The sequence below is a fragment of the Arachis hypogaea genome, chromosome 18 (assembly GCF_003086295.3).
Source record: "Arachis hypogaea cultivar Tifrunner chromosome 18, arahy.Tifrunner.gnm2.J5K5, whole genome shotgun sequence".
Taxonomy (NCBI): Eukaryota; Viridiplantae; Streptophyta; class Magnoliopsida; order Fabales; family Fabaceae; genus Arachis; species Arachis hypogaea.
Window position 1 is genome coordinate 3113940 of NC_092053.1, and position 139398 is coordinate 3253337.

The following is a 139398-nucleotide window of genomic DNA, read 5'->3' on the forward strand; positions in this document are numbered from 1 at the left end:
TACTTAGGAAAGTTTAGTCATACATAAGTAGTTAAAGTATACTTGACGAAAGATAACAGATACATAGAGAAAACTAACTACACCACAACTACTTCCTCGCTGTCCACTTTCCAAAGTTCACAAGGTTCTTGCATTTCTTCGCGGCCTTTTTGAACACAGACGGTGTGTATCGACTCGCGCTACGACGCGGTGGATCAATCCTGAGATTGTAGCCTTTGCCTGTCTCAACTGGAGTATTTTTGTCACCTGTATATAATGCAATCAGACCAAGCAAGTATATAGTATGATCAACATTAACCAACATACCATACATGAATATAATATCATCAATTGACCAAACAAGCGTATAATTTAATCATTCCTACCCAACAAACCATACAATACTATGATAACATCAATTGACTGAAGAAGTAAAACAATATTGAACCTGCGTCATTACGGAATTCTTCATCTTGGTCCATGTCCTCATCTTCTTCCTCCTCCATGTCCTCGTTCTCATCCCCCTCGTCTTCCTTGTCATCTGGCTCATCCACTAAGTACTCATCAGTCTCATGCTCAAATGTCTTAACATTTTCTTCAATCAAAATCATCGAAACACGGTTTGGGTTTTGACTATTCAGAACTCCTCGACTACCGTCACTCCTACTAGAATCACCAGATACAAACCCTCCAGAAGCACCTGAGTAGGTGAGAAATGGATACCTCGCGTCAAACAAATGCCTACCCACCATGAAGTCGGCCTAATGGCCATGTTGAGGCCATGAACCCAAGCAACTGGCTAAAAGAACCTTCGTCCCTTGAGTCAAACTGTGGCATAACCCAATTCTACTTATGTATCGGGAACGACGTAGTAAACTGTGTCTGAGGTACATATTGGCTTGTGGAATGACGTTGTTCTTCTGGCGGTGGAGGTGGAGGTGGAGGTGGAGATGGCGGTGGAGGCAGCGGTGACTGTGGCTCCTGCTCTTCATTTACATCATCCATAATCTGGTCACCCTCAACATCCTCTTGGACCACAAGATCTGACAAGTTCAAGTGATCGCCATACTTTGAACGGTACCAGTACATATAAGTATCTAATGGATGCTGCGGAGCTATGGGTTCCTCAGTAAGAACGTGATTATACCTGTTTGTCCACTGCATCACCCAAAATGAATGACTCGTGGCTGTGGCCCAGTTCAGATTCTTAAGACCAATTAAGACTTCTCCGTGTGCCCGGTCTAGATTCCGTTCCTGATGAGGAACTCCCTGAACGAAACCGAACTGTCGTCTAAACCTGTCGGTAGCATGCCATTCAATACACTCAAAAGATACCAACGGAACCGTTGCACTCCAGATCACCGAGTGCATGTAGATGTCTGTAGGAATTATGACAGAATATGCAACCCACAAAAACTGGTAACAATAAAGCAAACAAATAATTAAAATCCAAATAACTAAATCACTAGATTTGACCCAAATAGAACGTTAATGCAAACACACCTGGCCTTCCTGAAGATCATCCAAGACTTTCCTAAAATGAGCAAGCTTGAGATATCTATAGACTCGGTCTCCACGCTCCCAGTTACGCCACCTAATATAACGCATCTCATTAACACAATTGGATTCTAAACATGAAGATACCAGGTAAATGTAAGATAATGTAACCTGTTTGCAAACGGAAAACTATGAGGTTCCCTAGGAACCGGCGCTAGATATGGTAGGCGCATTCATGCCCAACACAGTAGAAGTTTTAGCGGGCCATCGATTTCCTTACAGTCAAAACGTGATGCCCTGCATAAACTCCTGTACAGGTGTGCTAGGCATGCTGATCCCCAACTATATTGTCCAATACTAGCAAAATCACTCAGCAGAGGCAGAAACTTCCAGTGGACAGATGCCCCAGATTTGTCTCCAAACAAGATCGTACCGATCAACAACATGATGTGGCAGTTAACGTACACCTGTATACTGTTCTCATCAGTCAAATGTAACCGTTCTTTTAAATTCTGTAGCCACGTCAGTTTTATGCCGCTTCCTCGACAATCCGACTTTCTCGGTGCGACCCCAAATTGGTGCAGACACTTCGCCTCTAAGGCTTCAAAACTACTCAAAGTCATCCCTGTCACTGGAAGGCAGTCGGTCGGAAGACCAAAGATCATAGCCACGTCTTCCAGTGTCACGGCACATTCACCAACCGAAAGGTGAAAGGTATGTGTGTCCGGGTACCACCTTTCCACTAAAGCATTTACCAGTACTTTCTGACATTGAACTACTCCAATCTGGGTGACATGGTAAAACCCAGTTGATCGTAAATGCTCCTTCACTCTCTCATTGTACCGATCCGGAGGGACAGGGTGATCACATGTCAACATCCGTAAACCCTACAAAAACATAGCACAAGCACGATTCAAATTACACAACTATCATACATAATTTTAAAAAATCTAATTAAAATATATAATTATATTGAATCCAATTTACTAAGTAATAACATTTTCATCTCTAATTTTAATTAATGTGCATAGAGCCTATGTCTAACTTACTGCAGATAATAATCACTAATACATACTTTCACTTTCTATCTAACTAATAATGTTCCAATGTAATAATAATAAAACCTCAACTAAAATAACATACTTTTGTCCATTAAAAGGCTAATAAGAAACAAGTAATTACTACAAAAAATACAAATACATTATACTACACAGATCCTAATTTACTATTTAAAATTATCAACATTGTTCCAAAAAAATATACACCGAAAGTATCCTAAAATTATAATTTTTTTAATTAATTATAATAGTTAACTAATTAATTATTATTTCTAAAATTATTATAAAAAATTATAAACAAGTCATTTTTAATACTAATCTATTATATTGGAAAAAAGTCTAAACACAAGAATTACTTATTTTTAAACACACATGTTTTTAACTATTACTTAAACATATAACCATAAATTCTTAGAATTAAACATAACAGTTAACTACTTAACTCTAATTTCAAATATTATTACAAAAATTTATAAACAACTCGTTTTTAATACTGAACTATTCATATTCGAAAAAAAAAATTCTAAACAAGAATTAATTACATTTAAACTCCCTTATCTAACTATTATTTAAATACATATTTCTAAATTTTTAAATTTAATTAGAACAATTAACCACTTAACTATAATTTTTAATATTATTACAAAAAATTCTAAACAACAATTTTTTTACTTCTAATATGTTATATTAAAAAAGAATCTAAACAACAATTAACTACATTTAAACATATATATTTCTAACTATTATTTAAACATATATTCCTAAACTTCTACAATTAACCATAACTTCTAATATTATTCCAAAAAATTCTTAAAACTAATTTTTTTTAATAATTTATTATATTACAAACAACTTTAAACAAGAACCAACTACATTTACACCTTATTTAAACATTTATTTTTAAATTTCTATCAATAAAATTATACACTAACTCATATATATGTTATTCAGTTCAACTCCTAACAACCATAAATATAATTAAATTTCTAAAAATAAAAAATATAATTCTAAAAATATAAAAGGGATTTAACAAAAAAACTTACATAATCAGAATAGTTGAAATATTTTACAATGTGAAGTTCCGAACGATCAACATTTCTAGATTTCGATTTCTTTGACATTTTAGCTTTTTTTCCCCTCAAACAGATGAAGCTGAAAACGTTGAGGGAGGAAGAAGATGGAATTCTGTATGCTGGGTGGGGAAGAAAGGGAAAGTGAATTCCCTGGGTACGCATGCAATGACTCTTAAAGGGGCACCGTTTGTGGGAAGCACCACGCCAACGACACGTGGCCTGGAAAAGAGCAAATCGGATGGTCCGCTTTTGGAAGAGAAAATCGGAGGGTCTGAGTTCTCTTAAGCAAGTCGCACGGTCTGATTAGTGTCTTCCTGACACCACAGCCCGGTAAAGCTCCCCTGCTCTCCATATCCGCGTTCTACATTAATGTAGCCTCCATAAAAAAATTAATTTGTGTTATAATTATGCATAGTTAATTCAAGAAAATAATTCAAGATAATTCTGTGTATCAACTATAAAAAAGTGTGTATCTAGTTATATAAGGCCGGTAGCATTGCCTAAGTTTTTTTTTTTTTTACTATTATTATTGAAAAGAAAAGAAAGCAATATATTTGCAAATAAACAGCACCAGAATCATAAATAACCAAAAAGAACGATTGAATGTAATTAAATTTGGCTAATGCAGATGTACAACCATTTCTTTTTCTAAACACATGATTAAATGACACGTTTCAATTTTTCTCAAGTAACGACTAAATGATTGCAACAAGAAGGGAAGCTGTATGAGAGTTGTTCAAATCGCTTTAACAGAAGTCCAAAACAATTTCAACCTATATATTGTCATGTCTTCTTTGGGGTGTAGTTATAAACTCAAAGAAGATATCCCAAAATTCAGTTTCCAAATTTGCACTAAAAATTTCAATAAAATTTTATGGTGATCTCAAATTACTAATCGAGTCAGTTGTGTTGATCTTGAACCAAAATTCTGGTGAGGACGCCAAGCTACGTGGATAATAGAGAATTCGGCCAGTTGACATTGTCCAAGATTAAGCTAAAAATATGTGCAAATTTTAGTTGTATGATAAGAATTTAATTTTAATATATTGTTAGTATAAAATAATTTTATATGTATATTAAATAATATAATATTACATTAATAGAAAAATTTATTTTTATATTAATGATGTAAATAATTATTTTAAAAAATTAAATATAATTAAATAATTATATAAAATATTTTATATTATTAGAATATTAAAATTAATTTTTTTTAATAAATATAATAAATTTAATTCATAAGCGTCAATATATTTATAATACATTCTCTTATATCCAAAAGTATGTTCGAAGGTCTATTATTATAGTATTATTATATGATTAAAATACACATTTTACCGAAATAATTTGCAAAGGAAAAAAATGGTAAAATATTAAATTAGTCCTTTATGTTTGGTTTAGAATTTGTACTTATTCTTGTATTACTATTAATTTAATGTTTTTTTTTTTTTTACCAAATATAAAGAAATTTGAACCCGCAACCTCTTAAATAAGTATGGAGAAACTATGTCATTTGAGTTATTACTCATTAGTAACAAATTTAATAACAGGTCAAGAACTAATCCGTCGCGGATCTGAGCTCCATTTAAAGGTCTGCTGCTGGCCAATGGGTTGCTGCATGCACAAGGCGGGATTCGAACCCCCGACACTTGCTTAAGCGGACGAGTGAGCTGACCACTCGACCAACCCAAGTTGGTTAGGTCATGCATTCTATTAGGACACTTTAACAAAATAAAATATTTGGGCTTCAAATTTATCAAAATACAACTTTTGTAAATTGCATACGAAAATGCAATTTTTCATTAAACTATGTAAATCGCCAAAGGGGTCCCACGGATTTCAAATATACATAAACCGCGGTAGGAGTCTCGCGGTTTACGTTGAGGAAGAAAATGACCGAAAACCGCGGTAGGGGTCTCGCGATTTCTGTGTAAAGTGGAAATGTGCATAAACTACGAAGGGGGGTCAACGGTTTATGCTCTAGTATAAATACGTGAAAGGGGAGTCACGGATTATTCTGTTTGAGCCACTTTGAAATTGTTAGAGAGAGAAATGGACATTTTTTAGAGAGAGGGGAAGAGGAAAGGTTGGTGAGGAAGACTGACTTTTCTGGGGCAGGGACCATGGCGGATGAACGCAGTCTTTATCGGTTCAACGGCGTTGCGCACATAGCTGGCAGCATCAATGAAGAGGTAAGTTTGTTTTCTTTTATTTGTTTTCTCTTGTCACCGAATAACTGAGTGGATAGCAGCATCATAATGTAAGTTGAAGGTTGTAGAAGGCTTAGAGAAAAGGGGGTTGAATCTATAACCTTCTTTTAAGTTACTGAAATAACCCTTTTAAAACAAACTTGCAATCTGAATCTGTTTGAACTCAGCAGCGAAAAATTTATGAGACAATTTTATTTTGTCTCATGAATATCAGAAAATAGAACAGAGTAGGGAAGTGAAAACCTGACACCATCATGTATCATGGTTCGGTTGCCTTGTGCAATGCAACATACGTCCAGTCTCCACCACAACAGTGGTGGAATTTCCACTATAGTTAAAGTATTACATATACCAATTCCACAGGATTGACACAATTCTTTCACACTCAAGTTCTAACCTAACTTGACTTGATTATGCTAATACATAACTCTTCACTCTTAGTGCTAACCCAACTAAGAAAGGGGTACCTCACAGGTACAAGATACAAGACACAGACTTAACCTAAAGAAATCTGAAATAACTCTAGGATTTTCACTCATGTGTATCTCTCTGCCTTTTTCCACTCTTAGACTCTTTCAATGACTCTCTCATTCAACCTTTTACCTCAAGAAATTACAGAAAGATAAACATTAAAAAGAAAATTACAATCTGTAAAATATGAAGGAGATTGATGTTTCAACAGCCTCTTTGTTATATGATAAACCAGATTTGCAAGCCTCTGATTCAGTTCTTCATTATGCCAAAATACTCCTTTGACTAGGAAGCTCTGTCCAAGTAGATAAACTTCTTTAGAGAGCTCTTCTTAGAACATAAACTTCAAGAACACTGGTTATCTCTCCTTGGCTTCTGAATAGTGAACCAACTTCTTTTGTATCTCCTTGCATGTTGTCGAGTTGCTCTCTCCTAGGTCAACTCTCGAGCTGTGTGCTTCACCAACTCATCATCTCACTTTTTTCCGTTAATCCTCAAAATAGGAACTTTGGTTCTGACCTTCTTTCTTGACCGAAAGCCTCATGACAGCCAGAAAGAAATATTTTCAATGGTAAACCCAGATCTTGGCCATTGATACACTACTTGGTCCCCAAGACACACTTATGACCGTAGATGCACAGCAGTGTAGAACCGAGATTATCTTTTCCATGTATCCCATTTCGGACTGGCAGAGAGTTGGAAAGAGGAGAATAAAGCAATATGCATGCAATAAGAAATGTGTTACCTTTGACCTTTGCCTTAGCTTGATTTGGTTTGATATGGTTGATTAGACCTCAACCTTTCTTGCTTAACCTTATCTTTCTTTCTTCTTCTATGAATAGCTTAGAAACTAAGCTCTCTCTCACTTCTCTGATTTCTGACCAAGAGGGAAAAAGTGAACGTTGCTTTTGGTGAAAACAAATGGGAGGGAATTGCTTGTCGTCGGGCTTGGATCGAATCTATTCATTCAGCCCGTTGATTTCTTTGCTTTGTTTCCTTTGGGCTTCCTTTGGATTATCAGCCCACCAGCCTTGTTTTTGTTTTCTATCCAATTTGGGCTGCTGTTGTGTATTGAATTTTTGGCCTGCATCACTAAATCAAAATAATAAAAAACTAATTGGGTAATTAGCCCAATAATCTAATGTTTGTCATCATCATTTATGTTATTTAATTTCTTAACTCAACATAAGCCCGTGCATATATCAGTACAGGATCCTCAGTAGCATCCTGTGGCAGTACCCTAAATCTCTCATGGAACCAGGTGAATTGGACCGTAAACTACTTCACCTTATTTGGCGGGGGAAGCTCGCCAAATAGTTCCTCAAACCACTCCCAAGTGGGTCTGCCATCATCCACTAACTTCTCGAAATCTGTAAGGCACTCGGATACAGGTAAACCATCCACGGGCAACTCGAGCTGGCATGCAACATCTTGCAGCGTGATGGTGCACTCCCTGAATAGCATGTGAAAGGTATGCGTCTCAGAATGCCACCGCTCAATGAATGCGCTGATGAAGGACTCATCCAACCAGAATCACCTCGTGTTGAGCCTCGCCAGGTGGTACAAACCGGCCCTCTTCAAATAGGGTATGATCCTGTCATGCAGAGGCATGTTCTGCTGCCTCCGGACACTATAAATATACCTACTTGGCTGTAGCATGTGAGAGACATGAACAAAACCAGTTTAAATTCCATTACTAACAACTTTAACCTATAGATACTAAACAAGTTTCACCCGAAACAAATACTAAACTTATCATTTTAAATTCAAATTATTAAAGATTAAATATAATACTCAAATCTTTAGATTAAAATAAACAAATACTAAATTTATAATTTCACAATTTAAATCTTAAATTTAGAAAGCTAAACTACAAAACTTATAATCTTAAAATTTAAGAATGCAAAATACAACCATTAGGTTCAGTGTACAAAATTTAATCCTTAAGTCTTAAAACCCTAACAACTAAAACTATAATACTTGAATTTAAACTTACACATTTAAAAGTTAGAATTTTAAAACTTACATTTGGTCCTATTTCTAAATTTGACATGGTAATTTTAAAATTCTAGACCGACCAATTTTAAATTATGTGTTCTAACTACCAAACCCAAACATTACATTTAATGTTATATGAACAACAAATAAAAGAAAACAAACTTACCTCTTCGTTGATGCTGGCGGCTATGTGCGCAACGCCGTTGAGCCGGTAAAGACTGCGTTCGTCCGCCATGGTCCCGGCCCCAGAAAAGTCGGTCTTCCTCACCAACCTTTCCTCTTCCTCTCTCTCTAAAAATCATCCCTTTCTCTCTCTAACAATTTCAAAGTGGCTCAAACTGTTCCCTTTCGCGTATTTACATTAGAGCATAAATCGCTGGACCCCTTCACGGTTTATGTACGTTTCCACTTTATATAGAAACTGAGAGATCTCTACCGCAATTTTTGACTATTTTTCTCCTCAACTTAAACTGCGAGACCCCTGCCGCAGTTTATGTATATTTAAAATCCGTGAGATCCCTCTCGCAGTTTACATAATTTAATAAAAAGTTATATTTTCGTATACAATTTACAAAAATTATATTTTAATAAATATAAATTCTAAATATTTTATTTTAGTAAATTGACCAATATTACTTAGGTATACATATAATTGAAATTGTGATTAATTGCCAATAAATTAAAAGAACGCTATACGTAAGCTGAAAATGGGCTATTAAATTAATTATTATATATTTATATATATTATTTAATTATTTTACTATATAATTTATATTTTAATATATATTTAAATAAATAATTAATTTTAACATATATATATATATAATATAATTAATTTTTAATTCGATAATAACAAATTATATATTTAGTCATAAGATACTGATATCTTTCTTTTTATTAAATGATATTTTTATAATAAAATAATATATATATTCTAAAAATTAATTATTATATATTTATATTATTTACTTTATTTTATTTTAATATATATTTTATAATTTAATATATATTTTATATTAATGATTAATTTTTTATCTATACATAGTATAATTTTTTCGTTATTTATGATTGATTGGTGGTAAAAGTAGAAATACACAAAAAAATGAGGGTGAAAAACTAATTTCTAGATAAAGCAGGAGCAAGTTGGTGCATATATGTGACGCGTGGATTGATGTTTGAAAAATCAGATGCAAACCTATTTATATTCTTCTCTTTCATTCTCTCTTTCTCTCTCCATTTTCTTCTGTCTCATACCATCGACATTGTTCTGCTCCTTCTTCTGTTTCTCCCTTTCCCTCTTCTCCGTTCCACTCAGCTCCAACTCCAAAAACTCTATCCCAAACCCTACAACACCCTTCCATTTTTCAATTTTCCATTTCTCCTCTCGATTTCTTCCGCTCAGCTCCCAATTCCTTCGAATCGGTGGCCAAGAGGACCAAATTTGAGAGGAGACGCGATCGATAACACGCACACCCCGACCTTCCAGAATTTTCCCTCATGGCGGCCTCCGCAACCACCAGCCAGGTCTATGTCGACGTCATCGAGGACGTCATCGTCAAGGTTCGCGACGAGTTCGTCAACAATGGCGGCCCCGGCGACGAAGTTCTCAAGGAGCTCCAAGCTGTAATCTCATCTTCTCTGCATCTATTTTTTTTCTCTCCGTTCCTTATTCTGAAATCTTGATATCTGCTTTGATTTGAATTTTTTCCTGTAATTGCATGACTGGGATCCGTACTTTCTTGAAATATGATTTTATGTAGTATGCAAGAGGTTTTGTTGCTCAGCTGGTTGATTTCGGGCTTGGATCCGATCATTTATTCGAGTTTCAGTTTTATTTATGGATTTCGTATTATTTCTTGTTATTGAGTTATGTTGATGATGTATTTAGATGTGGGAATCAAAGATGATGCAAGCTGGTGTTATTGTTGGTCCCATTGAGAGGTCCAATGGAGCTAAGCCAACCCCTGGTGGTCCAATTACTCCGGTTCATGATCTTAATGTGCCTTATGAGGGGAATGAAGAGTATGAAACTCCTACTGCTGAAATGCTTTTCCCACCTGTGAGTTTTAACCAATACCATAATCATAAGTTTTTACTTCTAGGGTATCCCTTTAATGTGATTTCATGAGTTAACAACTTCGGGTTTTTAATATGGGCTTCTCTTTGAATGTGTAGACACCCCTGCAAACTCCTATGCAAACCCCTTTGCCAGGAACTGCGGATAATTCTATGTATAACATACCTACTGGACCTAGCGACTACTCTTCTTCTGGAAATGATACAGGAGGAAACACTGATTTAAAAGGAGGACTACCAAGTCCATACATGGTAACGGATATTTTGTCTTATCAACTCCATATTTAATTATGTAAAAAATTTCCAAAAAATTTCCCCATGTGTGTTTTCAACTTTCCATTGTTTTAGTTTCTCCATCACTATTCTCTGTTTATGCAGTTGATCCAGTGGATTGCCATTGGCCAAGACCTTGTTATTAGATGCACATGAATATTTTGTTGTTAGTAGTATTATTGGTACATTGATATTGTCCTTAAATCTTGCAGCAGCAGCAGCCTCCTTCTCCTTGGATGAACCAGAGGTCTTCACTTGATGTTAATGTTGGTTAGTCCCATTTAAATTTAGGACAGTGTTTAATTGGATTCCTTTGCAAAATAATGATCATGTGTATTATTGTAGCTTATGTGGAAGGGCGGGAGGATGCAAATAGAAGAACTTCTAATAAACCCTCGACGCAGGTACGCATTATAGTGAAGTATTACAGAAGAATGCTTGTGCCTTTTTGTTAAAATTTGGTGAGCCCTAATGGTAGAGTTCTTTTGATGAAGCCATCATATATGTTGTGTGTGATTTTGTCTAGAATGCTAATTCTGATCTTTAAGATTAAAATATGATAATCTCATTTAGATATTGTTAATGCTTGGAAAAAACCATGCAGGACTTCTTCAGGGCACCCACAGGAAAGCGAAAACGTGATGATTTGCCTTCACAATATAATGCTGGTGGATATTTACCTCAGCAGGATGGAGCTGGAGATTCTGCATCTGTACTTGAAATTGAGGCATGTTTTTCTTCTTATTGGCCAGCATGATTTGATTATTTATTTATGTATGCTGTCATTTGCAATTAGTTTTGTTGTGACTTGACTAATGGTGTAAGTAGGCTAGTTGTCAGCTCTTTTTTCATTTTTAAATAAAAGATAAATAATCTTTCCATTGTTATTTTCTTGATTTGTGATTTGACTTAAACTGAACGGATCAAGGTTACATGTTGGTAGACATTAAACAGCGGTTAATTTGTTGATTGCCTGTCTGTCACTCTATTACCACCAAAACTTGTGTTGTTTTCATCTTTAAAGCTTGCCTTATCTAAGGTTGGGATTTTACATCAAGGCCTTCAATTAAAATAGAAAAATTGTTGCAGACTATATTAGTTCACCAGAAACCAAAATGGTCTATGTTTTATTGTGGATGAAATCATGTATGCAATAAACATAATACCATGAGAAGAGATATCAGGTTAGTGCTTGGGTTCCTGGCTCTGTCCAAATCCCTTTCTTAGCTAAGATACAAAATTTTCCTTCTCAAAATGACCAGCAGTATGAATATTTACTCAAAGCCTCATATGGATTTATCATAATGTTTCAATTGTCAGCTTCCTACTCTACTCCTGTGTATTGTTCTTTTGGTTTTATGTAGTACATGTACACAACATATCTATTTCTATCTATTTATTATTCATGGAGTTGCATCTGAACGGTCAATTTTTCAGGTATGTGGAAGGGGAATCCCCATTAATGCACATCATACTACTACTAAAGAAAACATGCTTGCCGATGGAGAGTGGCCAGCTTGTAGGATTCCTCAACTTGATGGACCAATTCCTTTTGATGATGATGTGGTTTCTACTCCAAACGTGAGTAGACACACTTTTCCCCTTCTCTTCTGTCATGATTTGAGTTATGTATTTAGATGTTTACTTATTCTAGTTTTCTGTTCTCTTTCTTTTGTGTCAAAAATGGATATGACCCCTTGAAATTTTGGTCTTTGGTAAAGAGAGGCATCTTGCAATTTAACCAATAATATATGTTGAAAGGAGGTTTTAATAGCCACTTTTAATTATTTTTTTTTTACGGAATCTCATTTATAATCTCCTCAGCAGCAGATTGGTTTGGTGCTAGGTAGCAAGGATAATTATACATTCAAGTACTCACATTTTACATGGCTGCCTGTGTTCACTTTTTTTAGTGTGAAAAATATTAGCTCCCTTTTCCCTGGTTCTTAGCTGTTAAAAAGAGTAGTTTGATTGCAATTCTGAGGAAATATGTAGACATGTCAATTTATTAGAGGCATGAAATAAGATAAGGTCCTGGTTGAATGGGCAATTATCTGAAAACTCCATATGCTTCATTGGACATTTTTATCACCATGTCTCGTTATTCAACCGGTTTTACTGGATTTGTTTGATCCTGTGGCAGATATATAATTATGGAGGAGTGTTCAATGAAGACTACAACGTTGCAAATACGCCTGCTCCTCCTGGTATACCTAGACCACGGAAATATTAATTATATTTCTTAGATTTCTTTTGTGGTAATGACAATCACAAATATTGATGATGATGATCTACCTTTTTATTAGAGGTACCGGCAAGCACTCCTGCACTTGTAGCTGAAAATGAGGCAGGAAATGATGATGACAACAACGACGATGATGATGAACCGTTAAATGAGAATGATGATGATGACGATGATGATGATTTGGATGATCTGGACCAAGGAGAGGATCAAAATACACATCATCTTGTTTTGGCCCAGTTTGACAAGGTGACAACTGACAACCTTCCTCCACTTTGTGTTCTTTATATATGCAGTGCTAGAGTTGCATAATCAATGGTTTGGGGCTGCAGAATCCTTTTGTGACTAATAGTCTTACTAAAATATAGGTGACACGTACCAAGAGCAGGTGGAAATGTACATTAAAGGATGGCATCATGCACATAAATGATAAGGACATTCTCTTCAATAAGGTGTGTAATATTATATAAGGGGAAGAAACGATATTATATTCATCCTACCTTTCGAGTTTTTCAAATTGTCATGATGAATTACTTTATTTATTGTGCAGGCGACAGGGGAATTTGATTTCTGATTTTGTTGGAGTGCTTTAGGTTATAATAGGTGTCAGTTAGTGTTTCGTAATCTTCCTTTGATTATTAATTGCAAGCTTGAGGAGGAGAATGGAGACAATTGTTTTTTATGTTGGCCTCTTGTACATAATGGATGAGCAATTTTTTTCCCCCTTTAAAGATGATTAGGTACTCAGCATTTCCTGAAGTGCAAATCTGGTTATGTATGTAGTTCCTTCTTCGGCTTTTGTATAAATAGACATTTTGGTTAATTTCAGAATTGCTTTGTATGATAATAATGGAATTTATGTAGGCCTGGTTCAAAGTTCAAACCATGGTGTGTCTGGATTCTAAACTTGCACAAGGCATTGCTTGATTGAACAACACATGAACAAGAGCATGTGATGACTGTGTTCGGAAACTATGATTTTGGTCTATTATTATTAAAGAACAATATGTAATAAAATTTATTATTTTTTGTCAATATTTGCTCAATATTAAGTTTTAAATATTAAATTTTAAATTTTAAATTTTAATATTATAAAAATAAGATATTGGTCTAAAATATTGGTAAAAAATATTTGTCTCCTAACATTTTGTTAAAAGAATAACTATCATTTGGTTGAATTTTAACCCTTTCTATATTTAATAGGAAACAAATATTTTTCAGAAAAATAAGAAACAAATATATTTAACATCTTGAATAAATTGTAGACCTATACTTTTGCTCTGTTTAGACTATCATCGATATTAGTTTCTCATATTAAAGATTAACAAAGAAGTGATGTGATTTGAAGAACATAATTTGTAATTGTGTTATTAATAAGACTTTTAAGGATAAATCACTTTTTTTCGATTTTAATTCAGATAAAATAGTTTTTTTTCTTTAAAAAAAAATGCAATTGTGGCCCTCTCAAAATTGTAAAAATTCTACTGTTTTTACTTTTTACTAACCATGATCTTTTTTAGGTGATAACGTTAACGAACATGAGCATTGAGGCACGTTATATTTTACAAGACACTTTGCATGTTATCCATAATGAACTTTAAATCAATTATAGTTGGTGAAATTTGTTGAACTTTTGTTTTATTTGGAGTTATGAGGTGCAATTTTCCAGATAATTATTTTGTAGACCTAAATCTTTTAGGTGACAAAATGATAGTTTACCAATTTTCAAAAAAAAAAAAATGAAAAAAATCACTTTTTTTTTTCTAAAAAATAACCACAAAAGGGATAATAAAAGTACACAAAAGGAGGTAATAAAAGTAAGATTTAGGATTTAGACAAAGATAACAATGCAAATTTTTTTTAAAAAAAATTATATTCAATATATTAAAATGTTTTGAAGGATACATAGTTTTTCATCACTTCTCCCTCACTAGTCACTACCAAGTATGTGTTTGGATTATCGTTTGTAAACGGAAGTTTATATAAAATTAATTTTGCAAAATTGATTTTAATTAAGAGTGAGTTGGTAGTATCGTAGTTTATGTTTGGTAATTTTTATTTAAAATGGATTATAGTAAATTAAATACTATTTGTATTACATTATTTAAAATCACTATTAGATGAAAAATTACAGAAAAATACATAAATTTAAATAATTATTTTATGTTATTTTATAATTTTATTTTAGATATTTAAATAAATTTTAATATTTTTTTAATATTCTCATTACTCTTTAGTACTTTAATAGAATTAATAGAATCATAATTTAAAACAAAAAAATATTCCGTACAAAAAAATAAAAATAACAGCAAAAAAATTTATATAAATAAAAATTAATAAGAATTTTATAAAAAGTTAAAAATATACATGAAAGAGTATTAGAGAAATAATGTTATAAAAAAAATTTATCATATAAATAACAAAAGACACAATTAATATATTAGAAATAAATTTCAGTATAACATGAAAAGTTAGAAATTATGATTTTTGGTAAATCGTGGGTTGATAGGTAAAATCAAGTTTACGTTCAGACAAAGAAAAAACAGTCAAACAAAAAAAATGAAACTTGCAATAAAATTAAACAAACTTTTAATGCTCCAGATGCTAATCCAAACACACCCAAATTATCATGAGAGCATAGAGAGAGCGAGGAAAAGATGAGAAAAGAAGGAAGCATATATTGACGCGTGGATTTATCTTTAAAAATCGGATGCAAACCTATTTATATTCCTCTTTCTCTTTATTCTCTCTCTCACTCTCTTTCTCCGTTTCTTCTCACCATCGACATTCTTCTCTCTCTTCGCCGTTTCAGTCAGTTCCCACTCCACACTCTCCAAACCCTATAACACCATTCCAATTTTTCATGACTCCTCTCCGTTTCTTCCACTGAGCTCCCAATTCCTTCGAATCGGTGAGCAAGAAGACCCAATCGGAGAGGACACTCTACAATACGCGCGCACTCGCGCACCCTTAGAGCTTCTAGAAAATTTCCGTGATGGCGGCCACCGCAACCACCAGCCAGGTCTACGTCGACGTTATCGACGATGTTGTCACCAAGGTTCGCGACGAGTTCATCAACAACGGTGGCCCCGGCGAGGAAGTTCTCAAGGAGCTCCAAGCTGTAATCTCATATTTTCTCTCACTCCGTATTTTCTCTCCATTTCTTATCTTGCTTCCTCCATATCTTTTCTCTTCTATCACATGAATGATATTCGTACTTCAATTGAAGTATCTTCGATTTAGTTTGCAAGATATTTTGTTTCTGAGCTGGAGCTGGTTGATTTAGGGTTAGATCCGATCAATTATCATTTTCCTGTTTAGTTTATTTATTGTTATTAAGATGTTTACTTTTTGTTTTATGATTTATTTAGTTGTGGGAATCAAAGATGATACAAGCTGGTGTTGTTGTTGCTCCCATAGAAAGGTCCAATGGAGCTAAGCCAACGCCAGGTGGTCCAATTACTCCGGTTCATGATCTTAATGTGCCTTATGAGGGGAATGAAGAGTACGAAACTCCTACTGCTGAAATGCTTTTTCCCCCTGTGAGTTTTGACCAATACCATAATTATAATTTTATTATACTACGGTTTAAGTTGCCTTTAATGTGATTTTTGAGTCAGGAATTGTGGGTATTTTATGTGATTCTATTTTTCTGAACTTGCAGACGCCTCTACAAACTCCAATGCTAACCCCTTTGCCAGGAACCGTGGATAACTCTATGTATAACATCCCTACTGGACCGAGCGACTACACTTCTGGAAATGATACAGGAGGAAGTGCTGATATAAAAGGAGGACAATCTAGTCCATACGTGGTAAAGCGTATTTTTTCAGATTGATTCATTCATTGTATAAAAATTTCAGAAAAAATTCCCCATTGTTTCAGTTTCTCAATTACTGTTTTCCATTTATTCAGTTGCGTCAATTGATGGCCACTGGCTATTCCCTTGTTATTAAACCATGTAAGTGCATCTTTAAATTTCGGTGCATTCATATTGTCCTTAAATCTTGCAGCAACAGCAGTCTCCCTCACCCTGGATGAACCAGAGGCCTTCACTTGACGTTAATGTTGGTGAGTCCCCTTTAAATTTGGGACAAAATTTTAACAAAACGGCTTTGTGTAATGACGACGTGTATTACTGTAGCTTACGACGAAGGACGGGAAGAGGCACAAAGAGGAACTTCTAATCAACCTCTGACACAGGTAAGCAGGGCCAGTGAGGTTTATAGAAGAATTGTTGTACCTTGGTAAAAATTGAAGGGATCTTATGCTAGTGTTCTTGTATGAAGCAGCAAATATTCCTGTCGTGTTATATATACTGATTTTAATGCTAAATATGAACTTAAAGAGTTAAAATATGATCATCTCATTTGGATATTTCTTATGCTTGAAAAACACCTAGGAATTCTTCACAGCCTCCATGGGAAAGCGAAAACGCGACGATTTGTCTTCACATTATAACAATGCTGATGGATATATACCCCAGCAGGATGGGGCTGGAGATTCTGCGTCTGGAGTTTTCGAAATTGAGGTACATGTTGTTCTCTTTGGCCAGTATAATTTTATTTATTTATGGTGGGTATTGCATCTTGTTTGTAAGTGTCAACCTTCTGGTTTGGAATATTTAATATTTCTGCTTTTATTGTAATGAGTTTGTAATTTATGACTTATACTGAATGAGTAAAAGTTATAAGATAGACAATTCACAATTTAACTAGAGCTACAGTAATGTGTTAGGCATTTAACCGAAATTAGTCTGTTGGTTATCACAATAATCTATTCTTTTCAAAAGAGCCTGTGTCGTTTTCAGTTTTAAATCTTTCCCTACTTAAGGTTGAAATTCAAAAAGCTTTCAAGAAGAGAAAAAATGGTTGAACACTATCTAGCAGATACTTCTATTTCTGTCAGTTTATTAAATCTAGGATTTGCATTGAACATCAATTTTTCAGGTATGTGGAGGGAGAATCTCCATTAATGCACATCAAACTACTTCTAGAGAGAAAATGTCAGCTAACTTGGAGAGGCCAACTTCTAGGATTCCACAACTTGATGGACCAATTCCTTTTGATGATGATATGCTTTCTACTCCTAATGTGAGTAGAGATACTTTCTCCTTTTTATTATATTATATTTTATTATTATTATGGGGTCTCCTTTCTGCTATGATCTGAGCTTGTAATGGGATGCTGTCGGATCAATTATTTTTTCTTCTTTGCCTTTACATCAGCATATGCATTAATTATGTTGTTTACTTATTCTAGTTTTCTGTTGCACTCTAACTGTTGGGGGAAAAAGGATGCATAGGTCTTGTACTTTTGGACTTTGTTAATATGTACCCCAGATTTGCATTTAATAACTCTCTACAATGTTAAAGTAAGGTTTCAATAGTAACTTCTTGTCTAATTTAATTTGATCGGATTGGGGACTCATTTGCAATCTCTTGAGAAGCTGATCTTTGGTAAGTTATTATAAGTAGCAATGGAAGTTGTAAATTTGCATGCACAGTTCTCTTTGATTTATTGAAAATATGAGTTCATTTTCCCTGTTTCTGTGCCAAATACAGGACTTCAGTTGTAGTCTTGAGGAAATATTTAAGCAGATCAAATTCTTAGTGGTTAAATTTTTAATTGATGGTGGATGTCGTAATATAATTCGGAACCTGAATTAATTGTATACTTGACAATGATACATATCACACTTGTTTGCTACTTTTTGGTGGCTGATAATAGTTAGCCAAATAAGCGGAAATAAGTAATATTGGATTCTGAAATTCCATTTCTTTGGTAATTCATTCCGTGCTTCATTTGGCACTTTCCTCACCATGTTCTATTTAATCATCTGTGATGATTCTTTTGATCATGTGGCAGATATACAATTATGAAGGAGTGTTGAGTGAAGACTACAACATTGCAAATACACCAGCTCCTCCTGGTATGTTGAGAACATGGCTATATTAGTGTTTTATCTTGAAGATATATTGCTGATGATGTTTTACCTTTTTATTAGAGGTACCAGTAAGCACCCCTGCTCTCATAGCTCAAAATGAGGTGGCAAATGATAATGAAGAAGAAGACGATGATGATGATGAGCCATTAAATGAGAATGATGATGATGATGATTTTGATGATCTGGACCAAGGAGAGGATCAACATACACATCATCTTGTTTTGGCCCAGTTTGACAAGGTAACCCAATCTTCATCCACGACGAGTGCTTATTTGATAGAGTGCTGTTGAAATACGATATAAATGGTTTGGGTTTGTAGAATCCTTGTGAATAAAAATCTTACACACACTACAAATATAGGTGACACGTACAAAGAGCCGGTGGAAATGCACACTAAAGGATGGCATCATGCACATAAATAATAAGGACATTCTCTTCAATAAGGTACCTTTGTCTTTAAGGAGAATAACGGCATTTTTTCATCCTTTCCTTTCAATTTTTTTTTCAGAATGTTACTATGAATTCTACTTTACACTTGTGCAGGCTACAGGGGAATTTGATTTCTGATAGTGTTGGGGGGTGTGCTTTGGTGCTAAGCGTAAGCCATCAGTGTCGCTGATGAGTGTTCTGTAATCTTTCTTTTATTATAATTAGTCGAAAGCTTGAGGAGGAGAGGAATCCTTTATTTTATATATGCCTTGGAGACCATTCTTTGATGTTGGCCTGTTAACTAGTGTACATAAAGGATGAGCAATTTTCGGCCTTTAGGTACTGAGGCATCACCGTTTGTCAACTACGTAGATCTTTAGCACTGTATAATTGTTTAATTTAAGAATTGATTTGTATGATAATCATGGGATTTGGCTTAATCACAATACGCTAGACAAGAAGCTTGTTAGTGTTCAGAGGAGAAATTAATGATGATTAATGACTGTAGTAGTGTAGTATGTTTTCAATGTCTGCATCGTTGATGTATTTACCTTGTATGTATTCGTCTTCGCTATCCAAATTCTCACAAATATATAAATCTTATATTATTTGTAAGTTTGCAACAGTTGTGGCGTTTTATAAAAGACTTGTTACGTTCTCTTATGACAATTGCTTTCAATAAAAAGAAAAAGAGAAATTACCATCTGCGAGTAGTAATACTCACATATGATGTGGGTGCCTTGCAATACGTATCTTTTCAGAAGCACACAACAACGACAATAGTATAACCATCTTAAACCAACCTTAAATACTATATGCATTCATAAGAAATTCATTGAAATTGCAGAAAGGTCCTCTCCTCCCTCCTTAGGAAACACCCTACAAACTAGAGACAAAGACTAATGCTCTAAATAGTACAATACTATCATATTCATTGGCCGTGGTTCACAAAGACGCATTGCTTTTGGAAGACATTGCACAAATTTGGCTCAGGAAATAAAGCGAAAGCTGGATGTTCCCACCCGGCGTTCGACGTTGAGGATGAGCTGTTTCTCTTACCTTCATCATTGCTGCTGCCATTATTATTCTGTGATGATTCAATCGATTGTTTAGCTGTAGTTTCCGGCGATAGGATGAGTGGCGATAACAAAGGAATCGCCTTGGAAGCCTCGCCAAACGGGTTAGCAGGGCGGCTGCCGATCACCTTTTCAATCTCAAGTGAAGCTGGCGCATGCATCTGTAGCCTTGTTGGGCACCCTCCTCCTGCTCTGCCTCTCTTTATCATCATCGTGTTATTCTTCCCTCTGTCCTCCATCACAAACGTTTGTGATGATGATTCTTCTTCCATGAAATCTTCTTTATCGAGCTGCATGTTAATGATCCTCTTCTATCTTTCTCCTTGTTATTCTATTTGTTATGCAAAAGCTTATAACACTTCAGACACATACAATGATTCCAATGATAATCACTTTTAGCTTCACACTACAAAATGCAGTTTCAAGTGTTACATAAAAGAAAGGATGATAACAAGAGAAAAGAATAATATGCAAAGGTGGTATACCTGATTTTCCTTCCTTCAGTAACGTAACAACTGTTTTTCAAACATGTGAATTCAAACCAAAACGGCTTGTCCTATTTTTGGATGGTTCTTAGTTTTTTTAGGACGATGTGTCCCTTATAGCCTTTGTTCTCTCAGTCAAAGTTTTACGGTTTCATCCTTTTCTTCTTCTTCTTCTTCTTTTTTTTCCACCTGAAAATATGGAGGAGAAATGGGAAACAAGCATTTCCTGTTTTTGGATTGGGATTTTGGAGTGTGTTTGCTTCTTTATTAGCTGTCTAATACATAATTTTAGTTTCCTTCTTTTTCTAGTTTTAGTTATATATCATCATTACTTTCATTGTTAAGAGTAAAAGAGATTAATTAAAATCAGATTTTTAAGGTATTACATATTTTATTTATTTATTGTTTTCAATCGTGCCTTTAACTTTGTACAAAGTTTTATAAGAAATCTCATCTTCACTTATCATAAAGAAAAAAAATGAGAAGAAAAGGAAGATTTGAAGTTTATTGATAACAGAAAATCCATAAAGTGAGATGGATAGCTTCTGTTTTTATTTTTTTTCCTAACTCCTTTTTTTCCTTTGGCTCCTACCATTTCCATTTTTTTAAATAATAATGTTTGAGAGATAATAAAAAATCAGTTTAAATAGTACAAATTTACTTTATTTAATATTTATTAATTATCACTAGAATTAATAAATGCTAAAAAGACAAGTTTAAGTTGTTTAGGCTAATTTTTTATTATCTTCCCTATCATTACTATTTTCTAAAAGTGCTCTAAATTTGTCATTGCAATATCCGAATTATAAATGGAAAAAGTGAAAAACTAATATATATATATATATACCATTCCTTCATATTTTTTTCGGATACAAGGGATTTTTTTATTTTAAATTTAAACCGTCTTATAATATTTGTTTAACAATAACTTGGCTATATATTTCTTGTAAGTTCAACGCCAGTAATTAAATTCTTGTTGACTAACTCATATCTTAAACTTTATTAATTAAGAATTCGATCTATTTAATACATTTACTTTGTTTCATTTTTATTTTAATTATAATATCTCAACCCACAAATATTGATTATTTTTAGACTATAACATAAAACATAAATTAAAAAAAAAATGTAGGCTAATAGGCAATAAAATGCCTGTTAATGCACTAGTGATAATAATAGATATAACTCATTCAGATATAATCGAAGGTAAAAGCTAATTAAATTTAACTTAACTTCTAGAAGCTAATTAAACAAAAATATTGAATTTGAAGAATTCCTTTGAATAAGCATGATGTACATAGCCACATACTAAATTCTACACTACATTGGAAAAAAAATCTTTGCCATCTAATCATTTTTAGACCCTTAAAAAATACCAACAAAAAACATTGTATACATTCTTACATAAAGCCATATTGGCATATACACAAATGTTGAAACTACATCTTCTTCTGAGGACTTCTAATTTGTTTGCACAATCTTTCCATGGTTTCCTTCCTGGCCAACTGCAAAATTATGGAACAATCAAATTAAATTTGTCTACTCTTGTATCAGCAAAATAGTTTGCATGAAACTTTGAGGAATAGTAAAGATATATAAATGATGGTGCTATTCACTTGTTCTACTTCACAATACCTGTCACTTAAAAAATTTGATACATTAGTCACTTAATATAGTTGAATATAATTGGTATTTAGATACATTGAGGTGTCAAATTTTCACAAATCATAGAGAGGATTCTGGATGAGATTATTATAGATGTAATTGTTTATGTGCCTCTTTTTATCAATCTATATAAAATTTACGCAACTCTAGAAGAGACTTTTGTATGAAAAGACGTATCAAAGATATAGATTAAAGAGAAAAGGACATATGGATGCCTGAATTTAATTTCTTCAATTTTAAAAACTCTCTCACATGTGCATCCGTATCAATCAAGTTAATATAATGGGAGTCATGTTTGATTTTTCCGTTGAGTCTGACAGACCTAAGTGAACATAAGGGATCAATATATCTAGGTTTTGAAAAATTCTGGAACTTAAATGTATTTTCAAATTCTCGAAGACTTAAATGTCTGCAGATCAAAAGGTTCAATGACCTATTTGTCCTTTTCTCTAGATTAAATTTGTGGGAGAATTGAGAAAGATAAAGAAGTGGTGCTATATATACCTTCACGTGTGGGAGTAGTTTTGATTGTGGCACATTGTTGTGACGGTTCCTCATTCCCAAGCAAAGAGTTCACAGCTCCTATCACCTTCTCCATCATACCTGCATTATTAGAAGGAGCTTTCCTAGGACTTGTTGATTCATATATCACTGAAGCATCACTTTTGGTGGTGGAAATATTCACTGGAGGAGGAGACGACGACGACGATGTGAATGAAGCCGACGAAGGAGACCCCATGTTGAAATAAGCTGGTATAACTTTCTCTGCTATTTTTTCATTCCTTATTGTGCTGAAGGAAGCAGTGTTATGCAAAACATGTTTCTCAGATATTACTGGATCTGCTCTTGGATGCTGCCTTGCATTCTCTTTGTATATCTCAGGTGCCACCTCTGATTCATACACTGAAATGTAAAGTAATTGACACAAATCATTATAGTCAAAATCTTTGAACAATTGTTGATGAATTCAATGATGTTTATTATTACATACTAGGTGCTCCAAGGTATTCAGCATCAGCATATTCTTCCACATCATCTAAGCTGACACCCCATGAAGGAGTGACATTGTTAATGTTATTATTATTATTATCCTCTATTCTTCTCTTGCTGAGGCTATATCTAAGCTTCCTTGCCTTCTCCTTCACTTTGGTGAGAACTGATTTCTTTTGATAGAGGCCATGGTCTTCTTCCAGGTCTTGGTGCTTCAAGAAATAAGGAGACGACGGCGACAGCGACGTTGGCGAGTAGTTTGGTGACTTCTTGGATAATTCTCCTCCTGTATGTATGTGAAAGTTTAACAGCAACCAACAATATCATTATTCTCTTAATCAAACAAACATAGATTATTGTTGTGACTAGAATAACATGATCATTGATTTGTTTAATGTTGTGAAAGTATTGACTGGTTACCTCTGAAGAATTCCTTGGTGGAGACGCTATGATTTCTTGAAGTATCAACATCTCTGGGTGAGATCAAAGGCATTTCTCTGATTAGCTTAAAAAATTCCCCTGGAACACAATAATTTGGCGTTGGTAAAATAACTCTGTTTAATTATACTTATTTTGTTTCTATTGATAATAATAATAATAATAGGAAGGAATTTGACACAAAATGAAGCGTGGCCATGCAATTGGTGTCCGGGGTTCTAGGAGTGCGCAGTGATATAGAGGCTAAAAATCTTATCTATTATCTCAAATAGTAATTTTCTAATTTTTAACAGGCACGTTCAACTCATAAGCAATATTGATAAAATTAACAATGGTAACAGTAATTGATTTAATGAAAATTTACGGCTAAGTAAGGTGGAATGTACAGCTTTTCATTTGATGAAATCACACTGCATTAACTTAATTATGATGATAATGAAAAATACTATGTACAATTGCAAAGGATAGACAAATGACATATCCCTAGAGGCTAACTCAAGAGTTCCAAATAAAATGGTGACTTGTATCAATGAATTGGCCACTCCAGAGATATTGCTCCCTCCATGGAGACCAATGCAAATCCATATAAAAACCTTCAGTAATTCTTCATGAGTTATAACTTCTGATTCTTTTACAAATTAGTTAGGTTAATCTTCTTTGACGAGTGAATTCAAATCCAACTGTAACCAGGGTTTTTTGCAAGTCCTCTTACATACATAAGCTTCCGTACACCTGCTCCATCAGCCCAATTACCCCTGTCATGCAATATATTTGATAGAAGTATGTAAGTTGCAGGATCATCAGGGTACAGCTTCAGAAGTTTTTCAGCAGAGCGTAGAGCAATTTCTTTATTTCCATGAATTTGACAAGCATTTAGCAAACTTTTGTAGGTAGATGGCCCTGCTTCTATTGGCATTTTGTTAATAATCGACTCTGCTTCGGGAAGATATCCATACCGGCCAAGAAGATCAACAATTATAGCATAATGTTCCATTCTCGGAGGGGCAAGTGTCTTATCATTCATCATCAACTCAAAATATTGCAGTCCTTTATCCAGCATGCCAACATGGCTACAGGCTGTGAGAACAGCCAAGAAGGTGGTGTCATTGGGTTTGATTTCACTACTTTTCATTTTCTCAAACAGTTCAACAGCCTCCTTGCCGTGACCATGATGGGCATATCCTGACAAAAGTGAATTCCAGGAAATAACATCATGGCTATCCATGGACGAAAACACTTTCTTTGAATCACTGATATTGCCACATCTAGCATACATTGAAACAAGCCCATTTTGCACATTCAAATTTGAAGCATACCCATATTTGAGAATTAGAGCATGGATCTTTTTCCCATCATTCAGGGCCGAAGTAATCCCTGCAGAGTTGAGAATGCTTGAAAATACAAAATGGTCTGTTTCAATGCCTGCTTCCCGCATTAATGAATAACGGATCAATGCTTCTTCTCCATTTCCTAAATTCGAGAGACCAGCAATGAGTGCGTTCAAAGAAACCTTGTCCCATTTCCTAATACCAGAGCAAGCTTTCCAAAAGTCATCCAAGCTGCCATTACATTCTGAGTAAACAGTCATGAGAGTGACCACAACATATTCATTAGCTTCAAAACCTTCTCTGATTACACAACAATGAATTTGCCTGCAGTTATCCAAATGGTCATGCGTGGAAAATGAACTCAGCAAACTATTGTAAGTGACATGATTAGGATCAAAACCTAAACGCAGCATTTCTCTAATCAAAACCATTGCCTTTTCTGGTTGATTGTTTTGGGCATATCCAGAAACCATGGAAGTCCAAGTTATAACATTTCTCTCCACCATATGATCGAAAACTCTCCTCGACGCTTCCAGGTCCCGGCACTTTGAATACACATCAATGAAATTCGTACCAAGGACAACATTATGGTCAAACTCTAGTTTCAAACACAAACTATGCAGCTGAGTTCCCAGCTCATAAGCTTCCATTTGGGAGCAAGCTACCAGAACAGCTGACATGGTCAATGGCGCAGGATCGATCCCCAACTTAAGCATATCCATAAACAAATTTACAGATATCATAGGGCACTTAACTTGCAAATAACCACAAATCAAGGAATTCCAAACAACCACATTCTTCTCAGTCATTTCATCGAACAGTTTCTGAGCCTCAGATACAACACCACATTTGCAGTACATACTAATGAGAGCACTGCCTATATGAACGTTAGAAGAAAATCCCAACTTGACAATGGATGCATGCAGCTGAATACCCACATCAAGAAGAACCGACTTTGCGCAAACGGATATAAACTTGTTAAGAAGAAGAGGAGAGGATAATGGGTCACTTCGCAAATGGGGCAAGAGTTCCAAACGAGTGGGGTCTAATGGGTTTCGTTTGTAACCAAAGATTTGGCAGTAAATGGACAAAAAGGCATGGTCTTGATCGGTGTCGCGGTGATGTGAAACGTGGGTGGTTGATGGTCGCGAGAGCACCAAAATTGGTGGTTTTGGGTGGAGGAAGCGGCAGAGGGTAGAGACCCTGCAACTCATGTTGCATTGGGTCACATTGTACATCAACCATTCAAGTTTTTATTTTTCTCTCCCGTAAAGTAATATAAATTTTTACCTACATTATGTTTCTTTTTAGAATTGTCTTAAAGGTTAAAGGAAAATGCTGTTTGTACAACAAAATTTCGTCTTTATTCGGCCTTTAAATTTAATATTTTATTATTTTAATTTTTAATTAATTATATTTTTTATTTTTAAAGAAGTACTTTTATTTTAAATACTTAATTTTTTGTAAATCAAAATTAAAATTTGTAACAATTTTTTCTGTACTAATTTTAAAAAAATCAGTGAAATTTTTAAAATTAATTAAACTCACTTCAATTATTTTTTTTATTCAAAACATTCAAAACACATATAAAATTAAATAAACAACATAAACACATTTAAAATTATGTATTAACACATTTAAATTATTGTCATTATAATTCTAAATTATATATTAAACACAGAAAAAATTAAACTCAAATACACATCCAAAACTTATGTAAAAAACCTTAGATATGTACATAAGAACATAATGAACAACATAAACACATACAAAATTAAGTATTGACACATCTAAATTAGATTAACATTACAATTCCGAAATCAAACATATGAGTACAAAAAAAAAATTATAATCACAAATACATTTAAAAAAAAAGGAAAAAAAACACAAACAATTCCAATATTATACATAAATTTAAAAAAAATAGAACTTTTTATTAAGCGAAAAAAAAGGGATAACATATCTTCATGAATTAACTCAACCAAATTTTTTTAGAATTTTGCAAGCAGAACTACCAGAGACAGAAAGAGTGCGACGTGGGGAAAGAGACAGGGGGAGGCGTGGAAAAAGGGGGCAGTTGTGCGTGGCGCGAGGGAGGAGACCAAGGACGGGGAGGGGCCCATCGATGGAGGAGGCGTGGGGTGTGCGCAGGGGAAGTGCGCGTCGCGGGGAAGAGCGCATCGCCGAAGGAGGAGATTGTCGTAGAGGAGTGCGCACCGCAGGAGAAGACGAAAGCGGCCACAGATGAGAAGAGGGAGCCGTTGCAGCTCTGAATCTTTACGGAACAAAGATTTTACTAGTGATTTAAGATGGTTTAAGATTTATTTTAGAATTTTAAATTCGAAATTTTGAATTCTAACTAATTTGATTTTTGGACGTATATTTAAATTGTAATATATTAACAATTAAATATATTAAATCTAAAACAGAAATTTAAAATTAAAATTAAAATTTTAAATTTCAAATTTTAAATTTTAGTTTTATTTAGTTTGTATTTTAAATGTATATTTAATTTTAAAAAGATACTAAATCTATTTATAATTTTTAAATGTGTTTGTTTTAATTTTTTAAAATTATTATAATAAAAGACTAAATATTGTACAACTTTTAAAAGATACCTAATTAAATGAAAGGTTAAAATGATATTTAAGGTTCTTATCATCATTTTATCGTCTAAATGTTGTTGTGTAATTCAAAGAAGCATGATAATAATTATAGAATTATTGGATTTTTTATTAAAAAAAGCAAACTATTTTGATGATAGGATTTGTATGATGCATGAGTGAGTTATAAATGAGCTAAATCCTTAAGATAGTTGTTTTTATAGATTTTCAAAAATAGCAGTATTAAATTAAATTTATATTTGAAGATGTCAACATAGATTCATAAATTTTGTCCTTAATTTCAACATTTTTTGGGTGCAATAGAAAATGATTATAAAAAGATTACATTATTTCAAGATTGGGGAAACAGGGAAAGAAAAAGAAAACCCAACAAAAACCCTGTTTCTTATCTGCGACTCCCACAATGTCTTCCTTCACTCCTCCCAATAGCCTCAGTGGCGGCCCTCTTTCTACTCCCGTCGCCACCCGCCGCCGTCTCAACAACCTTCCGCCTCCCTCCACCGTCAATTGCACCCTACCTTCCTCCCATGACCCGAACGCAAACGCAAAACCCTCTCGCCGCAACAACAACCTCATCAAAACCCTATCCAAAACCATTGCCATCTCCTCTGCCGCATCCCTTCTCCTCCACCCCTTCCTTCCTGCCGATTCGGGCATAGGTGGAGGCATTAACGGCGGAGCTAATGGCGGTAACGGCGGTGGTGGAGGTGGATGGTTCGGCGGCAATGGAGGAGCGGGAGGAGGAGACGGAAATGGAGGCTTCTGGTCCCGAATCTTTGCTCCCTCGAACGCCATTGCCGATGAATCTCCGTCGCAGGATTGGGACAAACACGGCCTTCCGGCAAACATCGTGGTTCAGCTGAACAAGCTCAGTGGCTTCAAGAGATACAAGGTTTCGGATATTCAGTTCTTCGATCGGAACCGAAGAACAAGGGTCGGAACTGAAGATTCATTCTTCGAAATGGTTTCTCTTCGCCCCGGTGGCACATACACAAAATCGCAGCTTCAGAAGGAGCTTGAAACCCTTGCAACCTGTGGCATGTTCGAGAAGGTTGATCTCGAAGGGAAGACAAACCCTGATGGAACAATTGGGGTCACTGTTTCTTTCACAGAGAGCACTTGGCAGCAAGCAGAGAAGTTCAGGTGCATCAATGTTGGGTTAATGCCTCAAACTAAGCCTATTGAGATGGATCCTGATATGACTGATAAGGAGAGGTTGGAGTACTATAGGAGCCAAGAGAGGGACTACAAGGAGAGGATCAAAGGGGCAAGGCCATGTCTTTTGCCAATCTCGGTTCATAGGGAGATTCAGGATATGCTGAGGGACCAAGGGACTGTGAGTGCTAGGTTGCTGCAGAGGATAAGGGACAGGGTCCAGAAGTGGTACCATGATGAAGGATATGCTTGTGCCCAAGTGGTTAATTTCGGGAACCTTAACACCCAAGAAGTTGTTTGTGAAGTTGTGGAAGGCGATATCACGCAGTTGGATATACAGTTCCAGGACAAGCTTGGCAATGTTGTTGAAGGTAACACTCAGGTGCCAGTGGTACAAAGAGAGCTCCCTAGACAGGTATTTATGAAATAAGATTTTTATAATGTTGGAGCCTGCTTAATTGATTTGTTTGTTTCGATTAGTAGCTAGTTTATGTTTTTTTTTTTTTTTTTTTGGCTGTCTAGGTGTTCTTGGTTTTAAACTTATTCGATGCTATAAGTTACTTGTGTTATGGTCTGATGGACATTATTTCTGTTGGATTAACAGCTACGCCCAGGTCACACCTTTAACATTGAAGCAGGGAAGCAGGCTTTAAGAAACATAAATTCCCTTGCATTGTTTTCAAATATTGAGGTGAATCCACGGCCCGATGAGAAGAATGATGGAGGCATAATTGTTGAAATTAAGCTAAAAGAGTTAGAGCAGAAGACAGCTGAAGTCAGTACCGAGTGGGGTATTGTCCCAGGAAGAGGAGGGCGCCCTACCTTGGTATTCCTGCATAACTAGAAACCAATTTTGTCCATCAACCAGAGGAATTTTTCATGTTCAATCTGATTGCTTTTGATCAATTTTTGTGCAGGCCTCACTTCAGCCGGGTGGAACTGTTACCTTTGAACATCGGAATTTGCAAGGATTGAATAGATCATTAACTGGTTCTATAACAACCAGCAACTTCTTCAATCCTCAGGTACTCAAGAAGTCAAGCTAGTCCATCCAGTTTACCTCATTTTTTTTAAGCATTTGAGCATTTGTGTCATAAATGTACATTTGTTGCCCTAGGATGATCTTGCATTCAAGCTAGAGTATGCGCATCCATATCTGGATGGTGTATATTATGCACGCAACAGGACTCTCCGTGTAAGCTGTTTCAATAGTCGAAAGCTGAGTCCAGTATTCACTGGGGGACCAGGGGTGGATGAAGTGCCCCCAATATGGGTTGATCGAGCTGGTGTTAAAGCTAATATTACAGAGGTAATTTCACTGGTTCTTTCCATAAAATCTTAATCCTTGATTTGGTTATTTGGATTAGTGGTACTTTGTTCATTCATAATTTTTATTTCTTGTGTGGCAAGCAGAATTTCACACGGCAGAGTAAATTCACTTATGGGCTTGTAATGGAAGAGATAACAACACGTGATGAAAGTAGTCATATATGTTCAAATGGTCAAAGAATATTACCTAGTGGAGGAATTAGTGCAGATGGACCTCCAACCACTCTCAGTGGGACTGGCATTGATCGCATGGCATTTTTACAGGCAAATATCACGCGCGACAACACACGTTTTGTGAATGGTGCTGTTGTTGGAGAAAGAAATGTGTTCCAGGTAACTGTCTCATCTTACAGTCATTGCTTTAGAAGTTATTCCTTATTTGTTTATGGGTAAGAAAACCAACAAGTGCAACAAGCATCAAATGGGGGCAGAGCCTATTGTTTCTGTGCCCATTCTGCCTAATTGTTTGAAACCTTTAAGGTTACATGTTCTTTGTTGTACATATAAGTAGACCTCATTTTTTCACTCATTCCTTTGAAACATCTTGACTGACAGTCTTTAATTATTTACTAAGTTAAATATTATGGTCTTTTGTAGTCTTCACATTCTTGGTTCTTTCAAGAAAATGTCTAGTTTCTCCTCTGGCATTAATATAGGAGCAGGATAAATAGGAGAGAAGTTATTAGTGGTGAGGACACAAACAAAATTTCACGAGTTGAATATGGTAGTCCACATAGTGTGGCTAACCTATTGACGTTAGTTAGAGACAATCCTTGGTGCACTATATGGTTAGATACTGACTGGATTTAGCAGCATGCTAGATTTTTCTGGACATAGATTCATTCCCTTTAACCAACAACTAAGTCTCATCTTAGTATATGTTATTGAGTGCATGGTTAAATTGATGCCATCAGGTTCTATTTAAAACCAGTTTTCAGCAAAATATTTTATAGTAAGGTTCAATGTGCATAAACTTTGAGGACTAGATATTGTCTTCCGCAAATTTCTTGTCCAGAAGTTATAAAATTTTTTTAGCTGACTGTTTTTACATATGCAAATTGCAGGTGGATCAAGGTCTTGGCATCGGTAGCCAGTTCCCCTTTTTTAATCGTCACCAGCTTACTCTAACACGATTCCTCCCGTTGATGTCTGTGGAGGAAGGTGCTGGCAAGCCACCGCCACCAGTGCTTGTCCTCCACAGCCACTACGGTGGGTGTGTAGGTGACCTTCCAAGTTACGATGCTTTCACTCTTGGTGGTCCCTATTCTGTGAGGGGTTACAACATGGGTGAGATTGGAGCAGCCAGAAATATCCTTGAGGTGGGAATTATAGGATGCATTCTGTAATTTTATATGTTTTCGGTTTATTCTGATAATATATATATATACCTCGTAAATACTTATCCAAACAACTATATGGTTTCTATTACTTTCCACAGCTTGCAGCTGAGCTAAGGATACCCATTAAAGGTACACATGTGTATGCTTTTGCTGAACATGGCAATGATCTTGGTAGTTCAAAGAATGTCAAAGGGAATCCTACAGAAGTATACAGGCGAATGGGTCATGGGTCGTCTTATGGTGTTGGTCTCAAGCTTGGTTTGGTCAGAGCAGAATATGCCATTGATCATAACTCAGGAACTGGTGCTTTATTTTTCCGTTTTGGAGAGAGGTTTTGAGGTTCAAATAAGTCACAAACATTGGTGATGCTGCTGAGTAGGTTTTGTTCTCTTGGTTTGCAGAAGAATTCTTTGCAACCAACGGTTTATGATAAACAACAATGCGGATTTTATAGAGTTTGATGCTAAATGTAGAATTTGGTTTAAGTGGACAGTGGACACATTGCTCATGGTAATTATGAAGATGTCTTTTTATAATTTTAAGAATATTCATTAATTAAATATTTTGAAGATAATTAGTAAACCTTTTAAAAGAATTATCTACATTTGTTTTAACGAAGTTAATGAGTAATTCCTAAGAGAAGGTATATATGTGCTTTTCTTTTTTGGAAAATTAAAAAAAATTATGCCTTTCAATATTGATCTTTCTTTTTGAGAAAATATATTTTAGATGCCGTGAAATGCATATTGTATTGTAAATTTGTGTTTTCTTTATTTTATTTGTTGTCTTTATATTAACTTATAAGTTAGAGAAAATATTCAGTTTGGTTTTTGAAGTTACAGTTGAACTTTAATTTAGTCATTGAAGTTTTAATTGTTTTAATTTAGTTCTTAAATTTTTCAAATTTTAATCACGATAGTTCCTAAATGAGACACACACACACATATATATATATATATATAAAGCCTTACCTTAAAAAATATATAAATTTTTATATTTTTCTATGCTGGCCAAAAACCAAGAGAGAACAAATATAGAAAAACTTCACTCTAACGGGGAAATGAGTAACCCAACAGAATATATTCATTTTGTGGTATTTTGAGACCCTACTAATATAAAATTATTCAGGGTCTCAAATCTGGAATCCGTGTAAATTGAGGATTTAAAACACTATTAAAAGAGTATGCTCATGAATTTGACAACTTGAGCTCCCAACACAAAGCACATGAACTTTACACGCCCACTTGGGCAATCTTTAATGAAAAACATTGGCTTTTGGTCCCGGCCTACTTGGAACCTAATCCATCTGTTCTATAAGCCTAGTTCCTTCTTTAACTTGGCCAGAGTGGCTTCTACATCATCAAGGTTATCCTCAATGCTTGTTTTTCCTTTGCCAGCTTCATTATCCGGTGTGCCTGTCCCAGACATGTTAGATTTATTTCCACCCTGAGTTGTTTCATTGTTATTTTGATCAGCTTCTGTATCAACAATACTGAGTTCTTTCTCAAGAAACTCCACAAATTCTTCTCCTATTTCCTGAAATGAAAAGTTTTGAGCTGAGTCCCCATGTATGTCATTTTTTCCAACCTTTTTGAGATATATATGACATCTAGGAAATAAATAAATATGCTAAGAGGGAAGTCTCACCGCTATTTCCTCCCATAGGCTCTTTGGCTGTCCCTCTGAAGCAGCATTAGCTTCCCAGTTCTTGAATTCTTCTTGAAGATCTTTAAAAAAGTCCTCTGTAATAACAAAATAATAAGATTCGAAACACTGCTTCATTATGAAAGATAGTTGCTATATACTAGGAGACGTCCCTTTTCCCCAACAAAATTAGTAAGGAATGTAGATTAACTTATGGCTGACATGATCACATATTCACATGATGTCTACCAGAGAGTATATATCTACCTATTGTTATTTGAACATCCCTGACAAAATTACCTGCAGAATTGAGATGTTGTTCATAAGAGGATTTGAAGGGGAAAATGCAGCAGCAGCTAACAAATGAAATGATAGGACAGAAGGATACGAAGCATCTCAAAGGTTTAAAAAAATTTTAAATAACTGAAAGGCACTGATATACAACAAAAATAAGTGTCTTGGATTCTTACCAAATCCATAAAATTCTTCTTCTTGTGTGCTCCTACTTTGGCTTCTTTGAGAAGAGGAATATGAATAATCAGAACCACGATTTCCAAAATCATATTTTCTGCGGGAATTAGAATTTATCAGGGTATTGTATGCATGCTTTATCCTCATAAACTTCTCCTGCGCCTTATCCTATGAAAAGAATATATTAATTATTAATACAATAACTGTAAATATAGCCAAAGTCTAAAATCAATGTGAATACTAAGAGAGGCAGACAAATTTAAATAGAACAATTACACCTCGAGGCATAAAATTTGAGCACACCTCATACAATGTGCTAGTACTATTTCCTCTGTTCATAATTGTCTAAAGTTCACTATTCATTAAACCTAGCTATTCACTCAGGTGATCGTTCAAGTTTACATTTCAGTTTCTGTTTACATTGTGGGAACAACGGAGGAGAAACAGCACTCAAGGAAAATCACCATTGTCTATGTTGTGTGCTATCCTTTATCAGTCTTACTATTTGTTCCCACAATGAAAGCTGCAACATTTGTAGTCATTGCAGCTTCGGCCATTTTCTCTTTATGGAAAACACGCCGCCACTTATAAAGAAAGTCCAGAAATGCCGAACAAACCTAAGGTTCTTTTCACAAACATTTTCACAAACACCTTGCGGGCACAAAAAACACCTGAGAGAGAGAATAACAATTAAGCCCTTAAGACATAGGAACTTACCTCTTTGTTAACATCAGGGTGATACTTGAGGGCAAGTTTCCTATAGGCCCTTTTGATTTCGTCGGAAGTTGCGGATGGGGACACTCCCAGAATCTCGTACGGAGATTCTCCGCGGCTTGCTCTCATAGCCACTGGTCTGTTGCCACGATTGTTCCGAATCCCATGATTCCCGTATCTGAAAGCACTTGTATATCTATATTTGCAAGTGGGTATGAAAGAAAGTGACGGGTTTTGGGTCTGGATGGAAAGAAGGGATCTCAAGCATAGTTGTGTGCTAATTTGAGAAAGGAAGTTGTTGGGTGCAGTCAAAGGAGGAGGAAGAGGAAGAGAAGTAGTCAATCCACATCCATGCATGTTAATCAGCTTATCCAAAAAATCTATCATGTTAATCGGGTTTTGTTCTTGCGTTTCTTTCGGGGTCAATACATCATGTGTTTTGTTAAATCGTGATAAATTTTCTTTTTATCTCTTCCTTTGGTAGAAGGTGATATATATTCTCTTTGTCTGTAAGGAGTTACTTTTTTGTATGGGGACTTCAAGTTATTGGGTTTATGCCTTGCTATTTTAATTGATTGGATAACATTGTTTATTTCTGACAAAAAAAAACGAGAGAATATTGGTGTGATTCCGTTGGAATTTAGTAATGGAAACTGGACAAAATAGCCAAATTTAAGTGGTTAACTATCGACAACCACTTGGATGATTTGGAAATAGCGAAACAGGGAAATTTTCTCCCCACCATTCACAAGAACCTGAGAATGCTTCCAATAGTATCATGAGATAACAATAGCTTTCAACAAAGTTAAGTTGATGATAGGTAGCACCGTAGCATAGAAAGGAGAATAGAAGCTCACATAGCTTGGGCAACCCCTCCCAATGAATGGATTAAACTTAATACAGATGGAGCCTCATCTGGAAATCCGAAGCCTGCTGGTTGTGGAGGTTTGTTTAGAGGGAAGATAGAAGATGGATCGCAAGATACATGGTTAATCTCGGGACTTGCTCGGCTTTTCAAGCCGAGCTCTGGGCTGTTGTACATGGCCTAAAGGTAGGCTGGCAGTTGGGATTGAAGAAGACTCTGGTTGAGCTAGATTCTGTTAAGTAGCAAGGATGAGAAGTGTAATAAACGAATTCTATATTAAAAAAACCACCAAAAAGAAGTAAGGAATTTATAAGATAAAAGACTCATTAACTTGACACTTTAAGGTTTTGAGTTAGATGTACTACCCAAAAAAATATTGCAAATGGCTTGATTGTAAATGAGTTTTAAGTTATTTTTTATTGTTTACAATTGTCTTTAATGTTTTCAAATTAGTTTCTAAATTTTTTATTTTCAATAATATTCTCATTCTCCTTGTCTTCACCATTTTGTATTTGTCCCTCCTCCAACTTGAGCTTGAATCAAACCTTTGATTCCTCTCTCCAAAGCCTTCATCACCTTACTCCAGAGCCAATCTGATTTCCTTCACCCACTGAGCTCCTCATTGATGGATATTGTATCATGATGCTAAGTTGTTTCCAATTACTCAATGTTAGGTCATTAAGTTTTACGGTTTATTGATTTGCAAATTTTTTTATTGTTTGTAAAGTTCATCAACGTTGTGATTTATATACTGTAGAACTTAAATGCCTAGTGTAGTTCGATTTACTATATCTATTTCAACTGTTTCGGCTCTCTGTCCATTTTCGATTCAGGATTTTCTCCTTACTCCAATGTATAGTATATAATGGTGTACGTGGCATCGTCTTCCTTTTCGTTGTTGTTGTTGTTGTTGGGATGGAGAATTCTTCTTCTGTCCTTAAAAAAATAATGTTGGAAGGAATCGAAAATGTTAAGAACAATTTTAAAAAAAATTAAGACCATCTAATTTTTCAACTCAATCGTTAGGAAACATTTGAAACTTCGTAACATGTTCCTCATAAGTAACAACTCTCACTTGATAATTTGATATTAGAGAACCGTTCATCTAAGCAACCTTCAGCTTCCTAGTGGTTCTAGCGCAACCGTGATAATTTTTTCCTTTCTATCTATCTTTAGAGACTCCTTTGGTTTGACATCAATCATCGTCATCTCAATCATTTCTGGCTTAACAAGCACATGTTATTAACGTTCAAAAAAGAGGGAAAAATAATTATGAGCAACTCTTTAAATTACACTTACTGTGACGTCTGAATAGATCCCAACTAAATACATGTAGATGCATACATATTTTTCCACAAATCCTCTTTAGCATGCATATCGCTTTTGCACTTTTGTAATTGACAAAGCATGAAAAGGAAAATTGTCCCGCAAAACCACAATGAAAAGTGTTATTCTAAAGGGGAATCTATGGTGCTATCTCTTTAGGAAGGGAATGGGTAGCGTGCTAAGTTGGAGTCAAAGTTTTGTCCTTATGATGCTAAGGTATAAATTGTTGTTGTGCTAAAAAGAATTCTTTAATTGATTCATAATATTTATCCCAAACAGAATTAAATTCTCCAACACCGTGCATCTTGCTTCCTGTTCCAAACATTTTCAGATATGCATCTTACCCTACCTCTAGTCCTCACTCTACACTAACATGTGGGGAACCATCCTGTATTCCCAGTCTATACTCTACCCAATGCTGGCAAACTTCAACAGCTTTATCCACAATATTAAGTGAACTAAAATGAGAAACAAACAAAATATAAAATGCGTGGCTTAAATATTTTCCTTATGAATCAAACGTATTCAGGAGTACAAAACGTAATAGATAGATAGTAGTTATGAATCAAAGTAAAAATTAGGGATTTACTTTAGAATCAGCTGTCACTTGGGCAGACCACATGATAGATTGCTGCTACAATATGATGCAAATGAATAGGTATGTACTATTTAAACTGTAGTTTTGGCTCCATGATGTCTGCATGTGAATTATGAAGTTGCTCATCCGTGGAGCTACCTCCGAAACTGACTTGAAGGAATGACCATTAATTTAACATTTGAATCTACAAAAGGAACATCACATATACACAAGATCATTTTCCCACAGCCGCACACGGTTGAAAATACAATTAAATAATCAATTAGCAACAAGTCACAGGAAAGTCCATTAAAACAAATTAACAAGACAGCAAAGAATGATATAACACCTATTCAATGGGATTCAGTATTCACCTTCACAATCATAGACGACAACATCACAGAACTGCATCATTTCACCTCACCCTCGGCATAATCACATTGGAAAACACCGAAAATATAAACAAAGATGCATACATATTACTCATTCTATTTCTGAAATAATTAGCGCGCCATCAGAAATTGACAAAAACAAAAACAGAGTACTCAAATTTAATTAACAAAACAGATAAAGTGTAACTGAATAATGATTGCTAAATGCTAATTCTTATTTATTATTATTACTGGAAGTGAATAATGAAACAATAAGAGGGGGAGAGGGAGAAGAAAAAGAATAAAAATAATTGTGTGATGAGTGCTCAGTGCTCACCTTTAATAGTGAGATGAGAAATTCAAAAGTTGGAATTCATTTATCACTAGGAGTGACGCCCTGACTGTGACTCTGAGGGTACGAAACAACGGAACCAAATTTATTCGCACCGGACCAATCCCGTTGCTGCGCCAACGGGTTGAATCCGTGGTGGTTCCCTACGGCCATACTCATCGGAGGCATCCCGAGCATCGGCATTGGCATCATCGCCGGAGGAGCTGGATACGGCAACGGAATTGGAACCGGAAGGTGTCCGTTTCCATGGGAATGCCCCGCGCTTCCGCCAGCACCGCCGGACTCGTGCAAGCTCTGCGGCACAGGAGTCGACGCGAACAACTGATCAGAAGAAGAAGGACCTTCGTTGGACAACCCTTGCATTCGCTTCAAGTAAAGGCGATATTTCTGAAGGTGGCTCGCAACGTTCTCGCGAGTCAATCCTTCTACGTTCATTAGCTGCATAATCGTCTTCGGAACCGCGTTCTTGATTCCGAGGTGCGCTACCACGTCTACGAAGCGCTTGTGAAGCTGAGGCGTCCACACGAGGCGCGGCCGCTTCATTGACCGGGCGGAAGGATCGTCGTTGGCCGGTGGCGCTGCCGAATCGGCCTCCTCGGCGGCGCTGTCGATCTTCCGGAGCTTCCTGGAATCAGAGCCGGAGCCATCTCGATCGGGCTCTAATTCCTCATCGGCAAACGCCGTGGCGTCGGGCTCAAACACGGTGGCGCGGTCGTCGAGTTGGAAATTGCTGGAGGAGAAGGCCTGGGAGGCGCCGCCGCGAATTGCGGAGATGGTGTCCTGCGAGGCGCGGTTGACGTCGAGAAGAGTCCGGTAGGGCTCCGGGGAGATGCTGAAGGCGGAGGCAAGCTCCGGCGGGATCAGGGCCTGAGAGAGAGGCGGAAGGTCGGCGGGAGAGGGGAGGCCAAGCTCCCACTCGGAAACGCGCTCGTCGTCGGCGCCGCCGCCTGGGTAGTCGGCGATCTTAACCTCTTCTCCCATGTTTTTTTTTTGTTACGGTTGCTGTAACCGTTTCTGTTAAGTGTTGGTGTGTGTGTGCAGCGCACTACTGATAAAACAGAAAACAGAGTCTGTTGAGCAAAACGGTTTCGATATCTGCGTTTTTGGATCCAAAGTCAAGGCTGAAGGGAAAGGAAAGGAAAAAAAGGGGTGGATTGATGGAATTTGAAGATTGATGTTCAATTAAAAAGAGCAAACAATTGCCAAGACTACTTCACCATTTAGGTGTAGATATTTGGCCCCCAACAATATATTAATATATTATTGCGCTTTTTTTTTATTTTAAGAATTTAGGAGGGGCAGTTTGGGAAAATTGAATTATAGAGAGGAAAAAGTGCAATACTGGGTGCCAACGTGGACGACTTAGCCAGATATTTTTGATCTTCTAAATATCTAACGATTCTTACTCGCCGTCTAATCCCTTCCCGTTTACTCGCTCCGTTAGCGCCACACGTGTCACCCCCTGCAGTTTACGCGCTCTACCTTAGTGTAGCTAACTTTACTCCATGTTTGTACTGTGGCAAGTGCAATAACATCATACTTATGAACAATTTATCACATGTCCAATTATAGGATATACTATTTCAGTTTAAAGAATTGTCTATATTTAAAGTTAGAAGAATTCAAAGTTCAAACAAGCTTAGCTTATATAAACTTATGTATGAGATTATATCAAAAAATAAACTAACAAGTGTTACCAACTTAAGTTTTTTAAAGAATAAAAATAATAATAAGTGATAATTTAACGGAAACAAAATATAAGAAGCCCAGAGAATTAGACCATCCTGTGGGATAGTAATACTTGAATATTGATGGTGGAATCCAAATCTTTGCCAAAAAGAAAAGGGCAATAATGGAAGAATACAGAGACAGGTGTGAAATGTTTGCTAGTGTGAAAGTGCGTGGGGGTGATGGCCACGGGCCCAAAGTGAAAGCACTTTTACACTTTAAAAAATGGTTAATTTAATGGCAGTTCTAAGTTGGTAAATATAGACGTCATATAAGGTGCCAATAAGTATTGGGTTTCTTTTGTTGGAAGGAAGGAGATTTCGTTCGATGGGGTAGTTGAAGGACAGGTGTTCAAATTCAAATCGATCCAAATTAAACTGTTTATTTAATTTAATTTAAACTAAAAATCGATTAAAACCGCACTAATTTGAATTTGATTGGATTATATTTTTTGTAAACTACTAGATCGGATCAGATTTTTGAATTTAATTTTCATAACTGATCCAATCCAATTCAAATCGCACAATGTATTATAATATTATTATTTTATTATTATACTTACAATTATATTTATAATATATTTAATTTTTATATATTTTTATATTATTCATATATGATTATTATTTAATAAATATTTTATATTTAAAATGTTATTTATTTATTTATTTTAACTAATTTATAATTTTATTTCTATTGTTATGTTATTGTTGGTTTTTTAAAATATTGTTAAGACTTGTTATGTCATTGTTGATTATTTAAAATTTTATGTTGAGACTTGTTATATGTATTTAATTTTTTAATTTATAAAACCGCAATTCCAATCTAATCGAAACTGCTAGTAGTCACCAAAAAAAATTCAAACTGCTAGAAATTGGATCGGATCGGATCGAATTTTTTTTTTTAAAAACATCCCATTCAAACCGTATCACAAGTAAAATTAGTATTCGAATCCGATAGATTTTTGACTCAAAACGAATCTAAATCGCACCGCGAACACCCGAATTGATGGATGTGAATTGAAAGGGACAAAAGGAGAAATTGATTTATTAAAAAATATATATATGTTGGGATTTGTTATACAGCTGGAAGGGATGAACCAATTGACGTGGACGATTTGGGACGCTATCCTTTGCAATATTCTTATTGGCTAACTCACAAACCTCCGTCTTCTCCCATCAACCCATCAAATCCTGCGGCGGAGAATCCTAGCACCGCCTTCACTACCACCAACTATACTATTTGTATTACCTTTTATAATGTTTAAATAAGGAGTAATTTTCATAGAAAAATCTAGAAAATAAATACAATTGGTTTTCCTTAGGTTCTAGTCTCTTCTTCTTAGTCACGTGATTGTGAAGCAACAATATAAAATCAAAGTAATGACACGATTCCAAGGAAGGAAAGACTCGAGATACATCAAGTTGTATTGTGTGAAAAACGTTATAAGATACTGGTTTTGAGATCTTTTTTCTGGATAAGAATAGGGTGAAAGTTGCAAGTGCAAAATCGTAAATTGATGCGTGTCCGAGATGCTGTAGTATGACTAATTGACTATGATGGGATTGGAATCCATTATCCAATATTCAATAATCGATATTCATCTCATTAAAGTCTTTTACGTTTTTGACCCTGAAGTGCGAAGCCTTCTGAGTCTGACAGGCCTTATAGTTTGGGCAAAACGAAGCCCAAGACCCAAATTTCAGACAGCAACTTCCGTTATTCCTGTGTAGTCCCCAAGTTGTTGGAGAGAGAAACTTTGGGAAGTGATTGGAGTTGGAAGTAGATGAACCATGGCTACCTCATCATCACAGATTGCATGCTTACTCTCTTCTAGTTTTCACTCCAACTCCTACTTGTTTCTTCCAACTAGAACTAGGTCCCTTCCATTGTCTCTAACACCTGTCTCACACAACCTTATCCAAACAAAAAGATTCATCATTTTTCACGACCCACCAATTCTAATCTCTCACAGAAGTAGTAGAGTTAGGCCAACTACTCTTTCTGCTGGTGCTGAAGATATTGTACCTTCGGATTCAACTGCGGTTGATGCTGCCAAGGAATTGGTCTCCAGCAATGATGATGGGGTGTCCACAGTTATTTCAGCACTTCTCTTCATTGCTTTCATTGGGCTATCAATACTTACTATTGGGGTATTAGAACCGTACGCAAAGTTTCTAGCTTTAGTGTTGTGATGTTCTTTCTTGTCTTGGGTTTCTCAGATTATGAGAGGTCTCTCTGTATATATGGCAGGTTATCTATTTGGCAGTGACGGATTTCTTGCAGAAAAGAGAGAAGGACAAGTTTGAGAAGGAAGAAGCGGCTAACAAAAGTGGGAAGAAGAAGAAGAAGAAGGTGGTGAGATCCAGAGCCGGGCCTAGAGGATTTGGACAGAAGATTGATGAAGATGAAGATGATGATTAGGGTCCAATCATGAACCTTTTTTTGTACTTTTTATGAATTACCAAATTACTTAGCCTTTCACACTGAAAAATGAAAATGTTGATATATCAAGTTTCAAATGCAGAGAGAACTAGCTTTGCTTGGATAAGAGTCCTTATAAATGCCTTTCCAACATCCGGTTTTATTTTCAACTCGGGTGTATCATGTCATGGATGAGTTGTTTTCATATAACAAAATGAATGTTTCAAGTTTCACTTTCATTTTAGAAACGGGAAGAGTTTTCTTTTATCTTGTCCTGGGTCAACCATCAAAGCATAAGAAGTTGGTATTGTTGCTCATTTAGACATGAAGTTTATTAATCTGTTCAAGAGGTATTGCTAGGCATATTTATTTATTTATTTTAAAGCAAAATTAGGATTGATTTACACTTCTAATGGTAAAAATATCATTATTATAGGTCTATAAATTTGTAAACTGGATTTGAGCAAAAATTAATTACAGTTGAATCTGGTGATTTAGAGAAAAAGAAAAAGAACAAAGATGGTGTTTTCATTTTCCTATTAAGGAAATTAGTTGCTACTTAAAGGAAGTCTAAATCTTTGAAAGGTGACTAGAACTCTATTCCAAACCTGATCAAATTAAAACCCTACATATTTCACTTGAGCCGGTTTGCATAATCCATCCATATATAGATTCAAACTCAAGGATGACAAGAATCTCAGCATCATAAAGGCAGTATCACAACACAGAACATATGATGATAGAAATAAACTTGAAAATTGGGGAATAAACAGTCAGTGAATAACCATACATGAAGGGGAATAAAAAAATCCTGCCCTCAACCTAAAACATTTAACAGCTCTTCACATGGCAACATATTTGTACAGTCGCATCGCGCCAACTTGTAAAAACTACCCTCACCATTTTATAGAATTTACATCATCCTTAACTTGCTGGCTGGCTTGTATTGTCATTTTATCTCCTCTGCATGAGCATCAGGTGTGTGCGCGCACCAAGCCTTGCACATACCTGATACTCCAACGCACTTAAATTCTACGTATAAACTTAGAACTACAAAATGTACAGTTCATTACAACCGAGAATTTTATTTTTTAATAGGCTACTACCCATCTCAGATAGACAGAGGCAACCATACCCTCTGGATGCAGGTAGAAAATGTGAGAGAAAATAGAAGCAGCTCACACTAGTCTCAGTTAGCTGTACAAACAACATACTTGTTCTACGCCCAACTAAGCAGCAGGATGAGGAGACTGTGCAGCAATTCTCCTTTCTGCAAGAAACCAAAAGACCCCATTTGGCATGCTTACATGCATATGAAAACTCAACATGGAAAGTTCAAGGATTACGTACCTCCGGCAGCAACAAGTTTCTCTACACGGGCAACAATATGCTTTCCATAGGTGTACTTCTTCAGTGCATTTAAATGGACTTTAATTCGTGAAAGGATTAGCTCACGCTGTTGGTCATCACAAGTCTCGAGCACCTTTTGCACGACATAATTTGCAAATTGATCTTTCATCATTGCCTGTATTATACAAAAAGAAATAAGATTATATCCGCATCAAGAACGGCAACATAGAATAACACTTTTTGTGATCAAAGTTCCAATACCAAAAATGTGAAGGCTCGTTATTCTGTTCAAACAACGTAACATTCAATCCATTGTGAAAATTTATTTTTAAAAGAAATTCCCATGCCAAAACATTTAAATTAGACTCAGATCAACGATACTGAAAGGCAAAAGCGGATACTACAACAACAACAACAACAACAACAACAACAACAAAAAGCTTGTCCTACTAGGTCGGACCCAATTGGATGGATAAATAATCAAAGATATTCGACAGACCAGCCTCCCTCACGATCTTAACAGAACATAATTTGAACTTTCCTCAACACGACTAACATCACATTTAAGCAAACTCGATTAAGCGAGCAACACATCTCCATCCCTCAGTAATGAAGTTACCAACAAAACACGCATCTCATCATATGCAACTTGCTTCAAACAAAGGGAACTCTAGAATCAGAATCGGAACTAAAATTTAAAACAAACCTGAAGAGGCTCATTTTCATCCGTGGTTCCAAGCATCTCATTCACAAGTAATTGGCGCTCAGAAGGACCTCCAAAGGTCAAACATTTTTCGACAACGTTAGAGGCAAACTTCTGTTGACTCATTTGAACTATTTTGCCTGCTAATTCCTTTATAATGGCTGAACGCTCATCAGGCTTCCCATGTTCCAGTACATGCTGTTTTAAGAGAAGATGAAACAAAAAAGAGATTAACTGACAGGTATGGATGACATGATACGTGAATATAATTTCAAGTATTAAAACAGTTGAACACAGAATAATGGTGGAGTAGGGACTAGAAGGCAACATGCCAAAGATCCATCAATGACTGTAGCAAAAGGAGGCCCAAATTCTAAGTAATTAGAATAAATAATAAACCTGGACGACGTAGTTTCCATACTGATCTTGCGCTAACATGCTAACAGCACCTAAAATCTCATCCATAACTTTCTGTTGTGTATTAGGGTCATTGCAGTGCTCCAGTACTCTCTGCCACGTGAAAGATATAATTCACCGTTCAATGATCTTAAGGGCTTAAAGAAAGGAGTAACACTAGCGGCCAAGAAATCCTACCTGTATCACCCGGCAACCATATGGGTGGGTTGATAACGTCACAACTTGGCCAAAAAAAGTTGAGACAATAAAGTTGATTGCATCCTCAGGGACACATTCTATACACTTCTGAATGACATGGTTACCATTTTGATCTCGAACACAGCGCATAACATTACCATCAAGCTCTTGAACCATCTTTATCTTTTGGTCTAAATCAACAACCTCGATAGCCTAAGGCAGGATACATAAAGCACAAAAGCCAAACGGGAAAAAGATTAACATACATAATACCAAGAAAACAGAGCCACAAATAGAAATATCAGCTAATGGCACTAAATTTGCTAATACCTTTTGGATGACACGACAACCATACATTTGAAGGCTGAGATTCAGAACATTACCAAAAAGCTTGTTGGCCAATTCCCTTCTCTGGGATGCAAGTCCATGCTCAAAAAACTGCAACATATCAATGGTCACTCACAAGATCAGAAAAAGAATCAATCCGAGTGTCCAGAGAAAATATAGAGGGTAATAGTTACCTTTTGAACAACATAGTTACCAAAGACATCAGTCATCAAAGTAACAGCTTGTGGCATGATTTCCTGATAAACCATGTTTTTTTCTTCCGCAGTAGCTGTTTCAAGCTTTTGTTGAATAAATCGGCTCCCATATTGATCAGCACTGTCCATTAGAGCAAATTCATTAAATGAAATTCTTCAGAAGGTCAAAACAAAATCACAAACGATAAAAATTAACATAAAAAGAACATACCTGAAGTCAACGACATGACCAGCAATTTCAGCAAGCTCAAAACACTTGGTTTTATTGCTTTTAAACTCTTCCAACAGAGAAGAAGCAATGCCTTCATCCACGTTTCCAGCATCCAGATGCCAACCTCCCATGACCCCTGTTAAATTCCTTATTCCAGATGCAAAACGCATATTCAGGTCATTGTGTCTAATAGGACTGCCAGATCCGGCAGGAGAATTGGATAAAGAATTTGCCAGTGGACTTCCAGGGTAAGACAAGCCGACACCATATGGAGAATTTCCATAGTAACCATGATGATTGGAACCACCAGACTTGCCACCTAGTGGAACATTATATTGCGACTTCTGAGGAGAAAGCACCGTCCCAAGATAAGCTTTCTGAAGCTCCAGCATATTCACGTAAGAGTTACCTAAGTAGTTCCTGTCCATAGATGGGTCATTAAGAGCAGCAAGTTGTGCTGCCGCATAATCAGAGGTCCTCATGTACTGAAGATACCCGGGATCAATGAAAGGAGACTGAAGAGCACCACCAGCAATTTGATTTGCAAGCCGACCATGACTATGCATATCAGCTGGGGAGGCAACTCCAGAAGGCAAACCACCTCCAAGAACTCTCGAGTCCAATCCAGGGGATCCCATTGCTGAAGCTGCAGCAACGTTTTCAAGAAGGGGTGGCAGATTAGCAGTTCCAAGTTGATTAGCCATCAAGGAAGCTAGTGCAGGATTTCCAGCATACCCACTCATGCCGTAGTTGGTAAATGATGGATTTGTACCATCCAAGGGCTGGTATTGAACTGGCATACCACCACCAGAACTAAAAGGAGAAGTAGGTGATCCCTTGAAATAAGACTTATTGGAAGGAACACCAGATTTCTGTTGATCAATATGTCTATCGAAGGCCAGATTGTTGATGTCTGATCCAGTCACACTGCTCTTAACTGACTCAGGGTAGGATGATTTCTGCAAGTGCCCAGATTCAGACTTTTTTAAATATGCATGCTGCTTGCCATGATCCTGGCCACCTTGCATACCGAAAAGATATCTACGATGATTATCAACCTCTGACTCAACTTGTGATTGGAAATGGTTATCACCATCTAGCACATCATCTGCCGACAAGTTCATGCCAGATAGTGCTGCCACAATATCAGCAGACTCACTCCCAGTGGTAACACCATTATATGCATCAGGACTTGTAATGCCTCTCTTCTCAGCGGCAGCAACTCTCCCACCACCGATAGGCGTGGGGCATGGACTGGGAGCCCTAGCTAGATGCTGCGGATCAGGAGTAGTGCTTCGTGACATGGAAGAACCTAGTGCAGCAGCATAAGTATACGAAGATTGAGAGCCAATATTTTGGACTGAAGATGACCCCTGAAGATTTGATCCAGATCTTAAAGCATCAGCGGCAGAAGAATCACGCCGTAAATGAGCAAGTTCTGCTTCAGCAGCACTTATGGTATCAGCATTCTCATCATATGCATTACGGCTGGCTGGACGAGAAGGAAAGCCACTAACGGGTGTGCTGCGCCCCATATCATCCTGGAGAATTACAAACCATAAATGACCAAGTAGAAGAAATAAGTGTGCTGGAACAAAATAGAACATATCAAATCATACACACACATTACACATATGTCAAAAAGATAATTTCTTTGTGACGGTTGAGTGTGAATGATTACCGACAAAATGGCATTAACTCATTTTATTCAACCTGTATGAGGTCTAACAAATTTAATGTGCCCAAAATATTTTGACCTAAACGTAGCCAATAAACTATATAAAGCAAGGGAAAGAACTATCAGTACCAATGTGAATTTAGTGCATGCCCACAACTTGTGCACAAACAAAGGGGAACAGAACATCAGTAGAACTGGAACAAAAACAAAATGTTTTTTTTTTTGAAGTTCAGACAGTATGTCATGCTGCCATCTTGGACACCACAAACACTATAAATAACATTGCAGAAGCGCACCGAGAACTTTTGCGTTTAAATGAATCAGACTTAAATTCTTAACCAAATACATAGTATAACTGATATCAGAGTTTTTACAAAATCTATCAAGGAAAAACTTGATTGTCCAAGTTGAGTCTTGCAGCTAGAATGAAACCAAATATTTACACTTTATTAATGAATCAAAATCAAGGGCCCTCATATAGAAGGTCAGTCTGATCAGAAACAGAAATAACAGAAAAATAACAGCTTGCTAATGGGGGAAACTAATACACAAACTGATTTAACATCATGACAAAATGAAGGTTCTATGAGATGTGTAGACGATCATAAGTGTAAAAACAAAATGACACATGACCGGAATATATAAAACAATAAACAAATATGAGTCAAGGAGTTGAGAAGATAGAGCAAGATGAATGGAAGCTACCTGAAAAATTTCTGCAAGGCTCTTTTGTTTGGTCCCAAGTCCCAGGCCAGGCAAACCAATGAGTCCATCACCACCCCACTCAGAAGAGCCTCTCATTTTTTCGTTATCCACCTCATTTTCTTGTTTCCTTAAGTTAAAACCCGGTGGTGTTGCAAGCAAAGATCTACCACCATTATCATCAGTCCTGCTCACTTTCCTCCTATCTCCAATTCCTCCCAGAGCCGAAGCTCCACTTTTTAGCCTCTGTGTGAACCTCCAATCCTCCTTGGACATCAAAGGAGGCGGAAGTCGAGGATTCAAATTAACATTCGAGTAATAGTACGATAGATAAGCAGGATCAGACCTCATCTCTTCCTCAGAAGCAAAACCATTGCCATTCTTAGTCCTGGAAAACTCCGAAAAGGCAGCAGCAGAAGCTTCACCCGCTCCTGCACCTGCGCCATTACCACCAAATAACCCTCCAACTGCACTCAAAGAACCCTCAACAGTTGGAGGCGCTGATCCACTTCTATATATATTGAGTTCCCTTTCAAGATCATCAGCCTCTTGCCTTCGTTGCTCACGAAGGCACATCCCAATCTCCTTTTCCAATTCATCTCCAAAGGAACCCTCGTTACCACCAAGCATCTGCCTCCTTCCGAATTCGGATAACATTTTCTTCAACAACCAAAACTGATCATGGAAATCCCTCAACCAACCAACCCCAACAAAGCTAGAAACCTGATAAAAAATCTAACTTTCCTCATCAAAACGATAATCCCCCATATTTACAACTCGAGGAGTGAGCTTGTAACTGCTGCTAACTCGAAAAGCAAATATGCAAATAAAATAAAATAAAATAAAAGATAAAATCTAACAAACTAAACGAAAATTGCAACAGAGTCATTCATGGAGCTGAAGCTCTCAATCAATCAGAAAACGATGTTGCGGAATTAAATTGAAGCTGGTTGCCATGATCACTGACAAGGAAATTCATCCCTAATATACGAAGGAAGAGAAAATAAACGTGGGGGAAATGGGGAAAGGAGAAAGCAGAGTTAGAAATGAAAGAGAAAGAGAGGTGAATCCGGCGGCGATTGGCTCTTACAAGAACCCTTAGGGTTTTGTTTTGGAGGAAGTGATTAAATAGAATTTGGTGGTAAAGCGGGGTATTAATGCAGAGAGCAGAGAGAGCAGAAAAGCAGAATCTGTTTGGGGGTGACACGTAGTGTAAATAGATTCGCTGGTTGAGTAAAATAAGGGAAAGTACAGTAAAATTCGCACCAGTTAAATTTCTTCAACTTCCCACACTTTCGGTTTCAGAAAACTAACTTCACTCTCTTTTTTGGGGATTCTACTTCTTCTACTTCCTTCTACCTTTAAACTGCTCCCCAAACTTTCTGCTGTTACCGTTATCTACTCACTTAGTAAACTATACAACTATATATACACTATCACTACTCATTTCCTTTACTATATTAACCATTTTATTTCATTTATGTAATGTATAATGATAGTGGAACATTTAATAATTTGTATTTAAATAACATATGATGAAGAAGAAAATTATTATCTTACTTGAGAAGGAATGAGAATGACGTTCCTTGAGCTTATTTTTATACGCAGGTTTTATGATGCATGACCTTTATATGTCTAAGGACTAAAGTTTTTAAGTGATTTTTGAGATTGATTTTGTGTATTAATATTTTTTTTTTATGGACAATCTTGATGTATGAAGTCAATTTCAAAAGCCAAGAGGACTTTATCACTTTAGTCGATGTCTAAGTTATCTATGACATTATTAGTCCTATCATTAATACAATATTAATAATACATTGTACTATATTCGCTATAAAATATATTAATTATATCTCAATATCGTATTTAGTTTAAGATAAATATGATAACAAGGAGTAGATTTAGAATTTAAAAAATTAAATGAGAGTATTTTTTAAAAGAAGTATTATTAAAATTTTAGTCTATATTTTTTAAAATTTCTTAATATTAATATAATAATATTTCGTGTATTTTCACTATCTAAAAGTATTGAAGAGACTAAAATTTTATTTTTTGGTATTAAAATTTTAATTCTAGTCTCTAGTCATCAAATATAATACTCATTCTTAGTTTCAATCTCAACTTCAAAAAATAAACACAACCTAAATTACTACAACGGTTAAGTAAATAAAAATCTTTATTTCCTCATTGATCTATAGTATATAGATTATATAGAAAAGTTTAGGGCCAGTAACTTTTTCAAATTCTGGCCAGCATGTAATCAGTAAGGAAAAGTGAGTCATTGGATGAAATCTCATACCAATCTCACACCATTAAAATCATCATTGATGGTTATTTAATGGCTACAAATACCAAAAATTGCTGACCCCTTAATACTCCTCTAGATTATATATTAAAGAAAAATGATTGAGTCTTAGTGCATGTTTGGGCGCCATTATTTTGTTAAAAAAAGATCTTTTTTCAATGAAAAAAGATCTTTTTTTATTTTTTAACGTGTTTGGCAAATTTCTAGTAGTAAAAGTAAAAGCACTAGTAAAATCAAAAAAAGATCTTTTTTGAGAAGCTGTAATTTACATCTTTTTTTAAAAGATCTTTTTTCCTTAAAAAAAAGATGTTTTTCATATAATAAATAAACAAAAAAGTACTTTTATATTGTTATACCCAAACATAATTGATTGATAAAAAGACCTTTTTACATGAGATATCCAAACATAAAATTACTTTTACTTCTCTATAAGATCTTTTAAAAAAAGATAACTCGAAAAAAGATCTTTTTTAAAAAGCTCACCCAAACAAGCCCTTAATTTATTTTAAATTATTTTTTTAATTTTTAAATAATTTTTTTTTAATTTGTTGTTTTGTATGTTTTAAAAGTATAACATATATATATTCAAGTTATTATTTATTTAGGTATAAAAATATTTAATAAAAAAAAATTAAAATTTATTTTATTTTTTTTTTAGTGACTGAAATAAATTAAACAAAGAATAACTTATTTTATTTAATATTTATTAATTATTACTAAAATTAATGAATACTAAATAAATTAATTATAACGATGAACTAACACACGGAACTATTCCTTTATTTTAAAACTACTACTAACTAAGTAAATATCAGAGGCAAAATTGTTCTCGAATTTAATTCTAGGTAGGCAAATTTATTGACCTTGAAGTTACAAAGATCTAACTCCAGTCGTCATCATATGAACTGCAATCTGGTTAACTTTACTCACCTAGTTAAATGATCATAAATTGTGTGCCACCCATCAAGAAGAGAAGTCATCAATTCTTGGCACGATATATACTTTTTTTTGCTCCCCTTTTGTTTTGTACAATCATGATGATAGCTTCTGTCAAAAAAAAATGATGAGGATAGCAAGTTAAAAGATTTATCCCGGTAAAGTTTTTCCTAAATAAAACAAATAGCCCAAAGGGGTGATGCCAAATGGACCATTTTAGGGTTATGGGTTTTTCTGCAAGAAAATGGAGATTACCATTGTTTCTGTTGACAAAAAGTCTTGAATTTGTCCAAATTCATCCTTTTGTCGACCAAAAATAAAGAGAAACCAAATTGGTCCTTTTTGTTTTGCAAGTTAGTAGAGTGGATCGGTGTCACTTCTTATGATAATTGAACTTTTGATAGCAATAATTTTAATACATTTTAGAATAATATACTACATCTTTCTCAAAGGACTGAGAAAACTAAAAAAGGAAAAAAAACGGGATTTAGTGGGCAATTTTATTAATTTATTATGAGTTAATACTCAATATCTTATTGGACTCAATCTTCAATGAAATGACGTCGTTTCACTCAAATTAATCTTAGAACGAATTTTATTTTATGATCATTTTTTTTTTTACCAAAGATAGGAGATTCGAACTCGCAACTTCTTAATTGAGTATAGAAAGACTATACCATTTGAACTATTACTCATTGACTAAAAATTTGAAAAGATAGGAGACTCAAACCCATAACATCTTAATTGAGTATGAGAGTATATATCATTTGAGCCTGGGAATATGTACCTTCTGATGGTGCCTCTGGTGGATTGCTGCTAATTTGGAATAATTTGGTGTTCAGAATGAATAACTGCTATAAGGGGGAGAGGTGGTTATGTGTTGAAGGAGTAATAGTACAGAGTCTATTCAATTGTTCTTTTATGCTGGTCTATGGTGCACATACTAGAAATGAAAAGAATCAGGTCTGGGAGGAGCTGAGTTATATAGCTGGATTATGTCAAGTTCCTTGCTGCTTTATTGGAGACTTTAATGAAATTGTCCATGAAGAGGAAAGAAAAGGTGCTACTGGTTTAACTCGATCTACGGAAGACTTCAAGAATTGGATATAAGATATGAACTTAGTGGATATGCCGCTTACTGATCGGAAGTTTACATGGTTCCGGGGACGTTCTTGCAGTCGTATAGATAGAGCTCTGCTTAGCTTGGAGTGGTTAGAAGAGTTCCCTGGGACTAGGCTTCGAGGTGGGCCAAGGGGTTTGTCAGACCACTGCCCTATAATAGTTGAGGACAGGAAGTTGTCGATTGGACCAAGACCGTTCAGGAGCCTTGACTCGTGGTTCACACATGAGGGTTTTCTCAGAATGGTAAAGGAGGAATGGCGAGGCCTGGGGGACAAACAGTTCACTGACAAATTGAGGGATTTGCAAGTTCCGTTGGGGAGATGGCATAAGGAGAACTTTGGAGAGATGGATAAGAAGATTGCAAAGTTTGAGGAAGAAATCAAGCGAATTGATGATAAGGTAAGTAATGGGGAGTACGATGGAACAATGGAGGCTAGAAGAAAGGCGTTGGTGACTTGTTGTGAGAAATGGTATGTGCGAAAAGAAGTACATTGGAAACAAATGTCTCGGTCTAGGCATGCAAAGGAAATGGACAAAAATACGAGGTATTTCCATAATATAGCATCAGCAAGAAGGCGGAATAATAGGATTGACGCATTGGTGATTAATGGCAGACGAGTCCGGAATCAAGCTAGAATTAAGATTACTATTAGGGAGTTCTACAAAGATTTATATCATCAAGAACGTTCTCCTATGGTGGGGTTCAGAGATGGTCTGGTGGAGAAGATAGCTGAGCAAGATACTGTGACTTTAGAAGAATTACCTTCAGCTGAGGAGATCAGACAGGCTGTGTGGGACTGTGAATCATCTAAGGCACCAGGATGTGACGGGTACAACATGAATTTTATCAAGAGATGCTGGAGTGAGATTGGGGCAGAATTCACAGCAGCAGTATTGGGTTTCTTTCAGTCATCCAAGCTACCGGCGGACTCCAATATCACGTGGGTAGCGCTGGCACCTAAGTTCATTGGAGCGGAGGAAATCAAAGACTTGAGACCTATCAGTATGGTGGGGTGCGTCTACAAGGTTATCTCAAAGGTCCTAGTTAGAAGGATGCGATCAGTGATGCCAGCATTAGTAGGGGAAACTCAGAGTGCCTTCGTAAAGGGAAGGAAAATCCATGACGGAGCTCTTATTGCATGTGAAACGGTAAACTGGCTCAAACTTAGGAAAAAGGAGGCAGCAATAATCAAGCTAGATTTCCAAAAAGCCTATGATAGGGTCAAGTGGAGCTTTGTGGACTTTGTGCTACAACAGATGGGGTTCGGACAGATTTGGAGAGCATGGGTAATGGAGTGCGTGACCACTGCTTCTATGTCGGTGCTGATAAATGGATCACCATCTAAGCCTTTTAAAATGGAAAGAGGCTTGAGACAAGGGGACCCCCTGTCTCCATTCTTGTTCGTTCTAGTAGTGGATGTACTACATCGAATGATTGGGGAGGCAGTAAGGAATGGACGCATATCACCTTTGTTGGTTGGTAGAGATAGCATAGAATTGTCACACCTTCAGTTTGCTGATGATACTATCCTATTCTGCCCACCAGAAGAGGAGACTATTAAGAATTATAGACGGTTGCTGAGGTGTTTTGAGCTGATGTCAGGGCTTAGCATCAATTTTGAAAAGTCCAGCTTGATTCCAATCAATTGCGACAAGCAGTGGACCCAGCGTATGTGCAACGTGTTGGGTTGTAAGGAGGCCATTCTTCCAGTTAAATACCTCGGAATCTCCCTAGGTGCAAATCCGAGGTTGGTGAAGACTTGGAAGCCTATCATAGACAGAGCGGAGGAGAAGCTCAGTATGTGGAAAGCTAAGGCGTTGAATAAAGCTGGAAAATTAGTACTTATAAAATCAGTTTTAAATAGCTTGCCTGTGTATTATCTGAGTCTGTTCAAAATGCCGAAAGCTGTAGCTGAGAAGTTGATATCTATACAGAGAAGATTCCTATGGTGTAAGGATGATGGTCGAAATGGTATGGCTCTGGTAAGATGGGAAGTGGTGCAAGCTCCTAAAAAGTTAGGCGGATTGGGAGTTGGGGATGCTGTGCTTCGAAACACTGCCCTGTTGTTTAAATGGTGGTGGAGGTTTGCGAAAGAAGAGTGCCCGTTGTGGAAGAAGGTAGTGTGTTCCTGCCATAATCTGAACCCAAATGAGTTACTCTCAACTCAACTACTACCTACTAGAGGAGGCCCTTGGAAGGATATCTGCCAAGTACATGAAACAAATCAACAGATTAGGGAGAAGATGATCACAGGCTTGTCAATGGAGGTGGGCGATGGGCAACGGACTCGATTTTGGGAGGATTTTTGGCTTATTGGTGGGCCTCTAAGGGATCGGTTTCCGAGGCTTTTCTCTGTTTCAAACCAAGGAGGATCTGTTATAGGGGACTGTGGGTTTTGGGATGGGTTAGAGTGGATTTGGAATTTCCAATGGAGGCGTGAGCTCTTTCAATGGGAATTAGAACTTCTGAGCCAATTGCATGAGGCATTGAGACCTGTGAAACTAGCACATAATAGAGAGGATAGAGTGGTGTGGAAATATGATAGGCAAGGTGTTTATTCAACTAACTCATTTGTGCAGGCAATGCAGGAAGACCTGATCCCGGAGGAGATAACCAGCTTCAGCTTTACCAGGACTATTTGGAAAGGATTGGTCCCACCAAGAGTAGAGCTTTTTACTTGGTTTGTGCTAGTCGGCCGAGTGAACACAAAGGAAAGGCTAAGTCGGCTTGGTGTTATTACTCAGGAAGATAATATTTGTGTGTTTTGCAATAATGAGGTGGAACATATACATCACTTGTTTCTAGGCTGTACTTTTGCATGGCAGGTGTGGAGTGCTTGGATTTCAGCTTTTGACCGACAATGGTGTTATCCAGGCTCGATGAAAGAGCATTTTTTAAGCTGGACAGAGGAACCGAGGAGTAAGGAGAACCAAAAACAGCGTTTGAGGTGCTTCTGTACGATTCTGTGGAACATTTGGCTAGAAAGGAATAGGAGGCTATTCCAGAATATAAGCAAAGGCGTTGAAGAAATTATCAGCATGACCTTTATTAGTGCTAACGAGTGGAGGGGTGTGGATCCTTTTAGTTGTTGATGGCTATGCCGGAGATAACTTCGAGTTCGAATTGTGTCTTTATTTTTATCTCTTTTGGATTTTTGTCTGGACCTTTGTGCTCCACCTTGTTGTGTTGAGCTTTTATTTTCAAAAAAAAAGTATATATCATTTGAACTATTACTCATTGGCTTTCATGATCATTATTAGTGAACAAAAATGTGTTTTAATTCCATTAATGAGGTTATTTCATTAAAAATTGGATGTGAACGTTGTTTTATTTTACCCAACGTGATACATTAACGTCTCAAATTAGCATGTCGTTAATACGAATCACTATTGTAAATTTGGAGTCCAATTTGAATTAATTAAAATTTTAAAAGTTAATTTAATTCTAATTTCAAATTTCAAAAATCAAATTGACTATTAACTCATTTATTCTCTTAAAATTGGTTGGAGTGACCTGTGTTGTTAAGAAACAAAAATGAATGGAGAAAACCATCAACACAAAATCCAAAAGTCTATATTACTGATAAAACTAATCATAAAAGATGTTAACGACAAATAAGTTTTTGAAAAATTTAAAGATATGATAAACAAATTAGATATTAAATATATATTAAAAAATTTTAGAGACCATATTTTGGTGCCATTTTTTGTAAGTATTATTAGAAAAATAAGACTTTTTTATCCTTAAAATTTGATAATTTTATATCAAGTGATTTTTTTATTTTTATTGTGAATGACGAAATTTTTTTAAAAAATAAAAAATTAGATATCAAATTTTGCTTCTAATATTTTTGTGAAATATTTATTAAAATATTATCATAAAAATTTAGATCAAATAAATAAGTTAATTGTTAACTATAAAAATTTTTTATTATTTATAAAAAATATAATATTTATTAATTATTTTTGTTATATTTTTAAATTGTTTAAAAATTATTTTATTAATAACATCTTTTAAAAAAAATGGTCAGCGTTTAAATTATTTGAGGATGAATTAGTAGTTAATAAAATAAGAATGATTTGAGAGTGGAATATAAGTTATGGGAAAAAAGAGAGGGGAAAAAAAAAAGAAAAAAGGAATGGAAATTGATGTACTTATCCGTTTCATTATCCAAAGATCAAGTGAAATTTGTGTAATTTAAATCGTTCAATACAAAGGCAATTTCTCCATCATAAAAAAATCTTCCCTTAGTATAAGACAAAGCACTATAATCATTTTGGGTTTGAAGTTTGAACAAGTCAGCCTTGCTCTATTTCATGTTGAATTATTTAATACAACTAGTAAACAAAGTCAGGAAAAAAGAAAGAATCGCATTATATTATAAAAATACTTTGCAAATTTCATTGACTTTTCACTAAGGTGGTATATATACACATCTTATGCTTCAAGCTTGAGTCAAATTGATAGCCTTTATTCTATTGATGAGGGGGGGGGGGGGGGGGGGAAGAAGAAAATGTCTACACATTTTTAGTACTAAACATTTGTATTTGGCTGTTTGCTATGGCTCCCATGAATATTGATATGATTAATGCCTTGCATCGGCAGCATGAAGAGGCTTCATTTTGCTTTATCCAATGTATTATGATTTATGAGTTAAAAATGTTAGCCATTTATATATAGACCCGGTAAATGTACGATGATAATACAATAACAAATATTACTAAATGCTAGTACAATAATTATTAACTAACTATAACTCAAATGACATAATTTTTCTATGAGTTTCGTTAGAGAGTTAATGAGGTATCTATACAATAGCTACAATGGACTGTTTGTTAGACCCAATATGAATAAAAAATGAGGATTAACTCCTTTTTACCCTAATTAACCTAAAGGCCTGTTCAGTTTTATTTTAATCCCTATTTTCAAATTTTTTTCAATTTCTCTATTCTGAATGGAAGGTCACGCTACCATCCAAAACCCCCATTGTCGAAGCTGAACATCCCGTCCCCAACAACCGTCGCGTGACCTTCGAACTGCGTCCCTGCCGCACAGGACTTCAGAGGCCAAACTCTCTCGCACACGTCCTCCGTTGCTAGCAGCAATTGGTGTGCACTGTGACTGTTGAGCATCCCCGTCCAAGGTGCCGCCCAACACGAAGCCTCCGCCGCACGCCACCGTCCTCGCTTGAAGCAACCCATGAGCCACGTCGCGGCTGAACAATCGGCGCTCCGTCCCCGCGCGATTTGGAGCCCTAATTTCCGCCGATGCGACCTGCATCACCCAACATCGTTCGCGCTCGGCGTTTTGCGTCAGCCGGCGGCCTAGGACCTCCTCCTACGTGACCATTGGATGGTTCAAACCTACCATCATCAACGTTTACCGGTTAGTAGCTTGATGTCTTTTTCTCATGATTCCTATTTCTGTTGTTTCTAGTGCTAGAAACTGTTTATATTGCTGAGTTGTTAACTTCCTGACAGTGAAAACCCCACTTTGCTACATGATTATTGTGTCGAATCTTGTTGATTAAAAATGTGATGCGAATGGTTGCTTTTGATTTAATTTTTTCGCGGGAAGAATTGCAAAATCTTGGTTCAAATATGCCCTTTTTATTTTCCCTCGCTGTGTGGACCGTTGTTGATATCTAGTTGACACTATGTAGATGGTTACTTTAGCAGGTTATTAGATGGTTGTTTTCTATAGACAAGCACCTATTTGCTTAACGGGTTTTTTTTTTTTGCAGAATTTTTTTTTATTTTCTTTTTCTATTTACCAATTAATCTTTAGTATTTGAGAACTATTGTATATTCCCTGAGGAAGTGTAATTGTATATTTGCCTATCAAGTCGAGCTTCGTATTGCATAAGACAATAAGTTGGAGAACATGTCTTAATTTACTATTTGATCGTTGTTCAATATAACCTTGTTTCCGTGATTTATGAAGTGTGATTTGTTTTTACTTTGCGGATATCTTGATGTGCACATGATAAATTAAAGTGTGAATTTGTTGGTTAGTTTACCAAACCTTTGGATGGTTGATTTTGATGATGGTGAATGCTATTTTGATCCTAGTACACTATCATCTTGTTTGAAGGAGTGGCTGTTTGATCAGTCTCTTGTTTTTGTAAGTAAGACAATGCATACATGATTCTAATTATATTAACCGTGTATTTAGTTTGGAAAAGTTCAAGTTAGATGTTTATTTTCACACATACGACTGACTTTACTTTTATTGTGACCATATCAATAAGATCAGTTGCAGACATATGAATCTACAAAAGTCATCGGTTCCTTATTGCCTTTTTGTTGTTTTTTTCTTCAAGTGGCTATGTTCTGTTTCAATAGGTCATGGAAGTGTTGATCAAATCCTTTCAATTCTCTAATCACTAATCTTCCAATAAAAGTTGCTTTTTGCATTAAAAATTACCATTCTTGCCAAAAAACTGCTGATCTATTTCCTCGAATTTTAATGATGTATATATCTTGTTAGTTTGATGTATGATGTATTAAATACTTGAAAGAACAATGTTATATGAGTAGTAATTATGATTAGTTTTTGCCCATATTTGGATGGTTGATTTTCATAAAGGAGAAGTTTACTGTGTCGGTATTTTGTGTGACTATTGTGATGTTTGAGGGTTGTCTTGTATTTTAGTGAGAAACTGTGTACATGGTCCGTAGACTGTAATCCGAACTCGGATATGCATACCTAGATCGACGTGGAACATATGGTTAATCCAATAAATAACTGGATGGCTGAATTACATTGATTACTTTGCTGTTTAGGTGTGCCATATTTTTGCTTTGTGTGAATCTGATTTACCTGCTGAATTGTTATGTTTATAAGTGGCCGAGTCAGACTCTCAGACCACCTAAATTATTGCTGTGTACATCATTTCTCTTTCTCGGACTTATAATTTTTTAGTTTTATCAGCTGGAATGATTACAAGGTTTTTTGCTCATGTTATTATAATTTTCGTTGGTTAATTATAAACTCAATAGAATCTTGCATTAAAATTCAGGGGACCTACTGTGTGAGTAAATTTTCATGGTACTCCAACAACCCATTTTCATACCGTCCGAATGTAAAATCACATGGGTAAAAAGGTATCACATTGTTTACATGATTGAAAAAAATCTTTGGTTATATGTTGTGACGTCATTCTTTTGCTTAATTTTTGCTCAACAGAAATTAGTCGAGGCGCGATGCTCACCTTGCTACATCAACAACCTGTTTTCCCACTTGGAACTACATAATGAGGACGCTAAGTTGGCTGAGGTTGAGGCTATTGGATTTGATTTCCTGCGGTGGGTACCGCTATAGCATGTGAAGCAGAGCATCATGCTCCAACTTGCGAGGGCCTATGACGTGGAATCAAACACTCTCAGGGTCGACGCAAGGGACATCCGCGTTACCACCGAACTGATCGGCAGTGTATTCAGCATGCCTTTTAGAGGTTAGTAGAAGTTATGTAAGATGTAATAATTACTGTGCATGTTTTTTGGTTTGCTTTTGTTGACAGTGATTGATTGTTGTACAATGTTTCGTTAATGTTAGGGGTGGCAAAACGGGCTGGCCCGCCCCGCCAAACTGATATGGGGTCAACCTGCTACCCCGCCCCGCCAAAGGGCGGACTGGCGGGTTGGCGGGCCGGCCCGCCTCTTTTTTTTTTTTTACCAAATTTTTTCTTTTTATGATAAAATTCAATTTAACGCACTAAGTACTAACAATTATTTTATTTTATAATAAAATTATTTCATCGAATTAGTTTTTTAATATATAGAGTATTATTCTAAATTAATTATTAATCCATAAAAAAATTATAATTAACCATAATAACTTTTTTGATTGAAATTAACAATAATAAAAATAACATAACAAATAATAAGTCTCAAAGTCTCAAACATAAGTGCATAATAATAACAAAACAAACATATAATCCACACATAAATCCTACTATAATTAAAACAAAACACAACATAATTCATAAATCAACAAGATACCCAAAAAAACCTTAAATCAACATACATAAATCAATTATCAACGTCTAAATCAACAAAATTTGAATCTGATCCAGAAGTTGAAACACCGCCTCGCCTAGCACCTTGAGGATTCACATCTTCACCTTCGCCTTCACCTACAATCAGGATTTTATGTTGCATTCCCACCATCAACTTCCATAGAGACATAATTATCCATTGCAGAATCAACAGCTCAATCTAAATAATCTCAATACATAAAAATATTTAAATCAGTCAAAAATATTCAAACAATAATCAAACATAATCAATAAGTAATTTAGTACTAACTAAATAATACCCAGTTGCAGAAACATAATCAAATCAGGCTGAAAAACAATATTCAAACATAATCAAACAATAATACCCAGTTGCAGAAAACTCAAATCAGGCAGAAAAACAATATTCAAACATAATCAAACAATAATACCCAGTTGCAGAAAACTCAAATCAGGCTGAACAAAAAATGACATGGAAAAAATAATAACAATAATAAGTAATAACAGTAACTGAGCTTGAGAATGACAATGTGAGGAATAAGAAAATCATTTTTGCTAAGATAATCAGATAATCGATTCGAAGAGCTCATTTTTGCTAAAATAATTATGAGAAAAACAAACAACAACATTACAGTAACTCAGTAAGTAAACATCATCATCAGATTTGTCACTTACATATTCACTTATTCAGCAAATGTAAATCACTTACTAATAGTAATGGCGGAGCCGTCGAGCAGGAAGAGGAGGAGAGAGGAGCGATTCCAGGAGTCCGCCAGTCACAGAACTGCCGAGCAGAGGCGCCGACGAGACAAAGCTGCCAACGACGATAGGAGGAGAGAAAGGAAGGCGAAAGGCAGAAGCGCCAGAGAGGAGCAAGTGAGGAAAGGCCGCCGCAGGGAGGAGCGAGTGAGGAGGGAGCCGAGCTGCTGAGGAGTGAGGAGGAGCGAATGAGGAGGGAGTGGGTCAGCGAACGCCGAAAGGGATGAAGGTCAAAGGTCTGGCCGTCTGGGGTGTGGGTGTGGCTGAGCTGAGTGACCGGCGTTAGGGATTGGATTAGGCAGGAGGAACCGTAGCAGTAGCTGTGTGTCTGCGTGTGATGTGTGTGTTGAGACTTGAGTAACCCTAATTTTCAATTTATACCCCCATGTAAATTTACTAAATTACCCCTTTAAAAAAAGGATGCCAGCCAGCCCTGCCCCGCCTTGGCCCGCGGTTTTGGCGGGTTTTTAAAATTTGGCGGGTTCAAAATCTGATCTCGACCCACCTTTTTTGGCGGTTCGACCCGGCGGGTTCGACCCGTTTTGCCATCCCTAGTTAATGTAGGGGACCCAATCCCGAAACTACAGAAGAAAAATGCTTCCCATTTGGCACTTAAGAGACAGTTCCAGAAGAAAACAACAACACAACTGCAGGACTTTGTCTTTGCCTGTCCAATGAAGACTGAGCAACAAAGGATGGCTTTTAGACGATACTTTATCCTTGTGGTTTTGAAGATGTTTCTTTGCCCCACAAGCCAGTAGACTATTTCCCCATGGCACCTCCCTCCAATTTTGGATGTCTCAAACCCAAGAAGATTTCACTGGCCGTATCAGATATTAAAGTGGTTGCAAGATGCAATAAGAAAATTCCAAAACGAGAACCGAAAAACATGCAGCGGGTGCATGTTCGTGTTGTTGGTATCGCAAATAATTTACCTAAATTTATACTACATGTACGTCTTAAGTTGTAAATCCTATCATTTGAATTACTTGTGTCCAGGTTCTGTACTTTCAGTGCTTAAAGCATGGTCCGTTACATGCATGTCAAGCACCCGAGCTTTGAATTGATGAATGGACCACTAATGAACTTGATAAGAAGGCCGACCATGTTATTTCACAGGTACAATCCCTAATAATTTCATTTTTATAGTCAAATTGAATACAAATTCCATCGGAGATTCAATTTGATTTTTTGTTAACTTTGTTGTCCCACATTGAACACATAGGGATGCATCGTGGACAAGGCAAGGAAGGGAAAAAAAGAAGAAAGCCGCTAGTAGTAAAGTAGAAAACGAAAAAGCAAGGTGTAAAAGGCCCCACAATGACTCCGACCAAGCGCCATCTACCCGGTGCAGGACTACACTTCAGCAAAGATATATGGATGCACATGAGGTGATCTACTTTCATTAAATTAATTGTGTTACTATCATGGATGTTTATTTTAGTATGTATGCGACTAGTTCTTATTATGTTGGTACATTCCACCTTGTCTGGTGTGCAATGTGTTGTGATGTGCATGTAATTGTAAACTCTTGGGTAATGCCAGCAGTGTGACAAGATCAATGTTGGAAGAAAATGGTCGCGCAAGGACTCCGAACAAGCGCCATCTACCCGGAGTAAAAGCGAACATCCGATCACGTACAGAAATGAACATTCCAAGTATGTGAAAAAAAAATAACCATGTAGTCACTATCTAAAATGAACAGCTACGTACCGAATGACTATATAGTATAGCATGAAGCAATTTAGTACAAATTTAATAACCTAACTCTTAAGTTAAAGAATAACCATCATCTATAATCATTATGCATTCAGTACATTGAAATTAATAAAGTAAAGTGGTTCATTCTGGCCAAAGAAAAATGGTTCATGAAAATTAATCAAGTATAGGCTCTTGCAACAACTGCCTACAAACCTTAAAACTATTTATTTATAACATAAGACCACCCTCTTCATCTAATCTTGATAATAAATGGATACCAATCTGAACCCTATAAACCTAGAGATTAAAAATAAACACAAGCACACCCATGTCCAATTTATTCTAACTTTAGTTGAAAGAGCTTAACAAAGACATGAAACCACTAACTTGTTGGGGATCATTCTGGCCGACAACAGCACCGGAGTTTACATCTTGAGATGCCTTCGGACAAACCACCTGCTAAACACAACCAAAAATGACAACAATTAACTTCTTGCATAGTACTATACCAAATAAACATGCAAGGTCGAGATTGATACAAACATGTACTGGGGAGGCATTCTTGTTTTTCCTCCGAGTAGATTTCCTAAAGGACTTCTCCAGGGCAGCGCCGAGCCTCTTACTTTTTGGCCGGCCTTTTGTCGTGACCTTCATGACGCTTGGATGTCAACTACACTGACAACGTTCGAACTCTGTGAGCCAATGCTGGTGTGGATCTCCACCACGCTTTTGGACCTCTTCTTGGCATGGTGCGCAGCCAGCTTGGGCATTGTTTCTTCCAGAGTAGCATGCAGCAATGCTGTTTTGTCGTCGTCACCGACAAACTCTTGAGCAACATTGTAGAAGTGTGCTCATAATCCCCTAAATGCAACATGACTTTCATCCGACCGACTGACGTCGTGACTACTCTTGACATACGTATGCTTGCACTTTATGTTCTTGCTCCATCAAGGAAGAACATAACAGGTAGGTACTTTATACACTTTATACGAATAGAAAACTACAAGACAGTGACAGCACAATACACCTGAACTCTAAAAAAGATTGCACTCACAACGAACCTCCTGTGTGGAACGGTCAAAGTGGATCGTATGGAACACAGAGAATAGTATCGTTGACTAATTTCTCCTCTTCCACCTTCATGCATACCGATGGCCCCTCTTCAGCAACTATAAAGACTTTTCAATCAGTCTTCTTCACGAACTCAGTTTGAGCATCCCTAAACATGCTGGTAGTGTACTTCTGCTGAAATTGTCTCTCCATAGGCGAGCTCGTTGCACAAGGGATAACCCCCTTCGAGTCTGCTACATCATCCTCCAATTTCCTCTGCTCCTTAATTCCAAGCACATTGTCATATTCGTGAACAAATTGGACCAAACTAGTCCTACTGTATAAGAATCCACCGTAGAATGCGTGCATGCTCTCACTCCTTTGCGTACTTCTCATAGCAACCCAAAATTCACCATTAAAGTATATGGGAACCCACATGCGTCGATCATCATAGAGGTCTACAAAAAAAATCCAATGTTAGCAAAGAAACCTTACACTGAACTTATTACTACAACTCAGAAAAAGCCAGATTCCAAATAATTGTCAATTAAAGCACGTAAAGTAATTGTACACTAACAGACCTGACAGTCATGTGTTGTTATATAAGTTGTACTCATCTATAAATTTAGACCAATTATCCTCAAATGACTCCTTAGTTCGAGAGTTCCACACAATGTCATTGAGGTTATCATACAACTCTCTGTACCGGCGGTAACCTCCAAGCTTGTGCGGTAACTTCTTCGTAATGTGCTAGATGCACCATCGGTGGCATGTATCGAGTAACGCATTTCTGATCGCACAGAAAATGGATCTGCATTGATCGGTGATGATCCGCTGTGGAGCAGTTCCCATGCACTTCACCCATTGGCTGAAAATCCACTCATAACTTGGAATTTCCTCATTCCCCAGCAAAGCACAACCGAGGAGGGTCGACTTACCATGGTGGTTGACACCGACGAACGACACAAACGGTAATCCATGCCTACGAGAAAAACCAACCAGAAATAAGAAATCCCAATCACGACCGAAGAAACTAAAAAAAAATAAAGAAAAAAACACCAACTTAACTACTTCATACCTGTTTATACTGTAGGTGCTATCAACTGACATGACGTTTCCGTAGTATTCATACGACGCCCTACACATTGCATCCACCCATACTGCACTCCTAAATTGACACTCCACGTCCAACTTCACCGCTTAGAAGAAGTTCGGATTGATGTCCGTCATTCTCATGAAGTAGTTCATCATCTCCCTGACATCCGCATTCACATTGTTGGTTCGGAGCCTTGCTGTAATATAGTTTCTTAAATCCTTTTCTGAGAATCCCAGGTTAGACGGGCCCCCAGCCTCATTTGTCAAAGCTAGGAATGTCTTGTTTGGTCGAATCACAGCCTCATCATTATCCTCGATCACGCACTTCGCGTGCATGGTCAGCTCTCTATACTCATGGTAGTGCACCGCCTTTCTCGCTGAATATGGGTGCGAATGCCTCAACTCAACCTTGAACAAAATCCACTCTTGAATGTCCTTCTCAAACTTCACATATATTCTTGCCTTGCACCTAGCAGCTGAAATCGTGCTCTTCTGCGTTGGTGCTTTGACACGAGACCCGCAGAACCCGTCGCGATTATAGTGGATAGCTTGGTTAACGTGTTTCTTTGTGATCTTGTCACATGTTGTTGTCCTTATCTTAGTTGCAAATCCTACTTTCTTTGCGTAAATAACATAGAATTCATGAGCCATCTGCAACTGCGCAAACCGTATTTCAACTCTTGGTATTTCGTCTTCTTGAAGGCAATCATGATCCGGTAACTACATTTCAGATTAATTACAAAAAAATTATTACCATTAATGATCAAATCAAACATGCGGATCATGACTACACAAAATTAAACTAGAGTCCAAAACCTCGTAACCAAGATCCATCTCTTCACTTCCAACCTCAGTAACATCCGACAGTTGCATGGCCTACAATTTCAAAATAAATACAGAAACCCAAAGAAAATAAATCCTTATTAAATATCATGTAAATAAAACCTCAATAACCAACACAAAAAATGTAACAAAAATTAGAAATCAAGTTAATCATCCTAACAATTCTAGGTTAAAAACAAATGTATGAAAATGACAATGATAGGTAATTGAATTAATTATTTCATTTTATCTATTATATAAGGATTGTAACTACTATGAATTCTCTTTCACAATGTCACTGTACCTCACATAACTGAACATGCATTAGATACAATTACCATACACATAATTCAGTCCTCGATTTCAATGCCTGCATCACTCTAGAGTTACTTTTTTTATTCATTTAATGACCATCATGTATAATTATGTACATAAATTCTTATCTACACATGCAGGAAGCATATAAGCATACCATTCATTATAAAACAATCATATAAGCATACCATTAATTAATTTATGCAAATTCTCCATACATATAAGCATATAAGCATGAAAAATAAGCATATAATATGCAGAAAGCATATAAGCATACCAAATTATCTGCAGGAAGCATATAAGCATACCATACCATTATAAAACAATCATATAAGCATGCTATGATTAATTAATGTATGCAAATTCTCCATAAATATAAGCATACTATTCAATATAAAACAATCACAGATTTGGTAGAATCACAAATTCTCCATCACATCTGGGTAAGCATTAAACATAAACAAAAATATGCCATTTGCATTGAGATTTAAAATCTAAATTAGTTGAAAAATAACCATCAATTATCAATGTTTTAAACGTAAGTTGCTCACCTTATTCGATTGTTCACCGTCGACGACGAAATGGTCGGCTACGTTTTCATGTAGATTTGATGAATTCTCATTACCGGCGGTAGATAGAACACAACCCAGCGGATCAATCATATCGCACTCCATTAAGGGGCTTCGGCTGGGTGATGTGCGTAAAGGAAGAAGCACACTTGAAACACCTTCATCTTGTGACGTTGACATTGGGAAGAAGGCACACATCGGCTGCGCACTGCCCTCGCTGGACATCCGAGTTGCTGCGTTGCTGCGAAGATCGACCAAACGAGAGGAACATTGTGTTGGGCGGTGGACTGTGCGAATGACGAGGCCGGTCGGAACATAATCGGACAGCAGGCGGTGATCGTGGCAGCGCTGCACCGGCAAGATTCTCAGAGAAATGGAGAGAATGGAGGTCACACCGTATTGAAAGAGGGAGGTCGTTGTTTTGATTCTATAACTGACGATAATCCTAATTTGTTTCAAATTTCAAATTAGAAACAATTCAAAATTAATTAATTATCCATAATATATTTTTAATTTCAATTTAATCTCATTGTATGCATTGTACAATATATCTATTGGCTCCTCATACTTTTCTTTTTTCTATTTTCACCTAAAAATTTCTAGTTCAAATTTCAATCTTAACCTTTAAAAAAATTATAGTACAATAATTTATCAGAAATAACAAAATAATTGAAATTTAAATATCTAATCTTCCGAAACCAAACTCGTAATCACACTCTATGCTTTTGAAAATGATCGTTTACATGTTGTTGGTCCCTATATATAAGCTTGTAAAGGAAGTACGAAATGTAGGTAAATTAATTAATTTTAATACGAGAGATACATTATTAGTATAATATGTTAATATTGGGTTAAAATGGTGTAATATACTGATACGAGATGGATATTAGTAATCGTGAGTAATATTAATTTTTTCTCATTTTACAAAAAGAAAATAAAAAAATTGCCGTTAACAATTTTTGAAGGATGAAGTTAGAATTAAAATCATTATTTACGACTATTTTTTTTAAAAAACTTTACATTTCAATCAATTGAAATCGTTATTGATAATTTTTTTTAATTATTAAATTTTAGTTCGTTAATTGAAATTGTTACTAATAATTTTTCTTGTACAAACTATCTCATATTAATAAAATTCATCAACAAATCTCAATGTTTTGATAAATCTTGAGTTAAGCCTCAATGTAGTCCATAAAGTTGCACTCGAGCCCCATAATAGTCTCTGAACTTAAAAGTTACCCATATTCATTTCTGAAGTTGCACTTCGGGACTCAAATTTGTCCTTCCAACAATTTCTGCCCACCTAGCGCTACCAAAAAGCTGAGTTGGCAGGCTTCGTGACACGTGAGCATTACAACGGCTAGTTGATGTGGCAGAGTAAACTGTTCGGAATCAATTTGGTCCTTCAAATCAAGTTAAAACTCTAATCCCCAATTTTGAAGCCCACAGCGCTCTGTCTTCTCTTCTCTCTGGTTCTCTGTTCTTGTCTTTCCTATCTTTAAAACCCGACTGTTATGGCAAGCGCAAGCAATGCAGCTGGGAGCTCGAATAACCCACGATCTTTTGGAAGCATCATGAGGAGAATGAATAGAAACAGAGAATCGCGTTTGCTAGAATGGTGTGGCTGCGGGTCGAGACCAGTGCTGCGGTGGTCAGAGACGGATTCTAATCCAGGGAGACCGTTCTTGGGTTGCCCAAACTACAATGGAAGTATTATTGTTGTTGATTTCTGTATTTATGGATATAAAAGGATGGATATTTGGTTAGAACTTAGAAACCCAATTGCATATTTGAATGTAGTTGCTTTATTCTGTTGGAATTTCAGTTCCTTTTAATTGGTAATTTAGCTTTTTAGTACTATTTTTGTGCTTGAATAAGGAGTTATGGTGCATATTTTTAAAGAGAGTTTGTAGTATGTTGTGTGCAACTGCAACTCTTCATTTTGGGCCTGTCCAGGGTGAAGATTTTATTCTGTAAAAATTAGGCTCACTAGTGCACTTGCTGATGAAGTTTTGCTGTTGCTATTTTATGAAGTTGTAGGTGAGCATGTGCCTTGTTTATTTGTTGTGTTTATTTTTCAATGATACTTTGTAGGATAGAATTTTGAACATGTTGATGCAGGGACTATTTAAGAGAGTAGTGCAATGGGTTTTTGCAATTTGGATAGACAGTCTTAATTTTAAGGACACAGTTATCTTAACTTTAAGGCATCTTTTGTAGTTGTACAACTTGCCTTTTTTTTGTTAAACTTTGACCTTGCACGATCACATTAGAACTAAAGATATTTTGAGATTTGAAATTTCTTGTAGCTCACCAATTTTTTGTACCTCATTTGGGATATCCATATTAATCTTCTTAAACAAACTTAATGTGTCATGATAATGGATTCTGAATTTGACTGATTTACCTAACTCATTTTCTTTATATTGAGTTGGTTTAATTAAACTGAATGTAATATGTCATTGATGTATTGCATACATATGGTACAATAAAATTACATTCAGATATTTTTGTGTTAACTTTAATTATAAAGTAAGTTGTGCAATTGTCAATCAAGTTAACTTGGCTATTAGAATAGTCAAGTTGTTTGATGAATTTCGTTTGGACTAGTAGATTAGTTGTTGGAAAAGGAATGTAAATTTTAATGGTTTGATCCATCAAGATTCAAGTGAGTGTCTAGAGAACTGCTATCCTTAATTACATCAAAATAATGTTCTTGGTGTAACACTTTCTCAGCACAGGTGGATTTGATTTCTTGATGTGACATCAATAATGTTTATTCCTTTCTTATTAGTGAACAATAATTGATTATTCTATCATTTCACATTTTCAATCTATTACTAGCAGTGATGTCTAATTTCAATTCTAAATTTGCATAGGTAATCTGAGCGAGATTTGACAAGTTGGAGAGCAAGGGTGGAATCTTGCAGCAGGTACTTCTTTTAGGCTATCGTTGGAGACCAAATGAGTGGCAACTATCTGCCAACCACTATTCAGTTTTATTCTATAAAATCCCATGCTTATGTCTATGTACTGAAATTTAGATCAGTTGTCTATTCCGTGAGGTGTAGTTCTCGAGTAATTGCTGTAGCTCAATCCACTCAAGTATACTTTCTCTTTTATTTTTGTTTATCAATCGCCTTCAATACCTGCTTTCTTGAAATAACTAATAGAGTCATTGTTTCACAGATACACTGTTTTTAATACCTTCAATAAGCTGTTGTTTATAAATGCTGAATTATTCCTGGGCTGATGGTGGTTATACATGATGCATAATGTCCTGTTTGTATGTAACAGTGCTGTTTAGGGACTAGTCTGATGTCACTTACATAAGTTTAGGGACTAGTTTGATGTCACTTATAAAAGTGTAGGGACTATTTTGGTGCTCAAAAACAAGTGTCTGACAGCTTTTTATAAAAGTGAAGGAATCAAAAAGTTAGGTCCCGATGTGGTCTGTTGACCCAGACTATGAGAAGTTCAAAGTTCATGGCTGGCCAACTAACATGGTTGTCGAAATTCATGATGTGGTCCTTCTAAAAAGAAATTTCTCCAAGCATGATGAAAAAACAACTTCAGGGAGTAGCAATCCACTAGGAAGCAGTCAACCAGCAAGGAATCCCCACCTAACCCTATGCAAGGTGCAACACAGGAGAATGCTACAAGGCTTGCAAATTTCATGAAGTTTGTGTCCACCCTTGGATTCAAGGCACCAAGGCACAAAAAATGAAGATTAGGATGATTATGTTTAGGGACAGGGGACACATGGTGTCTTTGTGTATCTATTTTGCTGAAGTCTTTTACCATGTATGCTTTCTTAAACGTTGTCTTAGTGTTGGGGATTTCAGTATCTGAAACTTACGAGGTCAAAATGTTAACAACTTTGATATACTTGGTGTTTTGGCTCTATAATGCCTTTTTTGGATGAAACATTACTAATATGAATTATGACTTTCTTGAATTGAGTTTTGTCAGCTTTTTGATTATATTTTGTCCTGTATTACAAAATTAAGAGTAATTCAAACCCTGTCCATTTCTATTTCATTCAGAAGTGCAGGAACAGAAGTATGCATATAATCAAACACTTTAATTTGCATTTCTTTCAAACAAAAGGACAGGAAAAAGTACATGAACAATATATGCATATAACATGCATGTCATTTGTTTTTCGCTAGATATAGTTGATCTTGTTGTTTATCCAACTTTAATACAAGAATACCAACTACAATCAGCAGCATAAACACAAACATCAAAATCCCCCCATTTTTAGAACCCTAATTTCAGCCTCTAATCTACCAAATTTTCAAGCAATCTTCATCTTCCATTCTTCATTGTCAACTGAATGCCTTGTTCTATCATCACATGCTATGACATCTTCTTCCAAAACTTTATCAACTCACAAAAACAATCCACGCCATTTATTACCCACAGTCTGCACAGCTAAAAAATTCAGTCAACAAATTTTATATCCATAAATACAGCAATCAACAACAATAATACTTACCTTGTAGTTTGGGCAACCCAAGAACGGTCTCCCTGGATTAGAATCCGTCCCTGACCACCGCAACACTGGTCTCGACCCGTAGCCACACCATTATGGCAAACGCGATTCTCTGTTTCTATTTATTCTCCTCATGATGCTTCCAAATGATCATGGGTTGTTCGAGCTTCCAGCTGCATTGCTCGCGCTTGTCATAATAGTCGGGCTTCAAAGATGGGGAAGACAAGAACAGAGAACCAAAAAGAAGAGAAGACAGAGTGCTATGGGCTTTAAAATTGGGGATTAGGGTTTTAACTTGATTTGAGGGACCAAATTGATTCCGAACAGTTTACTCTGCCACATCAACTAGCCGTTGTAATGCCCACGTGTCACGAAACCTGCCAACTCCGCTTTCCGGTAGCGCTAGGTGGGCAAAAATTGTCGGAAAGACAAGTTTGAGTCCCGGAGTGCAACTTCAGAGATAAATATGAGTAACTTTTAAGTTCAAGGACTACTATAAAACTCAAATACAATTTCAGAGACTACATTAAAACTTATCTGGATAAATCTCACAAGACACAATCCAATATTCCAAAAAATTATCCCAAAATGTACACATAAGGATCTTTGCATCATGCTAGCCTGAAAGTTGATGTTAAGGCTATGAAAAGAATATATTAATAAGGAGATTTTTAATTACAAGATTCTTGATAAGATCGAATTACTCAATTATTACAATCAATAATATTTGGTTGTTCTCAAATCCACTTGGTCACATTAAATTTCTTTCTTTGGGTTGGAGAAAGAGAGAGAGAGAGGTTCCCTCTTAGTTTGACTCATAAAATTGGTATCATGTTTCTATCAAAAAATCCGTGACTTATTGCATCCTTTTTTCTTTTAATTAAAAAAAAAGGGGTTTGTGACATGCATCTTAGTTATTAACTAGTTTTGCATCACCAAAAAAATTAACTAGTTTTGTATCTCATTTTCTTTAGTACATATTGTAGATTTGTAGTCATGTACACGCCGAAAGTACTATTATAATTCAAATCATTTCATGTTTAATTTTTATTAAGAAAGTAATTAAAACTACATATTGCAAGAATCCAGTTAATCTTTAAAGAAATAAGACTTTGTAGTATATTTATCTTCTGGCAATTAAATATTCTAGTATGTATTTTGGTAACGGTAATATTAAAAAGACAAAAAAATAACTAAACTTATTTTATTTAATATTTATTAATTATTATTATTTTTAGTTAATTTATTTTGGTTAACAAATATTTCAGTTGAGAGAAATTGACTCATTGAATTTATAATTACAGAATATTTTCAAATAATTAATTAAAGTATGATTTGTGAATTTTTGGTTCCAAAATAATATTTTGTATCGTGTATGATATAGTAGTTGATTGACTTCTAATGGTATAATTAGCATCTGTATAGAATAATTATTCATAATCACTTTTTTAATAAGACCCTAAAAAAATGCTGAAATTGGAAGGTTAGGAAGAGGTGGCTGTGGCTATCTATATCTATCTATCAATATAATAATATCCTAATCCATGGTTTTCATTCCACTGTTTTGCCGTCATTAATAATGTATAATATAATATATTACGATAATAGTATTTGATTTATTAGTTATGCCAACATGCATTAATATTAATAATGTAATGGACTAAATAGTCCTCGGAGGCAATAATCTAGAATGAAGCTTATATAGACGTGGTCAATGGCATATTTCAACACGTGTGTCTGTTTTCATAATCTGAAAAGGAATTCCAATTCCAATTCCAATTCCAAATTCATGCACCAGCTGCTGCGAGAAAATAATGAAACAGAATTGAACCTTATGGATTATAATTAATTAAGCACTATTCGGGAAAAAAAAATTAGCGCTTCTTGTTGATTTATTTGATTTGTTGTATGGGAAAAGGATCCCGCTAGGGAAACAATGGACTATTTATACAATGTGTACAATGAGTTATTGAGTTAGAAAATGAACATCCTCTTTACTATCTAGAATAACCATCCGAGTACTAGCGATAATAAACATCTTCCCAAAAGCTTAAACTAATTTTGGGGTTCACCAAGAATCGAACTCTTGACCTTTCGGATCTAGCGCTCTAATACCATGCATGATACCACTCATCCCAAAAGCTTCAGCTGATGGATAAAGATAACACTAATGATTATATCTCTAATACTCCCTAAACCTCCATTGTGCGCATTGTATAAATATTCCATTGGCTCCTCATACTTTCCCATGGGAAAAAGACATGGAATACTATTTTTTTACAGAAACTAATTATATATGATTTAAAAGATATATTTAAAGTTAAAAAAATGATTTTCATTTACAAGAGTTCATTTTTTTAGTGTGATTTTCATTTTTTTTTACAATATGTATGGTTTAACAAAAATATTAATTATATATTAAAATTAATTATTAATATATTTATATATAAATATATATAATTTAATTTATTTTAATATATATTATATTTTGATATAAATTTTATATTGATAATTAATTTTAGTAACTAATTTTAATACACTTTTTAATTTGAATATGGAAACAAAAGTGGTGTTGGACTCGGATATGGGAAATACAGGTACTTTACAGCCATGTGGAACAGAATTTGGACCATGCGAGTTCTCAATCAGTAAACGGACGAATTGCGTTGGATATTCCATTTCATAAAAAAATTGACAACAACAAACAACTCGGAGGGTCCGTTTTCTAGTTTTCGAAATTCATATTTGTCCAACCACAAGTGGGACCATGCGATTTCTTAAGCAAAATTTTAAAATCAAACAACTCGCATGATCCGATTTGTGTACTTTGAGTTTTTTCAATTTTTTAACATAAATCGGATCTCCGATTTGTGTATTCTGAATTTTTTTTCAACTTTTTAAATATAAATTTAAAAAACACCAAAAATTACCATATTAAAATATATCACTCATTTTACTTTCATATTAAAATTTTTTAGCCATTTTAATAGGTATGTAATATAGTTGATAATTTAAAATATAAATTTTTGAAATGATTGAATTTTAAAAAAGAGGGTTGAGTTGGAAGAGAAAGTGATTAGAGAAGAGATGGGTGTAAGGGGTGTGTAGAGTTGTAGGGACAAAGTTGTCCAACACAGACAACAGCTTGGAATGAGTAGAACAGGTCCAACTTGAGGCAATCAGGGCCCTCTGTTTATTTATGTATGCCTTCTCCCATTACATCACATCCTCTCTTTTTCCCTCCTCTCCTCATGTTCTTCTCATCACTCCTTTTGTCACTTGTATAACCTTTTTTAATTAACATCAAAGATAAAAAATGTAAAAATATATACATAAATAATGTATATATTCTTCTTTATATTTTCTCCAATTTTCAACCATCTAAATCCGTGTTTATTTCATATTTTCCATGTTATCCTCCATACCTCTGTTAAATTCTGATTAATCAATAATTTAATTTTAGTCAAAATCTCCCTAAATCATCACTATTTGAAACATTTAAGAATTTGAGATTTTAAAATAGACAAAAGATTTACAAAAAAATCATAATTAATTGAATCATAAATCGATAAATATGTCTAAAAAAAGAAATTTTGATCTTTTTAAAATATTTTTTGAATTGATTAGTTGATAGATGAATTTGATTATGAGTAAATAAATAAAAAGTGGAAATTGCCTTGTATGTTCGATTGAGAACAAGTGTGAGTTTAGGGCACTGTTTGGTGAGAAGATCAAAACCGCGTTTGAAACACGCCAAGCCTTTTCTCTCCTTAAATAAAACCTCTTTCTCAAACACATTCTTCCTACTACTAATTTCGTTCCTCTTTTGCTCTCTTTCTCTCTGATTCTCTCTTTCAAAGAACGAGTCAACTCGTTGGACGAAAGAAATGAACTCGGATATAACTCACGCCACGACGGCGTCGTATTGGTGCTACAGCTGTACACGTTTCGTTCACCTTCTCGACCGACACGACGTCGTTTGCCCCCACTGCCAAAGCGGTTTCGTTGAAGAGATCCATGCCGGCCAGTCCCCTGCCATGTCTCTCTTCGCCGACGGTCTTCAAGCATCTCGCCGCCAAGGCTTCCGCCGGAGGCGCCGAAACGCTGGCAGCCGCTCGCCGTTTAACCCGGTTATCGTTCTCCGTGGACCAGGGGAGGATGGCGCTGCCGGAGGCGATAACGAGGGTTCCACTTTCGAGTTGTACTATGACGACGGCGATGGTTCCGGTCTTCGTCCTCTGCCGCCGACGATGTCAGAGTTTTTGCTCGGATCTGGATTCGATAGGTTACTAGAGCAGTTCTCTCAGATCGAGATCAACGGATTTGGTCGGCCGGAGAATCCGCCGGCATCGAAGGCGGCGATAGAGTCAATGCCAACGGTTGAGATCGGAGGCTCTCACGTGGAGACGGAAACTTACTGCGCCGTGTGCAAGGAAGCCTTTGAGCTCGGTGCGGAGGCGCGTGAGATGCCGTGTAAACACCTTTACCACTCCGATTGCATCATGCCGTGGCTCACGATGCGGAATTCGTGCCCTGTGTGCCGCCACGAGCTGCCGTCCGATCAGAACGCGGCGGAAGGGAGAGTCGCCGGTCAGATCGATGAGGAAGCGGTAGGGTTGACCATATGGAGGTTGCCGGGAGGCGGTTTCGCCGTCGGAAGATTCTCCGGCGGCCGAAGATCCGGAGAGAACCGTTTGCCCGTCGTGTATACCGAGATGGACGGCGGAGGCAGCGGTGGAAGCAATGGAGGAAACTCGAACGGTGGTTCTAGAAGAATATCCCGCGCAGTTGGAAGCAGTAGGGTTAGGGAGAATCGCGGAATTGGAAGAATTTTCCGCAATTTCTTTTCCTTCTTCGGGAGAATTGGATCTAGGTCACGTTCCTCTTCGTCTTCGTCATCGTCGTATTCAGGTTCTGAGCATGGATCAGTGAGTCGAAGTCACAGCTATTCAAGTTCGTTTTTCAATAGAAACTCAGGGAGAAGAAGAACTTGGGTCTTGGAAGATTGATTCAGTCAAATTTTGAGAGAAAAAAACATTGAGATTCATGTTTGTAAATAACATAGAACTGGCTACTGCTGTAGAAGGAGGGAAGTTTGCTGGTGATGAAGTGAACGCAGTACAATTTGGGAAGAAAAAAGAAGAAGAAGAAGAAGAAGAAGCGAAGCTTGTTTCCCTTCTCGGTGTTAAATTATTTGATTTGTTTAATTAATGTCTATATTCATGTTTTATTAGTAACATATTCTTTGTAAGCGATTAAGCATTCTTTCAAGATCAATGTCCCGATTTCTGATATGCTGTTCCTTCAAATTGATCCTCAATTGCTAAACTCTGCTGAACAAATAGGATGACAAATCACCTTGTTCAATATGCACTGATTTGGATTCTATTGTTGGGGATAAAGTCTTGGCTTTAGATGATGATCATGATGCTTGTTTTGGGGAATTTGGGGCATGTTTGTTTGTTGGGTTCATCATGATGATGCTTCATATCATGCGTTTCATGAATTACTTCCTTCACCTTTTTGCATAACATAATCATGGGCCTATTTGCCAAAAGATCAAAGGGAAAAGAAGAAAAAAAAAGAAAGAAGAGCGTTGTGTTTCCCTTACTATCACTCTTTTGGCTACATGTATGGTTGTGGTTGTGTTCTGTCTTGGGAGGTGTTTGGCAAGGGCTGTGGATTCCATGCAAGATTTCATTTTCCATTTGCCCTTTTATTTATTTTATTTTATTGATTTAAAATTGTTGGCCTTGGCCATACCTATCGAATGCTGTTTCACTGAATCACTTATTATTGTCCTCTAGGTGTTTGTTGAATGATACAACAATACAACTGTCTCGCACTTCGACTTGGGGGGTGGTCAATTCTGAATTTTGGCATGCCAGGTTCAGCCAACTAAAGTTGAAGCTTTCTCTACCACTATTCCCTTGTTTTTCTTTTTTTGTTTTCCCCAACAAATGTTTTTTGCATCTTTGACCAACATTTAACAAAACAAAGATTTTACAAGGGGAAAAAGACAAAAGGTGTATATGCCATGATAAATCAATCGTATGTTAAAACATAACATACATATAAAAAATAATTTATAAATATACATAAATATATAATTAATTAATTTAATAGCAATATACACTTAGTTATATACAGGCTTCTTTGTTTTTTCCTAGAGAGGATATAATTTTACTATGTTTGTTCTTAATCACTTATACACGTCAAACTCCTCAACAAGGACTAACGAATTTGTCAACCAGCTCACAGGTAACTTTTGGTTAATAAAATTTGTTAGTAATATAGTTTTGGTCATTTTAATTTTTTATACATATGGGTGAATATCATGATCTATTTTATCGAATTACGCATAGTTTGATAAAGTTTTTTAAAGGAGTCTGTGTTTTCAAAAAGCACAAATTTTTATTTTGTATTTGATAAATAAAAAAAATTATATAATTATATTTGTAATTTTTAAAAAATAAAAAATATTATTAAAAGCATTTAAATTATTTTTAGTTTGATTTTATTAAACATAAGTGTTATCGTTTTAAAAAAATATCTTTTAAAATATAATTTTATAAATTATTTTTAAAAAATAAAAATTTTACTAAACTAATATTTAGTGTTGACCTGGTCACTTTTCACATAGATGTACTCTTACTCCCAACTAATAACAAAATGATATCTTAAGGTAAGGTCCATTACTACTTACACTCTTATCCATATTTTAATATAATATTAACGTTATTTTAAAGGTTTAGATGTGAAGGTTTTATAGGCATTGAGAAAAAGGGAATTTGAATTAAGGCATTTTTTTTTTAATTTAAAATGTGTGACAGAATAAGTCAATAATTTTTTTAGTTTAGTCTCTTATAACAGCAAAAGATAAAAGAAAAAAAGAGTAGAGAAAATCAAACCGGTTCTATGCCACCATAAATGAATATAATTTCACAAACCAATGCCAAGATAAAACAAAAACGTCAAGAACAAACAAAAATCCAAAACCAAATTAATATGGAATTATGTTGACTTTTTTTTTTAGTTTATGACTATTTATTCGTAGGCTTTTCAAATAATCTCTCACTGAAGTATTAGCTTTTTTTTCTTTACTAAAAAGACTCAAATAAATATTGAATATATGAAAATTGAGATCAAAACGAAGAAGAAAGACACACAATGTAATATTTTGGTTTCTAAATTTTCTTCTTGAGTTGTCTTAAAAATTGATTCTTCTTCTTATAGCAAAAACTTAATTTTGCTAGCCGTTGCATCAATTATTCTCTATTAAAGACATGATACTTTTCTTTCTTTAGACAACAATATATATTTTTATATTTTCTCCATTCTTGCTCTTAATAGTGATTATTTCTAAACATAATCAGATTAGTACTTAATTATCCACACTAATCGTTGCTGATAATTAATTCTCATAATTGTCATGCTTGTTTTCTTTTTTATTTGGTAGCAGCTTTTCTATTTTTTTTATATCTTGTTCTTAATAGTTGATTCTTTCCAAATCAAATTAAATCACCATATATATTAATTTCAATCTTAAAATTTTATAACATAAATAATCATTCTATAAATTGAAATTAATTCTTAATCAATCAACTAAATATTTATTATTACAATAAATAATAAAATCTTTTTTCAAATTCAACAAGATAGATAATCTATTAAACCACTCTTCCACCTTAGCCCATGACAACAATAAAGACGTCTTACGGCCCACAAATTCAGCCCAACAGAATACACAAATTAAATGATAATTTAGTCTTTATCTTATCTTATAGTAATCTTTATCTTTATCTCTATATCTTATCTTTATCTACTTTTATCTTTCATAAGCCAATACTCTATATATACTTAATTTTACTTTCATAGTTTACAATTCATTCAATCAACAATCAATAAAATTTCTTCATCTTTTTCTTTCACAATTCTTTTATTTTTCTATTCTTTCATAATTTTATTATGGTATCAGAGCTCCTCTTGAGCTCTGCTGACATCCATGGATCAAGGAGAAAGGGCACACCAGCAACTTCATCCGGAGTCTCTTTTGGACCTTTCGTCAGCCCAACACTTTTCTTTCATGGCACTTCCTTTCAATGAAGAAGCTCATCCTTCAAACCAACTTGAGCTTCTGCCAAGTCCAACTACTCATTATCTTTGTTCCTTCAATACCTTTTCCACTGTTAACAATTCTTCAAATCGAGATTCATTCTTGAATACTTAGATCATTAATTCTGGTGCCACAGATCACATTGCATCAAATTTGTCTTGGTTTTTTTCTTACACACAAATTTCTCCTATTATTGTTCATTTACCAAATGGTTCTCGAACTACTGTTTCTTATAAAGACGTCGTTCAATTTTCACCATCCTTGGTTCTTCATGATGTTCTTTATTTACCTCATTTTAATTTTAATATTATCTCTATTTCAAAAATTACTTCAGCACTCATATGTGAACTCACTTTTTCATCTTCTTCTTACACTCTACAGAGCAACAATTTGGGGACAATTGATTTGGCCAGAATGAGAGAGGGATTATATGTCTTTGAACCCAATTTCGGTAAAAATTCATCCACTACACACTCCATAAATTCCATCCAATCTCCACCCATTACACCTTCTAATATATGGTATTTTCGTTTAGGACACCTTTCTGGGCAAAGACTTAATCATTTACATAAACAATTTCCTTTTATCTCTATGCATCATGATGAGGCTTGTGACATTTGTCATCTTTCTAAACAAAAGAAACTTTCATTTTCTCAAAGTTTTAACAAAGCCAATGCAAGTTTTGATTTATTACACTTTGATATTTGGGTCCGTTTCGACAAAATTCTATTCATAATCATAAATATTTTTTTACTATTGTTGATGATTTTAGCCGCTTTACATGGGTTACTTTATTAAAATCAAAAGGAGAAGTACAGAATCAAATAAAAAATTTTATTACTTTAATTGAAACACAATTCAACTCCAAAGTCAAAACTATTCGTTCCGATAATGGACCAGAATTTATTTTACCTGATTTTTATGCTTTAAAGGGCATTATTCATCAACGTAGTTGTGTTGAAACTCCTCAACAAAATGGAAGGGTAGAACGCAAGCATGAACATATTTTGAACATAGCTCGTGCTCTTATGTTTCAATCTAATTTACCATCATCTTTTTTGTCTTATGCTGTTAGACATGCTGTTTATTTACTTAATAGAGTTTCATCATCCGCAATTAATTTTAAAACACCATTTGAGATTTTATTCAATCATCCACCAAATTATCATGACATTAAAGTTTTTGGATGCTTATGTTTTGTTTCTACCCAAATGGCAAATAGATCAAAATTTGATCCAAGAGCCAAAAAGGCTGTATTTATTGGCTTTCAATCTGGTTTTAAAGGGTATATTGTTTATGTTTTAGAAGATAAAAGAATTGAGATTTCTAGAAACGTGATTTTTTATGAAAAGATCTTGCCCTTAGTCACAAAAAATGTCCAATTCCAGACACTCAGCCCAACATTGCCAAACACACCTTCTCAAAAACAAGATTCAGTTAGTCTTCCAGTTGAACCCTCACCTATACCCATTGACCCAACTCCACCTAATTCTTTATTTTCTCCAACAACCTCTCCTTCTTCCTCACTATCGTTTCCTAACCAAGTTGAACCCATGACCACCGAATCACTTTCAACACTAGACACCAGTCCACCATCACCTTCTCATCCCCCGTCACCTTCTTCACCACCTGAGCAACCCCATCCTCGTCATTCCGACCGGCCTCACCGACCTCCAGCATATCTCTCTGATTACTTGTGTAATTCCTCTTTCATCTCTACAAATCAATCTCCCTCAAAGTGCAAGTATCCTTTATCTTCAGTCATGTCTTTTTCTTCTCTTTCATCTTCACATAAAAAGTTTCTTTTATCTCTACATTCTGACGTTGAGCCAAAGTCTTTTAAGGACGCCAATCAACACTCTAATTGGCGTAGTGCTATGAAAGATGAGTTGGATGCTCTTGAGCTGAACAAAACTTGGCGTCTTGTTGATTGCCCTGCAGGGGTTAAGCCGGTTGGCTGTAAATGGGTCTATCGCATCAAACGCAAGCCTGATGGTTCAGTTGATCGATATAAAGCACGCCTTGTGGCTAAAGGGTTCACTCAAACTGAAGGTGTTGATTTCTTGGAAACTTTCTCCCCTGTTGTCAAGCCTGCCACTATCAGATTAGTTTTGGCATTGGCCTCTATGAAGCATTGGCCTATACATCAGTTGGATGTCAATAATGCTTTCTTACATGGGGATCTTTCTGAGGATGTTTATATGACTCTGCCACCCGGATTTATATCTCCTCAACCGAATCAATGCTGTAAGCTACTAAAGTCACTGTATGGTTTACGACAATCTAGTCGTATGTGGTATGACAAACTTTCTCATCTTTTGTTATCTCATGGATATCAGCAGACCTCATCTGATTATAGTTTATTTGTCAAATTCATTGGTGATCAAATTTCTATCCTTTTAGTCTATGTTGATGACATTGTTCTCACTGGTAATTCCATTTCTGAACTTGCTGCCATTAAGTCTATTTTACATCAACACTTCCGAATTAAAGACTTGGGCCCATTAAAATATTTTTTGGGTATTGAAGTTGCTCAATCGGAGAAGGGAATTTGCTTATCTCAGAGAAAATATTGTCTTGATCTTTTGGATGATTCTGGTTTATTAGGTGCTAAACCTGCCTCTGTTCCAATGGATAGTACCACAAGACTATATCAAGACAAAAGTCCCTTGCTATCCGACCCTTTTGTATATCGTCGTTTGGTTGGCCGTCTTATCTATCTCACCACTACTCGACCGGACATCATGTATGCCACTCAACAATTAAGTCAGTTCATGGCATCTCCTACTGAATCTCATCTTCAAGCTGCCAAGCATGTGTTACGATATCTGAAAACTAGTCCCGGCAAATGACTTTTCTTTCCAAGGGAATCAGAAATTCAGCTTCTCGGCTTCAGTGACTCTGATTGGGCCGGATGTCCTGACACTCGGCGATCTTTAACAGGCTATTGTTTCTTCTTAGGCAGTTCTTTAGTCTCTTGGAAGACCAAGAAACAAACCACCGTTGCCCGCTCTTCCACGGAAGCAGAATATCGTGCACTTGCCAACACAACTTGTGAACTTCAATGGATACTAAATGTGTTACAATTTTTACGCATCTCTCCTATCCGCCCACCAGTTTTATATTGTGATAATCAGAGTGCTCTTCATATTGCTGCTAACCCGGTTTTTCATGAACGGACCAAACATTTAGAGGTTGATTGTCACTTGGTTCGACAAAAAGCTCAAGCTGGAGTGATGAAACTTCTCCCAATTCCCTCTTCTGGGCAACTAGCTGACATCTTCACCAAGCCTTTGTCTCCTCAACCCTTCCATCTTAATCTGAATAAGCTTAGTGTTCTTGACATCTTTCATCCTCCAGCTTGCGGGGGCGTATTAAACCACTCTTCCACCTTAGCCCATGACAACAATAAAGACGTCTCACGGCCCACAAATTCAGCCCAATAGAATACACAAATTAAATGATAATTTAGTCTTTATCTTATCTTATAGTTATCTTTATCTTTATCTCTATATCTTATCTTTATCTACTTTTATCTTTCATAAGCCAATACTCTATATATACTTAATTTTACTTTCATAGTTTACAATTCATTCAATCAACAATCAATAAAATTTCTTCATTTTTTTCTTTCACAATTCTTTTATTTTTCTATTCTTTCATAATTTTATTATAATCAGTCTTTTAATCTTTTGTTTTATTTAATCACCTTTTCTTATCCTAATTTTGGTAACAATTTACCTATGTAGAAATATTTTATTAACAAATGATAGATAATTTTAACATTTAAGTACCCCTATTTATTCATGAAAGCTGTATCTTTACGTGTTGCCGTTTTATCTTAGCTTGAAATTCGAATTACAATTTACCAAGTGACAATGAGATTATTCTTTTTTTTTTAAAGGATAAAGACGTTTAAAACGTCTTTTTTTAAAGATGTTTTTTAGTAAATAAAATTTAACATATATAATCGATTAAATCGTGTTATTTTTTGTTAAAATTAAGCCAGACAACTTAATTTGATCGAAAAAATAGTAAATTAAATATTGAATTGATCTAAATTAATATTATTTTTTATAAAAAATGACTACAATACTCTTATTATAAAAAATGACTAATAAAATACTCTAATTATATATATTAATTTTGATAATTATAAATTCTAGTTCTTTACTTCTTACTATCATAGAGTTAGAATTTAGAATTTTCAAAATTAATATATATATGAGTATTTTAGTCATTTTCTATAATAAGAATATTGTAATCATTTTTTATAAAAAATAAATTTATACCGGTTCAAAATTTGATTCACCATTTTTTCGATCAAATTAATTTATCTGACTTAATTTTGACAAAAATAACACGATTTAATCGATTATATGTGTTAAATTTTAATTATTAAAAAATATCTTTAAAAAAAATGTTTTAAACATTTTTATTTGAGTAACTCCTTTTTTTTTTAATAGAAACCGACAAAGCACGTTGAGCATACCCCACTCTTATAACAAGCAAAAAAGTAATATGTAAACACTCGCGTACAATTATATTCATGTGAAGTTGATACTTAAAAATTATTAGAGAATGATTTAGTCAAATTTATCAAATTAAGGTACCGGAGTTTTCACCGTTGCGCAAATTTAAAAGGCTGATGACATTTTTTATCTTATTTTTTCTCTAGTATAGTAAGTTCTTTTGATTGTTTTTATTAAATTATTTCTTAACATTCCAGAGCAGATTATTATTTCGTAGCATAATTGCCATTTAAACATGTTAGTAACGTGGAATATATCATGACCAAAAAGAAAGAGCCATCAGCCATGTGACTGTGAACATCATCACTATTTTATTATAAACGATCTACAAATTATGTTAAAGAAAAAATGAGATGGCAACAAAAGAAGTTTCACTTTTCAAACAAATAAAAAAAATTTAAGGATAAAAAAAATGATACATGAACAATATATATCAATATGGTTTCGTACATTACAATCATCTAAACAAAAATTAAACATGAGTAACATGGACAGCGACCAAAATTGTCACGAGAGTTGGAACTTAATTGGACGAGTACTGCTAGAAAATCAATGGCCTAAGCGTACAATGTGTACAATGGGTCACCAAGGATCGAACTCTTGACCTTTTCGATTTAGAATCCTAATTCCATATTATGAAACCACTCATCCCAAAAGCGTAACCTGACAGGACAATGTAATACTAATGGTCATATTTCTAATATTTCCTAAACTTCAATTGTGCACATTGTACGCTTAGGCCATTGGTTCCCTATACTTTCTCTAATTGGATACATAGCTCAAAATGAAAGAGAATACTGAATTACACATGCAAAGATATTATACATTAATTACATTTGGAAAAGTATATCAAATCAATAGGTGATCAGCCAAAAAGTAAACAACTTAACTAATTTATAATTATATTTAATTAATTTTATTTATTTTTAATTTATAATATTTGATATTAATTGCTTCTCACCCCAAATTAAAAATCTGAATAATACGTTGAAGAAATAGGGGCAGGGATCACGGAACTTCTAACAATCTCGATTCTCAGTATATAAAAAAATTTATAAAATATATAAAAGAACATCAATTTAATATGAAAAAGAAACATTCTGATACTTAGTAGAAGAAATATCCTAATATCTAACATAAGCACCATCCACGTAAAATTTTTAGATTCACCCAAAAATATTTGATTAGTTTTTGGCTGGTACTCTCTTAGTCCCTGGGATTGTTGATTACATTACATTATCCAACCAAATTAATGTTGAAAGAGTGGAGTATAGCCAGCTCCATGGTTGATCCAAACCGATCCGTCAATATCTACCTTGGTGTCTTGATGGTGTTGTTCGTTATTATCACTTCATACAAATCATTAATTAAATGTAATGCATGCTAATAATAATATTAAGGACAATACAATTAATAGTTGACATAAGACGATGACTTATATATATTTGGCTTTCCGTCGTATCAAACTATCAATGCAACAAATAAAAATCACACGTTAGGTTGCAGCAGCTAGCAACCTGAAAATTTTGTGCATTCAAGTTAAGTTATCCCCACCTAACCTAATTTATACTATATAGTTTCCGACAAAGGCCTTGCCCTTAATAATGTGCTACCAGACATAAACAAGAAAGGTAGACATACAGATCTAGCTAGCTTCTAATATAAAATCTTAGTTAGTTCTTGATTTATTTATAAAAAAAAAAAATTGTTCAGAAATTCTTGTGTGCTAGCTAGTTCAATGAATGAGAACTGTTAAATACTTACAAAACTACAAGAGCCTTCCAAAATAGTCACATTTTGTAGCAATATAAGACATATAGTGTAATTTCAAGTTTTGCTATTTTGAATAAGGTTATAGCTAAGATGTTAGAGTCGTGTTATGTTAAGTAATTTAATTAAATATATTAAATTATTTAATAATTTTTAACTTTTATTTTATATGATGACATATTGATGTGAGTAGTCATCTTTTAATAAAACTATCACTTTCGGTGATTTTCATAAAGTACCAAGTAAGCCTTAGTTAGATGTAAGATTAATAGGAAGATGTTCCATTGAGTGTAATTTTCTATAACTTGTAAAACATGTAACGTTCTGAAAATGAGTAGTTTATTTATTTCTTAAACAATAACATATCTTGTTAAATCCCAGAATTCACTCGGACTTCATTATCAAATTAACACAATCTAGAGTGGATCACGCAAGGTTCTCTTTCCGAATCTGTAACAATGTGAGAGAAATTTTAGGAAGTTAGTATTTTTATTGAAATTTGGTCAACACTTAATTATAGAAAAAAAAAAGAATAATTCTACATCATTAGATGTCATTTTACACCATTAAAAATATTAATAATAATTAATTGATAACTACATATCACAAATTTTGTTAGCTCTCTAACACTCCTTGTAATATAATAAACTACTTGTAAGTCTTAATAAAATAAAGCACATATATAATAGGACAAATAACTAAAATAAATTATTTGGATTTCAAATTTACGAATTATAACTTTTGTATATTGCATTCGTAAATCTAATTTTTTACTAAACTATATAAATCACGAGAGGGTTCTACAGATTCCAAATGTACATAAATCGCTACCCCTTTTGAGCGATTTATGTTGATATGCAAAATGGCTAGAAACACGGCAGTAACTTTCCGGTTTCTGTGTATGTGCGAAATGTACATAAACCGCGACCCTTTTCGCTTCCCCATCTCCATCTGCTTGCTCTGCATCACCATGCATCACTATATCCCTGACATTAGTCCCATTGCATTACTTGATTCTCCCATTATGCCCCCAATTCTCAGGTTATTCCGCTTTTTCCTTCTTTTTATATTTTTTTTGTTGATTTTTTCAGTGATACTTTTGATTATTCTGTTTTAATTTTATCAAAAGATCAATTTTTTTAGGTATAGGATGTTGTGTTTATTTATTTATTTGTTTCTTATTTTTTTCGAGCTATATCTTTTCCAACTATTGACACATTTCATTGGCTAAAGTTCTCTGCCACTTGATCAAGGAAATTTCAATGATACTCCTGATTCTTCCCTCAAGTTTAAGAACAATGCTACCCTTGCCGATCCTAATCCTTTGTCTCCTTACTCTACCTCTCGGAGGATGGTTATAATTGGAGAAAGTATGGTCAGAAATAAGTACAAATAGCGAGTATCCTAAGAGTTATTATAAATATACTCAACCTAATTGTCAGGTCAAGAAAGATGGTGGAAAGATCTCATGATGGCCAAATAACAGAAATTATCTATAAGGGTACTCATAACCATTCAAAACCACATCTTGGTCGTCGAGCGTCAGGACTTTCCACTGATGAGATGTCAGACATGGGTGAAGCACTGAAACTGGTGAAAATTATGCTAAAGTTAAAGGTGCAGGTTGAAAAAAATGTTCAACCAGGAGCAAAAGACACATATACATAAAAGCTGCGAGACTCTGCCGCCGCAGTTTTTAGCCATTTTGCATCTCAACATAAACCGCTAAAGAGATGTAGGCATAGTAGTTAAAATCTTGATTTAACTCCTAAAATCTTCCGATATTACGATTTTAAATGAGTTTATCGAAATTTGTACTAAGTCGACCATTTTACGATTTAAATTTTGTTAAGATTTTATGTTTTACAAATCTCGATTTTCTCTACCTTTAGCAGTTTATGTACATTTGGAATCTGTGGGACCCCTCTCGCAGTTTATATAGTTTAGTAAAAAATTGCATTTGCTTATGCAATATGCAAAAGTTGTATTTTGGTAAATTTGAAGCCCAAATATTTTATTTTAGTCATTTACTCAAATAATAATTTTATTTATTTTCAAAATATAACAATTACTTATTAATGATAATATATAGTTTATGATTAAATTAAAATATTTACATTAAAATTTTATCTTTTAAAATTTTTTTTCCAATATTAGTAGTTGAATTTATAGACATTTTTTCACAATTCATGAACAACTTTCAAACCCTCTTACTCTTATATTAAAATCAATTTGAGCAAGTGTAATATAACATGAGATAAAATTTGTCATTGAATTATCTTTTTATTATCATAATAAAAAAATATTATCAATAACTGTTTTATTAAAATTTACCTAGAACTGTTTTATATTCTAGTATTATATTTCTTATTAGAATTAAAGTAATATATATGACAAATGTTATTACCTGTTAAAATTTACTAACATTTTTTAATTTATCTATTCTTGAGTTTAAGTAGTTGTATTTGTACCTAGAAACAGTTTCATGTTTTTTGTTAGTTTAAATACATACCAAAATTACTAAATATAAGATAAATACACAATTAAATGCATAATATATTATCACAATGATAACAGATTTATTGGTCTAAAATAATTTATCATATTTTTCTCTATTTTAAGATAAATAATACAAATTTTACTACAAGAAGATTAGATATAATTTATGTTTATTATTTATGCATAAATACCACTGTATATAGTTAACTATGATCCCTACAAAAAAGAGATAAGTCAAAACAATATAAAAAAAAACGTATAACAGTTTTTATCGATGTTATTTTATCACTCAATCTCGTAAATTATAAATAAAATTAAGCATATAAGAAATATAATTTAAAAAAAAACAAAAAATTATAAGAGATAGGTACAATATCAAATAATAATATTTTATAGTTTATAAAGAATAAAAAAATTATAAATAATGCACTATAGGAGAAAAAAAAAACTATTATCGAATAGAAGAATAATTGATAAAAAATAAGATTATTTTTTAACATATATGAATTTTTATAGTAAATAAAATATGAAATAAAAAATAAAAAAAATAAAAAAGAAAAAAATAAAATCATATTTTTTTATTAAATTCAAAAAAAAATTTAAAATTATATAATTGATGGTGGCAATATAACTATTAGATAATAAATTATAAATAAATATAAAAAATATATTTAATATTAAAATAAAAATATAAACAATCAATAAAATTATAAAAAAAAATGTGAAATTCAAAATCAAAATATTTAATATAAAAAAAGAAAACGAAAAAAACTCTTAGTAAATAACAACTCAAACATTAAAGTGATAATAAATTAAATTAAATAACATATATTTAAATTAATAAATTAATTATAATTTTTTGACTCAATTAAATAAATAAAATATATCTTATAAATATGCCATATAAAAATTATAATATTTTTAAAAATAATTGATCAAAATACGAAAAAATTAATACAAATTAAAATAAAATTTATTTATTTTTTTCAGTCAAACTAAATAATTAATATAATTAATTAGTTAGAGTTAATACGGTCAAACAAATTATCAAATAATTTAATATTTATCTCAACTAATTAAATAAATAAATAATTAATTAACGTATTTAAATAAATCAAATAAAATAAATCAAAAAAATAATTTTAAGAGCATATCATATGAGTTATATTATTAATTAAAAAAATCGATTTTAATAATGTATAATAAATAAGATTATGACCTATATCTAAACATAAAATCTTATTTTGTAACCTAATTAGTATGAAGTTGTAGCTAAAATAAAAAGTTGGAAAGAAGAAAAACGAAAATGTTTGGTAACCAAAGAAAATCAGCAAAAAACAGCCATAATTTGCCTTATTTAGTATTTATTAATTGTTGCGACAATTAATTAATACTAAATAAGACAAGTTCTGACGATTTTTTTTGTCTACCTAACATACTGCATACATACATTTACCTAATCTTAAAGTAGTGTATGTAATATTGTAATCTATATTCTAAGCATATCTAAATTTATTTTAATTTATAAGAATTCAAAAAAAAAAAAAAAAGGAGTGAGATAAAAGTGATATAAAATTGCATCTACAAGCAAAAGCAAAAGAAGGTGAAAACAATTTCAGTTGGTAGTTTGGATGAGTTTTGAGCTGAACTGAGTGAGTGAATGAGTGAGTGAGAGTGACGATTATAATACATTGTCACCTCCGAAAGCAACGGAACATCCTTTCAACTGCTTCTCTTTGTTTTTTCGTAAGTTTCTTTTTCCTTTCGAACATTAATTTCTGCAATGTGTCTCCAATCTCTTTCTTGTTCCTAATCTCTGTCGGCATATTCTAATAATTCGATAATGTCTGGTTCCTTTCTGCGTAGACATGATCCTGCACTGCCCATTTCCGATTTTTCTGTCTTTTTTGGCTCCCTTGGTCACCAAAGTTTGAAACATTGGCCCCAATTGTTTTAGTTGGTGAATTGGGTGCTTGAAAATCTTAATGCATATTCTCCTTGCTCTTTATGAATCAATCAATAAGCAAATCAGAGTTTGTTGTGTCAAGTTTGCTCTTGTAACCTTACTTAATGCTTTGTGTTCTTTTGTTGCTTCAGAAATTCATGCTTGGAATTCTGTTAATGCTAAAAGTTTTTCCTTTCATGACTATGACCAATGCAGGAGCTTTATTATTCCTTTGATATATCATACATGAATCGCTGTGATGAACCAAAGACTTTTATTTGCAGGTAGCTAGGTAGTGCCACTGGCAATTGTTGCAAGTTTTTCTTCGCAATTATGAGTTTTGTTTTCAGAGGGAGTAGGGGAGATATTGAAAGTGGTTTTCCAGATTATGTTCCTGAAAGATCCTTAATGGTATGCTTCAATGCTGTTTTTGCATGCTAGCTTGTATAACAAGTAGTTCACATTGCAAACATGAATCATCCAACTCTAATTCTCATGCTACTAGTTTTTCCTTTCATTTTTGACAGCGTATTCATCCGGCTCGACCAATTAGTAGCAATTCTCTGGCTTTTCTTACCACAGGTAATCTAATTACTGTTGTAGCTAATGCTTTGCTGCTTCATCATTGTAGTTTTTTAACCTGTATTTGATTTGTCCTTCAGTTATTGTGTTATTCATGCTGCTGAACTCTCCTCAGATGGCACATTATTTTATGGTAAGTAATAATTTAGCTATTGTGGGCAAGCAAAAGGTTTCTGTAGCATTTTGATTTGGTATCAATTAATATGATAACCATCTGTAAGTATGCTTGTAGTTATGGCTTGTGCTTGCTGTTTTTGCGATGGCTACAAGCTTGAGGATGTACACAGCTTGTCAGCATCTTCAAGCTCAGGCCAGGGCTCATGCAGCAGCAGCAACTGGATTGCTTAGCCAGACCGAATTATGGCTTCATGTGCCACCATCCATAGCAATTGCAACTAGAGGACAATTGCAGGGGCTTAGGCTTCAGCTTGCACTACTTGATCGTGAATTCGATGAACTAGGTATTATGCTTTCAAATGTGTGTTTCAACATTTATCATTTTGTTTTTTGTTTTTAAGATGAAAGTTCAAGGGATTTGAAAAGTGGGAGTAGTTTTTTGCAGCTTTATACAAATATGCTTTTCTTAATTCAAAATTGATAATCCTTTTATTTCATTGAGGGGTAGATTATGATGCTTTGAGAGCTCTTGACTCTGATACTGCTTCGACTACTACTTCCATGACTGAGGAAGAGATAAACGCCTTACCTGTTCACAACTATAAAGTTGCAGTTCCAACAAAGTGAGTTCACTGGGTTGTGTTGGTTTTCTAAAATATTCTTATTGCGTGTGAAAGACTTTCTTTACGTGTGTAAATTTTCGGGTTCTACTTTCATTCATTTTCAAGAGGGTTGGAAGTCAGTTCACCCTTGGGTGAATTTGAGATCACCATGTTTGTTTTTTTTTTTTAAATCATAGGTGGCTATGAATCTTGAAACAGGCAGAAAAGAACATGCCACCATGATGCTTCTGAATCTGACTTTTCCTGAAGTTTAAAATTGATATGCTAAATATTTAGTTATTTACTGATGCAAATTTTTTAATGCTCACAGGGATTGCTCAGCAGGGTTGGGATCCTCTTCGGGTGCTGCTGAGGTAGATATCTCTGGTTATCCTTCTGTTCTGTTCATCATCATTTGAGTTATGAAGCAGCTGTTAATTGGTAATAATGATGTGATTGCTTGCTTCTACTCTTCGTTGTTAGTTTCAAGAATTAATAGTGGTTCTTAATTTATATTATTGCCTCTAAGTAGCACCATTATGGCCTGGTATCAATACCAAGAATCTTACTACATAATTTACATATGGGAAGATAATGATATTTTACATCGAATTCTGTATTTTTGGCTTGCATTGCCATGAACATGAGTGGTATTGTTCTTCCAACATAATTTCTCTTTGGCTTTATAAATTAGGCATGATCTGTGAGTCTTTTACATTGAGATCGTAAAATGTCATAGGCAATAATACATGGCATATAGACTGCAAATGTATAATATTATCCCTATGGTGATGCCCCCTCTATTGATTTGTGATTTAGAAAGCTTCCTTCTTGATGTGCTATATATATTCTTCTCTGCTTAAATATGGATAGTGACATTGTTTTTTCAGTATGCTTTTAGATTTTAGAATACTTTAGTGTGATTTTTTTTCTATCAAGAGGGAATGAATTGCTTCCACCAATCCTATCCTTTATAGTTCGTTTTTCTAACTCATATGTTCCGATCAGAATAAGCAAGCCTGCGAAGGAGCCGAGGGAAATAACCAAGGCCCGGAAGATGAGCTAACATGTACCATATGCTTGGACCAAGTTAACCGTGGCGAACTAGTCCGTAGCCTGCCATGCTTGCATCAGGTTTGTGCTATATTTTGCATTTTGCTTTCTTCAACTTCTCCTACCATGCTTCACTCATAAGAATCACCAATGATATACTTTCCTTTCTTCAGTTTCATGCCAACTGCATTGATCCATGGCTCCGGCAGCGAGGAACATGTCCGGTGTGCAAATTTAAGATGGGTTCGGAATGGCGAGGAAACAGGGAGACCGAGACTGATTCCGACGGTTCAGATATTGCTTAGTATTCTTCCAATCAACATATAGCTGTAAAATGCATGCGAGGAGTGCTAGGGGGCCAGCAACTTTTGGTATTTGTAGTCACAAACAGCCATCAATGATGATTTTAATGGTATGAGATTGGTGTGAGATTTCATCTAATGGCTCATTTTTCCTTGCTGGTTACATGTTAGCCAGAATTTAAAAAAGTTGCTTGCCCCTTAGACTTTTCCAATGCATGATGTGTGTATATCAAGTTCATCCGTTCAAGTATATAGCAAAATAAAACAATATGATGTGATGTCTTTACCTTGAACTTGTTCTTACTCCTTAGGATAACAATATTATGAATCAAATCCATGTTTGGTCATAATCACATTAGGGAAGCTGGTTTGTCTTGGACGCTACATGCTCTCCATCCTTTGCCATATGCAAAAATACAAAAGTGATTCAGCAATTACATTATTATTTTTATTATTATGTCACAACCCACAAAACTTTGAATTGGGTCTCAATCCTCATAGACCATTTTCAATAAACTAAAATAATGCACGAGTTCATGAAAAATCAAGAACACGGTGTATGGCTTCTGTCAGGTATGAATTTCAACCCCACATCCACATCCACATGCCCCTTTCCCTCCTCCAAAAACAACACACACAACATAACATTATTACATAATATGGTGATCGTTATGTTAAAAAAACTTAGAGAAAAACCTAAAACAACCCCTGAGAATTATTTCGAAAGACAACGAGGTCTTTGACAAAAAAAAAAAAAAACCCCAACCTGACTCCTGACAATTACCTCGAAAGGACAACGAGGTCCTTGTGGCATTTTTTTTGGCACAGGAACTAATCAGTCCCAAAAAAAAAAAATCAGGACCGAATTGAGTGTTTTTTTTTTTTTCTTAGGGTCTCGTTGTCCTTTCGAGATAATTGTCAGAGGTCGAGTAAGATATTCACTCTAAAACTTAACGTCAGATATGTGCTGTTTATGTTATTATTTAATTCATTTGGGATTTTTTTTTTATACTTAAAAATTGATTTTTAATATTATCACTTACTAGTCCCCGGGACCCTAGCTGGAGGAGCTGAACTAGCAGACATATTTTAGGATAATTTCAATAATATAGTTCTTAAATATTTTATACTTGGCAGTTTTATTCTATTTTAAATTCAACGTTAATATTAGTATATGACATATATTGTAATAAACATAAACTTCCAAGTTTATATAATTAAAAGTTTGTAGTGTTAATAATTAAAATTTGATTGCATAGAAGCTGACGGCAATAGCGGTGCAGTACAAAGGCTACATTTCAAAAAAGTCAACGTTGTAGTACAAATAATACAATCTACTAACATTACTGGATTGTACTAACTACTAAACAAGTTTTAATTAATTAACAAACTTAATAATCATAGATCTTAATACAACAATACAATAATACAATATGTGACTAATAGACACGTTAAAAAGCAACAAAACAAGATCATAATAACGATCACAACATATGGCTTCTTCTGATGCTACAAGAGCCATGGCAAAAACATCAATGACCCTAATAACAACAAAGTCAACGTTCCATTTTCTGTGCCTCTTAGCTTCTCTCCTTCACCCAATCAATGCTCATGGTGGTGATGAAGATAAAGGGAGCGTGGCTTTGCACGATAAGGGTTTGATCTTGGTGAAGATATGGTGTTTGATCATCATGCTTGTGAGCACCTTCGTTGGCGGCGTCTCTCCTTACTTCTTCAAATGGAACGAAACCTTTCTTCTTCTTGGGACTCAGTTTGCGGGTGGTGTCTTCCTTGGAACCTCTTTGATCCATTTCCTTAGCGATTCCAACGAGACTTTTAAGGACCTCACCACTAAAACTTACCCTTTCTCCTTCATGCTCGCGTCCTTCGGCTATCTTCTGACTATGTTTGGTGACTGTGTGGTCATGTATGTCACCAGCAATAGTCAGAAGATGGCGAAGGTCGTGGAGGTGGAAGAAGAAAGGCAAGGGCATCAAGAGGAGGTGGATCAAGACTATCAACAACACCATAGAGATGTGACATTGATGGCCACACATAACCCTATTTTTGTGAAGACTTCATCTCTTGGGGACACCATTCTCCTTATTTCTGCCTTGTGTTTCCATTCTGTTTTTGAAGGCATTGCTGTTGGAGTCTCAGGTTTTCTTCTCTCTTTTACTTTTTTTTTGAGTTAATTTCTATGATAATTCCATTTGTATTGAATAGTAGACATGATACAATATATTAGACTTACTATAATGTGAGATGGTTTGGAGTTAGCTACTAATTTATAAATTTAAAATTATCTTATTTAATTTAACATTCACAATTTTATATATGTGATATCTGTAATTATATATTTATTATATTTAATTTTATTTATTTATTTTAGCAATATTAAAAAAATATAAAATAAAGAAATTTTGAACTATTTTATACTGATTTGTATTATTTTCTAAATATTTTGATTAATTTATTACTCTATATATAGATACACTTCAGTTATGCATATTATTCATCAATTTTATTGTTTGATTAATGAATTCTCATAATTGTATTTCAATGAAGCATTAGAGCCTCATTACTTATTAGTTACTCTTCATGATTTCTTTGCTAGCTAGAATGACTTACTGTTTCAATTTCTTTTAGGTTTTCTTTCTTTTTTCTCACTTTCCACAACATTCTATATATAATATGAGAAAAAAATTGAATTTTTTTATAACTAACAATTAGCTAGTCTTTTTTCTTTGAATTTCCTTTAATTTTTGCTCTTTCAGGATTTTGTTGGCTAATTATTGGCAAAAGAAACGTTAGTTCGTTGCTCTTAAAAAACCATTCATATTTTAATGTGTTTTAGCTTATTTTATTTTTTCATCCTGATATATATATACCATGAATTTCAAATGATTGAGTATTAAAAATTATGATTTGAACATATTTAATTAGCTGATACATGATACATACATGTATATGTATTCCTGATTCCTCAGCTACTAAGTATGATGCATGGAGGAACTTGTGGACAATATCATTGCACAAGGTATTTGCAGCCATTGCAATGGGAATTGCATTGCTTAGGTTGTTACCAAAGAGGCCCTTAGTTGCAACAATTGCATATTCATTAGCCTTTGCAATCTCTAGTCCCACTGGGGTTGGTATTGGCATTGCCATAGACACCACAACACAAGGATCAACCGCAGATTGGATATACGCTATATCAATGGGCATGGCTTGTGGTATTTTCATCTATGTTGCCATCAATCATTTGATATCCAAAGGGTTCAAACCACAGAGTACGAACCGGTTCGACACACCTTGGTTTAGGTTTCTAGCTGTGCTTCTTGGAGTTGCTCTTATTGCTGTGGTCATGATATGGGACTGAATAATAATGATGATCAAGTTTCATACATGTGGGATATAATTGTTTTGTTAACGGTGGAAACTCAGGTGTCGTCAACTTTACGTTAAGTTGATTGTAACATGGTTGTGTGTGAGTGAATGATGGTCAATGAATGCCATTGTACATTTGCCAAAATTGGAATTGTTCTACATCTATCTTCTACTTGTATATATGTCTATGCAAGTATGCATGCCATGCATTGAACAATAATGTTCATAGCTATTTTAATTGGCATTAATTATTGTATGATCTTGTAACTAAAAATTGATGGTGAATGTATGTGATATCTATTTGCCAAACAGAAATGCTATAGAGATAATAAAAGATCAGCTTAAACAACTTAATTTGTTTTATTTAATATAATTACTGAATGTTAAATAAAATAATTTTAGACTATTTTTAACTAATACTTTTTTATTATTAAACATTTTCATTTGCCAAAGACTACAAGCAAAGTCTTCGCTATCTTTTGCATGTACATATATCAATTATTAATATTTGGTACGAAAAAGTTTTGGAGATTAGCATTTTTATTAAAAATTTGGCTAGCACTTAATCAATAAAAAGAAAGTGATTAATTATATATTATTAGATATAATCTCACACCATTAAAAATAGGAAAAACAACTATTTGTACCCATGAACTTTACGAACGCTGACAAAAATACTCATTAAAAAAGAAAACTAACGTTGTATCCATCAAAGAAGAATTCTGTACGACAAAAGTACCAAAATCATAAATTTATGTTGACTTTTTAATAAAATTTCAGAATTACCCTCACCATCATCTTCAACATCAACTCCCAACCATCTCTTCTTTTCCACCCAAACTTTCACATCCCTCCATTACCACCACCTTAACCATCTTCTTTTTTCTCTGCTATTCCACCATCGCTACCATGACAGCATTTCCATCTTCATGAATCCATATCCAAGAAACTTGATCACCGACACAACCTCTCCAACCGGATCCCTCTCCCCCTTTTTCTCCCCCTCTTCTCCAAACCCCGCGTCATCTTCGTCGCGGTCAACGCCACGCACCTCCATTGCCGTTGTGGTTATCGAAATCATTCTCTGACTTGACAAATATCCTAACATAGATATGATTGGAGATTTCTGAGAGAATTTGAACAATGAATACACTCAATTGGTTCAATTTAGGTATAGATAAAAATAAATAAATTATTAGTTACAGGAGATTTGTTCAATTTCGTTAATTATATAATAAATTTGTAATTTATACTGTTGTATATATAGGACCTTTCTCCATGGAGTCCATGAGCTTGAAGTGGACCTAGGAGGAGTTGAATCGCACCACAGGAAGGGATCTTGCGCGCTGGATCTCGGTTCAGTCTTGCTTCTGGAGCTTCTCCATCTTGTGCCGGCGTTAGACGGGGTCTTGGCCGGAGAGGCATTGCGGCATCTCTGTGCAACGGCGCTACTAGAGCTTGAATCCGGTGGCTTTAAACTCTGAACTTGCCACTGTGCCAAGGTATAGGTGATCTGTGTATGGGCTTGAGGCGGCGCCGGGACCGTCGTGGAGTTTGGGTGGCTGCAGTTGAAGGTGGTAGCGTTACGTGGGAACGAATGAATTGCCTGGTTGCCTTGTTGTGTCTTTGTCATCGTCAACGTGGAAAGATGGTGGTAATAGTGGTTAGTGGAGTAGTAGAGAATAGAGGGTGCTGGTTAAGGTAGTGGCAATGGAGGTATTTGAGATTTGGGAAAGAAGAGAGGAATGGAAGATAAAGGATGTGGGGTAATTCTGAAATTTTATTAAAAAGTCAACATAAATTTAGGATTTGGGTGCTTTTGTCGTACGGAATCCATTTTTGATGAATACGTTTCCTTCTTTAATGGGTATTTTTGTCAGCGTTCATAAAGTTCATGGGTACAAATGATTGTTTTTCCTTAAAAATATTAATAATGACTAATTAATAGCTATAAATTACAAAACCTGCTAGCCCCTGGCATTTCTCATGGAATATTGACCACACTTCCTCATTAATTATATATATACAATATTTTTTTAGCTGAAAAATCTATTATATATTTTACAATCAAAATATACCATATGTCACTCTCTGATTGCAATCAAAACTAAAATTTTTCCTCCAAAATTAAAGAGTTCTCTCCTCAATCTCTTTCTTTCTTTATCTCTCTCATTTATTCACTCACTTTAATTTTCTTATATATCATTATCAATGACCAATTACAAATTTAACAATCAAAATATGCAATATGACATTATCTAATTACATTCAAATTAAATCAAAATTAAAATATAGCTATATTATATATTATATTTATATATTACTAATTAATTTAATAAGTAAAATGTGTCACATGACAATCTTTTATTAAAATTTAGAAAAAATATTTTCCTTCAAAATTAATAAACATCTTTTTTATATTCTCTTATCTACCTCCCTCTTTTTTTTATTTCTCTCTATTCTTTCCACTCTATATATAATTTATAATTCATATTTTATATTAGTATTTTGACAAATCAAAATGTGTCATCAGATGTTTTTTATTATAGTTAAAATAAATTTTTTTTCTTAACTTTTAAAATTAACAAACTTCCTCTCTCATTCTTCTTCTTTATTTTTCTTTTTCTTTTCTTTCATTCTCTTTTTTTTTTCTCTATTTTAACACATAATATAATTTAAATAAAAAATATTATTATATGCAGATTTTTGTATTTATTTTTAAATTTTTATTACTGATCTTTTTAATCTATATTTTCACTTCTTTTTCTTCAAATATTTATTATATATAATTTAGATAAAATACTAATATTGTGATTAAAAATTTGAATCACGATTCAATTGTTTTGAAAGAAAAATAAATTTGAATTAATTTTATAACTATCAATATAAATTTTTTTATGCTAATATTCAATTATATTTTTATATATATAGAAAAAATATTATTTTTAAATAGCAAGTATAAAATTTATTTATTTTTATTTGTGCAACAAACTTAACACCTAATCAAATATAAAATTATACACATTAAATTCTTTCAAATTTTAGATAACAAATGTTAAAATTAATTATTAGTAAAAAATTAAACTCTTTCACATGAAAATAATATCTAAAAAATTTATTATTTAATTTTATTTTTATTCACATAGACCCTTGTCTTCTTAGTCGATGAAAACTTTTGTCCTTTACGATTATTTTATAAAAGTAACTTAATACTGTAAATTTTTTGTGTCATAATCTATAATATCAAGATCTATCGACGTAATTTTAAAGGATTTATATTTCTATAATAGTATTATGAGTAAAAATATTAGTCATATTTTAAAGTGATAATATTAGGAAAACAAAAAAAAATTAAATTTATCTTATTTATTAAATAATATAAATTTTGGTTGTTTTTGGCAAAATTTTTTGTTACTCAATATTTCCGATTTTAAAATAGGAGTGATTGGTCGGAACTCCATTTAATGAGAATGTGAACACAAGCATAAATGGGTTTAATTTAGGCATGCATGCCATTATTTGAGACTTGGTAATTATCCGTGTAGTGTATAGATTATAGCGTGAAAACAATTGTATACATACTCAATTGTATACTAGCATATAGCCATATAACCTCTGTTTTTTTTTTTTTTTTTTTTTTGGGTCTGGACTAGTATATAGACAAGTTTTGAAATATTATTCTGAGAGATGATACAAGTTATAACAATACTTTGGGGTTGGGCTTTATGATGCATTCCCCTTCCTAGCTGCTATTCTGAGAAAAAGTCTACCCCTATATGAATCAGGTTTATAAATTATAACTATATAACTATTCTAAGAGTAATGTTAAATGATTGTGCAGATAAATTATTTTAATAAAACATATAATTTTTATATATTAATGTATGGGGAAAAAAAAAAAACTAAAACGATAAAACCTTCTATTTTTATTATTTTATCTAATTTCTTTAAACCACTCATTAGTTAATTCCTTTATATACATAGTGACTAAATTCCCATAGTGGTCCTCCAGATTTAGTCTGTGCATCGATTTAGTTCCTGAGATTCTAATTGCACTATTTATATCCTCCAGATTGCGATCCGGACACCATAATAGTCCTTCGGTGAATTTCCGGCGTGATTCAGCGACGGCCATGCTTATGTGGCACAGCCACTGCCATGTTGGACGTCAGAGTGTACAGATGACGTGGATTGTGTTGTAAAATTTTTCAATATAGTCCCTATCTTCATGTTTAAACCCTAAAACTTCGTTGGCCTCCCCTCAAAGTGGTTCTCTCCATCAAGGTCTCCTTTTGCATCTGTTGTGTACACCAATAGCTGTACCTCATGAAAAAAACTGGGAGCCATGTTGTAGGAAGTTCGAACCGGTCATCGTTGATGAAATGATGAAGCAAAATACAACTTTTTGCAAGACCCAACATTCACTATTCACTCCACTTCATAGCTTAAGAAAAAGGAGGCACCTTCTCTTCCTTCTAGGGTTCAAGGATTGGGGATGGGTGGTGGGTTACCCGAATTGAAAAATAAGAAAAGGGGGAAACAGAAGGCTCCCAAAGATGCCCACGTCAGTGAGGCACTCGGCAAGCTGAGGGAGCAGACCAGGGAGGCTGTCAAGGGTCTCGAATTCATGGCTCCGTCGTCGGCCGATGATTTCGGTAAAGATGCCATGATGGAGGATTGGGTCAAGCATTTTGAGGACCTTGCTGGCTCTCAGGTAACTAAGTTTACATCCTTCCAATCGTTTCCTTTAAAGTTGAAAGCTTTGTGTTGTTGGGAAATGGTGCAATTGAAAATTGTTTATGCTAGTTTAAAGTCAAATCTTTATTTCTTGTGATGTGGTTTACAGTTTGAGTAAAATGGTTGAGTTCATGAAGTTGTGAAATGAGTAAGAGAGTCATGGATTTTACAGGTAGCTTGTGTTTTGCTTTTTTTTTATAGTGTCTTCTGTAAGCATTAAGCTTATCATTGGGGCATATAATTTTACCATAATTTTTTAGCCATGGCTCTCCGTTCCTCTCATGGGGGACAGCTATTGGTGTACACAACAGATGCAGAAAGAGACGTTGATGGAGAGAACCACGTTGAGGGGAGGCCAACGAAATTTTAGGGCTTAAACATGAAGACAGGAACTACATTGAGAAATTTTACAATACAATCCACGTCATATGCATACTCTGACGTCCAACGTGGCAGTAGCTGTGCCACATAAGCATGACCGTCGCTGAGTCACGCCGAAAATTCATCGAAGGATCATTATGGTGCCCGGATCGCAATCTGGAGGACATAAATAATGCAATTGGAAATTCATGGGCTAAATCGGTACACGGACTGAATCTGGAGGACCATTATGAGAATTTAGTCTGTTAAATGATAGTACAGATAAATTATTTTAATAAAACATATAATTTTTATATATTAATGTATGGGAAAAAAAACTAAAACGATAAAACCTTCTATTTTTATTATCTTATCTAATTTCTTTAAACCACTCATTAGTTAATTTCTTTATATACATAGTGACTAAGTGACATTACATTTAACTTATGAGTTTAACAAAGGAATGTAGTCAACCTTTTTCAGCTAATATCAGTTAATTTTTTCGTCATTTTTTTGAATTAAATTAAATTTTAATTTTTAAATATTAAATCTTAAATTTTAATTTCTAAATTTTAAATTCTAAATTTTTTAAAAGATAAAATTAAATAAATAATTTTATATTAAAAAATTGACTAATAACCAGGGACGGACATAAGGGGACGAATGGAGGCTTTAGCCCCCAACTTTTTAAAAAAAAATTAATAGTAATAAGTTATTATGTATAATTTAATTTAAAAAAAAAATTATTTAGTATTTAGTTTAGTATAAATAAAAGTTCAGTCCAATTTAAATATTAATAATTTCTAATATCTAAAAAGTAAGTAATAATATTAAAAAAATTTGAAAAAGATATTATTACTAATATTTTTTAACGTGAATTCTTTTTCTTCTTGTAATCGTCTTTTTTTAGTCATTTAGTATTAATTTTCTCTATTTCAACTGTTACAACTAAGAGATATTTTTCAACTATAAATATTATGAAAAATAATTCAGAAACAAAATAAAAGATGAATTTCTTACTAATTGTCTTTTAATTATATTAAAAAAAATTGTTGAAAAATTTGACATAAATTCTATTATCGATGAATTTTATGATACGAAGAATCGACTACTTCGTTAGTAAAAAATACACACATATTTTTTGTACTTTAAAATACATTTTCTATCGGTATATTTTTGTAATACATCTTATATTATATAACTTTTTACATAATTTTTAATATTATATATGTTATTGCCCCCATAATAACATTTATGGATCCGTCCCTCCTAATAACATGTAATGCATAGCGCAACTATGACAAATAACATTATACAATATATCTTGCTATATAGGTGCACTACTTGTGTTATTTATTGAGTATGACCCAAAAAGATAATCATATTCTCTTGCAAAAACAATGTGCGTGTTAGCTAAATGGTACTATAAGTTAATGTGTAGTGATGTAGTGTCTCTCGTTGCTTTCCTTTTTCTCCGTTTCTTACTAAACATGGATTTGCAGCAGGTACAAATTACTCACATTGTTGATGCCAATGTGAAAGAAAAACGTCGCATAATTCCAAACGGTTATTTTCACGCAATTTTTGGAATTATACGAAATGAAGTAATTAATGAAATGAGTGGGGACAAATAGGGAAAAGAAAAAAGAAAGATGCGGACTTTTTACAATGACAGACAGTGCCATCAAATTCACATATGTCAGTGGCACATCGATGTTCGAGCCTCATCTAACTTCAAACTGCAAAGTTTCCGCTCTCCCTCTGTCACGCGCTCAATTGAAGACTAACAAAAAGGAAATAACAGAACGAAACAAAACTGAGGGGTAAAATAGGAAGATCCAGAAAAAGAAACCAAGATCCATTTTCAGTGAAGATCCAAAAAATGAATAGATAGAAGAGAATAATAGTTGATGTATGAACTATATATATTTCCATGAATGTTGTTCAAATCAGAAATCAGATTATAATAACTCAGCTAATTAACTTAATTAATGAACTAATTACAAAGCAATAATGAAATCTAGTATCTATAATAATGTATAAGAGATTCAAAATTTGTGAAAGTAATTTGGAAGAATCAAGAGTCACCATGCTTGTGCCAGCAAACTAACATGGCGACACAGCGCCTCATGATGTAGAACCTTGCTTTGTGTTCTTTGGCTATATTGGTGCATTTGCGACCAATGGATGCTGGTGATGACGTGTTCTTCTGCGAGAAGCTTCTTTGAAGATTGTTGTTGTTATTGCACTTGGAAGAAGATGAGGAACTCTTGTGTGATATGCTTCTCATGAGAAGAGGAGAGTTTGAGGTGGTGCTTCTTGTTGAGCAACTCCGAGAGAACTTGGAACTTGTTGTTTCCTTCTGCTTTGACACCTTCCATTTTCCATCCATCACAACAAACAACAATTCTGGACTCTTCTACAATCACACTCTATAAGCCTTCAAAGAGATCATCAATGCTTCCTAATTCTACCACTCATCCCTCTGTTTATATATAGCCACACATATATATACACACATGTACGCTCCTTAGCTTATAGATTATATTACAAAAATGTTTGGTAATCAAAGAAATCAGTCAAAAACAGCCATAATTTGTCTTATTTAGCATTCATTAATTTGAATGCTAAATAAGGCAAGTTCTTACTTTTTTTTTTTTTGTTTAAACCTTTGGTTTATATTAAAATTCGGTTATTAATGAGTAATACTAGAGAGACAAAAAAACAGCTAAAATTTACCTTATTTAGCATTCATTAATTGTCGCAACAATTAATGAATGCTAAATAAGGCAAGTTATGACTATTTTTGACTGATTTTTTTGTTACCAAATATTTCTGTTAAATTAATTACCATGTATTTAACTATATGAATTTAATTTTGATACACTATTAGATTACTAAATTTACATTGTTAATACATTAAAATTAAATTTTTAAACATATTTTTAAGTATTCATTCATATTTTTCAAACTAAATATTCACATTTTCAAAATAAATAATCAAATTTATTTAGAATAATATAATATTTTTTTTGAATAATAATAATTTTATACACAATAATTAATTAATAATTGATTTTTAATATATAAAATAAATTAAATTATAAAAAGTTATTCCAATTGAAAGAGTAGACATCAAAAATTGCCACGTAAATATTTGCGTGTGGTGTATTAGTTTTTTGATATTTTATTTTAATCAAAAATATTATTTATATATTAAATTAATTATTAATATATTTGTGTATAATATATTAATATATATATATATATATATAATTTAATTTATTTTTAATATATATTTATATTTTAATATATATTTTATAATAATAACTAATTTTAGTAACTGATTTTTTAGTAACTTAACGTATTTTGATTTATAACTAAATCAGTAATATATTCTAATATAAACAAATAAAATTGGACATATTTTCTGCCACACCCATTCAGAAAAAAGATCTTGAGATTCTATGGAATAAGATGCCTAACATATTATTATAAGCATATAATAAGACTACTCTAAATATATATATGTGATAATTATAAATATTCATGTGGCTATGCATATGTATACACGTATATATTTACTATTTAGTAGTCCTTGTTTAATTAAAACACTGTGTTCTAGGCCATTTTTGCAGAGCGTGGTGGCTGGTGGGACTAGCCACTGATACACGAGACTATGTCCAATGGTCCAATGCATTCTCATGGATCAGATAAGCAATGATTCTTACTTATCCGGTGACACAAATCTTGTACGGTTCCCAAATGGGGACTCACTAGACACTAATTAAAATGCTGCCCTATACTTACCATATCTTATTAGCTGGTCCTCATGTGGAGCCTTGTGCGCCTAATTAACCCTGTTCCTCCATCAATACCTTGTTCCACTAATAATAGTATTAATAACTTTATTTTTAGTTTAATTCATGATCCAATTCATAACACTATTGTATAGTACCTTGTTTGCAGTTTAGTAGTCCAAAAAAAAAAAAAATAGAAAGAATAAATAAAGGTGTGAGTCATGATTATGAGTATGATGAGATTGAGAATAATAATGTATGTTCATCATGCGTCACTAATGAAATTCGATTTTGAATCTTGTTCTTTTCCTTTAAGGATTGGTGAAAATCTAAATCATATTATAGGATGCAATGATGCAAAACAAGACATACAATAATATATTCCTTTGATAATCTTTGTTCTCTATCTTTAAAAAAATTGAAGAAACATGTAAGGGGTTAATTAATTATAGCAAGTGGCTAATACGGTCAAATATCATGGAACTTTAATTTACTCCATGCTTCTTAGTTCTTATGTCCATGGATTCGGTGCTAAAGCATCTTTTCTCATTTTCTTAATTATATTTTTATTTCTCACTTTTGACCTATGAGTGAATTGATTCTATCCCTTCTATTGTTCATGCAAAGAAAATGCATCACCTACGTACCACAATACCTACAAATAAGTTTTGCTAATTTTGTGACCATCACTAATTATATATTGTTTATCATCATCATTAACTTAATAATTATTGTTTGTTATAGGCTTCAATTCAAAGGCACATGCCATGGGAACTAACTAGCGTTTAGAGCAGTAGTTAGAATAGTGAGGCTATTTCTTTTTTTTTTTTTTGGGTAGTATTTTTAGTTGTTTTTAATATCTTTTAATTTGATAAGTTAAAATTAATTTATTGTAAATTTAAATTATATTTAAAATTTTATTATTGATTAATAAATTACTATATATACAAAATAAAATTTAAATATCTAACATACAATTATTCAAGCAGACGAATAAACTGACTATTCGATCCACCACAAATTAATTATTGATGTGGTAATGTAATTTTTTTTTCTTCTGAATTTAATATTTTCAACTGGAGAGAACCCTGCTGAGTTTACCATGTGCTAATGTGCGGCAATTGATTGATATTTTTGTTATAATAATAATTTTTAATGGATATTTTCGCCGCTCTGAATCCTGATCATAGTACTGCAGTTATGACAGACTTTGGTTAAAGAAATAATTAAATCAACAAGAGAAAAAGAAAAATAGAAGATAAAATTTTGAAAATGAAGCAAGGCATATGAAAGTGAAATGGGTGGTCTAAAAGGAATCTAAGGATTTGGAAACAAACTTTTGTTACGAAGATAGTAATAATTTGACCGGTCATATATATTATTAAAGAAATAAAAAAAAAAAAAAGAAAACCTTTTAAGAGTCACATGCATCTAAGCATGATTATCATTGGTAAACAAAATTAGTGATAGAAAATTAGAAAGTACATGATACACAGCAATTTTATTGCTAGTAGGGCATGCAAGAACTATTTGAGTCAATGTGAAAGCGAAGATTGTTGACTGGTATGCACGCCGGTGAAAAATTCGAGCCTGCTGTGATGCTTTCTGAGAAATTCAGTACTCAATTTATTATGCAATTAGCTTGGTCAAAACATGACGTGGATGGTCAAACATCATGTCACGTGGATTGCTGTGGTTGGTTTAAAATATTCGTCACCCCAAAAAATTCTTCACAAGTTTGCAGAAATATATCATTTCACAGTATATATTGGACTTTTAGTGATATACTCATATCTAACTTATATTACTTATATATTAAAATATATAAAATAATGCATATATGTAGATATCAATGTATAATTATTAATTTAATTATTAATTTTTAATATGTACAAAGTATTTTTAATTTATTTTTTTATTATTTTATCGTTGAAATATATTAGAGATTTGAAGTGAGATAAAGCATTATTATACTTATACAGTATTAATTTTTGAATATTGAAATAATTTTTTTTTGGCATTATATATTTTGATAGAGGTGAATTTTGGTTTACATATAATAATGTAATCTATTTTTACTATACATAATGAAAATATGAAAAAGATTTATATATAATTTTATTTGTTAAAATACCTTTTACCAATATACAATCTATAAAATATATTTTGTAATGTGTTCCTGCGTATGAAGTCGAGGTATAACAACTCCTTCTACTAGCGAATGTGTCCAGGTGGAAGAGGTATACGTCGGCTGAACTGTAACACCTGTAAAAAATACTCCGACACTCAAGTAAGAATGTGAATTAAGTGAGAAAGTGATAATGAAATTAGAGTGAATTATGTGACCTCTCTTCTAAGGTTATTTACTTGCTTATATAAGCATGTAGTTTGTTCAGTTGGAGCTTGTTTCGGGATTTTTTACGTTTAATGCAGTCAGTTTTGATGATAACGTTTGACTTGGTTTGAGAAGGTTCGAGCTTTGTTAAGCTCATCCGGATTTTGTGGTAACAGTTTTGGAGATAGTTTTTGACTTGGTAGGAGCTGTTATCAGATTACGTAGCCGAGTTCTGACTTGACTTTTTCGGGTTATTAGCCGAGTTTAATTTTGGGTTGTTAGCCGAGGTATAGGGTACGTATCATAGCCCCCAAACTTGCCTTGTGTTCCAGAGGAAACATAGGCGAGCTTCTAGTTTCTTCGTATACCTCAGCTATTGTAGGCATGATGCTCCCGAGCTTGCATTTGTTCCTGTCCAGTAATCTACGCCAAGGTATAACTCCTTCTAGTGCTGAGGTATAACTCCTTCTTCCGTGTGTATGGAGTTTTCTGTCCTAAGAGCACAGACGCCAAGCTATACTTCAGTTGTCGAGGAACACCGGAGGAGGTTGGGACCTGTAAAGAGGCTCTAACGCTCAAGTCAGAAAGAATGTTTTAGCTTTCTTTGAAAGAGAAAATAAAAAGGAGAGTTCTCTTGTACTTATCCTGCTATGTTTACTTGGTTCTGTTTATATAAGATTTGTATATGACTTAGTTGTGGTATATATGTTCTCCTCATTCCGAGATATGAGGCATGAATACCGTCCGAGAATCTCACAGAGAATCATTTGGTGGCTTCTTTGAAAAGGTCTTTTTAGGGTTATCAGCAATTAACCGTTTTCTTTTTGAATTTGCTGCACGTGGCCGAGTTATAACACACGCGGCCGACTTATACGGATGGATCACGAACTACTTTATTTTGAATTTGCAAGTGGCCGAGCTATAGTTTACGTGACTGATGTATAAGGACAAATCAGAACTAATCTCTAAATTATAGTTTATATCCGCCGAGTTATAATGACTAAATCACAACCCCCAAGATTGACCTGTTTATTTTTAAGAAAAGTAAGTTGAGCTTTTATGAAAATTGAGTTATAACTCGGCAGGATGTAGAAGAGATGTGGTTGTGTTATAAATCAAAGATATAAGAATTAGCCCCCAAGATCAACCTGATAATCTTGAAAATAAAATTGGACAAGTTTGTCACTGAAAAATGGGTTGCTTATTTCAATATATTTTTGAACGAGCTTATAGGTAATTGTTTGTTGAAATGCTGCCGACTTATAGGTGATTGTTTGTTAGACTGACGCCGACTTATAGGTGTCAGTTTGTTGGACTGAGGCCGACTTATAAGTGTCGATTTGCTTTGATTGATTCAAACTTATAATTATCAGTTTGTTTGAAGTGATTCCGACTTATAAGTGTTGGTTTGTTGAATTGATTCCGACTTATGGTTGCCGGTTTGTTAGATTGGTTCCGACTTATAACTGTCGGTTTGTTTTTGTATGCCGACTTTAATATTAGTTTGCCATAATATGTGTAGAGTGTAAACAATAGCTGAACTAAAGGCATGGATAAAAATAAAGAATGATGAAGTTAAAAATAATATACTCTTTATTGAGGATTACTCTCTTAATATAGAAGGTATAGGATGAAAGTGCCTCATTAAAACCTCTCCAAGCAAAATTCGATGTAGAAAAAAGTCGTGTGAGTAGAAAAAAGAGTACATCTTCGAGCCACAGTTCTTTGCCTAGTAGTGCTTGAAGGGTATAAGTCCTCTGCCGATCAATTTGTTGATTCAAAAAGATCCTCCTGGTCATCTTCTTTTGATTGAGTTGGTTTATTGATCTGTCGAGCTTCTCTAAGCTCTTCTATTTCCATCTGTCCAACTGCTTTTTCTCGAAATTTTGCTAAAGTCTTTAGCTTGGTCACGGCTATAGTCTCTTGAAATTTTTCAGGACGGAGGCCGCTTTTAAGTGCGTGCAGGTGGACCTCGGGACTGAGGTCTGAGATCTCTATAGCTACCGTGGCGAATCGTGTCATATAGTCCTTCAGGCTCTCGTGTTGTCCTTGTTTGATAGTGCTGAGGTAGTTTGATCCGTGTACGTATATCCTTGATGCGGCGAAGTAATCAATGAAAGACCTCGCCAGCTCTTCAAAGGAAGAAATTGTACCTGCAGATAATTTAGAGAACCACAGTAAAGCAGCACCATCGAGATAAGTGGAAAAAGTTCGGCAGAGTACGAGCTCATTATTAGCGCCGTTAAAAAATATCATGGACTGGAATTTTTTAATGTCAGCACGGGGGTCACCAATCCCCTTGTATGGCTCAGGGAGGTGGGCAGCACAAAATTCTTTGGCATTTGGAAATTGGTAATCTCTTCAGAGAAAGGGTTGTCTAACGTCAACTTCTCCTTTGGTGGGGTGATGCTTAGAGGGTCTGTGTTGCCCAAGGCCGAGCTTTTGGAGTTTCCTTCCTCGTTCTTTCTGGCATTATTATGGGCGGACAGCTCGGCTATCCTTCGAACTTCTCCATGGAGTTCAGCAATCTGAGTTGGAAGCTCGGCCTGTGTGGGCTGATGAACCCCGTTATCGGCCATGTTGGAAGATCAGAAATCCTGCAAAAAAAAAAAAAAAAGAGTAAAGAGCTGGGTATGAAGTTGAGGTATAACAACTCCTTCTACTAGCGACTGTGTCCAGGTGGAAGAGGTATACGTCGATTGAACTGGAACACCGCGGCGGGAGCACCTGCAAAAAGCACTCCGACGTTCAAGTAAGAACGTGAATTAAGTGAGAAAGTGATAATGAAATTATAGTGAATTATGTGACCTCTCTTCCAAGCTTATTTACTTGCTTATACAGGCATGTAGTTTGTTCAATTGGAGATTGTTTCGGGATTTTTCATGCTCTGCAGTCAGTTTTGATGATAACGTTTGACTTGGTTTGAGAAGGTTCGAGCTTTGTTAAGCTCGTCCGAATTTTGTGGTAACGGTTTTGGAGATAGTTTTTGACTTGTTAAGAGCTGTTATCAGATTACATAGCCGAACTCTGACTTAACTTTTCCAAATTATTAGCCGAGTTTAATTTTAGGTTGTTAGCCGAGATATAAAGTACGTATCATAATGCATAAAGATTTAAATCCATTACTTTTTAATTTAAACATAAAATATTTACCTTCTTAGTTCACATTATATTTGTTATTAAGGTACATATTTCATTAATAAACACATTAGTGGTTATTATAATATAGTTATTGGTAGCTACCAACTAATTATAATTTAAATAGCATAGTCTTTTCATACTCACCTAAAAATCGCGAATTCAAGTCTCGCTTCTAGCTTAAACAAAAAAATAGTTACTGGTACGGTGGCCATATCGGACGGGGATGAGTCCCACATGTGGACATGTGAAGTGCACAAGCGATGGTCAGGTCCAGAAGATAGAACTTCCCTCTATAATTCTACCATTTATTCGCAAACACCCTATAGTTCCCACGGTTCTATGCATTAATTAATTTTCGGTAAGATTATTTGAAAATGTCCGGTGTTAATTTTCGTCATACTTACCAACCACTAAATTAATTACGAGCAGACAGATTCTGTATGAATATAATGTGGGGGAAGTTTACTTTCTTTGACTAGGATATATATCACAATAGGAATATGCGTGGGGAAGATCTATTATTAACCGCTGAAAGGGATTGAACTTGAGTGAGTAGCAAGGTTTCTTCGCTATACTATGTATTACATAAAATCGGTACTTAAATTACTACGTCAATTAAAAAACTAAATTAGTTATGACAATTAGTTAAAAAGAAGTACAGAGTTAGTTAAATTAACATTTCTATATATAAAGGAATGGTTAATTGAATTAATAACAAATTCATTTTATATTTGATACGTCACCCTTATCTTCGGCCGCCTGAAAAGCTCGGCACGTGAGCAGATAAGTTCATCCTCACCCATTCGAAGAAATAGGAAACGTGCTCAAACAAACAAAATCACCAAAACTGAATATCATAACCAATCTACAAACTAGGACTTATCCACCAACGGGTAAAAACAACTCCTATAAAACCGAGTTAATATCCTCGGTTAGGTCTCAAGTTCCATTCTCAGTCTTCACATTTACTTAATTACTCTCACTCGAGATTATCACTAACTTGAGCGTCGGAGTATCTTTTGCAGGTATTCCCGCCGCGGTATTCGTTCCAGGCCGACGTATAGCTCTTCCTCTCTGACGACTGTTTACTCGGAGTCGCTAAGCTCGGCCACCCCAGTGCCAGGACGAAACACATGGCGCCCACCGTGGGGCCGGAATACATCTAACCCCACTTTTTCCTTTGTTTAGTCTTTTGCTCTTTTTTGCAGGATTCTCAATCCTCGAACATGGCTGACAAAGAAAGTCCACAACTCACACAAGCTGAGCTTCTGGCCTAAATCGCTGAACTTCAGGCAGAAGTGCAGAGAATAGCCGAACTATCAATGCAGAACAATGGAGAAAGCTCTAAAAGCTCGGCTCAAGGCAACACAGATCCCTTAAACATCACTCCGCCAAAGGAGAAGCTTACCCTCGACAACCCTTTCTCCGACGAAATCACCAAGTTCCAGATGCCGAAAAACTTTGTATTACCTACAACGCTGGAACCGTACAAGGGGTTCAGTGATCCCCGAGCTCACATCAAAAAGTTCCAATCCATGATGTTCTTTAACGGCGCTAACAATGAGCCTGTGCTTTGCCGGGCTTTTCCTACTTATCTTGATGGTGCTGCATTACTGTGGTTTTCTAAACTGTCTGCAGGTTCGATTTCCTCCTTTGAAGAACTGGCGAGATCTTTTATCGACTATTTCGCCGCATCAAGAATATACGTTCACAGATCAGACTACCTCGGCACAATCAAACAAGGACAACACGAAGGTCTAAAAGACTACATGACCCGATTTGCCGAAGCCACTATGGAGATTCCAGACTTAGACCCCGCAGTCCACTTACATGCAATCAAGACCGACCTCCGACCCAGAAAATTTCGAGAAACAATTGCAATAACCAAACCAAAGTCACTTGAGGAGTTCAGAGAAAGGGCCACGGGCCAGATGGAAATAGAAGAGCTTAGACAAGCTCGGCGGATCAATAAACCAACTCAATCAAAAGAAGATGACCAGGAGGATCTTTGTGAATCAATAAATTGATCGGCAAGAGACTTATACCCTTCAAGCACTACTAGGCAAAGAACTATGGCTCGAAGATGTACTCTTTTTTCCACTCACACGACTTTTTTCTACACCGAATTTTGCTTGGAGAGATTTTTAATGAGGCACTTTCATCCTATATCTTTTATATTAAGAAGGTAATTCTCAATAAAGAGTATATTATTTTTAACTTCATCATTCTTTATTTTTATCTATGCCTTTAGTTCAGCAATTGTTTACGCTCTACACATATTATGGCAAACTAATATTAAAGTCGGCATACAAAAACAAACCGACAGTTATAAGTCGGAACCAATCTAACAAATCAGCAACCATAAGTCGGAGTCAATACAACAAGCCAACACCTATAAGTTGGAATCAATCCAAACAAACCGACACCTATAAGTCGGAATCACTCCAAACAAACTGATGATTATAAGTTTGAATCAATCAAAGCAAACCGACACCTATAAGTCGGCGCCATTCCAACAAACAATCATCTATAAGCTTGTTAAAAAATATATTGAAATAAGCAACCCATTTTTCCATGACAAACTTGTCCAATTTTATTTTCAAGATTATCAGGTTGATCTTGGGGGCTAATCCTCATATCTCCGAATTATAACACAACTGCATCTCTTCTATATCCTGCCGAGTTATACCTCAAAAGCTCAACCTGCTTCTCTTAAAAATAAACAGGTCACGCTTGGAGGCTATAATATGGTCACTATAACTCGGCGAATACAAGCTATAATTCGGAGATTAAGTCTAATCTATCCTTATAAGTCGGCCACGTAAGCTATAGCTCGGCCGCTTGCAAATTCAAAACAAAGCAGTTCGTAATCCATCCGTATAAGTCGGCCGCATGTGCTATAACTCGGCCACGTGCAGCAAATTCAAAAAGAGAACGGTTACTTGTTGAGAACCCTAAAAAGATCTTTTCAAAGAAGTCACAAAATGATTCTCTGCGAGATTCTCGGACCGTATCCATGCCTCATGGTACATAACGTATACCTCGGCTATCATAACAAACGTGTACCTCAGCACAAAACAAAATCAAATAATAACAACCCGCAAAATCCGGATGAGCTATGTAAAGCTCGGAACCACAGCGAACAAGTCAAACGTTATCCTTATGGATAACTTCGGCAAACCGGAGAATCCCGAAACTAACTCCAACTAAGCAACCTCAAACGCCTATATAAACAGATGTAAGGAGCATATACGACAACAAGTCAGCGACCGAGGATTGCGACATTCCTGGTTCGAAAGCTCGCCTTAGTCCTGTCCAAACCAAGGCAAGCTTGGGGGCTATGATACGTCACCCTTATCCTCGGCCGCCCGAAAAGCTCGGCACGTGAGCAGATAAGCTCGGCCTCACCCATTCGAAGAAATAGGAAACGTGCTCAAACAAACAAAATCACCAAAACTGAATATCATAACCAACCTACAAACTAGGACTTATCCACCAACGGGTAAAAACAACTCCTATAAAACCGAGCTAATATCCTCGGTTAGGTCTCAGGTTCCATTCTCAGTCTTCACATTTACTTAATTACTCTCACTCGAGATTATCACTAACTTGAGCGTCGGAGTATCTTTTGCAGGTATTCCCGCCGCGGTGTTCGTTCCAGGCCAACGTATAGCTCTTCCTCTCTGACGACTGTTTGTTCGGAGTCGCTAAGCTCGGCCACCCCAGTGCCAGGACGAAACAATATTTATACAATATTTCTTGTACTTTTATATATTTTTTTCTTCGCTCTTATTTAACATTGTATCATAAGCTATTTTTTCTTGAATATTCTCCAAGCATTTTTTCCATTTTGAATCTTCCATAAACATTCCAATTTTTTTAAGTGTTTTAATAATCTCAATATTTTAATAATTTTAATTATTAATTTTTATTATAAAATACATATAATTAAAATTAACTGTTAAAATAAATAAAACATCAATGTTTTTGAAATATTTAAAATTTTTCTTGAACTTTAAAAGCTCTAAGACGCATAACTTCGCATGTACATGATCAAATGGGTCAAATTTCATAGCCCGAGCCTATGGGTTAAACCATCAAAGGTTTTGTTCTATCCACGTATTAATATCTAAATTTGTCCTTGAAATTATATTCACATCTTGATATTATTTTTATATTTTAAATTATTCAATCATGTTATTTGTGACTCACACGTTAGTCTTTGATATCCTTTTGTCATAGAATTGTTAACGATAAGTTAAGATAGATTGATTAGTGAAATTTTTTAGAATAAACTACTATTTTTATTTATGAAAATTAAAAATACTGACAGATTTATTTATAAAAAAAATGACTATTTGTATTTATAAAACATGAATTTCATATAATAAAATTATCCTTATCATCATCGTTTTCAACATTTTATTAAATTTAGAACAGAGTACTACCACCTAATTCTCTTGCAACAAATCAATTGCCAAACTCAAACAGATCTTGTGGAAAATTGAATGAATTGAGCAATTCTTACCTAAGCCAAATTCTGAGAGGCAGAAGTGAGCTTATTCTGTTTCAGCTTTGTTTCGACGAGAGAGACGCTAACTACGGTAGTTGCTCTGAAGCTTCGGCGACTGAGAAGCTGATGACGATCGTCGGCAGTTCGTTGGAGTAGAAGAGAGGGTGAGAACAAGGGCTGAGTTAGAGTTCGGTGGAGGAAGTGCGAGACTGGTGAGTGGCTCATTGGCGGTGGTCTAGACCGAGAGAAAGAACGACTGGGATGGTGAGGGTGGCTCAGGTTTATCGCATATGGTAGAGACGACGGTGGTTTACGGCAGTTCTGGCGGCTGGAAGTGTGGACGGCGATGATGACAGGGTTGTGATGGTAGTTCGGAGGTCTCTGGTTCTTGAAGAGGAAAGAAAAAGAGGAAGAAGAGGAGAAGGAGAAGTGAATTAGGGTTTGGTAGTTTAAAACAGATGGCGAAAGAGACAAAAAGAGAGAGAGCTCGCCATGGTTTTGGTTCGCAAAGGGAACCGCAGTGGTGGCAGCTGATGCGATGGCCCGTCGCCGGTGAAGAGAGGAGAGCGGGGGCACTGCAGCTCTAGGGTTGCTGGCGGTGGAAAAGCATGGGCTGGTGCGAAGGTTCTCTGGTCGGCGAAGACGAGACAGGGAAGGAGAGAAGGAAGGGTGGCCACGGTAGAAGGAGGACGGCAGCGGTGACAACTATGATGCATGGACACTGACACGGACATGGGACATGCCGACACGCGAATTTTAAAATCTTATAAGACACGGGGACACGCATACATGTAAAATGTAAAGTATTTTTTAGATAAATCGTAATGATATTTTGATATTTTATTGATATTAAAATATAAAGGGTTAAGTACGATTTTGTTCCCTAACGTAGAGTGCGGAAATTTATGTCGTCCCCGACCTTTTTTCGCTACAAAATGGTCCCGAAAGTTTCAGTTTGTTTTAAAATCGTATTTTTTACCAAAATTTTATTTTTTATTACTAAATTACCCTTGATTAAAAAAATATAAAATAAATATAAAATACAAAAAAAAAAAGAAAGAAAGAAAACAGAGGGTCATATGGGGGAAGGGATCATGAGGGGGTGGGGGAAAGAAGAAAGGGGAAGGGATCACGAGGGGGAAAGGGAGGGGGGGATGGAGCCGCCGTCGTCTTGGGCCCGTCGTCGTTGTGGAGCTGCGTCATCGTACTGGGCTCGTCGCCGCCGTTGAGCCACCGTCGCTGACCACGAAGAGAGAGAGAGGGATTCGCGTCCTCCACTGTCGCCACTACTTCTGGTCCTTGCCGCTTATAGTCCTTGTCCCTCACCGTTCGCTGTTGTTCCTCCCTACTCGTCGCTCTCCTCGCCGCTCGTCACTGTTCCCCGCGTTCTCGCCGTTCGTCATTGCTCCCCGCGTTCTCGTCGCTGCTGCTCCACGACCCTCACCGCCCATATTGAATTGTGGCTTGATTTGTAATTTCTGTTGACGTTGCTTGTAGCTGCTGTGGTTGAACTAGTAAATTGAAATCCGATTCTTCTTCTTCTGTGTGAACTGGATTTCTTATTTGCCTTACATGATCAAAATTTGTTGTGAAATTTTCTACTCGTAGATCTATTTTCAAATTGTTGTCTGATGAATATCTGAATTTTTTGCATGATGTATATTCTGATTTGTTGATGTTGCTGCAATGTCATGCTCTATTGATTGGGTGAATCTCTGTTTCTGATTTGGCTTGAATATGGAATATTGGATGCTGCTGAATTTGTTGATTATTGTTTAAGTATCTTGGTCCGTTTTTTATAATCTGCAAGTTTTTGAAAACGAGTTTTAATTTGATCCCAACTCAAATCCGAGGAATTACTATGAAAATAAGTTTATTAGTTATGGAAATCACTGCGCACAGATGAAGAAGATGAAGAAGCAGAGCAAGAGAGGAGATGACGAAACTGTGATAGGGGGAGGGTATAATTGTCCAAAGGATGATTTTAAAACAACTTGAAACCTTCGAGGCCATTTTGTAGCGAAAAAAAGGTAGGGGACGAAATAAATTTTCGGCCTCTATGTTAGGGACCAAAATCGTGCTTAACCCAAATATAAATTAATTTTTAATTATTTTTAATGTCTTATTTTAATTATATCAAATATTTAAAATATTTTTTATTTTAATAAATAATAATATATACTATATCTAAATTTATTTCAAGAATATATGTTAAGAATAAGACTGGATACGCTGACACGTGATGGTATTTAGGTGTGTCCAAGCATATCTGGAGAAGAATTTTTTACTTTTTATTAAGACACGGTTGGACACAGCAAACACGCATATCGGATGAATGTCAGTGAGTGTCGTGTCTGAAATGTGTCTGACACACAGACACGGCAACTCAGCAAAGTGTCCGTGTTTCATAGGGTGAGAGAGAGAGGATGGAGTTAGTGGTGGTGGTAAGGTGATGAGCAGATGAGGATGATGAAATTGTTAGTGGGGAGGAAAAGATGATGCAAATGATGATAAGAGTAATTTGAGAGTTTTATTGTATGAAATCCATGTTTTATGGGTACAAATGATATTTTTTTTTTATGGATAGATCTGTCAGCGTTTTCAATTTTCATGGATAAAAATAGTAATTTACTCAACTTTTTATCTAAATTTACTCCATAAAAAATTAATTCTTAAGTAAAATAAAGATTGTATTTTAAATGTTTTATTAGAAGCAAATTTAGGTTCAAAAAAAAATTCAATTGCCATTTTAGATATCAGTTAAAAAATTTAGTGGAATAGTCGTTAGTTCATCACACATTATTAACAATTCTATGACAAAAAGAAAAAGCTAGATTGAGTCGCGAGCATAACTTTTAGCGGGTAATATGAGTATTAACTCTTTCACACGCTGTAGCCGTGTTCTAACAGAGTTAGAGTGAATTTTATTTGAGTAACTTTTTTTTTGGTATTTTTATTTGAGTAACTAAATTTAATAAAATCACTGTTTCGTTTTTTTTTTCTGAGGTGGGTAGGGCCATTTTGTTTTCGTTTATTTTTAGGTTAGCCAGTAGTTTTTTGGGGCTGGGCCAGTAGTGCCAACTGCCCATAAATTCGGCGTCCATATACCATATAACATGATCAACCCATTTAATCTGAGCCCAACTTATTCCATTTTTATGCCTTAAATGTAAGGTTTTTCCCCGTCCAAAAAAAAAAAAAAAATGTAAGGTTTTGTCAGCCTTCCACAGTTCTACTCACTCTGAATATGAAATCTGAACATATTAAAAGTTAACCATTATATAACTTCCAAGCTCATGATAAAAATAAAAAGATTAAAAAAAAAACTTTCAAGCTGGCAAGATCAATTCAAGACAGAATGACAGAAACACAAAGATTTACGTCTAATGACATAAATAAAAAAAAAAAAAATCAATACTTGAGAAGAGCAATCACATTGATTAGTTCTCTAAAACAAATTAACATATCTACCACCCTAGATCAGACAACTAACAAATATTTGTAAGGAGATCAACGAGTAATAATTCTTTTATCAATTTGTAAACTATTGAAGATTATGTTCCAATAATAGTTTGATTATACGTCAAGATACACATACCTTAGCTTGATGCATAATTTCAAGTTTTGATGCAAAGGTGGTAGCCATAATTTGCTGATGCAGCATCATCAAGATTCTCATAAATTCCTAATTTATCAAGGTTTGTGAATCTTGATGCTGCTGCACCCGCACATAATGACTCTGATAGATTAAAACACTAATTTGGATATATGATAATTCACACAATTCAGATGTATATATATATAGAGGAACTCTTTTTGGACTAGACTATTAGCAGTCTCAAATATCCCGTGTGACAAGGCTTTTTTATATAGTGTTCTAATATCAAGCACCGAAAGTTGATTAAATAAGCAAAACGTAAAGCCTAAGATTATAATTTGAGAAAAATAATAGTGCATGTATATATTAATCAGTAATTCGGATTAGAGTAGAAGTAACATGACTATGAAGCGCGGAAAAATGGTTTAGATCTAATAAATTAAATGAAAATATGCAAATAGTAATATAGTATAGCAGTGGAATTAAACATATGCAAAGAATATAATGGAGAGGAGTGTTAGGGGACAACAGATTTTGTGAGTTATAGTCATTAATTAGTCATCAATAGTGTATTTAATGGTGTGAGATTTCATCTAATAGTACATGATTACTCATTTTCCTTTTGCTGGCTAAGTGCTGGCCAGATTTTAATAAATCTGCTGGTGCCGAAACTTTTCCTATAATTAAAGCTAGAATGTGACCTTATTAGCAACATTCACAGCATAATAAGAGAAGACCTGTAGAGTTTAGATCTTATAGTTAATTTCCAATTTACTTCCAACAAATTAAAGAGAAAAAGACAAATAAGTCTCTGACCTTTTGTCCCGCAGTCATTTTCGTCTCTGACCATTGAAAAATATTTTTAAGTCCTTGACCTTTACAAAATTTGGACGGATTAGTCTCTCCGTCCAAATACCTCTGTCAGGGACTGATCCGTCCAAATGTCTTCGTCAGAGACTGATCCGTCCAAGTTTTGTGATGGTTAGGAATTTAAAAATATTTTTCAATGGTTAGAGACAAAAATATTCGCAGGACAAAAGGTTAGGGATCTATTTATCATTTTCTTATTAATCACTAGCATTTACAGATGTTAATAAAGAATGCGCCATAACACACACTGCGGAATCTATGTTTAGCAGGAATCACAGAGTATGAAAAGTTTAAGATCAAGCTTACACGTTAAGCTAAATAATACTAGGGTATATGAGTGAATTGTGAAGTTGTGATGACATTGAATGTATCTTATTGCTGAGCTATGCCACTAATTCGGATTGCGCGCTAAAATAATAAGTCCAAATAAATAAAATTGATATATGCTTATAAATTAAAATATTATAAAAAGATATAGATTAATAAACTACTACATAAAATTTGATCAAAACACTCATGCTACAACGCATCATGAATCTCTCTGCTCTTTTTATGACTGCCAAATCAATTATATTAGATTATCTTGTAGATACTAAAATAAAGTGTCATAATCTACCTTTAAAAAATAAAAACATGTATCACATGCTATATTATATGTTGAAAAAACACTCAATTTAATTCCTAAAGTTATATTTGAGTCTCAATTTAATTTTTAAAATTTTAGTTGCCTTAATTTAGTTATTAAATTTTTTAAATTTTTAAATTTTTTAAATTTTAATCACATTAATTCTGCAAAAATTTTCATGACAGAATCAATTAAAAGATTTAAAGACTAAATTAAAATAATTGGAATTTCAAAAACTAAATTAAAATTCCAATATAGACCAAACTAAATATTGTCAAATATGTTGGCATTATATGTACTTTTATGCATGTATTTGTGTTTCTACTTTCTACATATTCTCCTCGTATTTCTTCATTTTTTTATATTGGTTATTCATATTTTTTTGGATTTTTTTACTTTAATTGCTTACGATAAGTCTTACGATAAGTCTGACAAACCAACAAAGCTCAAAATCTATGATCAACTTTGAGAGGCAGATCATTTGTTAATTTCTCGACTTATCGTAAGCAATCAAAGTAAAAAAGTCAATTGCCAATAAGTTTTAGCTCACACAACATTTCGTCCCTCTCCATCTCAAAGATCTCGAACTCAACTCCTACCAACGACAACAACCGAAGAAGAAAAAATGGTAAGTATGTAAGGAGCGTATAAATGTGTGTTATACCTACAATTAAAATTTGTCCAATCTATTTGAGATACCAAGAATTGAAATACCTAGAATTGAAAATTGTCCAATCCACTTGACAAAAAAAAAAAATATCTATGATCAACTAAATATCTATGATCAACTAATAAATTAGTACATATACAATATAAAATTCAGATCAATCTAAATTGGTTTACTTTTCTATATCTTAGGTTTCCGCCATTTTTATTTCTAGCTTATTAACTTTTTTTATTTTTGTTCAAAATGGCCATTCATTAAGCGAACCTAGAATAACTTGAGAAAATATGTATAACTCCCCGTCACCAAGTCCATTTCCAATTGTGTTTTTTTCTTATAACAATTTGGGCTTCGTTCTACATGTTTCTGCAACGATGGCCATAATATTCTATTAAACATCAGTGTTCTCTTCTCTACGAGCCCAACTAAAAAGAGAGAACACCACATGAATGGCCCTTGAAAGCTAACATATTTTCTAACCAAAAACAAAAAAAGCCATCTTTGAGAGAATTTTATGGTATAAAAATACTTTTTAAGTTTTTATACATCAGATTTATATTAAATGCGCACATATAATATACGCAAAAATTGATGCATATAATACTCCTAAAATAATTCCATGATTCTGGAAAACTGTAAAGATCAGAAAAGAATGATCAACCATATATATGATGATGAGCAGAGTTACTAGAGCAACAGAGTGACATGCATTAAGTTACAACATGATATTGATATATACACTAACATAACCAGTTAAGCACATGCTACAAAAAACTACAACATCTACATTTACACACACATACATATATACTCCCCATGCACCATATACATAATTTTACTCCCAAAAAGATTAGTAACTTATATAAGAAGAGATTGGCTGTACTCTAACATGAGAAGTAACTAATATAGAAGCTATTAAGCTAAGATAAGCTAAGCAGTAGTTGGAGTTGGATGCACGAGAAAGAAGAGCTCCTCCAAATCAAGATCAGATGGCTGGAAATAACCATTCTTGGGGGGATCTCGTTTTCCCTTTCCCTTTCCCGGAAAGGAAAAAGGCTTCTTCTTTGGCGGTGGCGGTGGCACTATTGCCCTTGGTATACGGCACTCCCACCTCTTAGGCGTTGAACACCCTCCATCAAGTTCAACTCCATCGCTACTCATCATGCAAACTAAACAAGGAGAACGGTCTAGACAAAATGAAACAAGTGGAAAGAATTTATGTTAATAATAGTTAATAAATAATCAATAAAGAAGAGAGCTAGAGCAAAGTGGAAGATGATGAGTAGTGACCAAATTAAACTGGACTGCAGCATATGTTGTTGTTTATGTTAATGTGTTACCAACTCTCTTGTTTTTATATTATTATTATTAATAATTATCCGTTTGGGAATTTCAAATGTCAAATGAAAAAAAATAAAAAATTAATGGCGGTGTATGCGTTGTTGAGTGGCTTGTTCTGGAAGGCGCCAGGAGAGGAGGAGTAAATGTGTGTGGTTGTTGTAATGACACGTGACCATCACTTTTCTTAAACGTGGCGCCAACCCAAGCAAGACATGTCTATCCCTTCAGTTTTCGATTTCCAGGGATGCGCGCCATCCACTCTATAAAGTTTTTTTTTTTTTTATTTGCACCAGGATATCTATTAGGCCGGAAGCCCAATGACTAATCCTTTAGATACTGTAGAGGTAAAGTAGGCGACCCTCAACCAAGTTGGGTTGGTCTAGTGGTTAGCTCACTAGTCCGCTTAAGCAAGTGTCGGGGGTTCGAATCCCGCCTTGTGCATGCAGCAACCCATTGGCCAGCGGCAAACCCTTAAATGGAGCTCAGTACCGCGACGGATTAGTCCTTGACCTGCCGGGTTGGGGGATACCGTGGGAAACCAAAAAAAAAAAAGTAGGCGACCCTCTCAAGCAAGCAAACTTCATTCCCATCCTCCGTGAGTATCGAATCGGAAGAGATGATTAAGAGATACAGACCCTCATCCATATGTGCCAACTTGCGTTGGTTCAATCTAATAATTTAAGTATTAATTTATGATGAATTTAAATTTCACTTAAAGATATAGAATTTAAACTCTTAATATTTTTTATCAAATAAATTAGATAATTTTTAGCAAATTTTTTTTACTTTTATATTATATAAAATCACATTATGCATATTTGATATTATTTTTAAGAAATAATTTTATTTTTTTGAAAAGTTAACCCAAAATTTTTCAAGAAATAGAAAAATATGATTTTTTTTATCAAAAATTATTTTATTATTATTATTAAACTTTTTTACTTAAAAATAAAAGAGACCATTATGTCGCTTTTATTCTTGATTACCTAAAAAATATTTTCTGTTTTTTCTTGAAAATATTAGTCCTTTACCATTATTTTCACATAATATTAATTCTCTGTTACTGTTTTCACACAATATTTTAACTGAATCACCTGTAAATATAATTTTTTTTAACTTTTTTTTATCATTCTACTACTTTATTTTTATTATTAAATTTGTATTTAATATTGTGTGTGATATAAAATCTCAGTTTGATTTTACATGTAATTTTATTTTTATATAACTTGCTATCTTTTTATAGTTTAGCAAGTTCTTGACTCCAAATAAAAAAGAAGGGAATTCTAATAAGAATAGTAAAAATAAAAAATAATAACAAAATATACATGACACACATTTCATATTTATTTTCTATTTTCACCTACCATATCATACACAATAAAATACTACATATTAATTACATAATTGCCTAATAAGATTGTAAATAAAATACAATTATTTTCTAATAATATTAGACAAGAAGAACCAAATGTTAAAAATATTAGAAAGATAAAACTAATAAAAGAATAAATAAAAAATTGATTATAATCTTAGAGATTAAATTATGTAAAATTAATAATTTAATATTCATTATTAAAAGATATTTATTGTCATAATTATTTTAATATTCATTCTCTTATATAAAAAAATTATATTTTTTTTGTCATTTATTTAAATACTATAATTTTAAAACAAATATTTTTATAATTAAAAATTTAAATATAAAATAATTTATTTATAAACTGTTAATTAATAAAAATTTTGTATTTTAATTTTTGTAAAGAATTTATTTAAATTGGTTGCTATTAGACACATTATTTAACGGTCCAAGGCAAGTAATTTTTGGTCAAGTCCAAATTGATATTAACCTTAGAAGTGGGCCACTCAATCCCATTTAAAAAAAAAAAAAAACGAAACGTATAAATTCTCGTATCGTTTTCTTCTGTTCGTTCTTTTAGCGGAATGGAATGAATGAATGAAAGAGGAGTTTCCAAAAATAAACAAGAAAAGAAACCTGACATTCAAATTACGCCATGTTCATCCTCAACAATAATCTTAGCTTATCAATATTTATTCAATTTACGTTCCCCATTATAACTTTTTCCATTATGTTTGTTGAAACAAAGCCAAGAACAACAGAAGATAATAACAACGCTGATTGATTACGATTGCAATAAGCATGATTGCTTCAAGGATTGGTCACTCCCTATCACGCTATTCTCGTGCTAAAGTGAGCCTTCTTCTTCTTTTGTTTTCTTTTGCTCCCGCTATGTTTTCTCTTGAATTCAAGTGTTTGCATTATTTCATTCATTTATTTTTAGGAAAAAATAAAAAATAAAAAAGTGTGGATGCATATTTATATATATGCTTATAGAATTTGTTACAACGCGATGCTGGAAGAGCAACCGTTTTGAAGGGTTATGGCTATGTTGCTTCTTCTTCATTCGGAGGAGCTCCTTTTCTTGCTGCTACTACTATTACCAATGGTTTCGCTTCCAATTTAATATTGCATAGGCTTCATCGGCTCTTTTCCAGCATTAATAATGCCCCAAAGAAAAAAAGTAAGTGCAAGGAAAAAAGTGTTTCCTTTTGTTGTGTGCTGATGCAATTTTCAATTGCATGCATTGTGGTTGTTGTTAGTGTGCTAATACTGTCATTTCTTGAGTTTGATTTTTTATTGCATTTCTCTTTTGGCAGATTATGAGAACTACTATCCCAAGGGAAAGAAAGAAATTCCAAAAGAGGATCAGCAGAAATCTAAGTCTAAAGAAGGTATAAAGTTAATGTATTAGGTGACATTGTTGATTAGTGTCTGCCTAATGTGTACTTTTGCGTTAAAAATATCAAGTTTGGTAGATGCTTATGCTAATAGGTTGAAGTTCTAATGGATTGATATATAGCTCTCTCAACTTTGCATAACAGCTAATGATGAATACTTCAAACACTTGATATCTTATTTTCATTTCAGATGAATCCAACACAAACAAAGATAACAAAACTGACAATCATGAAAAATTTCAAGAGAACTTGAAGAAACAACTTCACAATATCATCACACCTTTGTTGATGATGTTGGTACTTCTTTCATCTGCTCCTTTACCTGAACATGAACTCCAGAAAGTAAGCATAATTGTGTTTATACACTACCAGTTAATAGGACTTTTATTTTTTGCGGAGTGTCCCTGCTTGATAACTAGAACATGAACCTAACAATGTGATTACTGTCAATGAGACATCTCATTTTGCCAGAATTTTGTAGTTTCTTATGTTTCACTGCTCTTCTTGACATGGATGGAACTTCGATTGTTTGCAGATTAGTTTCCAAGAGTTTAAAACAAAGCTTTTGGAGGAAGGAGTAGTAGACCACATTGTTGTTTCAAATAAGTCAGTTGCCAAAATCTATGTAAAGGGCTCTCACCATAATGGAACAGGAGATCATGTTGATGAAGGGAAAACACTTCCTGCAACAGTTGAAACTGGAGGCCAATATAAATACTATTTCATCATAGGCAGCGTCGAGTCCTTCGAGGAGAAGCTAGAGGAAGCACAGGAAGCACTCAACATTCACCCTCATGATTATATTCCTGTCACATATACTTCTGACGTTTATTGGTACCAAGAGTTATTGAGATTTGCTCCAACACTTTTGCTTTTGGGATCTCTCGTGTATATGGGGAGAAGAGTGCAAGGTGGGTTTGGTGTTGGTGGGGGCAACAACAAAGGTGCTAGTGGAATTTTCAACTTAGGAAAAGCCCGTGTAACTAAAGTGGATAAACATGCAAAAAACAAGGTTGAATCTCTTATGATTTTCCCTTTGTAAATAAGATGGATGTTGATTTCTGTATCCAGTTTGAGATTCAATCTTTTTCAGGTCTACTTTAAAGATGTTGCTGGGTGTGATGAGGCAAAGCAAGAAATCATGGAGTTTGTGCATTTCTTAAAGAATCCAAAGAAATATGAAGAACTTGGTGCGAAAATTCCAAAGGGTGCTCTTCTTGTTGGGCCTCCAGGCACAGGGAAAACACTCTTAGCAAAAGCAACTGCAGGGGAATCCGGTGTGCCTTTTCTATCTATATCTGGTTCTGATTTTCTGGAGATGTTTGTTGGTGTTGGACCCTCAAGGGTGAGAAGCTTGTTCCAGGAAGCAAGGCAATGTGCTCCAAGTATAGTATTCATTGATGAGATTGATGCAATAGGTAGAGCCAGGGGACGTGGAAGCTTCTCTGGTGGCAATGATGAGCGCGAAAGTACATTGAATCAATTGTTGGTGGAGATGGATGGTTTTGGAACCACTTCTGGGATTGTTGTGCTTGCTGGCACAAATAGACCTGATATCTTGGACAAAGCTCTGCTTAGGCCTGGCAGATTCGATCGCCAGATTAGCATCGATAGGCCTGATATTAAGGGTCGCAACCAGATATTTCAAATCTACTTGAAGAGGATCAAACTAGACCATGATCCGTCATATTATTCACAGAGGCTTGCAGCACTTACCCCTGGATTTGCTGGAGCAGACATTGCCAATGTTTGCAATGAAGCTGCACTGATTGCTGCAAGAAGCCAGAAGACTTGCGTCACTATGGAACATTTTGAGGCAGCAATTGATAGGATTATTGGTGGATTGGAGAAGAAGAACATGGTAAGTAGTCTTTAGAGTTCATACTTCATACCATGGAACTCATGATGCTTATGTCTATTTATGAATAATTGAATATGAACATTCATTACTGACACTGAAGTAGCACTAAATTGAAAAATGTTGAACCTATTTGGAATGGAACACTCCCCCTGGCCCCTCTACTGAGCTTCCACATTGGAATGTATGTTTCTCAACCAGGTAGTAAGCATGTTGGAAAGGCGTACCGTTGCTTACCATGAATCTGGCCATGTTGTTGCAGCATGGTTCTTGGAACACGCTCAACCATTGTTGAAAGTAACCATAGTTCCTCGCGGTACAGCAGCTCTTGGGTTTGCCCAGTATGTTCCCAGTGAGAATCTCCTAATGACAAAGGAGCAGCTTCTTGATGAGATTTGTGGGATCCTTGGTGGTAGGGCTGCGGAGCAGGTAGTTTTCTCTTTTCCCTCCATGTTTACACTAATTTTTGTTTCCTAGAACAATGATATAGCCTCCTAATAATCCTCCTAAATATCATGTTGAATAGTAAATGAAGGAAAAAGTAGATATAGTAGATGAAATAAGTGCCTTGGAATCTTAAAAAATAATAAATTCTTTCTCTAAATAGAAAGACGTTTATTAGGAGGATTAATTTGGAAGAAAAATCAGTTCTCTTCAATGAGTAGAACTAGTTCTTTATTGGTATCTTCTTCATGAGATGTTGTTTACCAACCTTGAAAACCATGCATGCATGAGACTAATGACAGTGTGGTTTCTAAATGCAGGTTCTGATTGGAAGAATCTCAACAGGAGCACAAAATGACTTGGAAAAAGTGACTAAGTTGATGTATGACCAAGTAACAGTTTATGGCTTCAGTGACAAAGTTGGTCTGCTCTCTTTCCCTCAGAGAGGAGAATGGATGACCAAACCATACGGCGACGGCACCGCCGCCCTCATCGACGCCGAGGTTCGAGAATGGGTTGCCAAAGCATATCAGCGTACTGTGAACCTCATTGAGGAACACAAGGATCAAGTGGCTCAAATTGCTGAGTTGCTGCTACAAAAGGAAGTGCTATACAGGGATGATTTGGTTCAAGTTTTGGGCGAAAGACCATTCAAGTCTAGTGATGAACACAACCATTATGATACTTTCAAGCAAGATTTTCAACTGGACAATGACAACAATGGGCAAGGACCCCATGGTAAATCATAGGATAGGGGAGAGAGTCTTAAAACTTTGAAGTTTCTGTATCTCATTGTACATGCAATTTTGTTTTTATTTCTCACCATATCTTGTATTAAAATCTTATAAAGTCATATTGTTTAACCATTTCTCTTTCTAGTTTCTCAAGTCATAAGAAAATGACTCATACTATTTATTTACCAATGAAAATGAACCTTTTGATTTTACTCAATAAAACAAAAGCACCGACACTGCCATGTTTGGCCTTAACTTAACTTGGCATATACTCTCCCCAACTTTCTTTTTCTTTTAAATACAGTCTCGTTCTTATTAACTATAGCAGCAAAAGAAATTCAGAAAACAACACGATTATACAAGCTTTTTTCGGAAGCATTAACAACACCACGTGGGATACTTGTCTAAAGTGCTTTGTTTAATTGATAGTTTCAGAATCAATTACCTTCAATGGACGTTGCCGCGTAGGAACAAAGTAAAAGGACAAGGGCAGGTGGTGGAAGCTGAAACATTGAAGCAAGCAACGTGTCAAGTTTTGAGTGGACAACGTGGTACAACTAAAAAAAAAGTGATGTGTCATAAGCTTTTCAGTTTGTTCCGTTTTCTACTTCTTTATAACAGGATTGTCAACTTTGAACTGTTACACATTGATCACTCAACGCCATTCCTTTATTAACCCTCTTTTTCCCTTTCCCTTCTCTCCATTTTCTTAAATCTTCAATCCTTCTTTCTCTGCTGAAACCTTTATTTACTGTAAGTCCATTAGTTTTCATGCTCTATCTGCCATAGTGTAGTGTATTACTCTTTCATTCTGTTATTTTTTCTCTTTACTAAAAATGTGAGTGCTTTAATATCTTTTTTTCATTTTATGATTGAGACTCTACACTATCAGAAACTGTGTTTTAGTTTGTGAGTCTATTTAACCTGCCACTTTCAACACTCTTATGGATTTACTTCTTTTATTTATCAGTTATGTGTTGATGTTACCATCTTAGTTTCCATTTGGAAATTAGCACATATATGGTCTCTTGAATTTGAAGTCAGTTTTCAATGGCACTCTCTACTGATTTACTTTTCTAATATGCACTCTTGGAATGAGCATTTTTCCTCCTTCTTATGCATTACACAAGAAAGAAAATTTTTTCATGAAAATTTTTTATGTATTCTTCACACAACAATATGCAGTTTCATTCTTGTATCTAAAGTGGTGGTTATCTTTTTTTCTTATTTATTTATTTTTTTCTGCTGAATCGTTGTAATTTAGCCTCTAGAGTCTAAAATGGAAAACGGGAATCAGTTCCAGGAAGTTTCAAAGGCCAAATACGATTGTCTTTTGTTTGGTAAGACTTCTAGAACCTGGATGACTTAATCACTTATACTTTCTCATGTATTTATATTTACATTTTGTTTTATATTTTCAGATCTTGATGATACCCTTTATCCTTTTAGTTCTGGATTATCAGCGCATGTGACAAAAAATATTCAAGGTAAATCAATCAGTTTAACCACTTTATGATCTCAGTATCTGATTGCTTGTAAGTGTGATAGTTTCTAGGATTGTATCTCAAGTTGTGATTGTTTGATTGAATCATTGCACAGATTACATGCTTCAAACACTTGACATAGAGGATGCTAAAGTTCCTGAATTATGCTATTCACTATACAAGGTTTATGGGACAACAATGGCTGGTCTCAGGGTACAACTCAATTAACCTTCATTAATATTATTTTTTCCCTTTTTCTTCTTATTAATGGTTAATAGTATATATGCAATTGTGATGGAATTTAATTAGTCATTTTGCCTCTTTTATTCTCACCAGGCAATTGGATATGACTTTGACTATGATGACTTTCATGGGTAAATGCCTTTACAAATTTGTTGTGTTTCTATTTGACCATCTTCTAGTATAATCAAGTTATGTGAAACAGGCATCTTAATTTTTCTTTTCTTTCTTCTTCTTTTTTTTTTTTTTTTTTTTTTTTTTTTTTTTTTGTGTTGAAAAGCTTTGTTCATGGGAGATTGCCATATAATTTGCTGAAACCTGACCCTATTATTAAGGGAATTTTGCTAAGCTTGCCTATGAGAAAAGTTGTAAGTTCATTTATTCAAATGGATGAAAATAACACATGGTTTATAAAATCTCTCTACTACATGTGGATCATTTTATTTATTTATTTGCTATATAGGTTTTCACAAACTCAGATGAGGCACATGCAGGTAGAGTACTTCAAAGGCTTGGATTGGAGGATTGCTTTGAAAGGATCATAAGCTTTGAAACATTAAACCCATTCAACAAGTTGAATGATCCTGAGAACAAACTTGGCAATGGAAGTAGAGCAATTAGCACAGGAATATTTGATTTTTATGAGTACTTGAGTAAGCCTGATTCTGATATTGTGCTTCCAAGGACCCCAGTAGTCTGCAAACCTTTTCAAGATTCATTTGAAAAGGTTTTTAGTTTGGCAAGCATTGACCCTCAAAGAACAGTAAGATTGTTAATCTCTTCTGTTAGTTCTGTATCTAATTCGAATTTAGTTTAACCTTTTACATGATGATCTTGCTCTTTGCATTCTTCTATAACAATCAACATATACCAATTATCATTTCCCTATATCCTTTTGTGACAGATGAAATCATTGTTCATTTCTTTTGCAGTTGTTCTTTGATGACAGTATCCGCAATTTAGCCACTGGCAAATCATTGGGCCTTCACACTGTAGTGGTAATTACTCACTCCATAATTACAATGATGAGCATTAAAGTAAACTTGTTTTAGGTTTTTTCATAATGACTAGCATTAAAGTGAACTTGTTTTAGGTTTTATTTTGATGTCCATTTAGTATTGTAGTATGCATTTAAATCCATACAAATCTATACATTTCATGTGAAATCCAAATATAATATGAATGCAGGTGGGTACTTCTGTTAGAACCGCAGGAGTGGATCATGCATTAGAGAGTATACATAATATGAAGGAAGCATTTCCAGAACTGTGGGAAGCTGCTGAGAAATCTGAAGGGGTCAAGTATTCTAGGAAGGTTTCAATTGAAACATCTGTCATAGCTTAAGCTTATTATACATCTACTTTGTTAACCATCCAATAATGTTATTGTTATTGGAAAGAATGAGATTATGATTATATAACGGAGTTTCTATTAGCAACTTGTTATTTCCTTTTGTAAAGGCAAAGCCAAATACTTCTGTGGCACAAAATATTAAGTAATGAGAAGAAATTGAGAAAATAATTGGCTAATAAAGCATCACAAATAAGTCCGAAATGTAGTAGCTATTATGGACAAGAGATATTCCTTAGTTTCTAGATGTGATAATTTCATGATTCAAGAGGTACTACTACTATTAACTAAGAATGATCAATATACTACACAAGAAGAATCATGATATGCAATAATGAAAACAGGCTCAATTCTATTTCACTATACCCAAAATAATCAATAGAAAAATAGCCTAATAAGGATCAACTATTCAATGAATACTTCTTTCCCGTGAAAGCTTGGAATTTCGGTGCTTCTTGCTTCTGTGATGAATCTTGCTTAGTGATATTCTCAGAAGCCTAATAATAAGAGAGAAAAATTGATTAGCTGGACTTTCAGAAAGGTAAATGTTAATACAAATAATGGTAATCAATGAACCAGAAATTGAAGGGTTTTCTGTCTCTCCAGGAGATTAATATGGCGAAAAATTACCTTCGGCAGTGGTCTCTGAGTGTCAAATTTAGCTGCATTTGACCCAAACACAAGCTTTCCAGAATGTCTACGTGAAGTGGTATTCAATGATTTAGAATCAGAGCCTTCCGTTTCATCGTTGCTTTGTTTCTGCTTTTTCTTTGGAGAGGAAGTTTGATCGGCTGATTGTGTTGAACTTGAAGGTTTTCCATCTAAACGTCTTCCGGAGCCAGTGAATGGACTGAATTGCGGAACCTTTGTCGTTGGTGGCTCATCATCTTCAACTGAAATGTAAAGAATAAACTTAAAATCTGTTAAAGAATTTTGCACTAACGAAAACTGAACAAACTCTTCTGAGTATTTCAAAGTTGATTGACGAGGGACAACCTTCCGAACGTTTCCTTTTGGATAGAGCACACGGTGCTGGTTTCTCAGGTTCTTTATAATCAAGAGGTGCTGCAAAATCAACTTCACAGTCTGTTTCAATTATACTGACTGCAGGAGAGGGTTTTGTTTCGACAATGTCAATGTAATACTTCTTGCTGTTATAAGCAACCATTATAGTGTCACCGGTTGTTAAACATGAGTAATTCCTTAGCGAAGTCTCTAGGCTGTGCAACCAGGCGAAAGAAAGGAAATATCAGTTGAGCCAAAAGAAGACAAAGAAGTCTAAGTAAAAAGAATACTAACATAGCTTTTGGATTGGTGATATCCAAAAAGTCCTTGGTGTGAGGTTGTAGCTTCACATATGTTCCTTTTGCAAGACTGGTGTTTCTCACACACACAGTGTCTCCCTCTTGTAGGAGCATGTTTTCCATCATCTGGCAATATGGGCGAAAAAAACACACACAAAAACCAGCAATTGTAAGAATACGAGATTTCATTGGGTAAAAAATATTTTAAAGAAATCGGAACAAAGAAGGAAAGGAGATCACATACCCAATATGGTATATATATGATCCCTTCATCAGATACAAATTCGAGGACACCGCAGTGAGTGACTTTCCCAGCGGAAGGATTGCTAAGCTGAAACAACATAGGGTAGTCTATGTGCAAGGATGCTGAAAAACATCATTAGTAAAGATCACGACAAGTCTTCAGATGAATAAATCAGGTAATTCAAGAGTGGGAAAAACAACAATTGATTGGTGGAAACCAGAGAATAACAACTAACCAAGGCGATCGAGGGCTGAAGGGGGCATGATGACTGGGGGCAACAAGAATTGTCATGAGAAATTTTATAAGCACAATAAATACATCAAATTTCTATAATACCAAAGATGCAAAATGTAAGATGTCACATACTTTTATCACCCTTTTCCAGATTTGACTGCATAAGATCAAGAGAAATAATAATCAGTTTGAGATCCCATTATGATTATTTATTTATTTTTCTTTCCAGCAAGGGGTGCTATTACAAGTGCAGATATAAACCCAAATCTAAGTGAACTGTATACAATGTCTTATGAATAGAATGGAAAGCTTTGGCTTGAGAGAGAGTTATGAGATGCATCAAGTCAAAACAATGAGGTACCTTCTCGATGAAGGAGACAGGGTAACAACGATATATCTGTTCAAAGGTTGTATCTTGGTCATCATCACTGAAAGCCTGCAATGTTCGACACAGAAACCAGAACAAAAGAGTTAAAAAAAAAAAGAACTGTCACAGCAAAAAAAAAAAAAAAGAAGGTAGGGACAGCAAGAGTGTAAGACAGTATTCAATGACACTGATTAACGAAGTCTCCAATCCATTCCAGTTTAAAATTTATGCTTTATTTTCAGAATCTAATCCAGCACTATAGAATACATAAAAAAAAAAAAGGAAAAAAGAAAAACACTAGTGATCATACCATAGCTAAGGATAAAAGGGAGAAGCTTCCACGCAGTAGAAAGTGCTCCTGAACCAAATAAACAAACACCAAAATAATCCACCATATAAATAAACATATTTAGATAAAGAATCAAAATTTCATGCAGCTCATAGAATCTCACTACAAACTCATGAATCCTATGAAAATCCACCAGCTCAAAGAAGGGGGAAAAGGTGCTTCCTTTATTTATTTATTTTTCTTTCATAGAGAGTAAAAGGAGAAGAAACGTGAGTGTAACAAGAGAAAACAAGAAAGAATGAGCGATCGGTAATGTCACAACAACCTGGAAGAAGAGACACAGTGTGGTCGCTAGTTTTCACTTTGGACGAAAGTGATGAACACACAAACACAAGGTTTCGCTGTTTTTATAGTTTAGGACCTCTCTGCCGTTTGGTTTTCAGTGAAAGTTAAAAAAATCTTCGGCTTCCATAACAAGATAACCTCTCTCCCTTTTTTGGGCCCAAACATGGGCTGGATTGGATCAAGCCCACATTTATTATTTTCGGCCCAATTATGTCTAAAAAAAAGATAAATGAAAAGATAATCAGTTACCAGTAATTAATAATTTTGTTAGCTAGGTTAAGGTTCGTTCTTTCATTCTGTTGATTTTTTGTGGAGAAGCCGAAGAGAGAATTTGAAAGACTGAGACTTTGAAGCTGCAAGTTTATAATTATGGCGAAGCGAGAGCTTTCTAGCACTTTGAGGAACTTGAAGGTAAAAACATGAACATAAACATGCAAACGCCCTCTTGTTTTTTTGCCCCCTTGTTTTCCAGATTCCAATTTTGAGCTGAAATCTTAGCTATTGCTGCTTCTTTTAACGACAATTTATTGTTTTGATTAATGGAGGGGGAGGTAACGGTGTTGTTGGTTGTTTTTGTTTGGATATTGTGCAGTTCATGCAGAGGGCGGCGCTGAGAGAAGAGAAAACGAAGAAAGAGGAACTCCAACCTGATCTCGCTGCAACTACCACCGTTACTCGAAGATGGTATTTTTTTCGTTTTCTTCTCTCATATTTGATTAATGTAGCTTATTTGTCAGCTCAACAATTTTTTACTGAATTATTGAATTCTCAGCTCATTGTTTTGTGATTAGTGATTACTGATTAGCTATTCTTTTGAAATTTCAAAGTTGTATGCATCTTAGAGTTATCTATGCGCCATGTTTTCCCCATTTTATTCCATTATTTTCAATGTTATTGGTGTTGAGTGAAGAGTGAAGACAAACATCAGCATCAAGCCTTTGGACTATTCTGGAATTGTTATGATGAAACCACACAAAAATATGAAAATTCTTGGTGAAGTCGAAAAATTGTGCAGCTCTGCACAATAATTTGATTTGTGTTCTATGACACAGAAGACAGTGTGTACCTACTGAATTTTCATTCCGCTGCCCACTTCCTAGAAACTCATGATTCTTGAATGAATTGAGCTTTTTACTTTAGTGATTGGTGTATAATGAATTAAACTCCCCATGTTTCAAAGGAGAAAACCTCCTAATTGCAATTATGTGGTCTTAACTCTTATTTAACATTGAGTTGCATCTACTGAACAATGAACAGTCAGAATCCTCGTAGTAACTTGTGAATTGTAATGGCATTGGTTTTTCTTGATTGCTGCTTACTAAATCAGCGGTGTTCTTCTAATATTGATAATTAAGCTTTGGAGAATAACTATTGTTTCTAGGTTCTAAGATGGTTGGCATTAATTACTTTTGGTCTGACGAATATGGGTATCTACTGTTGGGTGGTTTTATCCCTACAAATTTGGACATGTTATTATATCTTACGTGATACAACTTTAGATGAAGTCATGCATATGCTAAAATTTTTCATTGAGATCTGATATATAATTTGCCTTTAACCTGGAACTATCATTTTCATTGCTGTTTTATTTTCCTATTCAGTGTGGTCATAATGGAAGGTGATCCCCATCCAGGGGCAGCAAGAGGTCGTATGTCATTTCAAAGTTTTAATCCTTCTGTTGATGTGAGTGTGAATGATCAATAGTTTCAAAGCTTTTTCCGTGTTCTCAATATTGTGCTCTTTCTTGTGATCATGTTTTAATGACAAAGCAATGCCTCTGTAGAAATTAAATGAGGAAGAAGCTAAACTTCAGCAGCCAGCTGCTGAAACTAATATTTCTAGAAATCAAAGTGGAAATGAGTCTTTTAGGTGGGTTTATTTGTCTAAACTTCCAAGTTTTTTTTAATTTATTTCCCTTTTTTTCCCAAACAAGGGTCAGAAAATTATACATGTATGATTTTCATGTCTCCTATATGTCATCCTCACTTTCTCTGGTTAAATGAAAATAATAAAAATAGAAAAGGCCGAAATTTTTACTAACTGTGTGAACTTAAATTTGATTCATTGGTTCAGAGAAAACAACTCTACAACAGAAGGTTCGGAACGTGTTAATGGCAATGGGAAAAGGAAACAGTCTGAAGTAAATTGTGAAGAACAATTTCCAAACAAATCACCCAAGAATGATGATGATGTTGATAATCAATCTACTCCAAAAAATAGTTTGGGCTCTTTTAGAAAACCAAATGTAGATAAGCTGGACTGGAATGTCCTTCGATCGTCAAAAGCCAAACAAAAAAGATGAGTTCACTGGATATGTGGATTGCTTACAAGAAGTTAGTTTTGGTTCCGTGACATGCTTTAGTTGTGTTTGTACGTTTTGTATTTTTAGATACATCAATGTATTTGTAATTCAACTAATCTGCTTTTTTGACCTCTTCATCTGAATTTATAGTTGAGGTTCATGATTTACCATGATTTTTAATACTTTTAGATTAAAGGCCAGAAGTCCATGTATTTTACTTTTACCTTATCTTTATATTATTATAATATGTGTTACAGTTGATCATTAATAATTTTGTGTTCTACTTTAAGTTATTTTGCTTCTGTGGTGATCAGTAATAAAGCAAGTTTGTTGTGCTTCATAACTAAAATAACAATGGGAATGTGATTCCCATGTTAATATCAGTAAGAAGAGAATTAAACATCAATATCTAGATATTTACAATCATAGAGGAAGAAAATATTACAACAGAACTTTTATGGTATTGTTTCAACCGGCCTAATGTAAAATCTCATTACAACACTAAGTTACTAAGTGCTTAAGCAGGAACCCAAGCAGAGAGAGCATGAAGAATACGGCCTTTCCAGCCCTGCAAAACCCACTTGCCATCCTGGTCAACCACAAAATCTCTATGATACTCTTTCTTCAACATTCCCTTGATTTCATTCACCAATTCCTGATCCACCCGAATTTGCTTGAAGCCTGCTCTCTTGTTCCTAATCTGCCATTGCTTGTAGGTCTCTGGCCTTTCAACTCTCTCTGCTCCCTCACAAGCTATCACATTGATAGCATCCCTTCCAATCAACCCTTTCTCAAGTATCATCCTTTCTACATCTTCGCGGGGGACATTAGCCTCAAACATATCAAATTGTGACGAGAAGTGGAAGAGCGCCTCCCTGAACCGTGTCAGGAAAAACGGCGCGCTATAAGAGCCATTGACTACCCCATGCAGGAAGATGTTTGGATTAATGCTCCTGATCAGCTTCAACACTGCATCTCTTGGACTGTTTACTAACACAGTTTCATCCGGCAGGTTTTTCAGCCTGTAAAAGCAGTTAACCACTGTCACTTCATTCCTGTCTATTTTAAGATCCTCAAGCCTGATTGTTTCCCATTTCTGTGCAATGCAGTTGTATTCGAAAGGCACATTGTGCCTCTTACAGTAATTCTCCAGGCGTCTACCAGTCTCCTCGAGCCTTTCTGCCGGCCGGAAACCCGGCTGAGGAAGATCAATTCCGGTTATACGAAGCTTTATAGGCGCATTTCTCTGCGACAGACGCTTGATAAGGCAGGGCCACTGGAAACCATAGCAAATTCCAAAGTCAATAATGTGAACACAGCTTTCATTCTGTACTAGGTTCATGATTGTTTGGGTTGCAAATGTATTTGTCATCCTCTGCAAAGGAGAAGCTGTCACATATAGTTTGTGAGCTTTCAACATATCAGCAGCAGATGCCATATCAAGGGGAAGATATGAAGGTGTTCCGGCATTCAACCGTGTCTCAAGGCCAATGGCGAAGTAATGCGCCATACGCTGCATTCCATCCCCAGCTGGTGAAGAATGTTGCCTAATCTGCTTGAGTGTATCATATGCATTCCTCTGATCATAGTTTGCCACTGCTTGTGCACACTGAGTTAGCAGACTCCATAAATCCACAGTGGCACCTGTGTTGCTATTTCTGCTGCTTCCTTTCTTCGATCTTGCCGTCTTTCCACTGGATCCAACTGAGTCAACATTCTGCCTCTTCAGCATCTCATTCTCTGGTAAGGGTTCAACACCAGATAAACATTGACTTCTTCCAATCTGAACACGCAGCACTTCATCAAGAATCTCTGGTGGCTCTGACTCATCAGAGAAAACAGCTGAGATCTTGCTTCCTCTTCGACCTTGTTCATAAGAAGTATCATCATCAACCTGAATACTTCTCTTTTCCCTTGTTCCTGTTGTTCCAGATCGAGATCCCTCTTCATTGTTTGTCAGTAGTACCATGTTCTGGTAGTGAATTTCAGAAGATCCATCATTTGGGGAGTCAAGAAGATTGAGCCAATCTGACTCATAAGAGTCATTATCAGGGGCTTGTAGCAAAGAAGATTCATATTCACCAACAAGATTGACCCAATCAGACTCATAAGAGTTATTATCAGTGGTGCAGCTGCTATAGCTCTCGAAGCTGGTGGTCCGACCATAATCACCATCTCGGTTGTTTTCATCACAGCCTTGAGAGGGTACAGAATTTGATGAATTTCCAAGCACTTCAGAGAATGATTTTTCAGCAGCTTGGAGCTTCAAACACTGCTGCAACATACAGGGTTTGTTCTCCAAGTCATCTTCCTCCTCCATGAGGATGTCACTTATGTATCTGAGGATGGGGTTGGAATATTTATTATACTCAGCAGAATCTTCACTTGAACTGGTTCCAGGTGAATATGATGAACTCTCACAGTGAAAACCATTCATTATTGGTTCCTGATTAGAAAACAGTGAGACATGACCAGAGAAATTTTCTAGATGAGGGTTGGTAGAAAGCATATTGAATTGAAGGCTAAACAAAGAGAGAATCTATTCTGTAACAAGGTTGTTTCTTAGGAACAGATCTACCAAGGAAAAAAGAAAGATTCAGAAATCTAAATAGCTGACCTCTTAATTTTTGGATAATGATCAATGATATATCATTAGAAGATGATGATAACAGGAGATAAACCCTATAGAACAAAGTAGTATTATTCAGTATCTATGCTTTTCAGATATGGTCTATGCTTAGTTTTTGAGGTCAAGTCCCTTCTTATAGCATAATATAAATACACATGAAACTAAGCCATTTCTGTGGTGAGGAACCTTCATAGAAGCTGTGCCATAGCCACCACCCCCACTTGCCATTTTCATATTCTAATGGTACAATTATTTTAAAAAACATTATTAAAAATCATAACTCATCTTAGTTATCTTCTTAATTTTTAAATAGAAAAGTTTTAATTTTTTGTCTTTTTTATAATTTTAAAAAATAATATATATTTATATTATTACTCATTTAAGTATTAAAAAGATAATTAAAAATTAAATTATGACTCCTAAGCATTACTGCTATATTAACAATCAATTATAGAGGATGAGTTAGTGGTAGTCACGGTCAAAGCTCAAAAGGAAGATTAATTTATTTGGTAAAAAAATTACAAAAATATTTTATAAACACAAAAAATTAATTATTATATATTTTGAATATTTATAATAATATATTAACTTTTATATATATTTTTAAATAAAGTAATCCATCAATAAAATAATTTAATCAAAATGCTATTATAATTTTTTTTTTACCAGCAAAGTAGCAATGCAATCAAAATATATGTTCTTATTTTTTGCAATTACTTAGTTAATTCAATTTTTTCAGTTTAGTTTTTTTAGTGAGTAATCTGACAATATACTTTATTTTATACTTTTAAATATACTAATAAC

General features: G+C 34.7%; 21 protein-coding genes across 32 annotated transcripts; 11 read left to right on the top strand and 10 right to left on the bottom strand.

The window, feature by feature from the left end:
• Positions 1–9442: 9442 nt before the first annotated feature.
• LOC112769406 (transcription initiation factor IIA large subunit) lies at positions 9443–13912 on the top strand. 2 transcript variants are annotated; one of them, XR_003815474.2, is made up of 12 exons: positions 9443–9909; positions 10175–10345; positions 10462–10614; positions 10848–10905; positions 10981–11039; positions 11240–11362; positions 12073–12216; positions 12779–12842; positions 12942–13126; positions 13246–13329; positions 13428–13652; positions 13742–13912. XR_003815474.2 is itself a non-coding variant. In XM_025813924.3 (11 exons), the coding sequence occupies exons 1-11, from the start codon at positions 9784–9786 to the stop codon at positions 13449–13451; spliced, it is 1191 nt and encodes a 396-aa protein (XP_025669709.1). In that variant the 5' UTR covers positions 9443–9783; the 3' UTR covers positions 13452–13760. The 2 variants fall into 2 exon arrangements, 1 of the variants encoding a protein (XP_025669709.1); XM_025813924.3 differs by having other exon boundaries at positions 13428–13760.
• A 1565-nt stretch (positions 13913–15477) lies between these two features.
• LOC140172857 (transcription initiation factor IIA large subunit-like) lies at positions 15478–19867 on the top strand. 2 transcript variants are annotated; one of them, XM_025813926.3, is made up of 11 exons: positions 15478–15998; positions 16249–16419; positions 16542–16691; positions 16891–16948; positions 17022–17080; positions 17280–17408; positions 17827–17970; positions 18745–18808; positions 18884–19062; positions 19184–19267; positions 19367–19867. In XM_025813926.3, the coding sequence occupies exons 1-11, from the start codon at positions 15873–15875 to the stop codon at positions 19388–19390; spliced, it is 1188 nt and encodes a 395-aa protein (XP_025669711.1). In that variant the 5' UTR covers positions 15478–15872; the 3' UTR covers positions 19391–19867. The 2 variants fall into 2 exon arrangements, with proteins under 2 accessions (XP_025669711.1, XP_072082388.1); XM_072226287.1 differs by having other exon boundaries at positions 15488–15998; positions 18893–19062.
• Positions 19868–22063: 2196 nt separating this feature from the next.
• On the bottom strand, positions 22064–26102 carry LOC112772851 (uncharacterized). Its single transcript, XM_025817857.3, has 4 exons — positions 23889–26102; positions 23470–23754; positions 22983–23381; positions 22064–22318 (listed from the first exon to the last, which is right to left on the bottom strand). Exons 1-4 carry the CDS (start codon positions 23959–23961, stop codon positions 22275–22277), a joined length of 801 nt encoding a protein of 266 aa, XP_025673642.1. The 5' UTR covers positions 23962–26102; the 3' UTR covers positions 22064–22274.
• Positions 24302–26472, bottom strand: LOC112772850 (pentatricopeptide repeat-containing protein At1g11290, chloroplastic). Its single transcript, XM_025817855.3, has one exon. The coding sequence runs from the start codon at positions 26470–26472 to the stop codon at positions 24577–24579; it is 1896 nt and encodes a 631-aa protein (XP_025673640.1). The 3' UTR covers positions 24302–24576.
• Positions 26473–28051: 1579 nt separating this feature from the next.
• On the top strand, positions 28052–32218 carry LOC112772027 (protein TOC75, chloroplastic). Its single transcript, XM_025816906.3, has 7 exons — positions 28052–29428; positions 29618–29839; positions 29931–30038; positions 30131–30322; positions 30427–30675; positions 31407–31661; positions 31781–32218. Exons 1-7 carry the CDS (start codon positions 28262–28264, stop codon positions 32018–32020), a joined length of 2433 nt encoding a protein of 810 aa, XP_025672691.1. The 5' UTR covers positions 28052–28261; the 3' UTR covers positions 32021–32218.
• A 507-nt stretch (positions 32219–32725) lies between these two features.
• On the bottom strand, positions 32726–35167 carry LOC112770803 (uncharacterized). 2 transcript variants are annotated; one of them, XM_025815209.3, is made up of 5 exons: positions 34515–35114; positions 33797–33965; positions 33594–33626; positions 33330–33424; positions 32726–33218 (listed from the first exon to the last, which is right to left on the bottom strand). In XM_025815209.3, the coding sequence occupies exons 1-5, from the start codon at positions 34896–34898 to the stop codon at positions 32994–32996; spliced, it is 906 nt and encodes a 301-aa protein (XP_025670994.1). In that variant the 5' UTR covers positions 34899–35114; the 3' UTR covers positions 32726–32993. The 2 variants fall into 2 exon arrangements, with proteins under 2 accessions (XP_025670994.1, XP_025670995.1); XM_025815210.3 differs by lacking the exon at positions 33594–33626 and having other exon boundaries at positions 34515–35167.
• Positions 35168–37182: 2015 nt separating this feature from the next.
• On the bottom strand, positions 37183–39253 carry LOC112770802 (transcription factor PCL1). 2 transcript variants are annotated; one of them, XR_003186732.3, is made up of 3 exons: positions 37988–39224; positions 37654–37773; positions 37183–37484 (listed from the first exon to the last, which is right to left on the bottom strand). XR_003186732.3 is itself a non-coding variant. In XM_025815208.3 (2 exons), exon 1 carries the CDS (start codon positions 38981–38983, stop codon positions 38024–38026), a length of 960 nt encoding a protein of 319 aa, XP_025670993.1. In that variant the 5' UTR covers positions 38984–39253; the 3' UTR covers positions 37183–37484; positions 37988–38023. The 2 variants fall into 2 exon arrangements, 1 of the variants encoding a protein (XP_025670993.1); XM_025815208.3 differs by lacking the exon at positions 37654–37773 and having other exon boundaries at positions 37988–39253.
• A 1730-nt stretch (positions 39254–40983) lies between these two features.
• Positions 40984–42384, top strand: LOC112770865 (uncharacterized). The gene is made up of 2 exons (XM_025815334.3): positions 40984–41880; positions 41981–42384. The coding sequence occupies exons 1-2, from the start codon at positions 41521–41523 to the stop codon at positions 42149–42151; spliced, it is 531 nt and encodes a 176-aa protein (XP_025671119.1). The 5' UTR covers positions 40984–41520; the 3' UTR covers positions 42152–42384.
• Positions 42385–42885: 501 nt separating this feature from the next.
• Positions 42886–49533, bottom strand: LOC112770864 (pumilio homolog 2). The gene is made up of 9 exons (XM_025815333.3): positions 47935–49533; positions 45552–47092; positions 45320–45461; positions 45129–45236; positions 44799–45011; positions 44604–44714; positions 44208–44402; positions 43502–43676; positions 42886–43421 (listed from the first exon to the last, which is right to left on the bottom strand). Exons 1-9 carry the CDS (start codon positions 48586–48588, stop codon positions 43381–43383), a joined length of 3180 nt encoding a protein of 1059 aa, XP_025671118.1. The 5' UTR covers positions 48589–49533; the 3' UTR covers positions 42886–43380.
• A 14421-nt stretch (positions 49534–63954) lies between these two features.
• LOC140181711 (protein FAR1-RELATED SEQUENCE 5-like) lies at positions 63955–64968 on the bottom strand. The gene is made up of 3 exons (XM_072226008.1): positions 64901–64968; positions 64623–64804; positions 63955–64280 (listed from the first exon to the last, which is right to left on the bottom strand). The coding sequence occupies exons 1-3, from the start codon at positions 64966–64968 to the stop codon at positions 63955–63957; spliced, it is 576 nt and encodes a 191-aa protein (XP_072082109.1).
• Positions 64969–74702: 9734 nt separating this feature from the next.
• Positions 74703–76415, top strand: LOC112773187 (E3 ubiquitin-protein ligase RDUF2). Its single transcript, XM_025818247.3, has one exon. The coding sequence runs from the start codon at positions 75009–75011 to the stop codon at positions 76128–76130; it is 1122 nt and encodes a 373-aa protein (XP_025674032.1). The 5' UTR covers positions 74703–75008; the 3' UTR covers positions 76131–76415.
• Positions 76416–89637: 13222 nt separating this feature from the next.
• LOC112773121 (E3 ubiquitin-protein ligase SDIR1) lies at positions 89638–93076 on the top strand. 3 transcript variants are annotated; one of them, XM_025818163.3, is made up of 9 exons: positions 89638–89784; positions 90268–90394; positions 90511–90565; positions 90646–90698; positions 90798–91026; positions 91191–91305; positions 91616–91658; positions 92293–92418; positions 92511–93076. In XM_025818163.3, the coding sequence occupies exons 2-9, from the start codon at positions 90317–90319 to the stop codon at positions 92640–92642; spliced, it is 831 nt and encodes a 276-aa protein (XP_025673948.1). In that variant the 5' UTR covers positions 89638–89784; positions 90268–90316; the 3' UTR covers positions 92643–93076. The 3 variants fall into 3 exon arrangements, with proteins under 3 accessions (XP_025673948.1, XP_072081547.1, XP_072081548.1); XM_072225447.1 differs by lacking the exon at positions 89638–89784 and adding an exon at positions 89930–90095; XM_072225446.1 differs by lacking the exon at positions 89638–89784 and having other exon boundaries at positions 89805–90394.
• Positions 93077–94063: 987 nt separating this feature from the next.
• LOC112772469 (zinc transporter 1) lies at positions 94064–96378 on the top strand. The gene is made up of 2 exons (XM_025817420.1): positions 94064–94799; positions 95630–96378. The coding sequence occupies exons 1-2, from the start codon at positions 94133–94135 to the stop codon at positions 96019–96021; spliced, it is 1059 nt and encodes a 352-aa protein (XP_025673205.1). The 5' UTR covers positions 94064–94132; the 3' UTR covers positions 96022–96378.
• A 3892-nt stretch (positions 96379–100270) lies between these two features.
• Positions 100271–101517, top strand: LOC112771667 (peroxisome biogenesis protein 19-1). Of its 4 annotated transcripts, none has more exons than XM_072225450.1 (3): positions 100271–100743; positions 100876–100938; positions 101078–101517. In XM_072225450.1, the coding sequence occupies exons 1-2, from the start codon at positions 100525–100527 to the stop codon at positions 100882–100884; spliced, it is 228 nt and encodes a 75-aa protein (XP_072081551.1). In that variant the 5' UTR covers positions 100271–100524; the 3' UTR covers positions 100885–100938; positions 101078–101517. The 4 variants fall into 4 exon arrangements, 3 of the variants coding, with proteins under 3 accessions (XP_072081551.1, XP_072081550.1, XP_072081549.1); XM_072225449.1 differs by having other exon boundaries at positions 100380–100743; positions 101059–101517; XM_072225448.1 differs by having other exon boundaries at positions 100380–100743; positions 101027–101160.
• A 1516-nt stretch (positions 101518–103033) lies between these two features.
• LOC112773054 (small polypeptide DEVIL 18) lies at positions 103034–103620 on the bottom strand. Its single transcript, XM_025818094.3, has one exon. It carries the CDS (start codon positions 103516–103518, stop codon positions 103204–103206), a length of 315 nt encoding a protein of 104 aa, XP_025673879.1. The 5' UTR covers positions 103519–103620; the 3' UTR covers positions 103034–103203.
• Positions 103621–121312: 17692 nt separating this feature from the next.
• LOC112772776 (cyclin-dependent protein kinase inhibitor SMR4) lies at positions 121313–122051 on the bottom strand. The gene is made up of 2 exons (XM_072225451.1): positions 121963–122051; positions 121313–121859 (listed from the first exon to the last, which is right to left on the bottom strand). Exon 2 carries the CDS (start codon positions 121834–121836, stop codon positions 121603–121605), a length of 234 nt encoding a protein of 77 aa, XP_072081552.1. The 5' UTR covers positions 121837–121859; positions 121963–122051; the 3' UTR covers positions 121313–121602.
• A 2191-nt stretch (positions 122052–124242) lies between these two features.
• Positions 124243–127946, top strand: LOC112771076 (ATP-dependent zinc metalloprotease FTSH 8, mitochondrial). Its single transcript, XM_025815666.3, has 7 exons — positions 124243–124553; positions 124690–124764; positions 124961–125112; positions 125306–125782; positions 125864–126631; positions 126830–127057; positions 127393–127946. Exons 3-7 carry the CDS (start codon positions 125059–125061, stop codon positions 127819–127821), a joined length of 1956 nt encoding a protein of 651 aa, XP_025671451.2. The 5' UTR covers positions 124243–124553; positions 124690–124764; positions 124961–125058; the 3' UTR covers positions 127822–127946.
• A 478-nt stretch (positions 127947–128424) lies between these two features.
• On the top strand, positions 128425–131063 carry LOC112771078 (uncharacterized protein C24B11.05). 2 transcript variants are annotated; one of them, XM_025815672.3, is made up of 9 exons: positions 128425–128559; positions 129071–129146; positions 129228–129293; positions 129406–129503; positions 129627–129664; positions 129811–129898; positions 129994–130293; positions 130463–130528; positions 130719–131063. In XM_025815672.3, exons 2-9 carry the CDS (start codon positions 129086–129088, stop codon positions 130872–130874), a joined length of 873 nt encoding a protein of 290 aa, XP_025671457.1. In that variant the 5' UTR covers positions 128425–128559; positions 129071–129085; the 3' UTR covers positions 130875–131063. The 2 variants fall into 2 exon arrangements, with proteins under 2 accessions (XP_025671457.1, XP_025671458.1); XM_025815673.3 differs by lacking the exon at positions 128425–128559 and adding an exon at positions 128612–128644.
• Positions 131027–133772, bottom strand: LOC112771077 (uncharacterized). 2 transcript variants are annotated; one of them, XM_025815668.3, is made up of 10 exons: positions 133644–133772; positions 133340–133387; positions 133024–133098; positions 132795–132819; positions 132664–132696; positions 132429–132550; positions 132180–132310; positions 131877–132100; positions 131511–131773; positions 131027–131377 (listed from the first exon to the last, which is right to left on the bottom strand). In XM_025815668.3, the coding sequence occupies exons 2-10, from the start codon at positions 133340–133342 to the stop codon at positions 131282–131284; spliced, it is 972 nt and encodes a 323-aa protein (XP_025671453.1). In that variant the 5' UTR covers positions 133343–133387; positions 133644–133772; the 3' UTR covers positions 131027–131281. The 2 variants fall into 2 exon arrangements, with proteins under 2 accessions (XP_025671453.1, XP_025671454.1); XM_025815669.3 differs by having other exon boundaries at positions 133641–133769.
• Positions 133773–133914: 142 nt separating this feature from the next.
• Positions 133915–136233, top strand: LOC112771079 (uncharacterized). The gene is made up of 5 exons (XM_025815674.2): positions 133915–134074; positions 134256–134347; positions 135265–135346; positions 135447–135532; positions 135737–136233. Exons 1-5 carry the CDS (start codon positions 134033–134035, stop codon positions 135963–135965), a joined length of 531 nt encoding a protein of 176 aa, XP_025671459.1. The 5' UTR covers positions 133915–134032; the 3' UTR covers positions 135966–136233.
• A 127-nt stretch (positions 136234–136360) lies between these two features.
• Positions 136361–138872, bottom strand: LOC114925824 (scarecrow-like protein 30). The gene is made up of 2 exons (XM_029295014.2): positions 138583–138872; positions 136361–138411 (listed from the first exon to the last, which is right to left on the bottom strand). Exon 2 carries the CDS (start codon positions 138400–138402, stop codon positions 136483–136485), a length of 1920 nt encoding a protein of 639 aa, XP_029150847.1. The 5' UTR covers positions 138403–138411; positions 138583–138872; the 3' UTR covers positions 136361–136482.
• Positions 138873–139398: the final 526 nt, after the last annotated feature.

Bases quoted from the DNA above. Each gene is read 5' to 3' on its own strand.
- LOC112772469 (XM_025817420.1), top strand. From the start codon at position 94,133: ATGGCTTCTTCTGATGCTACAAGAGCCATGGCAAAAACATCAATGACC. The intron at 94,800-95,629 runs GTTTTCTTCTCT...CTGATTCCTCAG, and splicing joins CATTGCTGTTGGAGTCTCAG to CTACTAAGTATGATGCATGG.
- LOC112771078 (XM_025815672.3), top strand. From the start codon at position 129,086: ATGGAAAACGGGAATCAGTTCCAGGAAGTTTCAAAGGCCAAATACGAT. The intron at 129,294-129,405 runs GTAAATCAATCA...ATCATTGCACAG, and splicing joins TGTGACAAAAAATATTCAAG to ATTACATGCTTCAAACACTT. The intron at 130,529-130,718 runs GTAATTACTCAC...ATATGAATGCAG, and splicing joins TGGGCCTTCACACTGTAGTG to GTGGGTACTTCTGTTAGAAC.
- LOC114925824 (XM_029295014.2), bottom strand. From the start codon at position 138,402: ATGAATGGTTTTCACTGTGAGAGTTCATCATATTCACCTGGAACCAGT.
- LOC112771076 (XM_025815666.3), top strand. From the start codon at position 125,059: ATGATGTTGGTACTTCTTTCATCTGCTCCTTTACCTGAACATGAACTC. The intron at 125,113-125,305 runs GTAAGCATAATT...GATTGTTTGCAG, and splicing joins CTGAACATGAACTCCAGAAA to ATTAGTTTCCAAGAGTTTAA. The intron at 126,632-126,829 runs GTAAGTAGTCTT...TTTCTCAACCAG, and splicing joins GATTGGAGAAGAAGAACATG to GTAGTAAGCATGTTGGAAAG.
- LOC112770865 (XM_025815334.3), top strand. From the start codon at position 41,521: ATGGCTACCTCATCATCACAGATTGCATGCTTACTCTCTTCTAGTTTT. The intron at 41,881-41,980 runs GTATTAGAACCG...TATATATGGCAG, and splicing joins TATCAATACTTACTATTGGG to GTTATCTATTTGGCAGTGAC.
- LOC112771079 (XM_025815674.2), top strand. From the start codon at position 134,033: ATGGCGAAGCGAGAGCTTTCTAGCACTTTGAGGAACTTGAAG. The intron at 134,075-134,255 runs GTAAAAACATGA...GATATTGTGCAG, and splicing joins GCACTTTGAGGAACTTGAAG to TTCATGCAGAGGGCGGCGCT. The intron at 134,348-135,264 runs GTATTTTTTTCG...TTTCCTATTCAG, and splicing joins ACCACCGTTACTCGAAGATG to TGTGGTCATAATGGAAGGTG.
- LOC112772851 (XM_025817857.3), bottom strand. From the start codon at position 23,961: ATGCCTTTGATCTCACCCAGAGATGTTGATACTTCAAGAAATCATAGC. The intron at 23,382-23,469 runs GTATGTAATAAT...TTTACATTTCAG, and splicing joins TGAATACCTTGGAGCACCTA to TGTATGAATCAGAGGTGGCA. The intron at 22,319-22,982 runs GTATATATAGCA...ATAATTTTGCAG, and splicing joins AACTACTCCCACACGTGAAG to TTGGCCAGGAAGGAAACCAT.
- LOC112772776 (XM_072225451.1), bottom strand. From the start codon at position 121,836: ATGATGAGTAGCGATGGAGTTGAACTTGATGGAGGGTGTTCAACGCCT.
- LOC112773054 (XM_025818094.3), bottom strand. From the start codon at position 103,518: ATGGATGGAAAATGGAAGGTGTCAAAGCAGAAGGAAACAACAAGTTCC.
- LOC112773121 (XM_025818163.3), top strand. From the start codon at position 90,317: ATGAGTTTTGTTTTCAGAGGGAGTAGGGGAGATATTGAAAGTGGTTTT. The intron at 90,395-90,510 runs GTATGCTTCAAT...CATTTTTGACAG, and splicing joins TTCCTGAAAGATCCTTAATG to CGTATTCATCCGGCTCGACC. The intron at 91,306-91,615 runs GTGAGTTCACTG...TAATGCTCACAG, and splicing joins AAAGTTGCAGTTCCAACAAA to GGATTGCTCAGCAGGGTTGG.
- LOC112772850 (XM_025817855.3), bottom strand. From the start codon at position 26,472: ATGTACAATGTGACCCAATGCAACATGAGTTGCAGGGTCTCTACCCTC.
- LOC112770802 (XM_025815208.3), bottom strand. From the start codon at position 38,983: ATGGGAGAAGAGGTTAAGATCGCCGACTACCCAGGCGGCGGCGCCGAC.
- LOC112770864 (XM_025815333.3), bottom strand. From the start codon at position 48,588: ATGTTATCCGAATTCGGAAGGAGGCAGATGCTTGGTGGTAACGAGGGT. The intron at 45,462-45,551 runs GTATGTTCTTTT...TCTAATGGACAG, and splicing joins GGTCATGTCGTTGACTTCAG to TGCTGATCAATATGGGAGCC. The intron at 44,403-44,603 runs GTTTATTATTTA...CTCTTAAAACAG, and splicing joins ATGGAAACTACGTCGTCCAG to CATGTACTGGAACATGGGAA.
- LOC140172857 (XM_025813926.3), top strand. From the start codon at position 15,873: ATGGCGGCCACCGCAACCACCAGCCAGGTCTACGTCGACGTTATCGAC. The intron at 15,999-16,248 runs GTAATCTCATAT...TGATTTATTTAG, and splicing joins TTCTCAAGGAGCTCCAAGCT to TTGTGGGAATCAAAGATGAT. The intron at 17,081-17,279 runs GTAAGCAGGGCC...AAAAACACCTAG, and splicing joins CTAATCAACCTCTGACACAG to GAATTCTTCACAGCCTCCAT.
- LOC112770803 (XM_025815209.3), bottom strand. From the start codon at position 34,898: ATGATAGATTTTTTGGATAAGCTGATTAACATGCATGGATGTGGATTG. The intron at 33,425-33,593 runs GTAGATATATAC...TTGTTATTACAG, and splicing joins GGATGTTCAAATAACAATAG to AGGACTTTTTTAAAGATCTT. The intron at 33,219-33,329 runs GTGAGACTTCCC...TTTTCATTTCAG, and splicing joins GCCTATGGGAGGAAATAGCG to GAAATAGGAGAAGAATTTGT.
- LOC112773187 (XM_025818247.3), top strand. From the start codon at position 75,009: ATGAACTCGGATATAACTCACGCCACGACGGCGTCGTATTGGTGCTAC.
- LOC112771667 (XM_072225450.1), top strand. From the start codon at position 100,525: ATGGGTGGTGGGTTACCCGAATTGAAAAATAAGAAAAGGGGGAAACAG.
- LOC112769406 (XM_025813924.3), top strand. From the start codon at position 9,784: ATGGCGGCCTCCGCAACCACCAGCCAGGTCTATGTCGACGTCATCGAG. The intron at 10,615-10,847 runs GTAACGGATATT...TAAATCTTGCAG, and splicing joins GACTACCAAGTCCATACATG to CAGCAGCAGCCTCCTTCTCC. The intron at 10,906-10,980 runs GTTAGTCCCATT...GTATTATTGTAG, and splicing joins TTCACTTGATGTTAATGTTG to CTTATGTGGAAGGGCGGGAG.
- LOC112772027 (XM_025816906.3), top strand. From the start codon at position 28,262: ATGTCTTCCTTCACTCCTCCCAATAGCCTCAGTGGCGGCCCTCTTTCT. The intron at 30,039-30,130 runs GTACTCAAGAAG...TTGTTGCCCTAG, and splicing joins GCAACTTCTTCAATCCTCAG to GATGATCTTGCATTCAAGCT. The intron at 31,662-31,780 runs GTGGGAATTATA...TACTTTCCACAG, and splicing joins CAGCCAGAAATATCCTTGAG to CTTGCAGCTGAGCTAAGGAT.
- LOC140181711 (XM_072226008.1), bottom strand. From the start codon at position 64,968: ATGTGTAGGGCGTCGTATGAATACTACGGAAACGTCATGTCAGTTGAT. The intron at 64,805-64,900 runs GTATGAAGTAGT...TTTTTCTCGTAG, and splicing joins AGCACCTACAGTATAAACAG to GCATGGATTACCGTTTGTGT. The intron at 64,281-64,622 runs GTGCGATCAGAA...TTTTTTTTGTAG, and splicing joins TCAATGCAGATCCATTTTCT to ACCTCTATGATGATCGACGC.
- LOC112771077 (XM_025815668.3), bottom strand. The intron at 132,820-133,023 runs GTACCTCATTGT...GATCTTATGCAG, and splicing joins CTGTCTCCTTCATCGAGAAG to TCAAATCTGGAAAAGGGTGA. The intron at 131,774-131,876 runs GTTGTCCCTCGT...TTTACATTTCAG, and splicing joins CAAAAGGAAACGTTCGGAAG to TTGAAGATGATGAGCCACCA.